Source organism: Diadema setosum, chromosome 16 (genome assembly GCF_964275005.1).
Source record: "Diadema setosum chromosome 16, eeDiaSeto1, whole genome shotgun sequence".
Lineage (NCBI taxonomy): Eukaryota > Metazoa > Echinodermata > Echinoidea > Diadematoida > Diadematidae > Diadema > Diadema setosum.
In genome coordinates, this window is record NC_092700.1 from 23,724,610 (window position 1) to 23,843,245 (window position 118,636).

Genomic DNA, 118,636 nt, shown 5'->3' on the forward strand with positions numbered 1-118,636 from the left:
GTGACTTTTGTTTACCAGCATTCCATACTCCGTCAACTTTGGAGCAAGAAAAGGAAATGATATTTGTGCAAATATAGTGCATTATACAAATTGGTGGTTCCTCACCAGTAAACGTAAAGTTTTATTACTCATCTGTACCATAAATATATTTCTATATTTTCCCTCATTTTCATTTTCCCACTTCTCTGCGTGAATTAACACAAATATGTACGTGATTATGCATGATATATATTATTACACACACACACACACACACACTCACACACACACACACACATATATATATATATATATATATATATATATATACATACATTGTATATATCATTATATAGATGTATGTGTGTGTGTGCGTGTGTGTCTGTGTGTAAATATAAATATAGATTATGTATCATGTGTATTATTAAGTATAAAGACAGATAAACTGTCTCATGATGCACTTTCACTTAAAGAATTTTTAACTCGACTTCATTTTCACTGTAACTAAACACTGAGTCTGAATTTGCATTCTTTTTAACGAAGAATTTCTGGGTTATAGCGTAAGACATGCAAAACGTATAGAAACAATTGCTGCTTGAAACTAGATTCAAGATTATAAAATGTATTGCATCTGTACACTCCAGGTAAAATAATTGCTTTCCATGTCGAGGGGAAAAATCAGATTCCGTCATCGTCTTTACTTGTCAGTAATGCATTACTGATAATGTTGCACCACGTGGTTTCTTTGTGTAGCATTAATTATTAATTAGTTAATTTGTTTGTTCGTGTTTTATCATTTTCTCTTCAATTACTAGTATATGGTACAGATATCTGCGATCCAGATTTCGCTACACCTGATTATATTCTAGGACCTATACGACCGAATAAGCTTGCTTTTTCGTGTATAGGCGCAATTACAATTCTCGTACTTAAAATAATCATACATAGTCCGATATACTACTATAAACAGACTTGCGTGTGTGTTTTTTTTTTTTTTCCATATTGAGGCAGTTGCATATTCAGGAGAAGTTTCGCCTATTTTATATTTTGTAATTTTAGTCTTGTATGATTACATTTTGTGTATGCCATTTTCTTTAGAAATATGAAAATAAACTGATATAAAAAAGCATATATCTTGACTCTTGTTTTCAATGGAAAAATGCAGAGACTAGAAAATAACAGACAACCAAGACAATTGCTCTTTGTTTCGTCATTTTTATATAATACGCACGTACTTCATTCAATGCACATTGTATTTCAGTATACACATACAAACTATGATTATTCATGTGAATCATCGATATATCTTTACATGTATAGTATGTGAGAGTATTCAATTACAATAATCAGCCATGTTTCATGATATACGGTTTCAAAGGCTTGACCATTAAAAATATTCTCTTATATTAGACAACCCGGTGGTGGAAACACTGTGTTATACAGTGGTTCCTAAAACCAAGAATAACAAATAATATAATTATTCAAAAATTTCCTCATAACCGATAAAGAGTATAATCCACATTACTACAAAATGACAAAATAAAACAACAGTCAACTCTCCATCATCAAGGTAATCCAATTTAGCCTGACGCTGCTTGTCAAGAAGGGGACAGTGCACTACAATTCTCGTGGCTGCTACTACAGGTGTATACAATATATAATATCATGAATATATAATGCTGAGTATCACAACAAATTAACCTTGGAGTATTGTAACATGTTCCTAATAAATAGTCTTCGAATACTTCATAGATATTCGCACAATCATATCTATTAAATATGCCTAAGTGTTTATCAAAGTGACACTGTTATAGTATCATCAATCACCAGTCTCCCATTTCATATAATTCCGCTTTCATTATGGAGTTCGCAACGTAATTACCACAGCAGACATTTAATCAGATGTCAATAATAGATAACCAGCTGACAGTTAGTATGACATTTTTTTCAATGCTGGTAATTACATGATTTATACCAAGACCTTGTTACAATAGAATCTTGGTGATATTGCGACACAAGCCCACATGAATAAATTGCCCACACCTTGCTATATAACACAAATAAAACAAAACATAAGAAAACAAATGAGTTGCATAGTAGACATTCTTTTTCAAACAAAACTTGTTATTCCCCCCAAACCTTAAAGTGTCAAAGATTACTCTGCAACAGTGACAACTCACTGAAAAACTAAAAAACAAACAAACACAGAAACAAAACAAAACAAAAATATATCTATTGCTGTAGAACAGAAGAAAACTGCGATTATTGATCACACTTTCGTGAATGGCATCAGAATGTTGGCATGAATTTCGTTTACCAATGATGTTATACAATGTTGCCTGAAAACCCATTTAGGTTAACCGCAAGTGTAATAGATAGGGGCAAGTTTTAAAACTGATAAATGAGAACGAGAGTAATTCGTGTGAAATAAACGAAATGAATTGCGAAAACATTTTAGTAGTATTATTTTTTTTTTGTAATAAATTTATTTATATAGGCAAATATCGCAAAAGACATGAAATGTTAAAACAAATTCTTTTGTAATCATGTGACGATATGGAATTCAAATATATGAAAATATATAAACAGATTACAGAGAAAGGTTTGAACGTAGAACTTTAAAAAAAAATCACTGCACTATACAATTGTATGTTCACAAGCTTGAGTTGATGATATAAAACAGCAACGACTGGCAAGTAATTTGCTGCATAATTTAGCCCTCAAGAACTTTTAACTTATACTATAGTTACTATGAATTAAGACGCACCATCCAGTTTAGCAGCGATAAACCGTGTTTCCGGGTGTTTTGGTGATGCATGGCACATTGTCATGGCAAGCCGTTGGAAATGAAATTCAATGTACACAGGATAAGATTACAAAGTGTAATAGTTTAAAAATCTCGTGAAAGCAACATAATCTTAATTAATAGGTACGAGATTACACAAAGTGAATCACTTTCCTGGGTAACGCTTCACAAACGAACACTGTACTAGGGCTTTCTATAGCTCAGTCGGTATAGAGCTCCGGGCTGGCAATCCGGAGGTCTCAGGTTCAAATCCCAATGGAATCCCATTTCTTTGCTCATTTTTCAACTAATTAATTATTAATTAATAAAGATGTAAGTTCACAAAATATGTTTTCCCAGATTAATGATCTCTCACACTAGACTGTTTCGATGTGCACTCAGAATGGGAAAGTTTATGTATTGAAAAATTATGGCATCAGACACGACCACATAATCAACGTCAAAGAGTATTAAAGCAAGGAACAATAATACCTTAGCTGTTATGATTATACCAGATAATAATCTAATACCTTTATTAGGCTTTTGTAGCTTAATTGATGGTGTGCACAATGCAAAAACAAAGCTGGATACAAAACAATTTTCATCAACTTAAGTAATGACTTGTTTCACATGAAGTACCGTGACAAAAGCATATTCTTTACTATGCACTTGTTCTTCTTTTACATTTTTTGATTCTATGCTTGTAGATATTTTGGACAACAAAAGAAGCTTATTTCAACCTGCGGGTCAGTTGTAGTAACTACTCTCCTGTAATTATGCTTACCCACCTTAACACACTTCTCAGGGAGTCCATTTTCTATGATAAATGCACCTTACCAAGATTCTCTCAACAAATTGACGCAATACATACGAAAACAGCCATTTTTGCTGTCACAGACTTTGTAGCATATATATCTCAGTTCGTAATTCTGATAGTGAAGGAACTTAGCACCCACTTAGTTAGTAAATTTGTATAGTATTATCATGCGTCCCTACTGTTCACTTCCCTCGCTTGCCGAAGCCCCATGTTTTAGGGTTATGGAAGGAGAAGGACGAGACGGTAGTGAAAAGTTCTTTCGGTGGTGGCAGGTCGTTGTCGTCATCGTCCCCATCCAGTTTGATGTTGGTCCACGTCTCCTGTTTGGGCGCGTCACTGTTGTCACTCTCGCTCTCCAGTTCGTCCGATTCGCTGAGGTCGGCCCTGTCGAAGGCGGCATTGTCGAAATGGAATTCGGCATTGCTGTTGGCATTCGGCAGCGGAAAGGGGCCGGAGTTCAGGCGTTTCTCGATGGCAGCCAGACTGGGCCGGCTGTTCCGCTTCTGATACATGCCACCGGAAACGGCGTCACCGTTTTGGGTGGGCGAGTGGTTGTAGCCAGCGGATTGCTCGATGTAGGACGAGGCACCACCGATAGTGGACTGCAAACGGGGGCGGGCCGGGGTCGTCTGTGCGCCGATGTGTAATATTCGCTTGATTTCTTGGTATTATCAGAGACAGAATAAAACGAAAATCGCTCGTTACTCTCATTAGCAGCAACTAATTTGGAAATAAAGAATGGTGTCTTTGTCATGAAAGAATGATAAGCAAATTCAATTTTGATGAAGTGTTGTTTTTTTTTTTAAACATATGTTTAAGTTATGCTTGACGCCCTAACCCTTCGGGATGAAAGAACCACAATTCCATATTTGCAAATGCATTTACTAGACTAGAGTTGTACAGCAACGCGGGTGAAATTATTCGACAAGCACTGAAAATTTAGTTAAAAATCTGGGCATAGCTACTTATGTCATAAGTGCTTGAGTTATGCGATATGAATTTTTCATCATTATTTCCAATCCTGCAGAACCATAGCAATTTCAAAGCTAACCCACTTATTGCTTTTGTTTTTTTTTTTGCAGTCCTCATTTGAAAATTTACTGCTGTTTAAAATTGCTACTCATTATAATAATACATCGTATGGCATAAATGGTCAAAATATGTGGAGGTTAATTTGAACACAGTAGAATAATGATTCCTTCTTTTAAAGTGTCTATATAAGGCACGAGAAACTCGCAAACACACTTCAACTAGGTAAGTAAAAGCATACCGGCGCATGGACTACTTTATAAATAGATTCAACAAGTGCTAATCGAAAACGTGAACTGTAGCTGCACTTTGGTGAAAAGTGGGCATGCAAAATGGGCTTGTAGCCTTTCATGGGAGAGGTATTTCAAACCTGATCCATGCATAGCGCTCACTAGACAAATAACGGCATGTAAAATATTGTGACCAGTTCATCCGCCCAGTCTTTTTTTTTAATTCAATTTCGAATTTGTTTGCAAAGACGTAAAGATTCCACACAACATCCCTCTGTTGTCTGTAATTACATCGAACACAGATTGAGTGCTTTGAGAGAAATAAATCATACCTGTCATTATAGAAAAAAAAATAGTTTATATTCAAAATAGGAAATCGTTATGACAATGATACACTCAAAAAAAAAAATATCAGTAAGCAGTTTGAGGTAAGGTCGGAACGACATTATCTTTCATCAAAAACTACAACAGTAAATAATGAAGCTTGTCATGCGATTGGTGGTTGTAACACTTTCTCGTCTTTATCAAGAAAATGTGATGCACCCGGATGATTGACATGATTAAACAACAACGTAATTTGAAGAGTAAGCGCCTCGTCTAAATTCTAGCATTATCAGTGACGCCAGTAAACTCGTTATAAGCCCTGGTCACACTGGCAAAAGATCTAAGGGAAGTTTGGCGGGGTGGGGGAAATACATGTATTCCTAGTTTGGAAGTTTCGCGAGAAGTTTCTAAAGAAGTTCCATGGGGAGCTTGCGATCATACCGGCAAAAGATCGAGATCTTAAAGAATCGACATCTTAAAGATCGAGATCTTAAAGATCGCGATCGTAAACTTCGCGATCTATTGCTAGTGTGATCGCGGCTATAAAGTGTACCCTCCTCGGTAAAGACCAATCCGGCTTCCAAACCAGAGCGATCGCATCGTGACTCACCCTGCGCTCCGACCACGGTCCCGAATCGCACGTCTTTGGCTACCTTGTCCGCCAGCTTGTTCTCCAGCTTCCTGAACTGCGACTCCTTGCCAGCCCTGGCCCCCACGGCTAGTGAAACCTCAAGGTCTGAGTTATCGGGAATGTTAAGAATGGTTGTATCTAGCTCACCTGTTGACAATAAAAAGAAAAGGAAAGAAAATGAGTTCATCCATGCAGAGAATTCAAAATCATTTACCAAAATCTCAGTCATGCATTTCATACCTATTGGTGTATAAAGGAAAACGCGGAATTAATTCTTAATCATTTCTGTTTCGCAGTCGAGATACTGAATGTGATGTATTTAGAATTGAGTGGTACATGGTTGACTTGCATGGGAGTAAAGGAGCTGGGAAGAAAAGAAAACAAAGATAAAAACAAAGACAATTTATGGACATGGACGCGCTAATACCTTACACAAAAATTGGGGAGATGCTGTATTTTTCTCGTTACATTTATGACATATGGGAATTGTGTGAACAACTTCACTACATGAAAAGACAAATTTCGATTGTAACGTAGAGTGACAAAATCATATTGGCCTAGTTCGTAAAATATTGCGTGTAATTAACGTATTATTTGCAATGGTGACCATGATAACTCTGATGTAAAGCAGCTTATAGGATAATCATGGAAATCTTTGACAGTAACTTGTTGATAGAAGGCGACAGATCAATCAAATCGTTTGTGTAGGTTTTTCTGATTTGGATGAGAATCTTGTTAGAGAGAGAGAGAAAAAAAAGAATTACAGAAATGATTTGTTTTCTTTTCCTAGTGTGATTTTTGATCCTCCCCATTCTGCTATATTCCAGATGACAAAAAACAAAGAAACCGCAGTCATGGCTTTGTTCAAAACTGTTCCTTGGTACACGAACAAAGGAGATACCAGGGATATCATTAGCATACGTGGCCGATACGCTTCACTGACCAAAGTTGACTGCGTTCCCCTGCAGGTAGACTTCCTCATCCATGCGTATTAAGTCGATGGGTCCTGACACCAGATCGATGCCAATGAGATTCAGAACGATGGAATTGGTGCGGAGGCTGGAGGGAAGTCTAATTTTGTGCGGCAGCTGGTAATTGCGTACGAGATCCGTCAATCGCATTCTCTTTAATTTTCGAACTGCACACAGTGGAAAGAGTCAAAGACACAAAGAAACAAAGATGTCTTTTGATGGGTATTCAGGAAATAATCATTCCAGGAATATCGATGGTTACCCGTGTTTTTCCTTCTCCAAATAAAATTCATACTACAGCACACACGGCCATCTTTGAATATCTTAACAATACGTCAAAAAAGGCTTTGAATGTTTAACAATTAAAGGAAAAAAGGTCCTTATTCACTATCAGGAACTGCATAATACTTGTATAGGCAGTGGTTCGATTAATGCAATCAAGAGGAGACTCCATATGAATGCGCGTGTGAATACTTTCAGATTTCGGATTCAGAGCTTTCATTGTTTTTTGTTGGTGTATACTGACAAATTAACATTACTTGGAAAATTAACGTTTCATGCATTTCCGCAAAAAAGGTGCAATAGTATCAAATGCAGATGTCAAGAACGAACTTATATAAATGCATTATAATAGACATCCGAAATGAGTTATATCTGGATGAATAGAAGCATAGCAGATTTTTTTTTTCTTCGTTAGAAAACAGACGCTGTTCAAGAACTTAGATGTAACAATTTCATACTATCGCTCTTCAAGTAGCACAATTTTACGAATTCGTGCATGTTCCGCATCTTTTTTAAAGACTAACGCCGCTCTATAGCAAACATTATGATTTTAATTTGAAAGTTGGCTAAAATCACTATGATATATACATTACATAATATAGACGATGACATTCAATAAGTAACGCGTATCGATGAGGATAAGAATGCGTGAAACTTTGGTACAACTTGCAAACATCAGACTGAACATTTTTGATGTAATATATATACAAAATGTATATACATACATCTTTTGGTATCAATAATTTTCATTATTTTAGCCTCAGTTTTCTGCCACAAAATGATATGTATTACGCAACCTTTAAAAATACACTGAATGCTTGAAGCCGCAGGCAACTTGGAGACGTCTATAAAAGTACTAATAAGTACACTAACAATCTCTCCCATCACATGCATGCACACACAGAAACTTCAATGCCGCGTTTGATAAATCACTTGCATAGTTTTGGTTAGCAATAACCACCATTTGATGCTCCTTTTTTTTAAATTCACTTCACAGGCTGCTTACATGTTCCTCTGAGGGAGCCAGACTTGGCAGGTAGGATCTCGAATTGCAGCGGGAAGTCGAGCGGGATGCTGATCTCACGACCCTTGGCGTCGCGGGCGATGACGCGCTTCTGCGTGTGGAGGCGAGCAATCCTGATAATCTGTGGCGTGACATAAGGAGCTATGGTTATGAAATTAAATCAGACTTACCATTAACGCATAATTGTATAGTTATTGTGATCAGTATTATCATTTTTACCATTTCCATCGTTATCGTTATTATGAACTTCATCATTAAAATGATTTCTCTGCCATCTTCATTTCAAATGAAACCCCATGACTCCACGACCAGATAAACGAAAATGGGGCACGTTAGTTAAACATGAATGATAGGAAATTTCTGATCATGTAACATTAATTTGCAGTTTGTCGTGCGACATGTTGCCTATGATCTTCTAGATTCCAATTATCCAATTTCGCAAATTTTTCATCACTATACAATGTTGTTGCATCCGTTTAATTTGAAACTTCTGCGAAGTTACGTTCAGGTCTTCTCGACCATGTCGACGAAGATGTATATCAGTATGCATATGAGCAAACATTAGCAATATGCATTTTTGTTCATATACGTGTGTAGGGCCTATACATTAAAAAAATTATGCTTATTTCCGTATTTGGTTAACTGTAAATGGCAAAGTAAGATTGTCATAATTATATTTGTGCGTCTGTGTGTCTTTGTCTTTGTCAGTGTCTGTTTCTGTGTATCTTCGTATTTGTGTGTAACAGTGCTTCGTACAACGCATAGCGAGTTGAATAGATTGGTTTTCTCCGTTTGTTCACATATTCATATTATTTCCTTTTTGTTAACTCAACCGAGTTGTGATTTTGATGTTTTCTCATGAATTTTTTTCTAAATTAAAAGTTCGAAGCATAAGCCTCGGTACATAACAATATTTATTTACGATATTCTTTTCTGATGGAGTTATCCCTTTTTGCACTGAAACTAGAATGTAAAAAATCATAAGTTTTATTATAGGTGTAATACTTTTAGCCATTGACCCATTTTATTTGTCTAATGCTAGATTTCTCCGTTTCCTATATACCATGATGTTTGTGGAAGTATGAATGAAATGTATCCATAATTATATTTCAAAACTGTTAGCAGCAGCTTTGACACAAATAGAATGCTTATGAGTGCAGCAATTCATTTAATCTGATAATCTACTAACAACAGATGCCATGAAGTTTAAAATTTCCGTTTGTTTTCCATGTAGTATACGAAGGGCGATCAATGCATTTAAATAAATCTGTATTGTCTGTCACAAATGTACACACTAGTAGAAATGTATATGTACTGCATGAATGGTTGTTTTAATGTGTATGTACACAGGTGGACCAGATTAATGGAGAACATTCTATATGATATAGATATAGTACATACAGGCTGACCAGATCAGTGGAGAATTTTCTAGGTGGTGTACAATGTAACTACAGTACATGCATGTGACAGGAAAATACATTATAGCTCACTCAATCTAGAATGAGTTAACCCATTCCAGAAAATTCTAGGAAGTGCTTACATATTTGGCTGAGTGAGGCACTGTCCCTGTAGCCCAATGTGATTGGTAGTCAATTTTGGCAATAAGGATGTTATGCACATAGTTAGGCAGTGAGTCACTCAGGATTCCTGGAACTTGGACTTGCTAGAATAGTCAAGTGTGTAGCCCCAGGTTGGAGAAAATTACAGAATGTACTAGAAAGGGGTGAATGGATAGTATACAAGCCGGAGAAGTTCTGAGGTAGGCAGAGTACCCAACACCTCTGCTCTGAGAGTTACGTCACTTCTGGCTCTGAAGCGACTTGTTATAGTCAGTCCTGTGTTACCTGCTGACCTGCTATATACAAACTGTGTTTGTGGAGATAAGGCCTGGGAGACATTTTGCCTGCAGAGAATTAATTTGCCTACATTGGAGATAGACTCCATATTTTAGTGTCAACGGACATTATTACGGCAAAGCTGTGACGGGCTGGATTCCTTGCTGGACATTATTAAGTGAATCATCATTCAACGCATCAACTGGACGTGGTCGTCATAACGTTTGGATTCTGCACGTTTCGCCGTGGACATATATCGTGGATTTTATCCCGGATCTATAACGTGGATTATTGTAACCAGTGCCTCTGGATTTACGTCGGAGGAATCATTCATCAGTGCATCAAGGATCATTCATCTGTTCATCGAACATCGCATCTGGACACTTCAAGGACTGTGATTTAAGATTAAGCTGTAGGACCTAATGCATGTAAGTGATTCCATACCGATTTATAATTGTTTTATTGATCATTATTGTACCGATGCGAAGCCGATTACCAGTCTGTACCCACAATATCACTGTTAATAAACCGCCTGAACATCAATTGATTGTTTCTTTTGTGCGATCATTCTCAGAGTGATTTTGGTCGTAACATGTCAAAACACCATTTCTAAAACGTGGCATTCCTGTATATAACGCGCCAATTTAAGAAATCCAAACCTGATTTGTTATCTATTATTTTGAAGCTTTAAATCCCCTCCTCTACTATGGAAAGCTAACTAAAAACCTCTCTGTTTGGAAGTTTTGTGATGCAGAGTCGCATGTGTGTTAGTGCACTTAAAACACACTTACACACACACACACATTTTTTTTTTTCATGTGACACTTGACATTTTCTCTCCTTTAACTTCGACAATGTGATGATAGGATCGAGGCATTCTCGCAGTTGACAATACGACTGCATTATTCCTCATGGCTGCACATCTATTCATCTGCCAACAGATAAACATGCATATTTCTTTTTCAGTGCTGTTCACCAGTAATATTTTCAACAAACAGACTGGAATTTTCCTTTCCTTTTCCACTTACACAATACACCCACAAAAATATTTTCAGATGGGACAGCCAAAAAAGAATGATGGTTTCTATGAAAATGTCCCCACGCCCCCCCCCCCCCCAAAAAAAAAAAAATTAAGAGATGAAAAGAGAAAAGAAAGAAGCTTTCATAAGCCATAGCATCTCATTTTATCGATTGGAATGTAGATGAATGTTCATAGATACTCGGGTCTAGGGCATCAATGGGAAAGTACCCCCAACCCTACCCCTGACCCCAACCCTAATCCTAATCCTAACCCTAAACCTAACCCTAATCTTTACTCTAACCTTATCACTAACAAGTATTTAGCCGAGGGAGGGGGTAATTGCCTCTGGGAGGGGGGGGGGGGGGAGGTAATAGACCAGTTCGTAATTCCACTTTGCGCATGAGCAGAAAATAGGTCATTTGTACCAACAGGCATTTTGGTTTGTAAATTCACTGAGATAAGCATCTGTGATGCGATGATTATTCATGTGATTCTTATCTAAATGGTGCTTGCCAGCACATTCACCTGACCGCAAGAATGGAAATATTTAGGAAATAGGCTGTTATTGCATTCAGTACAAAACAATGAAATAGATGGCTGCTAAATTGTCAACTGATGGAGTATTCTGATCACCTGCTCCAAACGCAACTCATTCTTTGTTTGAACATGAATTCCATAAATTGTTATGCATTATGCCGCTTTGAAAAACAAGTGAAGTGCCTAACCAACTTTAGGGCTTTTTACACTTGTGTTTCTTAACCCCGGACTTTCTCTGACCCAGGACTATCGTTAGTCCCGTACCAATTTTTTCAGCTTTTTACACTCGCCAATTAGTCCCGTACTATCTCTTGTCCGGGGCTAAGGAGAAAACTGACCTTTTTACACTCGTCTTTCTTAGCCCCGGACTTTCCAAACCACATGAATATTCATAATTACGCTGTGTACTGTACACGTACACGCACGCACCGGCAGCACTTGATTACCTCGTTTCTGATTGGTCAGTGAGGGTCGCACTTCGTCTCCGTCGCTTAGCCCAGGATTATTTTTTCGTTCTGTTTACACTCACTTGCTTGGCACCGCAATTGCGGTGCTAGCACCGCAATTGCGGTGCTAACCCCTGCTATTTTGCAGGGCCAGATAGTACCGTACTATCGGTGGGGCTAGCCCACTTTGGCAAAAACGAGTGTAAACAGAAAGTGGGCTAAGGATAGTCCCGTACTATCGGTGGGGCTAAGGCCCCCCCTTAGCCCCACCGATAGTCCGGGGCTAAGCAAAAATTTACAAGTGTAAAAAGCCCTTAAGAAAGGTCATCTGTACCAAAATGTGTACATGAGCTAATTACGAACTGGCTTATTGCCCTTATATACGAGAAACTCACCTGTCCTTGGCTGAGTGAATCTTCTTCTCTCAGCGAGCAGTGTCCCTGTTTCACCATGGCCACTACAGGCATCTTATTAAAATCTAAAAGTTCGGAGACCGTATAGGTCTCTTCCGACCACTCGACAGTTCTCCCGATATCCATTTTCGACGATCGTCTGTTAGAACCCAATATCTTGCTTCACAGATCGGCAAATCTGAGCTCCAAGGTAAGCGTTTTCGTCACCTTATATTTATTTCTCTCGTTTTTTTTTTATGCAGTTGATTCGTTCACCTTACTGAAACATTAACCTATACAATAAAGTGACCAATTCGAATTCCAGAGCCATTTTCGAGTACGTAGATGTTGACGACTTGCGTCTCCATGGTCGCAGTTACGTAATGACAATGCTTGGAAGAACTGTGGAATGACACAGAAATATAAAAGAGAAGTTTGTAATGTATCCTGAGTAAAGCTTTAATATGCAGCAAACAAGAGAACTTTGATAAATGTCACCGGTTACAAGCTTCCTTCATGGGGTTAGAAATCAATGAGGCAATACTTGAACGCTTTCTTCATGGTAGACTATACATTTTCTTCTTTCTTTCTTTCATTTCATTAATTCCTCTTCTAAAGTTCGAAACAAAATACAATTACATATGTGCATTGTCCTAAAGAGTTAAACTGTTAAAAACAACATAACTATACACAAACTACAAGGAGCAGAAAAAAAAAAGACAATCTCATGTAACACTACAGCATGGTTATTGACATTAATGATAGCATATTCTTAAAAAAGGAAGCGCATTTCAATAATAATGTATATTAAATCGAATTTTGATTGAACAAGGAAGCATGGTACGGTGTACTAACACCAATTTGTATTATGCGTTCATGTTTTGAGGAGAATAGACTCTGCGTGCATGGATAATCCGTGTTGCATGTATATTTTCCAACTTTGATTTACAATGCATCTTTTGTGTTCCCGTGATAGATGGCATTCATCAAAAGATGGGATATAATCCAGCGAATACATCACGGTCAATCAGTCGAGATCAAAGGTCAAAAGCAAAATTCATCCGGAAGAGACAAATATCATTATATTTGAGGAGCCCGTTTATTCCGTTGTATAGGCAATGTCTGCACTGAAGCCTCAATACTCAGTTCAAGGTATGTTACGTGCGTTTACTGTGGGCACTGTCATTACACGAATCGTACAGTGTGGCAAGTCTACATAGCTTTCTTGCCGGAGCGTGACGGGCGAACCCACGGAGTCTATTCACGGAAATATTTTTCGGGTAACCAAACAATATAGAAGAAAGAAAGAATGAAAATAATAAACGAACAACAAAACAGAGTCGAGTCCTGGTGACACTGAGCGTTCCGGATACCATAAAATTGGTACAGGGTACACGTCATACTGTTCAGCAATGGGCGTGGATCGCCTCGTTTGTAAAACTGAAATGCATGCAGTGATCTTTAACAGATCCGTACCGTTTCCATAACCACGTGACAGTATGCTCCATTTTTTTTCTCATTTCATTTTATTTCAATCAGGTTTATTCACAATACTGCCATGGCAGCCAAGTGGCTGAATTGCGGAGTGACATACACTTGCATGTACAACAAAATATGAAATGCCATTATCGGATGAAAACAATACATAATAATCATATACACACAAACATATTATATTCATGATTATTTGATAAAACTGTGAAAAATAATAAGACACGTAGGCCTATAGTCGTGCTTGAAAGTGTGCATGTGCATGAGATTAATAGGCACGACATGAGTGTGTATATAACAAGGTCGGGAGCCATATTTCACAGCGCTGCTCCATGACCGAAAGCTTTTTTAGTCATCCTTAGAAATGCGATTTATTTCCAAACTGAATTACACTGCAGCCAAATACTGAGTATGGGAAACTGACGTTAAATTTTACAGATAGAATTAAATAAAGCAAACAGATTAATAGAATTCACATCAAAGAGAAAATTTAGCACAATTAAACACTATCAAATATGCATGATGAAAAGTCAAGGACTTGTGTGAAACACACTGTGAAACACAGTGTGAGCACATTGCGAACACAGTGTCAAATCTCTTCACGTTGCTAAATTTGAGCGTTTGAACCTTTTAATTACATTATGAATCATCATTCACAGTGTGAAACAGAATATTAATATGTGAATACACTTTGAAAAACCACACTCTATTGTTAAATCAGCATCACACTGTTAAATTCGGAGCGTTTCCACATAGCAGACTACGAGTGGACACACTGTGATCGTTCCAGCAGGGATACACACTGTCTTTATATCGTGTACAATCGAGCGAATTCACTGTATAGGCGTTTTAGTGGTAGATGATCAGTTTAGTGGTAGATGATTCATTTTAATATAGTTCATTTATTTCCATCAAAGAAGAAAAAGAAAAAATGATTCAAAGCGGTACAAATTGTCAATTTGACTTTCATTCATCTAATAAAACAGTTCGTTTAATACAATATAAAGTATATGCATGAATGATAAAATATTATTTAAAAAAAAGAAACAATGCACATTTTGTCATGGTAACAAAAAAATGTAAGTAATCATAACGACGGAAAAGAGTGTCCCACTAAAAGAAACCAAGCTTGTAGGACGTGGAACACTGGAATGAAAACAACGACAGCACCAATATACAAATGAAATTAATCTATATGTCATTGTACATATGTTCATTATGATGTTGATAATACAAACATACTATTAACAATATTTACTATGATTCTAGAATACACATACATATAAATATATCATGATATAGCAAAATTTGACACAGACACTATTTGGCCGTGCATACCAGGAAAATGTGACCAAAAGAGAAGATACGTTGTGAATACAATGTTATTCTCTTTAAGAGTTGCAACATGATTGGAATGATCTACAGGCCTACTAGCGTGTAAAAAAAAAAGATGTACATTAAAGGAGCATTTCAGACGATTTTCATAATTTCACATCATGCAGTACATAAATCAACATCTCCATGTACTAGATTTGTGGAATTTATTGCGGTTCTTAAGCAGGGGAACACAACTTGTAATAACCTTAAACAAATTACACTTAACAAGGATGATGACATAGTAGGCTCATATATTTCAGAAATGTAGCAGTGTAATTCCATTACAATACCGCTTGCTTGCGAGTTCACCTGTGTATAATCTATGCATGTCGTGATCTTCTTCTTTTGTTCTGCTTCCTTGAGCCCCAACTCATGCATTCTTAGGGTGACCCTGCCATGTCATCATCCTTGTTCATTGAAATTTGTTATAAAATTTCGAAAATGTTCTTATTCTTCATCCCAATTATCATAAATTCTGAAACTCTGTCCTTGGTATGACTGTATACAGTCAAACTCGGATACCTCGAATTCGTCGGGACTGAAGAAAATGGTTCGAGGTACGCGAATTTCGAGGTACGCGTACGTCGAATTTTCTTCGACGTATCCGATGTTTATCGATGTTCGACGTTTATCGATGTACAACATGGTGTCTGTTACAGTGCCTGCTGATTATTTGCATGCTTGTCAACTGGAATTGAATAAACTTTTATATGAATGAATTGAGTGAAAATTGGAAATGAAATCAAGATTTCAGAAATCAAGATTTTGGTGGCCCGATCGCGCCACCAAAAAAAAAAAAAAAAAAAAAAAGTCAGATGTTTGCCTTTACTTTTGAAAATGAACAGCGGTAACAATCGGCTCCGTAAGATGCTAAAATAAATGTCAGAGGTTTGCGTTTAATTGTGGAAATGAATGACGGTAATATTCGACTCGGTATGATACTAAAATAGATGTCGGATGTTTGCTCATACTTTTGGAAATGAAAAATGATAAGACTCAGCTCCGTATGGTGCTAAAACTAATGTCAGATATTTGATTTTGCGTTCGGAAATGAATAAGGATAACATTCGGCTCCGGAAGACGCTGAAATAAATGTCGAATTTTTGCTATGACGTTTGGAAATGAAAAACAATAACATTAAACTCCGTACGATGGTTAAATAAATGTCGGATGTTTCCTTATACTTTCGAAAGGAAATAGCAATATTATTCGGCTCCGGAAGATGCCAAAATAGATGTCAGATGATCGTTTTTATGTTCGGAAGTGAATAGCAGTAATATTCTGCTCCATCATGTCCATACGATGCTGAAATAACTGTCTGATGTTTGCTTTTAAATTTCGAAATGAATATCAGTAACATTCAGCTGCGTTTAATGGTAAAATTAATGTTTGATGTTTGCTTTGACGTTCGGAAAAGAGTAACAATAATATTCAACTCCTTACGATGATAAAATAAATGCTGGATGTTTGCTTTGACGTTCGAAAGTAAATTGCAATAACATTTAGCTCCGGAAGATGCTAAAATAAATGCCGGATGTGCTTTTACGTTCGAAAGTAAATGTCAATGACATTCAGCTCCGGAAGATGCTAAAATACATGTCGAATGATTGCTTTTACGTTTGGCATGTTTGGAAGTGAATAGCAGTAACATTCTGCCCCATACGATGATAAAAAAAATATTGGATATTTGCTATGGTACATTTCGAAATAAATATCAGTAACATTCAGCTATACGCTTGATGGTCCAAAATGTCTGATGTCTGCCTTGACGTTCAAAAATGAAAAACAGTAACATTCGGCTCCGTGCGATGATAAAATAATTGTCAGATGATTCATTTCACTGTCGGAAGTGGACAGCAGTAACATTCGGCTCCATTCGATAATGAAATAAATGTCGGATGTTTGAAATGAATAACAGTAATATTCTGCTCCGTACGATGCAAAAATAAATAACAGATTGTTGCTTTAACATTTGGAAATGATTAATGGCATTAATCCGCTCAGTTACATGCTAAAACAAATAGCGGATGTTTGCTTTCACGTTTGGAAATGGATTAGGATAGCATTAAACTCCGTATGATTCTAAAATGAATGTCGGTTGTTTGCTTTTACATTTAAAAATGAATAACGGTAACTTTCGGCTTTTTACAATGCTAAAACAAATGTCGGATGCTAACAAATGTCAGCAAATGCTCCCATTTTCTCATTTCAAACGTAAGTTTTGACCTCCTAAATATATAGGCATCAACTTTTATAATAATCTCTACGCCTATTTGTCAAATCTTAAAACACAGAGTAAGATGATTGAATTTTCTATTCATTTGTTTTAGACATGGGCATCTGTATCACTTCAGTAATGCTTAATATCAATTTTCTATGTTTAGTATGACCGATTTAGTTTTTCTGTTTTTTTTTTTTTGTGTGTGTGTCACCAGATTTTACTTTCGACCACCAGAAAATAAAAATCAATGATATTGGTGGCCCGATAAAAGTTAGTGCGGAGCCCTGTGTATTCTATTCTTCATTGTGATCGGCCTATACTTCCAGATTTTCATAATCGCATTGCTGGAAGAAAAAAAAAAGTTTCAGTGCTTGCGTTCTCGGGGAAGAATAAATGAAACAAACTTCGTGAAAGGCAAAAAATCTTCAAAAAGATTGATGTTTTGACAGTGGAGCGTGATTAATGGCAAAAACGTAAGCAGGTGCTCCCCGACGGTTGAGAAATCTACGCGCACGGTATGACTATCTCGATCAAAAATCAAAACACAGTGGTTAAAGAAAAGCAGATGATGGGGCAGCGCGTAGTGCTTTCGTAAGCACTCCATTGGCACGGGTGCTATGTGCATACCATGTACGAGTGTTGGTAGGTGTTGGGGATTTTTCTTGTCAGCTGTGTACCGGGTATTTCTTTGGGCGCGCGATTATCAGATTACAATCGAGTGTGAAAACATTTGTGACATGTCTTCGCGGTCCACGCGCGCTTAATCGGAGATGCTGAGTGATGCTTGCAATTTCGATTCGAGCAACATGCTGGGAAAAACAATAAGTTAATTAAGATCGGGACATTAGATTTCCCTTCGAGGTAACCGAACTTCGAGTTATCTTTTTCGAGCTACGCGAATTTTAATACACGGAAACTCCATAGGAACAATCGGGACTTTCATGTTGCCCCCGAGGTAAGTGATATTCGGCTTATCCGACGTCGAGGTATCCGAGTTTGACTGTAGTTGTTCAAATGTAAAAATATGAAAATCATGAGAAGGTCTCCTTTGAAAAGAGAAAAAAAAAATGGAAGGGAGGGCCAGTCGGTAGAGCAGGTGGAGTTCAGAATAGGTATATTACCCCTGGCCTTTCTGTCACAGAAAACTTAGTGTGTACAACGCTGTGTTTTTGATGTTCTCTCTCTCTCTCTCTCTGTGTGTGTGTGCCAATGGGCGCTCAAATCACACAAAGATTTCACCTCGATAGATATTTACACCCACCCCCTTCCCCATTTTGTTCCCGACTATTCAGTGGAAGGAGGACATCCGTGGCCTACCGCTGTGATATTGTACTTGATTCAGCATCCACCCCAACCATTGTGTTACAAATAGACAACTCTAACAGACTCTCATGCCATTTCGGTTTTTTCACTCCTTAATTTTCCTTCACCATTGTCACTACGAGGGCAAATTCGTCTCATTAAACAATCAATGGGGGAAAACCTGGCCAAATCTTTTCATGCTTTTCTTCGCGGGTCAATGTTGTCGCGCTACAAAATGCCGAACGCTGATTTGGCTTTCAAAAGAACATGATAAAATCTTATATGAAATCTATAGTTTTGAATTGGGAACCCTTTGGCCCGAATTCACGAAGGTGGTACAAATGAAACCATGGTTTAAACCATGGACAAAAACCATGGAGCGCCAAGTGTCGCATGGAACATTTCGTTACGAAATCAGTCATTTCGTCGATTAAATGATTATTTTGTAACGAAATGACAACATTTTGTAACGAAATGAAAATTTCTTCCACGAAATTATAATTTCGTTAATGAAACCGTCATTTTGTCGACGAAATGACCAACTTCGTAATGAAATATTCAATGCGACACTTGGCGCTCCATGGTTTTTGTCCATGGTTTAAACCATGGTTCCATTTGTACCACCATCGTGAATTCGGGCCTTTGCGTTTCCACTTGCAGACTGCATGGCGTGAGCACATTACTATACATGCAATCGCTACGAATGTATAGGCATATAAAAGTGATTCGGTAGGCATCAACAATAGCGCCTATTTCATTAATCATCAGATGAACTAGGAATTCTATATAGAAAAAAAAGAACAAAAAAAGATGACATGCTCGCTGGTGAAATCTTGATGACAGCTTTATTTGAAAAAAATATAAACCGTTCTTTCTCTCTTATTCCTATTCTATGTAAATTTAGCCTATAATAATACAATGTATGTGCCCAGTCATGATCATTGTGAGAATTCAACAAACACGTCAATTATTTTAAAAGAGCGCTGCATCTTTTTCCAACAATTGTAATGATAATTGACGAAAACGTGTTTTATATAATCTTAATACCGTGTTCTTTAATAAAATGTCATGTATCTGTACTTTACGTTTAAAACAAATTAGAATAATAATGTAGCAATAATATAGGTAAGTGACAATCTATCAACACGTTGCTATTATGAACCGATGCTGAAGTAGGAAATGAATAAGAAGCTTTATTCAACCTTAGAAACACCTATGCACATTATGTTATGACTGTGAAGCTGTTTGTAAGTCCAGACAGGAATTTGTACACAATATTGGTTAAAATGTGAAAATTAAGTTAAAAGATTTTATTATATGAGTAAAAGATTTGGTTTCATCAAAGATCTGAAAGGACCCAACAAATTGTTGTTAAATCACATGATATTAGTGTTCAAAAGATAATCTATCAGCGAATGCAAAAACACAACACCATGTTTATCTAAATTGATATGTTGTATGCAGAACACAAAATACATAGCACTTACCATTGCTTACTATTGCCAATCAAAAAGAAACTGGAGAAATTCATCACAATTCAACAGAACTGGTTCCCTGTAGAAAAATCATTTTGATCCTTATCCTCACTCATACAGTACCATAAAACCACTATGTGCACCTTATGCTGTTTGATCTAATTCGTAACATTTTTTTTTTGTTTTGTAACTTAATCCATGACCAGTGTTGTTTTGATGGACATGTCAATTATCTGATGAATAAAAAGTTTCAAAAGAAAAAAAAAAAGCCACGCATACTTCCAATTATACGATGTTTTAGATGCAGCGGGCTTAAAGTCCCACGAAACGAGCAGTCTATATACCCTACTCCTATAACACTGACAACATCGATTGCTTACACGTCAAAAACATTGTCTGTATTGCACACACAAGAGCTTTCTTCAAGGTCACGTCGGTCCTGGTTTAATTCATAAAGGTAGGCGGGAAATTGACAACCAAACTCAGCCGACAGGAGTCAATATACATCGAGAGAGAAAATCAATATTATCGTTATCGCGCGTCTTCTGAAGGCTGTGGTTACAATCTGCCTTTGCTTAATGTCGCTTGCTTTCTGATAACACACAACGCATACTAATTAGTTCTTGCAATACATTTATTATAGGTCCTACAATGAACATTGATTGATTCTAGAAATAGTAACAGAATAGATAAAAGAAGGACAACATTTGAATATTGAAGATGCTAATGTTAGAATGAGACTTCTGTCATGTCTGATATGCTGCTGAAATGAGATCTTGTAGGTGGTTTGTATGACATGTAAATAAACCCTCAGTATGACTGTAAATTGAAAACATACGCACTCTTGGTCCTTATCATCACCATAAGAATAATTGCAATGTTAGGCATATTACTTTTATATAAAGAAAGTCATCATACTAAAACACTATACACTCTTACCTTTATTTTCATCGCTGCTATTTCCTATATTGGACTCATCATTATCGGTATGGTAAGTATGGTATATAGGGTGTGTGATGTCATTTTGCATGCGGGATTCGTGTCAATATTGCAGCTTCATGATGTGCATCCCCAATCTTATATCATTGTACACTGCATAATATAATCGCTGTGCGCCATTGAAATTTTAAAGCTCCTATACAAATTCGCACTAATCAATCAAACGGAGTGAATTCTAGGAGCGCTAGTATAGTAGTAAATCTAGGTGAAGTAATATTGATAATAATGATAGTTAGTATAGGCCTAATAGTAGCGGCATCAACAGCAGCAGAAGCAGAGGTAGATGTAGAAGTAGTAGTAATAGCAGTAGTAACAATAAAATAATAAAGCAGCAGTATACTGCTATTTTATAGTAGTATAAGTAAAAGCTGTAATACGTAGCAGTAATGGTCTAGTATGCCTAGTAGAAGTAGTAATCATAGTGGTCGAAGTAGAAGTAGAAGTGTCGTATGTGGTAGTACAAGAAATCAAAGAAGAGGTAATCAACTCTAGTAGAAGTATATGAGTACAATAAGGAACAGTGGGAGCAGCAGAACCACACGACTATATCATATTAGTAAGCACCATAAGTAGTCATATAGTTGCAGTATAAGTATAGCAATCTAGGAGTGACAGTGTAGTATAGTAGTCAGAGTGATGGCGGATTGATTGCTGTCTATACTGCGTTCCTAGTGCCGCACGAGCCGAGAAGAGGTGTGGTCATTCCTTAGAATATTATCCATAATCACACGATTATCGATAGGGCCTAAACCATGGTCAAGTGTTCGAAATACTATGTCATTTTTACCACTGCGATATATCTCTGTAATGCAGCATGAACCTTTGATATCACATCTTCGTTTAAACTTCTGTTTCTAGACCTTGCCACTAAACCTAGCGCATCAAAAGAGTATCCCTTTTCGCTTCAATGTGTAAAAAAAGAAGTAAAATCAGAAAACAAACAGTATGTATTGAAATCAGTATACTTTATGCTTTCCATTACGATATATAATCATGTCATCGAGTAAGCATTTGGGTCATGATGCAGTACATACATACAAATTCTGATTCACCGGTGCCAAGCCCATGCTTTTATTCTCTTCAATTCGAGCGCGCCCCAATGCCTCTTTGCTCAATACCAAGTTATCTTTGTGACCGAAATACCGCCTTATCAAGTTGCGAGAGAGTGGGTTTACGTGGTAAAACCGCCAAGCTCCAAGTTCCAAGTTGCAAGGGAAGTTATCGATATGAGCGGTGGAAAAGATGCAAATGAAACGTCTCATTCTAACTTACCCGTAACTGTCATCTTAATGTAATTAATTTCGTCCTCTGTGGAAGTGTCTACACGGATGAAACTCGTTGTAAAACTGAAAACAGTAGGCTTGTCGCTATCACGGAAATCAGGGTGGAATACAAACATACATCGATGGTTCGTCTGACTTTGGTAGGGGCAATTTGCCATGACATGTGTGTAGTATACTTCCCGACAAATTAGTTGAGTGGGTACACTACATTATATATATGGGGGTGTCAACTTGTTGAGCGAAAGGGTGGCTTGTGCGGGGTGCTAAAGACGGCCAAGAGTTCAATCTAAAGTGATTTATGAATGATTGACATGCTACTGCAACCATAATTGGTTCACATGAAACTCCAAAAAGGCAATTATTACAACTTCAACTGAGATCAAATACACCATACTACCAGTGCACATTATGCTACACGTATAACAGTCATGGAACAGGCTTTGTACAACCTAGGCAGGCGCAGCGCAGCAGGTCACAATTTCATCATCAGGCTTTTATATTGATACCAAAGATCGTAGACGGATCCTACGATCTTTGTTGATACTGTGTGCATTCAGCATCGTGTCTAGTGACACTGACAGTGGGTAAGAAAATGATAATTGTACGCTTTCTGAGTGTAAGTCACTATTGCTTGCAAGAAAATTGACTGATTATATACCTTCCTAGGCTGAAGCTATAAATAAGGAAAAGACAAAGGCTTAGAAGTTGAATGAATGAACGAGATCTGGTGTACCCATGGCCATGAGCTGTGCATCCAGATGTATCTCATTCCTAGTCCCATACGGTTGATAAATTGTGAGTATTCAGCAAAACTTGGACATGAGCGTATACGAGTAGATCTAGATCTATTCAGTGCAAGAACGCATGATAAGCGGCGAAAGAGAGATTGATTCAGAGCACGCATTTGACGCATTGTGACGACAAGCCCAGAGAGAGACGTTGAAAGGTTTTTCAATATTGTCTTGAGCTAAAGATTGAATTTCATGCCATATTAGACACCCGTTGTGTCGTGATCTTGGTTGCTTATTTATCATTTATTGCGAAACTGTTGACCATAAATCCTTGCTTGGGCTGGGGTACTAATTTACCACCGACTACTACGTACTACTAGCCTACACTACTCACTAGTAATAGTACTAGAAGTTGCTAGGTTTGACCGAAAGATCGGTCTGTATCTGTCCGTCGGGGAATGTTCCGCGGAGACTGAGCTGCGTCTGGCAAAAAAAAATTAAAGACTCCTCCGGACAGACGGATCTTTCTGTATACTGCTAGGTCTACAAGCGCTTGGGATTCTTAATCTTTTCTGTTGTTTCCTATTCTTAATCGCCTAAGTTTCTACATTATACAAATGGTACTGGTAGATTGGCATGCCCATTTTTGCATTTATAGTATGAGGCATTGATATTGACAATGCATCTGTTTACAATGTATCTAAATATGAATGACTAATTAATTTGTGAACTTTACCTGCTGACATGATCATGACAGCTGCTGAGTGAGTGCTGGTAAATAGAACTAAAGTTAATGCTATTAAGTATTTGTATGTCGTTTATCTAGTGCATGCTATGTAGCTATAAAGGCCTCGCAAGGGGCTGACCGTGTTACCAACAGTACGGTTATTGAACAAGAGGCCACTGATGAACAAGAGGCAGGCAGATTTATCGGTCTACCACACACACTGTTGTACCTACCTACCTATATTGGTACAGATCAAAGCTTCTAGATCTCTATCCTCTCTGTTTGCTTTGGGTATTCTCAGTCTTTCTCCTTTCATCTCATTACACTTCACCATGAGTTCTCTCGTCTTTAAATTCTTTTTTTCTTCCTCGTCCTTTTCCAATGCTTCCTCAGAGCTCTATTGCTGTTTTTTTTTTTTTTTTCATTATGATATTGCAGGTTACTGTATTTGTCATTGTTGTTACTCATTCTTATTTTGATATGTTTTGTTTTATCTCCAGTCTGTATCTCATACAGTACATCCTAAAACAGACACGATGGCAGAGGCGGCAGTTTCCACTGCCACTGTCGCGGACCCTGCGAAGGGCAAGCTAACACAGAAAGATGGGGCTGCAGCAGACGGTAGCGAGGAGAAGAAGTTGTCCAAGAAGGAGAGAAAGGCCTTGAAGTTGAAACAGTTGCAGGAGGAGAAGGAGAAAAAGGAGAAGGAGGCTCTGCAAGGGTCTAAGGATGGAGCTCCACAGAAGAGCAAAGCAGAGCTAAAGGCAGAAAGAAGAGCAAAACAGGTAGGACAAAACTTTATCCTTTTCTTGTGGTTCTTGCAAGCATTTTGAATCTCCCACTGGACACACAAACACGTATATGCACACACCTGCGGATACATGTACACTGTAAATATAGTGTATACGCTGTTATTTTCGCGATTGATGAGGAGGTCACAGACATTTTCGCGAGATGTTGTTTTCGTGAATCGACGGCAATTCTTACATTAATGCTCTATTAACAAAGCGCATGGAGACAATTTCGCGTGTTGTTAAATTCACGATCCAACTGTGATTCGCGAAATTCACGAAAGTAACAACTTATACAGTAACACGAAGACATACCGGTAACCCTGAAATAATCAGCTACATGTATATCAGTCTAGTACAATTGTGTTGCTGAATGCGCACTAAATAGTGTACACGCATTACTTTTACAATTTTGCCTGGAGGTATGGATAGTTTTTTAATTATTAAGAATCAAAAGTGGGAAATGTTTTTTGAAACATCTAGTACATAGGTGCTTCTGCATTTTGGCAGATCATTGTGTTGTTCAGGATGTTGTGGATGCGTTGGTGGTGGTGTTGTCCCTGTGATGGGTGTGTGCTGGATGTTAGGTCCCCATGAATTACATTTTGCAAATTTTTGATGCTATATCAGTTTTAGTTTGCCTGAAATAGTGATGCGTTGTAGGTGCTAGATATGCAATGGCTCAGTTGAAATGCACAGTGTGGAGTGAAAATATAACATAATGGAAATTTGATCATTTATAATTACTGGTTAAGTGAGGCATTATTTGAATAATCTTTTTAAAGGTAGGGAATCCCATTTGCATGCCTTTTAAAATGAAGAGTTGGATAAATACAGTGGTATGTTGAAGAGAGTATCATTTTAGAAACTCCCATAAAGTATTGAAAGTGGAAGGTAACATTTAGTACATTTTTATTGACCGTTAGATTTTGAATTGATTTTTTTTCGGGGCTCACCGTAAATTCCAGTACATTACTAGGCTACCTTTGCAGACCCATGCGCTGCATGTGTGTCCATCATGTATATTTTGTGAAGAAAGTTCATCAAAACTTACAAACATTTCTATGTACATTCTTGCCACACACTCTATATGTTATTACATCAGCTCTTATACTTTTAGATTTGTGTTTATAGATAAAAAAAATACAGAAGACTGCAACAAAAAGGCTTAAGTGTGGCTGACACACAGAACTACTGAGTAGTTGAGTTTTGTGCATTATTCAAATTGTAGATAACTGTTGACTTCCAAATTTCTCAGCAGTGGCCTAAACAAGTCCCCTGAGGTTCATACTTAATGTTTTGCTGCATTTTGGGAGGTCTGTAAAAGGTATCCCCTACCTTTAAAGAATACAGTACCGCTACTTCAAGTATACTTGGGCATGTTTCAATGGAAATCTGTGTTGTAGAAAAATCAGCTTGTCTTCAACAGTGAATAGGCATCAAGACTTGGTTTGTGTGATATCATGTTTATAGAATTATCAGTGCAATAAAGACATGTATTGGCCCTCATCAATTCACCTATCTTGGGAAAATGGCGTCTATCAGAAACTCCTTTCTTATCATTTATATTTGATTCATAGAGCTCTAACGAATTAATATTATTCTAGGAGTAATCAACTGAATTCAGAACAGGTTATTGTACTATTTCAAGTGTTTTCTGCAGTAATCTTTGCACAGTGAGGTATATGTGCTTGTTCACAGAGATGTTGCTTTTTAATACAGCACGCATGAACAAATTACACTGGGATTATGTACCAAAATGTTACAGTGAGGCTGTAAAACAGTGAAAAGTTAGAAAATGGGACTGATTTATTAAAATAATTTTCCCCCAACAGGAAGCAGAAAGAGCAGCAAAGATAGCCAAGAAGTCTGGGGAACCAGCACCCAGTGGGACAGGATCAAGTGCTGGGGGAACCAGTCAGGCTGGTGGAACCACTGCCAATGCCTCTCAGAGCAAGCCCACCAAACAACCTGCAGAAGGTGAATTATAATTATACATTCATGTACTGAAATGTTTTGGGAGGTGTGGAAGTTTTTGTGTCTCTCCTGCGATATGATGTCCGAGTACAAAAAAAAAAATTGCGTATCCACCCCCCCTCGAAATATAAAACAGATAAACAAAAACAACTTTCAATGTTGTCCAGAAGAATTTACATTTTCACATGTTATCTGTTGAGAGTGAGTAAAAATAAAGGACTTATGATTTTTTTTTTTTCCCCACAGAGCAACTGGCTGAAAATTCCTACTTTGACAGAGTGTGTCATACTTCAAAGCATGACAGCATAGTGTGTACTAGTATATACAGCATCTTTGCCAGGCAGTGTCAGTGATGTACATGTAAACAGAGAATAACATCCATGCATATTATATGTCTTCATTATGTGTTTACAGTCACTGTCTGCAATTAAAATCTTCAAATTGTGATTATATGGAGGAAGAAAACAGGCACCTGCTCAATATATTTGGTGCCTTTAATCTACATGTATCTACAAACTGTACGTATATTTACAGTGTAGGATATCAACCAAACTGTAAGGATGTGTTTCTGCTCTGTGGTATTTCATCAGAAAATGAAGAAATTGTTTGGCTGATGACATCAGCTTTTATACAGGTCTATGATATGCAACATTTTATACCTATGACACATTTTATACCTGTGATATGCAAATCAGTGTAATTCAATGGAATAATTCACTAATAATCCTGTGCTATTTTCAGCAGCACACAGCAAGAAGGACATGTACCGAGTGTCAGATGACATCAAACTTGACGACCCAAATGTCCAAAAGAGGATGGCTAAAAAATTGGAAAGGCAACAAGTAAGTTATTTTGTTTCCTCCTTGATTCAAAAATGTCACTGTAGGCTTTAGAGTGAAAGCAGGTATTTCTCATTGGCAGGAGTGCTCATACTAAAACACCAAACTTTCTCCTTTCGTTCTTTAAAACAACAACAACAACACCAAACTGAACTTTGCCAAAACATGTTGAGATGCTCCAAAATTAATCCATACTTCTTCCTTTGTGTGCACTTGACTGTATTAGAAACCTCTCTTACTATTTTACCAGCATTTAGGTACAGTAATCCCTCCAAACTTGTAAGTTGGCCAGCCCACTGGGACATAACAATAGGGGGCCATGGATGCACAATAGGGATTAAAGAGATAAGATAATCTCTATTTATTAGCAAGTACAATTAGTTTCTAGACATCTGAGCCAGTTGGCATAGAAAGTGCACCAGGGGACATACAAATTGGCAAACAAAGCCTATAAGGGTTTAGTAAAATAAATGAAGTAAATGAGGACATTAGCAAAATCTGTATAAAGCAGTGAGTATATAAAAAGCATGTATGATTTGACTGAGAAAAATCTGTATAATCAATGTTAAGTATTGTTACATATAGAAAATGTGAACAATAGTTATAATGAAAATGGTCCTAGACTAAATCGTCTACAGTTATGGTTTATTGAGAAAAATAGTGATATCTCCTGATATGTTAGGCTTTATTTCAAAATTGTTGCATTGTAGGGTGTTTTGTGATACAACTGACCTACACATATGCATCAAATGTGGTATCTTGAACATTTTTTTTTTAAATCACTGCTCCCAATGGTAAACAGTACCTTTAACCATTTTATCACACGTCATGTTCGAAGCATAGGATGTTACCTGTCAAATCCAGAGTGCTATAGATATCCTGTGCTTTTCATCTATTAAAGTAGTCAAATATGTATGACAACCATCATCTTAACTGGTTTGTAATCCCAAGACCAGTGGGTAGCCAGTCACTTCCCAAGCCAATGTCACGTGGTCTCTCTATACATGACTGACCTTTGACCTCTGTACCCACAGGTTCCCAAGAGACCGGAGAGTCAGAAGAAGGTCAGCCTCTTCTCACACTTGACCCAGTTTGAGCGACAGGTGTCGCTGACCAGCGAGCTCAGCTTTGCGTCAGGAGGCATCCACCCCGCCATCATCAAGCTGGGTCTGCAGTATGCTGAAGGAATAATTTCGGGAGCAAACTCGAGGTCAGTAGTAATGTGAGCTTAAGCTATGGCTTTCCAAATCCCCAAAATACTGTTAAGAAGGGATTTAAGTGCCATGGTGCATCCTTTGTCCCGGGATTGAATGGCATTCTGCATTTTCTGTGATGTTGTTATGCATTTAGTTAGATGATATTGCCATGTAGCTTTGAAATTTCGTGATTATTTCCACTGGATCCTCTGGCACCACTAGCATGAAAACATTTTAACGGGAAGTGCTCTAACAAGTTTCTTTTTGCAACAAATACGAATGAATCTCACTCTACATACATGTACCTTGTATGATAGTAAAAGAGATGCCAGTTGTTACTTTTATTGCAGTATTCTGTACTTTTTGTTTACCCAAAATGTGGCAAATATTATGGAAAATACAATTTTCCCCCAATGTCATTACTACACATGTCTATTGCAGAAAGGTAAAAATACTGTTCTTCCACCAAAAATATGCCTTTTCAGTCCTCAGAATACTGCAATGCTGTTAAACAAGGTTGGCACCCCTGTAGTAAGTTTTAGATGTGTGCAAGACACTTGTTTGAACATGTACAGAATTATAAATGGTTTTTCCCTTTCCCTGCTTTTGACACAGATGCATAGCTCTACTAGTTGCTTTTAAGAAGGTCATAGTAGACTATACCACACCCCCTCAGAAGGACCTGTCCAGGGACCTCGAGAGCAGAATAAAGCCCTACATCAAGTAAGTAACCATGGCAACCTTTTTCTTTTTCATTATATAACTGCTGTGTTGTGAACAGAAAAAAGACCCCTTTCTGTTGCTCATGACAAAGGTGGCAACCATGTACTTACAGCTTAAAAGTTGGAATATTTGAATTTTAGAGGCAGCAGGTTACACACCCTTCTACCACATCCATTCTGGTTGTAAGCCATAGCAACAATCGTTTTGAACAAGCACATAACGGTTTCATGTTCATAGATATTCACTGTTTCTTCCCCTTATTAAATCATTATTACTTAATAATACCTTTTATCTCCCTATAAGCATTGAGGTAAAGGATGAATTGATATGTTTGCAGCTTTTGTGAGTACCGACCGGTATTCTGTTACATTTATCTCTTACCTTTCTGCATGGTGAAGCTTTCTGAACCAGTGTAGACCCAAGTCAGTCAGCATGGGGAATGCCATCAAATACCTCAAGATGCAGATCAATCACATCCCCCAAGGAATGCCAGACAAAGAGGTGAGCTGGCCGATCATTGACTTGATAGAATTACACTTTTCCTCTTTAATCAGGAACCACTTACATAATTGTTTCTTGAAAGAAAGAGATAATCATTCATGTAGAGGAATGAATATGTGCCATGACAAAGTATTGGTTGTCACTATCTGTACACAAAGTATATTATCAGATTGCAACTGCTGGTCTACATTTTGAAAGGCATTTCAGAAAAAGGAACCCGTAGGATTCGAACCTGTCATCTACTGCTTTCCAGGCAGCAGCCCTACCACCAGGCTATCCCTGGTTGTTGGCAGTGATGAACTTAGAACAAATGCCCAGGCTCTGAAATTCTGACATTCCGACCTGGAGATGACAGGTTTGAATCCTACTAGTTCTTTTTATGCCTCCGCAACGAAGTGGCCGGAGGCATTATGTTTTCGGGTCGTCCGTCCGTCCGTCCGTCCGTCCCGTTTTGTTTTTGTCGATATCTCAAGAACCATGAGGTGGTTTTACATCAAACTTGGTATGAGGGTATATCCTTGGGGGATAATACTTTGTGTGGATTTTAGGGTCACAGGGTCAAAGGTCAAAGGTCACAGGTTATTTTGTGAATTTTTTTTTTGAAATTTCATGTTTTTCTCCATATCTCGCAAATGGTTCAAGGTATCTTCATGGAACTTAGTATATATGCTTGTACCGATGGGCAGTGATTATCTAGGGAAGTTGGGGGTCATGGGTCAAAGGTCATGGGGTCAAAGGTCAAGGTCAACTCCTCAAAATATCACTACTTTCCTTAAAATGCAGTATGCCTGAAGGTTTTTTTTTTTTTTTAAACTTGATGTATTGCATGTATTACCCAATATATATTTTTGGGGAAGTTTCTTGCCAAAAGGTCAAAGGTCAAAAGGTAAAAGGTCAAGTGAAAGTGCTAAATTGCACTTTTTCCTCCATATCTCGAAAGTAACTCAAGGTATCATCATGAATCTTACATATTTATGCATGTTCTACCTAACAGTGATTCTCTGTGGAACTGTGAGGTCAAAGGTCAAACGAAAGGTTTAGATAATGCTATTTTCCCATTTGATACTGAAATTATACTTTTTCTCAATACCTTGAAAATTACTCAATGCATAAACTTATAAAAGGGTCAAAAGTCAAGTAAAAATCATCAGTTCCCCAAATACCTGCACTCTGACATTTTAATCATTCATCCAATTGAACCTAGTTCTAGGAAAGTGAACATTCAGCACATTTGTGTCAAACCTGTCATTTTAATATTTTGCCAATTGTGTGAAACTGTCATCACACATTGTCAAGACATTGTACTATACACCTATTAGGAGAACCATACATTATGGCGGAGGCATGTATCAGTCGCTGTAGCGATATATCTAGTTTCTAACATGTTTGTTAGATTGTAGATCAGCAGTTGCGATCTTACCAATGCACTTTGTAAAGAGGGCGATAACTGATTAAAAATTTGTCACAGCTCATACTTGTTTCTTGTTTTGCTGACCATTGCTTGTCACCTGTGGCAGACAAGAAGAGATCAGTTCCATTTTCACCCCATACCAGCGGGGTTGTGGGGTGGTGCACTTAACCAGTTTTGTACCTTTGCTCTTCACAAGAGGTGAAGCTGGATCTCACATTTGCATGGGCTGTGACTCTGTAAAAAAAATTGTACCTTTTTTAGGTTCTTTCATGTGAATGGAGTCTATTGCCACTTTAAATAGCAGAAGGGGTAGTATGTTAATGCATGCTTAGTTCACAGTGGGCCTTGAAGTTGAGGCCTTTGGTTCATGAGGCAGACATGGTAGTGCCTGAGTGAACCCACCTCGCCACCCACAAATTTGAAGCACAAAAGATCTGCAAGAATGTGTATGGGTCTGTGGGGATGGGGGTGGGAATTGGGGTGTGAAATTAGCTTCAAAATACTGCAGAATGCCAGAACAAGTTTGATACACACATAGACAGGGCAATATGAAGAGAATCTCTTGCACTTTTAGATATGGGACATTTGAGCAATTGCCCCATACTAGTACTTTGAATAGGCATATTATGTCCATACTTGTCACTTGTCTTGTAGGGAGTTTCAGTTACCCTGTGTAGATAAGAGGGTTTTGCATTACCCTTGGAGCCATAATGATTGTTTTTGCCTTTTATCAATCTTTTGCTGTCATCTTCAAAGTTTAATAATTGTGAAAATGTGTTTTTTTCTTCCTCCTGTATGTCTTTAAACATCCTCCACACCCATAGGCCAAACAGCGACTTTTAGAGTGCATTGACCTCTACATCAAGGAGAAGATCTTCCTGGCCCAAGAAGCCATCTCAACGACATTTGCCTGCAAAAAGATCAAAGATGGAGATGTGATTCTCATTTACAGCTGGTAAGAGGGAACTTTTTCAGAATTTCACAAAATTTTATTTTACAATGACAGATAGTTTACTTTCTGTTAGAGAAAAAGAATCTTTTTTCATTTTCATGACATAAAATATGTCCAATTTGCTCTTCTGCAGTACTACAATATAGCACAAGTGGCAAGAAATCTGATTCGCTGTGATTTGTTGTCTTAAAGTGAAAAAAAAAAAAAAAATTGTGTTGATTTCTGCAGATTTAGAGTCGCCACGCTGAGGACAAACTAATATTGCTATGACATGTATTTCCCACAGACATCTGTCTGACTATACTCGGGGACTAATCTCCTATGTGTTAATAGTTTCCCGTAAGCTCATGATAAACTTTTAATTGAACTTCGTCATGACCTAGCTTTGACATAGGTGTAAAAAAAATACAACACACAGTTCATATGATGGGTTTTCAGAATTGAAGCCATGCAGATGTAAAACACAGATTTCTGCAGGATTTTCATCTCTTCCTGTCTTTCAATCCAGCTCCTCATTAATCAGGAAGGTCCTCTGCGACGCCCACAAATCTGGCATCAAGTTCCGGGTCGTCATGGTGGACAGCCGGCCAAAGGTCGAGGGACGAGAAGGAATTCGTCGGCTGGTGGCGGCGGGCATCAAGTGTACATACGTACTCATCAACGCTATTTCCTATATGATGCCTGAGGTACAAAAAGACCTAGAGAACCATCCAGATACTTGTATGCTATTGTTGGTTTCCAGCATTGCTCAAGCAACACATAGAGACTTTCATCTTTTTAGAGTTTCACCAGCCTACTATAATATGATCTTTATGTATAGTTTAGATGTATGTGAAGTCAGAACTTTGAAGCTGAGAGTAAAAACACTCACAGTATTTTTATGATACTGAACAATTTGAGCATGACCATGATCAGAAATGTTTGGAAATGCATTGACATACAGTTGAACCTCTCGTATCCGGACAAGTCGGGACCGGGGCTCATCCGGATAAGGGATTTGGCCGGATACGGGAGACTCAATGCTTTATACATGTACATACCGTATAATAGAGCTCTATGGTACATACACATACACATGTACTGATGTAGCCCATTGTAGTACCACATGTAGTAATGTGTATACTGCGACCTTTTCATTGTTACACTCAGTAACAGACCCCAAAATAGAGGTTCGTGTTTGCAAGCGGAAATCATTTTCTTTTATAAATTCTTGGGATGATTTACCTAAATAATTATTAAGAAATGTATCAAGTATATGTAATTCATGTGTGTTTCCTCCCGTAATTATTAAAAAAAGATCAAAAAATCACGGCGAGATTGCGTCCGGATAATAGAGAGATCCGGATAAAGGGAGGCCGGATAATAGAGGTTCAACTGTAGTATGAAGAGTAGGCATTGATTTGCCTTTGCTGTCATTCCACAGAGATTTCTTTTCATTTAAGAAACTGAAATCATAATGGTTTGCATTGATGGAACCTTTCAAGGTGCAGTACAAAATGGTCTTTTCACAAACAATACTATTACTGATGCCAAGCTTGAATGTAGCAGAGCATTAGTTTTTAATCATCTTGCAGGAGTACAACAAGACACATGGTTTCTCTTCTGGAAGCAATCAGAGAAAACAACATGATTTCTTAGTATTGGATGTATGGATGTGTTATCATTACAATTATATATTCCTTGCAGATTGTAGGGTGTGTTACACCTTATGCTTCAGGAGCACTATTCATCCTAACTTGATGACACAAGCACACATACTGTATGTATTCTTACGTTTTGAAATCATTCAGTGGTGGATGGTTGGGTTTGTGTGTAGTCCTGAAAATGACCTACTCAATGTCAATGTTTCGGTAAGCATGTTCTTGCAGTCCTCACAAGAATTTTCCCCTGGATGGTAAAAAACAGTTACCCAAATATTGAGATTGAGTGCCAGTAGGTCCTGTTTAGGACCACATTCACATCCAAGAAAGAATACCTGGTGTATCATGAAACCATCCATTACGAAAATTTTACCACCATGAAAATCTTCAAACAATGCCCGTTTTAAGTCACTTTTTAGGGCAAAATTATGAAGAGGTGTACTATGTTCGCATTGGACGTACCTTGGTATTCATTTGTAGAACTTCCATATTTCTCCCCAGGTTTCTAAAGTGTTCCTAGGGGCCCATGCCCTATTAGCCAATGGCTATGTGATGTCGAGAGTGGGGTCATCAGTCATCGCCATGGTAGCGAAGGCCTACAATGTCCCAGTTCTCGTGTGCTGTGAGACATACAAGTTCAGCGACAGGGTTCAGACGGACAGCTTTGTCACAAATGAGCTAGGTATGTTAGATGTCATTTTGTCAAACTGTGTGAGGTGCTATAATATACTGTATATGACAAATATTTAGTGAGGTTTTTATTTTCGCGAGTCAGCTGCAATATGCGAAATTAAAGACTCGTGAAAATATTTACTCTGATCCCGATATGAATGTGATGTACGTGTATTCTCTGTTCAGTACAGTACTCCACGATCATGAATTTAACCACTCACGAAATCATCGGGAAGTCTTGATTTGCGAAAATTTAGACTTGCTAAATATATGGTGTATACAGTACCACTTCACCTACTGGGTTTCCTGGTCTCTGGAGATCTGGGTGATCACATCCAACAAGAAATTTTTTTATCTGCAACGTATTCATACTTCTCAGTATGTTGTCACCTGTTTCAAAGAAAGTTATGACAAGAGCTTTACAATCCCTTTTTTTTTCCCTTCTTTTTATGTAAAATTCCAATGTCGAATGACATGACAGATAGTGCATATGCCCATTTATAATGAAGAGTAAACTTCCATGTAATAATCCAAGGAAATATGATGAAGATGTATGAAATTAACAATTCATCTCACTACCAGATTTCAAGAACGATTCTTGGTATATGATTTTGAATCTGGATAATGTTGGATAAGATTTTCTTTGTGTCATTCTCCAATATCAGCCAATAATCTGTATATCTAAATTCCGATTTTCATTCCAATTTGCCAGGTGACCCTGAGGACTTGGTCTCTGTCAGACGACCCAAGAGCAACCTTGACAATTGGCGGGACATCAACTCTCTCAGCCTCCTCAATCTTGTCTATGATGTCACTCCTCCCGACTTCGTCTCCATGGTGATCACCGAACTTGGGATGCTGCCTTGCACGTCGGTACCTGTCGTACTCAGGGTCAAGAACATTGAGGGTTGAAAACCCTACCGATTATATTTTGTCTGCATGGAGTCGTATTATTCATCAGTAGGATTTCCAGAGCTGGCCAGTGTAAAATTCCATCATTGGACATTTACCCTTCCAACCCTGAGTGAGTTGGATGTTTCGTTTTAGGTCTGGCCCAGTGAAGAGAACTTCCTTTCAAATAATCCATAAGGATTCAGAATAGTGACTCTCGATTAGAGACATTTCAGCCTTTCAGGGCACATACATTTGGATAGCAGACATGGTTGGCATTAAAACTTGTGTCTCTGACCCTGGCTTTACCATTCATGGAATGATAAAGCAGATGGAATCCATTTAAGCAATGTAAGAATCTCTTGATTTGAATTCTCTGTCCTAAAGGCAAACCTTGGCCATCATTGCTAGTGGTGTGTGAATGACATGGAAGGTTCTGTGAGTTATAGCAGGTGACTTGATTGACTTATTGGAAGTCATGGAATTTGTGGAATACTAAACCTTTTATGTGCCCAGGCATGTAGGTTGATTTACTGCCAAGCTTCTTCAAAGCATTCAGGTATCCATTGAAACTTTAGCCAGGAGTACAAAAGCACAAAAGCAAGCCCACCCTGCTGTAACCATGTACCTCAGTCCATAAGGTCATGATGACACAATAAGGATTATGTGGATTACTAATGTCCAGTCATTGGGGCCATTTGGTGAAGAAAGCACTCCAGTGTGTGGCAATTTGTGAAAAATAAGTATGGGGGGGGGGGGTAATTGTCAAAGCTATCAATCTAAACCATGCAGAAATACACTGCATCTTTTGGTGAGTAGAAGACATCTCAAGGACCCTGAAGGTGCTAGAGGATTAATGTTTGAATCTATTCCATGAGCAGTCCAGGTTCTGGACACCTCTTGTCATCACCCCTCCCTATTAATAGTGCAACATCAACCATGAAGGGCTGTCATTTGGTCAATCTGCATGACTTTGCTAAAGGTACACAGATGTGAGTATTCAAGAGGGCGCTGTTTCATGGACCCACACTTATACATCTGCCATGTTCCTAATGTCTAAACAAAACTGATTCATATGCCAAGTATATTGAAATGTCAATCCCAGTTTTTACAGCATACTGTAAAAGTGGATATATTTTTGCGTGACTAATTTTTGGTGTTCAGCTGGATAAGAAGAGTGTCGCATGTTTTTATATTTGCAGTATCAAGACATCAACTACAGGAACATACAAAACTATGGCAAGCAAAAATATTTGTGCGCTTCTATTTTTGTGCTAGTTTCTGATTGCGCGAAATGTGCAAAAATTTCAACACCACAAAAATTTCCACTTTTACAGTACCACATACAGATCTTCAAAGATGAAAGTTTGCTTTTTAGCTTGCTGAGGAAACTGGAGAAAGGTCGAATGGACTTGGTTGAAATCATTGAATGTGCATAAAATGGGACAGACCCTTGCAAAGAAATAGCAATCAGAGACATATATAGAAATGTTATCTTTTCAAATGTGCTCTAGATTTGAGAATCATTTATAACTTTGGTTCTGACAGAGGCTTTACATTGAAAATTGATTGACAAAAACAATTTCATATGAACAGATGGCTCATATATGGAAAAGAAATATTTTACCTCATTGTATGCAACACTATTTAATGACGAGTATTTGTAAATTGTAATTATTATCTAAGCAATACATCAACAATCAACAGAAATGTCACTGTGTAAATGATGCCATGAATGCCAGCAATTCAGCACCATATTCATGTACTGTAAAACATGATATTTTTGCGGCATGAAATTTGGCATGCAAATTGGAGCCGACGGCCTTTTTTACGGCATAAAATCTTCGCACGTTGCCTCAAGATTCAATGCGTATAGTGTAGACGAGGACTTTCATCTGCATTTTAATTTCGTGAATCTTAGCTCTCGCGAAATTTGCGAAATTAAAATGCACACGAACATGCCTTGTTTTACAGTACATGTACATTGTATGTACAAGAGACTCCCGTTATAATGAGGACCATAAGACTGGCAGTTGTCTTTAAGTATATCAAAATTTCATTATAGCCAAACAAAACAGTATGTAATTGTAGTCATTTACGGCTCTGAATTTTCACTCCATTGTGTTGAAATTTTGGTATAAATGTGTTTGTTATAACTGGAGTGCTCTGTATGTACAGTGTATTACAGAGACTCCAACTCTCCCGCTTTCGACGGGAGATCTCCCACAGAAAGCCCATTTTTGCAAAATCTCCTGTTCTCCCGCTTGAGATTTAATTTCTCCCTCTTGAAATGATTTCTTACTTAGTGTCATCGTATGTCGAAAAATAAGCCTTATATAGCATGAGATATCGTCTAGAACCCTAGAGCTGGACCCCGACTACAAGGAACTTCGTGCTTTGTGCACGTCAAGTTGGAGTCTCCCGTTTGCTAGGGGTTTTAGGCGGGAGAATCTCCAGATCAGAAGGTGCTTGTGTTTGGGGTCTCTGGTATTACTTTGTGATGTGTTGTGCTGTTTCACTGTGGGATATACAATGTATCATATATTGTATGTTGATAGAATAATTGTGTGCCAAGTGGGGAATACTTGGCCGACACAGGGAATATCTAAACACAAAGTGTAAAGAAGATTATTGGAAAGTAAATCCTACTCTTTTATGATAACATGCCACTTCTAGCTTCTGGTGTTTTTGGGTATGCTCATCTGCGATCCTGCTTTTGTGGATTCCAAGTTGAATGTATTTTGCTTCTATGGCTGCACATAGTGAAAGTGTGATTCAGCTCACACATCCAGTTCCTTTCGTATACAGTGATGAGAGTTTCATCAAGATTGCAAATGAAAGATGGTACAATTGTATTTGAAAGTTTCAGATTTCACGAAACTGTGACCTTTATTGCAAATACACGTACATGCAATTGTACGTACGTTTTCAATTGCTGAGGAAATAGCAGGCCTCACAAGTTTCTTTTTGACCTGCACACATTTTGAACTACAAGTACCAGGGCCCCGTCTTATAAAGCCTTCAAATCAATCACAAGTCCCCAAATCAATCGCAAATTGCATTGCAGCTCACAAGAAACTTGTGATTGATTTCTATCACAAGTCTTTATAAGACAGGCCCCAGGTAATTTTTTTTTATTTATTTATTTTTTTTTTAAATGATAATTTTTATACAAGTTTTCATCTCATAACCTGAATGGAAATGAGAAAATCTTGTGTTCTCAGCACCATAATGTCTTCGTTATGTGATAAGCTAGTACTTTGTATAAATCAGTATGGGCCCTGGAATTAGGATATAACACAACCCTCTCTATATAACATGATGATTTTGTTGGCCCGTAGTCTTATGTTTCTTTGTTTCTGTACTCTTAAAGTGAGAAACATGCCATAACAAGGTAATTGCCATTATTTTTAGATCCTCGTTAAGAGGTTCCCCTGTAATTATAACTGCTATGGGTGAAGAGGATGTACTGTAGTGTAAATTAACAAAATAATTACTTCCATTGTAAATTATTTTTTTTGTATATGGTCAGTGTGAGAGTTGCAATGTGATGTCATTCCTACAATATTTGCATATGTGGTTGTAAGAGACCAATATCACTTTTCTCTGAAAACGTACTGTAAAAGTGGAAATTTTTGTGCATTTTGCGTGGCCAGAAACTAGCCCCCAAAATAAAGCACGCTTATATTTCCAATCGCTTATATTCCATAGAATTAAAAACATGCAAAATTTGTCTTCTACTCGGCAGAGCGTGACGAATTACGAATGCAAAAATATCCACTTTTACAGTAGTTAGTGATGCTTTTACATTTTCTTAGTTTTCTCGTTTAATTTTGTGGCTTAAGGCTCAGTTATAAAAAACAAACAAACACAAAAACATGCATATTGTCCTCACAAATGAAAGCAACAAAGATCAAAGACACAGGACAGTCATTTTTCCATTTTCCCCTCAAGTTTATTAGAACACTCTACTACTCGGTCCACAGGACTAGAAAATTCTGCAAGATATAACACTATTGTAGGTCTTCCCTGATAACATTTTCATTTACGTATAAATGTGATGCTGAAGAGCAAATCTAAAGCAAAACGAATTCATACTTTCAAACCGAGATCTTGTAGGGTAGGAAATACATAAGATATGTTGTATCTACTCTCATGGTTAGAGTGTGTTGTGTGCTCATTATGAATGCGATAGAAGAAGTAGTCACCATACAAAACAACACACAACAAAAGGAAAATAGTGTCCATTCACACCACTGACAAAAACAAAAACAAAAACTATTCTGATATTATACAAGTAAATTGTGATTACATCACACATCCATCACTATCTGAACTAAATCATTTTTTCCAGACATCAGCAGGGTATCAAAACGGCTGAACTGGGACACTGCAAATTCTTCTTTCCATCCTACACAAATCCTCTGAATTTCACAAATCAGGCAATGCATCAGTATAACTGGAATTCATGTTTGGGTAGACTTTTTTTTTTAAAGATTCTAAAAAGTGTGTGTGGGGGTGGGGTGGGTCTGCAACCCCCTAACCCCTGGTATTGAGGTCCTGATTTGCATTGTACCTTCTGACGTGTCTCTCTTGACTAACATGGCTTGCCAATGGGTCAGCAATTCAGATATTAACTTGGTTGGAAAAAACAAACTCATGCGCGCATTACTATTGATACATTTAATGAAAATGAAACCCCCATCCTCGAGTTGGCTCCATCAGTTTACAAAGTATACCAAATTTGCAATTAATATTGCTTTTAATTCTCACATGTCCAAGTCTCCTGATCTACAGGTCAGGTAAATAACACTAGAATTTTAAAGAAAAATATATTTTCTTTCTCCTGCTGATAACCATAAGTACAGCACACACAAGACATTTACATTGCATTCGGGAATATTACGTCCCACATTACAATAAAGTGACAACCACGCTATTTCTTCAGAAACTACAGAAATCAAAACAAAAAGGTGAATATTAAAGTGGTCCAACTTCTCTTTTCAAAGAGAAGAATGGTGCTTAAAGACACTGACACATACACTGTAACACACTGCCAAGGGGTTATTTGACGCATATTGAATGACTTCAATACACATGAACACAATTAGCTTGCCCATTTGCATGCTTGTTTGTGTGTGTGTGTGTGTGTGTGTGTGCATTTATCTACAGAATACAATATGAAGATGATTATGCTTGGCAGATTTCGAGATATATAATGTAGTACTATTAAAACTTTACATGTGATTTTAGAGTTCTTTTCTTTTTAAACCCAAACCATCAAAAATTTGCTTTACATAGTACATAATTCCCACAAGCTACCAAACAAACAAAAAGAAAGAATAACAATTTAATAAATAACCATACAGATTTTGTGTAGAGCCTTTCAACAACACAACTACAGTTTAATTAAATTAATGCTGTTACATCTTCAATATGTTCATCGAAAAGCAAGTAACCCAGTTTCACAAATGCAAGAAGCCTTTTGAGGCTCATTCCTGCTTACACCTGGACTCCATAACACAAAGAAGTTGAAATGATAGCAACTCTTGCCACAGTGGCAAATGCCGTGGTAACTTGTCATGGTAACAACAAAAATCCTGCTTCCTGATTGGCTGTGGCCACAAGAAGTTGCCATTCTAGTAAGAATTAATATCACAAGACCCGGCAAATTATAAGAACACCAGGACACACCACTGTATAATATATTCTCTGTGTAAAAATACTGACACACATTTGGAGCTGTGATATAGCTTTAGCATGAACTTTGGCATGGGTGACAGCACAAAACAAAATGAAGCAACATTTAAAGGGGAAGGCTAGTAACTGATCAGTGGGAATCAGTGGAAATGCTGGGAGATGATTGTTCCGATCCTTATGGGATTCATTCAAGAGTTCATTGTATATCTATTGTTGTGTGAAAATGATTTGCTTCAGAATGGTCTCATATTCAAGTAATGTGCAGTTTAATGCTTCCAGGTTAGCGTCCCTGGTCAGTGACGGAGCATTAATCTGCACATTACTTGAATATGAGACCGTTCTGAAGCAAATCATTTTCACACAACAATAGATATACAATGAACTCTTGAATGAATCCCATAAGGATTGGAACAATCATCTCCCAGCATTTCCACTGATTCCCACTGATCAGTTACTAGCCTTCCCCTTTAATCATTATAGTTTAATAGCTTTGGGGGACATTTATAGGACCGTGCCACCAAGCATCACAAAATGATCAGCAAATGAGCGTGACAAGATTAAATATTTTTGAAAACAATAGCTGGGAAGATGGCTATTTTGATCAATGATCAAATGATGGAAAATAGTGACCCAAAATAAACAATGATTGAAATATTACATTCCTAAGCACCGATGTGACAGTCCTACAGGATTTGATACACCAAGGCAGAATTATTTAGATATATTTGATTCCCTGCACAGGCATATTCATATTTGTATAATTTAGCTTATTGTATAATTGCTTCATAATCAATATACATTTTTCACCCATCTGCTCACACACCCTTTCCGCACTCAAGATCCTAATTTGAACCACTCAATCACAGTCACAATGCTGTAATTGAGTTTAACCTCCAAACCGTCGTCCATATACAGTCTGTATCATATAGTACCCCTTCTCAAGAGTCTACTTATTTCCATTTATTATTGACACAAACATCCCTGTGAGTTCCATCATGAGCTCATACAAAGGCCAACAATATCTCAGTGCGATGCACTACTGTATACACCATACACTTCATGAGGCTAATTTTTCACAAATCGGGACTTCCTGACAATTTCACAAGTGGTTAAATTTGCGATCTTGGAGGTGCAGTCCTGAACGGGGAAATAAATGCGTACACGTCACACACCCATGCTGGGATTCAAACATTTGCGCATGTTTTTAAATTCACAAATAGCAAATAGCATGTGATTCATGAAATATACGGTGTACAGAGTAGATGGAGAACCTTTGTTTTACACACACAACAGTTTCCACATAATCACAGGGCTTGCCCTCTTATGATCGTTCAAGTTTATCAACTATGAGTTAAGTCGCAAAAATATACGTTCTGCTCGAACTACTCAGATTTAAAAATTGAAAAAAAAAGGAAAGAAAAAAAAACATGATGCAGTAATCAGACGAATACAACTCTATCCTTCTGGACCTTCTTAAAGACAGCCTGGACGCTAGCGTAGACAGCGTCGAAAGACTTGGAAGCGTCGATGCGGGTGTGGAGCTTCTGCTTGGAATAGTAGTCCACAAGGGGCGCTGTCTGTCGGTGGTACGCCTCCAGTCGCGTTTTCAGGGTCTCCTCGTTGTCGTCACCACGGCGAACCAGGGGCTCTCCTGTTATCTATTTAAAGTAAGTTAGAATGCAAATCAGTGATAATAAATTATCAATTTCTTAAGGACAGGGAATCACAGAAATACAACTAAGAGTTGCCTCCTGGAGAGAATCATCAGCAAATTTGAAACTTAAGAGCTGGGAAGCATTTTCAGACAATGATTTTATTTTGTCTTCACCAAATATGCTCACAAATTTATTACGTATATAGCGAGCATTTACAAACAAACAACAGCAGTCCTTCAGTGCAAATACCACAGGCTTTAATATCAACATTGTAGCATAATTTGCAAATCTAAAAAGAACCAAACATTTGTGTGAATATGATGGGGCAATTTATGAAGATACAAAATAAGTAGCTTTGTTGACATATATCTGGTCATAAAAGTTATTTGTAATCTTTTACCATCTAAACTTTACAAACCAACATAAAGCAGCACTTGACATTAGTCATGGCCTAGTGGCCCAGGGCCACTAAAAATTTATGTTGGGCCACCAAATTTCCATCTTGGTGGGTGGCCTGATCAGGCAACTAAGATTAAAAAATAGTCTGAACAGGCCACCAGTAGTAACAAGCCATGTATGGTATATGTTATCTGTTAGATCAGTTGTGTAACTGCGCAATAGAGGTACATGTACCTTTGCTTTATTTCCCAGGATCAGTCATCTGTTGACTCACTGAATTCACAAAACTAAAACTGCTCCAGAACATACATTTGTACAGATATTAAAGACTTTGGACATCAATTTCTAACAAACACATTATTTAGATTTATCTTACAGATTGTTACACCAGGAGTACTGTCAGTGCAACTGCCTACCAGAAAGAAGAGTAAAAAAAACAACAACAACCCCCCCCCCCCCCCAAAAAAAAAAAAAAAAAAAAAAAAAAACTATATAAAACCAAGCTCACATCATCCTTCATGGGTTCCTTGGGTGGGTTGAACTTGGTGTGGTAGGACCTCCCGCTGGGCTTGTGGAAGAGGCGTCCGCAGATTCGCTCCACCAGCAGCGAGTCGTCGATGCCGAACTCGATGACAGCGTCCAGTTTGGTTTTCCTCTTTTCGAGCAGCTCGTCAAGCTAATAGAGAAAGGAAACAGTCATAACATGCGAGCACTCGGATATGGGATTACTCTGACACAGTTTATCATTCGCTACAGCAGCTATTGGTATATTATATTTGGTTTTTGTCTTGTTTTTCTGTAGTTTTCTCAAATCAAAAAGAATATTCGGCTGATATTCGATTGAATTTGTTGGGCTGAGGGCTCATGTACAACATGTACCGTAAGTGTCATACAGCAGGCAAATGTCATTCTAATAAGTACTATTTTTCATCCTACTCGGCAGGGTGCAAGAAATCACTCGGGCAAAAAATATCCACTTTTAAGTACTGCCTCCTAAAGAACTTGCAGTTAATAAAGTAAAGAGTCACTAAGCTTTGGTCTGTGAATACTTGCACTTCATACGCATCCAGCTGTTGCAAACACTTTGAAAACTAGATAAGGCACAGCGATCATTACCTCACAATTCACCAACTGGATAATTTGCACATGATGATATGAAAATTGTCTTTTTTTGTTTAAAATATAAAATAGGCAAAGTACAATCTCTTCCCTATGAAAGTCATCACCAATATTAAGTTATCACCCGTCTGCAATGATTTGAAGCAAACTGTCAAAGACAGCAAACAGAACACCTTGCTAAAAGTTGATTCCATTCGTCAGACATGTGACTGTCTGGTACGGTACATGTAGTCAACCTGAATACAGGATGGATTCTATAACTACAGGGAAGTCACATTACCTCGAGCTCGCGTAAAAAGAGGCACCACTTCTAACAAGGTGATTTCAGCATTCCCAATTTTCCAATAGTGCAGGTAGCTGGTCTCTTTTTAGGAATATTTACAATGAGGTATTGGCTTAAAGGAAGGTAAAATCACAGTCCAAGTGACCTCACAGTAAACAAGGCTTTCCTACATGACCAGCATCACAATGCAACGCTTTACCTTTTCTGCCTGGACGACCGTCCTGGGAAAGCCGTCCAGCAGGAAACCATTCTTGCACTCGGGACTGTCCAGCTTGCTGTCGATCATGTCGACGACCAGCTGGTCGCTGACCAGTTTGCCGCTGTCCAGGACCCCCTTCACCTTCTTGCCCAGCTCGGAGCCGGACGCGACGACGGCGCGCAGCATGTCGCCGGTCGCCAGGTGACACACGCAGTAGTCATTGACCAGCCTGGCAGCCTGGGGTTGGAAATAAAGAAACACAAAAATATTTAATGACTGATAAACATTGCTCTGACATACATGTACATACATTATACAGAAAAATCCCGGAAATCTTCTTTATAGCATCTAATGCTTTTGTGAGCAGAAATCTTTGCTACAACTTTTTAGTACTTAATATCATGCTATGCACCCAATTCTGGGGGTCTTCTTGTTGGCAAAACCCTACAGGCTGCACAATGATACATGTACCCTGGTACTTTAAAGATGAATAATTGTATTTATATTGTATACAAACAAAGACCTCTCAACCTTTCTGACCAAAAAAATTGAGATGATGTGGCTCAAAAGAAAATAGAGCAGTTCTCATAGGACTGTATTGTAAAATTATCAAGAAAAGTATGAAACTCCTATTGAAACAAGAGCTGGGAGAATGGTTAAAAGTCAGATTCTTTCCTCAAAACTCAGAATGGTCTGCATGTACACACATTGTAGATGCTAAAATTGGGCATCCTTTTGATTAAAACTGGAGAAGGAGAGACATGGCTACTGTATGTGTATTGTAGGCTCACTGTGCTATAAATAAGCACTAGAGAGATCTTGACTTATGAATCCCGCTTAATCATTATCATAGAGTGAGGCCGCAGCATTGGTAACCCTAATGAGGCCATACTGGGCATTTCAGATACAACACTTTTGAGACTGTCACTAAATATCACCATCATAAATCAATGAAGATAAAATGACATTGCAATTTGAACAAGAAATGCCAATACACTATACTGTAATATGGTGCAACAACATTGGAGGATAAGTTCAATTTGTCATTATACTGCTCCAAACATAATAATACAATCACTACATGTATATCGAACATTAGGGCCTATTACTTGTTTATTAATCAGGCCTAAATGTATGATGTATACATGTATGTGTAGGATACATACAATTTGTAACACATACAAGTGTATTGCTTTGAAAAAGCATACAATTTTACACAAACATATGTTTTAATACCAAATTCACCAACTGCATCTCGTTTAATAGTCTTGTCAAATCAGTATATCGGTATGTGACATCAAACACTCATGTTTCATGTTTTTACAGTTTGTCTGTAAATGATGGGTATGCAGACAGTATACATTGTACAATAAAACACAGTGTACTGTGATTCTTTAATAACATAATAGGGCCTATGGAAGCACAAAGAATACAGTTGTATACATTGTATGGTTTCTATAGCATGATGACCTTTCAGGCAGTGCAAAGAAGTACATTGTACAATGTACATGTATGAGAGATTGTGAGATTAGCCGTACTACACATCCTCACATGCTCTATCCAGTCTATCCCGGTGAGCGACCTCTAACGGCCCCCATCTCATCCTGTTTTCCCAATCAAACCATCCTCATCAAACCATCCGCATCACACCATCGTCGCATTCTCTTCATGGAAACAGTAGACTATCTCTCCTACCGCTAGCACATTCAATGGATAGTCTACAATTCAGACTCTTTATCACCACGGGAGAGCAGCAATCACTGGATAATTGAAAGTCTCTTCACATTACACGTGAATGCCTTTCATCCCTTGCTGACATTAATATTCCCCAGGGGCTGCCCGCTGGTCCACCCAAACAGACACAGCCATGCATCTCTTGCCTTGCTTGCATGAGCGGTGCATGTGACAAGCTTTCCTGTCCATGTCAGAGCACAGAGGTACTTTCTAGGCATAGTCCATAGAATACATGTACCTCCTTGATCAGAGCAGCTGAAACAGCTGTTTGGAGTAGCTTGCTTGTCATTAAAAGTTGAAAGTTTAATTACTTTGCAAAAGACCATCATGTGTACCATCTATTTTGTGACACCCCTGGTATGCATGTCTGGTAAAATGAAACCAAAAAGTACATGACACAGTTCATATTGTGTAATGTAAAATCGTATAATTTCACAAAGTTGCTATCCATTGCTTTGATTTATTCTTCTATTGATATTCCAATAAAATACATTCTGATAAGTACATTGCTGAACTTCTCAGAATCTCAATAATTCGGCAGCACAAGAACTGATCACCAGTCGCACTTAAGTCCTTCTTAAGTTTAAGAACGGCTTTGTGAAACACCCCCCCCCCCTGTACTACACAAGGGATGAAAATGACAACATCTACATTGCAGCAACGCTACTTCACAGGGAAGATCTGTCAGTGTTCTATCTGATGTTTTCTTTCTTTTCATACACTTTGTAGATGATTCAAAGATACATCCAAAGGGATGATCTCATTCCAACTTTCACCTTTCATTATAAACAATTTCTCAATTCAAATAAAACATTAGGGAAAAGATAACAGAAACAAACATACACAACAATGAACATATTTGCCTGGTAAGCTTTCAGTAAAGAACACAGAAAAAATATATGATCGCAGTAATATCAAACATTATGTTTCTTCTTCGGCCAAAGAGGACAATTTGAAGAAAATTTCTGAAGACACTCTGTAAAGTATTGATATGATGTATTTGGAGGTAGTGTGAGAGCTGGACAAGCAGTTCAAAGTGACAGATTGCACTGGCATATCATCTGAAGAGGACTCATTTGAAGCTCTGTGACTTGAAGGGGATGAACCCCAAAAGATCTATTTGCAACATAACATTAAAGAATTCCAAAATTTACAATAATGCCTCTTTGGGATAGAGGGATACAGAATATTTTTTTTTTTTAAAACCACACACACATGCAAAAACTAAATGAAACTATCACAAAAAAGAAAAGAAAAACAATGAAAACAAAACATAACAAAGAGAACAATTTGGTAGGCAAGAAACCACTCTCTACCTGAGCTCCTTTCCCTGCTCCAGGGGGTCCCACAAGCACGATGCAGAACTTGGGGCGTTCAGCCCCCTGCTGCTCCGGCCCTCCCTCGCCCTCTCGCAGGGCAGCTCCTGGATCCCGGCCCTCGATCGCCGCTGACATTATTAGAACGTCAAGTCACAAATTATCTTCAGACTATCACAATTCTTTATCGTTCTCAGACGATCAGCGGAGACAATGTTATAAAGTCACTGAGCAATGCTTCCACGGAGCATCTGGAGTTTCAAATTGATGATGCAGCTCACACAACTCCCTTTTCTGGATTGTAACGGTGAACTCCGTCTGCAGGCTTTATCTGTTTATAAAGCAGGATTCAGATTTGGGGAGTGTTTGGTGGGGGGGGGGGGAGGATGGATATGCTGGAAGATAGGGGGAGTCATAAATTTACATCCACTCATTCGGATCTCTTCACGACAATCACATACAGTTGTTATTCCAGTTGCATTATTAGCAATTCAACGCAGCCACAAAGTGCAATTGAAACTAGCTGTAACACTGGACTCGCACATCACAAAGGAATCTGAATACACACTAAACCACAAAATACAAACTACGCTGAGAGTTATAGACCATCAGATCGTCGACCTCCTGAGGTCGTCATCCAGTCAAACAAAACCAAAGTCATTTCCTTTCTACGCAAGGATGAAAGTAGAGGAAGGAAATTTGAATGGTTTCAGACTTCAGCATTTCAACAGTGGACAAACTATCAAAACTCCAGCAGAATCACATTCATGACCAACATCTTATAGGCACCTGCAAAATGATTCCAGGATTGAATGGTTTTAATGGGTAACTCATTGTTTCTGGAATTTCTGTGTGTCTTGTAGAAAGTGGATGGAGATTTCAGAACCATGGGCGTATACCTATGGGTTAATCCATTTTATGAACTATAAGAATCAGATGATGAAAACAAGAATGATCAAAAAATTCCTTCTTCAATCCAGGTATAGTGGTGTACCGTATTTACCATCCTGACAGAATTCTGCACAACTGATGCAAATCAAAACAGCAACATTTCCTGAACAAGAGTGTATACATGCAAAGGACATACATGGTCAGGTAAATCTTGTTATGACAAGCTTGTTTGGATAGTTGCTTTTAACAAGGTGAATTTGGTGGTCCTGATTTGCCAGTAATTACCACTTCTGGGCCCCGTTGCTAGAAACTTTGCGTTTAAACGCAACTTGCAACTGATTGTCACTGGACAATCAAAATCATTGTTGCATGCATGTCTTCTTAATAGGGCAGACCCTGAGCCAATCAGAATGGTTATTTCAAAATTAGCAATTATTTGCAATTGATTGCAACTTTCTTGCAACGGGGCCCTGGTCTCTTGTTACAGTAGGTACATTTACAGTGTACAGTGATGTACTGTAGGGCCCACTGGTCACAAAAGTTAAAATCGGAGGTCCTGGCATCCTCAAGATACATATTGCTAAACAGAGTTTGTTTCCCTGTTTGTTTTTTTTTGTTTTGTTTTTTTTTGTTATGTTTTTGTTTTTTTGTTTTTTACTAAAGTTGTTTGGTAACCTGGAGGATATGAAACCATAAGAAAAACTTGTAAATACCCCAACAACTGCATCAATCATATGAATATCTGATGCTACCATAGACAGTCCAAGCAAATCAAAATGATGCAAAATGCCACAAAGATCTACAGTGTGTAGATGACAGTCACAATCATGACCAAGTCAGTGAACACTATGGGCAGTCCACAGACATTCACAAGATTGTATGTTTTGCTTTGCTGAAAATAACTGGGTTTTTTTATCCTGAAAAAACAACATCAACTGTTCTTGCATGTGTGTCTGACACACATCACACGCATCTATATTTTTGTTTTTCACTCATATATCTTTTTTTTTTTAAATTTGATGGGCTATTGAACATCTTTTTAACAGTCTACAGCAGGCAATCGCAATGTCGACAGTGGTGTGCTACATTGTACTGTACCGTGTGTTATCTCAGCATCCTCGGGATACACAGCATGCCAGCATTACAGGCATAATCAATGTAGTATAAATGGAGGCCCAGTATACAGGAGAAACATTTTCATCAGTCTTTGGCTGATATGAATTGTACAGCGTACTTGTACATTGAAAGTAGAAAAGGTGTCTCACTGAACATTGTACCATGTTCACTGTATTACAAAGAGCCTACACACAGATGATATCATCACTGCTAAATTTGGATAGTATCACGAGAAGAAACCTTAAGTTGTGTTGTTGTTGTTGTTGTTGTTTTAGGCAAGACGAAATCTGTGACACAAATTGGCCCCGCTTTAAATTAAACTTCACTGATAGGCCTCCTGCACAGATGACTAATTTTGATAGTTCTTGTAACCGAAACATCATTGTACAACACAAACCATGAACACTTCAAATGTAAAGTATGGATCATAAGCTATACTATGATTGACAATTGAGTGTACAGTACCTGCCTTATCCAGCGATGTTGGCACCAAAACTTTAAATACTGTATTCATAACCTTTGAATTGATGGTCCAATTTTCCACAAATTTAAAATTACAAATATTGCTGCTTTCACCTGATGCATATCTGGGCTTTGGTTCCTGTAATTTCCTGTAATTGCATGGATCCAACTTGAAGCTCTATAAAATAATACAAAGTTGATGTAGAATTGTAAGTCACTGCATGCATGCTTTACACTGAACTAAAACAAGTTGTGATGTATCAAAATGTGCTGGTAGAAATGGTAACATTACTGGGAGTGAATTTAAACACTGTGCTTACAGTGCAGTGTACTGTCATTGATTTTTAATTGAGGGCAGGTCGCTACATGTATTATTCAACTTGTTGTCCTACAAGTGTATGTACAGGTAGAGTATTAAACTTAAAATGTACCCATTGAGTTTAATGTCACACATACATGTTGTGTGCCAGGCCAAGATTTTGGACAAGGAGTTATCAGACACAACTCCTTGCTTTGGAAGAGCAGGACTTGGTAGAAACTGTATCAGCAGGAAGCATGGATAACCTTTATTTTTATTTTTTTATTTTTTATTTTTTGGACCTTCTAATAGGAATGAGTTGACAGTGCGTACTCTGTATTTCAAAGAGCTGTTGTAGGATCAGCAATGTTTACATACAGTGTACAGTATTATGTGTACATTGACTGGCCTTGCACTGGAAAGTAACATTGTAATATTGCATTAACACCATGAACGCTAAATGATTAACATGAAAACACACCGTAAGTAGAGCAATATGAAGAATAAGATCTAATATCAGTAATTTATCAATTAGTAATGACACTAACCAGCAGATACAGTATTTCTACACCAAACACAGAGGTTTCCGATCCTACAAATACATGACATTTGAGAAAGATTGCCATTGGGCATGTTTTTTCTTGTACATTGGACTTTGCTACTGTAAAAGGGAAAGAGAAACCATGATCCTTTTCTAGTACTATTACTAATGCAATGACAGCTCCACACGCACACAGGTGGTATCAGACTTTCAAATCTCTGGTGTAAAATGTACTTCCTTGAGCAAGGACTGTTGTTGTAGTCTGCTAGTATGTATATCAGGCTTTAACAGCATATTCTGGAATAATACAGAACACAGATTTTGCAGTATTTTGTTTGGATTTTCAAGCATCCATTCTGTTGTAAAATCAAGTAAACCAGATATAGAGCACTTTTAAATACATACTGTAACAGTATTCAAACTGAAATCCATCTTTCTTCCTGTTTAAAGTCTCCTTTTGTTTTGTTGTCCCCAGCCTGGCTGAGCTTTTATTTTTAAAGCTCACATTGTAAGCTCTGCTATCAAGGGGCCATCCATGCAGAACATACCCACCCATGTACATTTCTGAAGTCTGCTATCCTGGTAAGAAGAAGCAGAGTGTACATAGTAACTGTACAAGTTTTCCACTTGTAACTACTTTGTATACTAGGACGTGTTCAATGGCTACGGACAAACTGCATTCCTGAGGTACAGGATTGTAGCTGACTGGCAAAACAATAAATTGAGGAAATGTTTTACCAATGCAGGAGAGGGGAACGAGTACAATTAATCTTATTACAATGTATACCAGGGAGGTGTGAAAAAAACACCTCCCTGCTTTATACTTGTAACTATGCTGCTACAGTACAGAGACTCAAGCTACAATGTAAGCCAATACAGCTGTACATACAATTGTATCTGTGCCTCAGTTCCTTTGTACAAAAAAAGTCTACAAATGTTTCATTAATTTGATTACAAGTCTGTATCTCTGACGGAAAGTATAATACAACATTCAGCCTCTGGCAAATCTGCATTGTGAAATGCATCCTACACAAAACATAGCCAGTTTTAAATACTGTACATGCGACATCAACCTACCGGTATACTGTAAGTCTATAACCCCTCACCAACCCTGTTGTATTGCATCATCCCTGATCATACGACAGAAGAAGAAGGAGAAATCCATGAACCTCAACTACAGTGTACTACAAAATGCTATCTTACATTTTACAGTTGATCATGTTTTGTATTAAAATATGCTCACACCAAAGCTTTGGTGCCTGGCGATTTTGATTTCAACAGCCTTGCAACAGCCACATACATGTAAAGCGTCAGAGAACTATTATGCCATAGAAATTGTGTACATCAAGAGTAGGCCTACTGGTGGTATTCAGGAGGATAATACATGTTATACATGTAAAGTCCTGCAAATAATTTTCATCTTCTGTAGAATACTACTGTATCAGAACTGTGATAGCTGAGCACTGCATAATCTACAAGGGTTGTATTTCCAATGGCTAAGAAGCTGCAAATTTGCATATTATAGGGCTCAAGTTCAATACTTTGCAAATCACACTGTAAAAATGAATTCACAGTATAAATGTCAAAAACAAAATAAAATTGCTACATACAAAAATTACAATACAAGAGCACAAGAAATATTTCAGAAAAGGATGGCGCTCAGGAGAACAAATCATTCCACATAAAAATCAACAAATTTGTCTGCACAAGATGAAACAATACCAGTAAGGTACTGCTTTGCACTAAAACCAGCGCAAACCCATGTAAACAGTCAACTGGATGAGAGAGGTGGCATACATGTAGGCCTAATAAGCCTACATCATTTGCAAATACAGTGACCTCGATAATATATCACATCACGTAGCACATTGACAGCGTGACGGCAATCCACGGTATGGTTCATAAACCCTTCCCATAGGCAGAACAAATTTCATGCGTGCAGTGAGTCAAACTGAAAACAGAGCTGAGACAATGCAAGAGGGAATTCCAATACAAACATACATATTCCACCACTGAAGAAGAATTGTGTTAAACACGTCAAGTCACAATGATGCAATCCATTCACTTTCCCTCCCTTAGCTATTGAGCACAGGAATCTGTCCAGTCCACTCAGCCACAGAAATCACAGGATATACCAGGTACACTGATAAACACACACAAAATCACACACACGTAAGAGTGGGCCAGACGTAGCAGCCTACAGCCCACATTCCAAACCCTGGGGAAAGCTAACTTGCACTGCATGCACCAACAGCCGAGCAGCATTTATACTGGCAGCAAAGACCCCAGCATTAAACACCGGTAGTAACGGCTTACGATCACAGCAGCAGTCCGTATACTGTAGATGAAATGCATCCTCACCGCTGGGGGTGGGGTGGGGCTAGCAGCTAATGCCAGGATGCCACTCAGCCACGCCCTTTGGGAGATTTCTCCTTTGAAGCAACTTGGCTATTCCCACAACATAATGTACATGTACACTCTGCACGTACACAACCTGTGTACACACTGGTGCATTCTGAGAACATTTTTAACCTTTGATACCAAATACACTGTATGATAAATTGCATTCATAATATACTGTAAAAATGTGCCCTTCTCACTGTGCTTTTTTTGTTCATGGACATGTACTGCATGTACATGGTGCTGGTATTGTTTGTATTGGCCCACACTAGAGAACAGGATTTTTTTTTTCTTTTTAGTAGAAAAACAATGAATTCAATGTGGCATCATTTTGCAGATTGTTTAAAGCCTCTATTGCAGCACACTCGGACTACAAGGTTATCACTCAGGAACAGAAAGGTTAGGAAGCTAATTAATAAATTCTGCCTCATTTGTGTAACATTTCTCTTGAGACCACACTATTTGATGTCACTGTGTCACTCACACAGTACTGCATATTATGATGAATTGACATTGTGAGGCATGCTTTGTACAATTGTATCACATGTTTTGGTTGCAAGACCCACCAATTCACATCATATGTGCATCATATCAAACTATTAGCAGGGTCAATTTGTGTCATATGATTTTTTCTCCCCTCAAAAACAAACAAAAAAACAAGCAAACAAACAAACCAAGGATACACATGTTCACTGAAATAATAAATACAATTTGGATGTACAATTGTACATATACATTTGCAACATATTTAATTGACAGACTGACATCAAGCCTCCTCTTTCATCATGTGTATACTGTGATTACTGAATACATTTTCATACATTGTAAACATGCTTTTCATTACTCATAGAATAATAATTCCAAAGATTAAGTAAGCAGATACAATAATATTGCAGTGATCCACGATTTTTTATAGATTTTTTTACAGATTTTTTTTTTTTTTTTTATCAAATAGGGTTAACTTGAGAGTTCAAGCCGCACGCATTTGAGGTTTGCATGTATACGCGCACTAAACTGCCCTAATTTGGCAAAAGGAAGCAAGTGACATTTTCATGGATATTGACTTTTTTAATTGATTTGGCATATTTGAGGCATGCTCTATTTAACTGAAAAATCCAAAAGTTACAATTTTGGCCCATTTCCGAGATATTCGGGTGGCAAAAGGAAGCAAGTGCACAAAATTGCATGAAAAAAATTGGCAAAAGGAAGCAAGTTACAACCTCATATGATTGTCACTAGCTTCCCTTTGCCAAATCATTTATATTTAAACACAATCTAAAATACTTAAATGGCAAAAGGGAGCAAGTAACATCCTTATGATATGATTGTCACTTGCTTCCTTTTGCCAATTTTTTATGTTTGTTACAAATCTATAATACTTTGGCAAAAGGAAGCAAGTAACATATGATATGATTGTCACATGCTTCCTTTTGCTAGATTTTTCATGTTTGCTACAAATCTATAATACTTTTACAAAAGGAAGCATGTTACATAATAATGAGTTTCTATGGGAATATCAAAATTCTTTGAATTGTCATAAATGCATCACCATATGACCTGCACGAATACCAACATTTTTTTCTCATCACAAATTTCCATGTTGAAGGGCCTACCCAAAAACATTTTCTTCATTTGTAGCATTTGTACTCGATGTCACTTGCTTCCTTTTGCCAAAGTAGGGCAGTAAAGCTAGGGCGGTCTCAGCTACGCGCAAGGCACTGCATAGTTGGAAGCAGATGAAGTAACAGAGCTTCTATTCGGGTGAATTGGGTGATTTTCAGCATGCATACGGGCAATTCCGTGAAAAGTGTAACCCGAGGGTGAAAAAATGAAAATCAAGAAACAACTTTGTTTTACCCTGGAAAGTATTCAGGAAGGGTCATATCAAACTGATATGATGAAAAAATTTGGTGCAATTAGGAAAAAATGTAATTTTTTAGCTATTGAAATCATGTGTTTTTTCTAAGACATTTCAGAAAAATTCGGTATAATTTGCATGCAATTCTTCTGAAGTAGAAATTTTCTCTACAAAATGACTTTCAGGCAACCATTTTTATGCTATGATAAAGCTGATGACTCATTTTTACATCATCCTTCTTGGTATCGAAAGAAAATGATTATTCTTTAAAAGATGAGCATTTCAATTTTTTGAATTTCCACCTCTATCAAAGTGTAATGTCCGTAAAATTTTAGATGTAAAAGTTTTTGTATCACACTGTGTTTTGGTCTAAATTTGTTCTAAATTCAAACGCAAAGCTAAAATGTGTTATCACACAACATGTCCACACAGTTTTTCGGGAAACTGCATTTAATTCCTTTTAAAAAGCGTTACGGACATTACATAACCAATGCGTTACGGACATTACACATTTGTGGCAAAAGTATTAGCTACATTATGATTGTGAGGAATAGTTTGGATTCTACCCTACAATAATGATATCTGTCACAATGAATGCCCCAGCCCTTGCATGAAAATTGATTTGGGACTTTACTCAGCAACAAGTGCAGTGTTTCAACAGGTTTTGACTAATCATTCCTCTACAATGTTATTACTTGTATACATCTACTTATTTCTACCATGAAATACATGGATGCAAGCTATCTTACAGCAGCAGCATATTACATGTAAGTTGAGTAATTATACTATGATGGCAAGAATGTGTGTCAAAACATTGTTGAAGAAGAGAAACAGTAAGAAACATCACTGGACAAGGTCTTTTACACTATGTATGGTCAGTTGTGGTCCGACTTGTCTGTTAAGGAAATACAGTCCAACCCCAATATCTGACCATGTCATGAACGGTAGCCATATTGCTGGATAAGGGAGATATGCTCACGCATGACACTTTAAAAGCAAATTGGGTAGGATATTATCAATTGACTATTCAAAATTAAAATTTTTATGAAAATTTCATGTTTTATTATTCAATAATATGGAAATCAAATGGAATGTGAATGAAATACACTTCCTCATTATTCCCCCTAGCAACAGTATTTTGGTTGGTAGAAACGTAATGTACCATAGCTATCTACATTTATATCCTGTATTACAATTACTTTGCAAAATAATAAAGTGTTATGTACTTTTTAATAGTCTTATTTTGCACCAAATTATGCAAAGAAAATCATGTGCCAGTCCACATCTGGATAATAGAGCAATCCAGAAAAGTGATTGCTGGATAACTGAGGTTGGACTTTATGTAATGAGGATAGTCCATCAATTATGAAATTTCTGAAAAGACAAGGATCCATGAATATTTCTTTGAGTGCAGTGAAGGAGAGCCATTTTTAGAACAGGATGGAATCTTGGTATTAGACCCTCTCCCACAATTGGTCAAGAACACGTTTCTAGCTTCCAAGGTGATTTGGAAGCAGAATAAACAATATTTTCCAAAATAGACTTTTCTGACCCTGGAAAAGACTGTTGTACTTCAACAAACTGTAGGGGAAAAAGAAGAAAGTAAAACAAAACATTCATTGTGCAAAAATACACACTGAGCATTTGTTGAAGCATTACTTGATTTGATTTTGATTATGCATTAGTTTTGATTCAAATAAAAGTGGTTTATTCGTGCAGAGTTATGCTCAGTGATGGCTATGTAGATGTGAATAGAAAGTGTAATGTCCGTAACATTTCTTTAAAATTACATTTTGAGTAATTACAAGTTTGAATATCATAATAGAAAGTCAAAAGTCTGATCTATATATGTTATTTATAAATTGTATTGCAGGCATAAAATAAGTAGTTTAAATTCCAATATGATAGAAAAGTCCACACTGAACAAATACTCCTCAAATTTGCAACTCCTGAATAAAAATCTCATGAAAGGGCTATGGCAACATTGTCAAATGTGTATTGATTATCATCCAAGTGAAAAGGATAAAAAATATTAATACAAGCATGTGACTCCTGCCACTTAATGAAAGTGGACAAATCTGTAATGTCCGTAACGCTTAAAATGTAATGTCCGTCACGCCACAATTATGGCTCTACAGTAGGAGGTACATATGCCATCTATTTCACTAAATTTGATTTTATTTTCTTTAAACATTTCTTTACCTTTCAATTCATTACTACATTGGTCTATTCTAATTATGTCCTTAAACTCACAGACTTTTCAATGATTGTATAGGCATGCAAAAAGTCATGTCCAAAAAATGTAAAGTCCGTAACGGCCAACATTAAATGCAGTAAGTGCCATATGATACAGTGAAATGAATTGAAGTTTTTACTGTTTTTAATATGACTTAGCCTCCTGTATGTGAGTGATTCCACTGTATGAGTTCAGAATAAAAACATTTTGTTATCTTAATGACCTTTTGAAGTTGCAAATTTTGTGTGAAATGTAATGTCCGTAACGCTGGAACTGCCCACATAATGAGTGGAAATCACTGATCTCTATAGAAGAACAAGATCATCATTGGAAAGTAGACCCTGCTTGGCAGAGGTCTGCACTCTCAGAATGCTTTCTAGTTTAAAACTAGAATCACTTCCTCTACTATCAATCATTTAATAAAGTGGATTTTTGGGTGAGACAGAAGAGCTGTCGGTACAGTATATGCTGGTCAACAGCCATAAAAGGTACAAAAAAGGGCAAAAACTAATCAAGATTTGATATTGCTACAGCTGTATTGTTGCAATAGCTGCAATAGCTGCTGGTAATACACTGTAATATGATATCCCGGTCCTTTGTGCAACAGAGTACAGTTCTTTCTTTCTTTACATTTCATTTCAAATTCTGTCAGCCATCTAGATATCTGAAATATATATTGTTGAAAGAAGTCAAGTTTGATTTCAATTGTTATCTTATTCTAGGTTCATGTTCCTGACTGTATAATGCAAAAGAGGAATCAAATGTACCTACAAACTGTAGCAGTCACTGTAACTCTACATGGAAAGCCACAGCATGTCATAGAAATCTGTTATTGATCTAGATGGTACTGTACATGCAAATCCATGTATCTCTCCTTCTCCTTTAACTAAATCCAAAAATAGCTTTTCAGCCTTCCTGGTACCAAATACTTTGATGCTAAATCTGTTTGTTTGTTTGTTTGTTTGTTTGTTTGTTTGTTTGTTTGTTTGTTTGTTTGTTTGTTTGTTTGTTTTTGTAGATTAACTTATATCATTCTGGGTTCACTCTTTTGCTTCATAATTGTATTTGCTTGCATTATACTCTGTCATTGTTTGCATCCACAGAGTAATGCCATGTACAATGTATTGTCTCTCCTCTGCACTGTACAATCTAGTGCATAAATCATTAAAGATGGGCTTTGGTAATGTATAAAATATGATACCATTTAAATATGATCCATTGAAAGACATCTACAACACAGCACATGTGTAAATTGTCATAAAATATCTACATGTATGATTTAAAAGTGGAGCAAGAACACTGAGAAAGACTATACATTGGACTAAAAGGTTATCAAATGTTTCACATTATAAAACATGTACACTGTACAAAGTTGTATTGTGTCTGTGCAGCAATAACCATAAGGCAGTGTACAGTACATGTGTAAGCAGCCCTGGTGTGCATGGATAGGCTTGTGTTTGATGGGACTGACTGAAAGTGAAATTGCTCCCTCTACAGTTTACAAGCAGAAAGGTTTATCAAAAAAAAAAGAACTTAGCTTTGGCAATGACCATGACCCACAGCTATTTTAGACCTCTTTTTCACCTCGCTTTCTCTCTCTCTCTCTCTCTCTCTCTCTTAAATTTGGAATTACTGTCAGTTTTAGTCTACATAACTTTACCATCTGTTTTCTCCTTTTTTATCTTTCATCTCTTCATCTTTCTCCTTCTTTTATTCATCTTCTTTTTCTTCCTCCCCTCTTACAACTCCTCTGCCTCTGCCTCCTGCATTATTCTTCCTCTGTTTTAGTTCTTGGACATGTTAGTTCATGCCCTGAATGGATTCTTGATAAGACAAATTTGCAGACTTTGATCTGTATACACTGCCAAATCATGTGTACATGTACACAGCACCATACTGTACTGTAAGTCTTATAAAGCACAAGACCATCATCTACAATTATTGTACTGTGTTGTGTCATTGCCTGCCTTCTAGCTGAAATTGAAGAACACAGCTGCGAATTTCAGATTATGTATATCAACGATCTTTAAGGGATGGTACAGTTCTGGTTCAGATGGGGATTCAGGTCTTTTTGGCAAGATTAATTTGAGGAATGAAAATCAGTTTTGAAATGGCTGAAATATCAAAAAACAAAGTAAAACAAAGTGGTCCTAATAAAAGGTAGGACCCAACTTTTATAATGACCACTTTGTTTTGCTTTGTACTATATAGCAATTTTAACACTGATCTTCATCAAATAAACTGTTATTCCTCTTAGAACTGTATGCTTTTTAATATTTCATGTATAAAGTTAAGTGGTTTCTAATTATTTCACAAAAAAGTTAAAACCTGAATCACTATCTCAACCAAAAATACCACCCCTTTACGACTTCACCTACAGTACAGATGGGTTGTATTTTGTAAGCCTGTTTGATGAGCAGTCAAGAAAACACATCTCATAATGCAGAGACAATGCACAAGAAGATGCATAAACTGCCTATATCTAGACATTATATTGTCTTCATCTGTATTGCTCAGCCGCCATTTGTGCATGAAAAGGTTTGGGTTTACGCATGTAGACTGCATCTTGTTTGTATGATTGAAAGATGCACTGCTTTCCTCAATTAATATGTAAATCATCACCACTGAAACTTTTGAGGACAAGCTTGTTGACATCCTTGCATTCTTGTGACATTTTTGTTTGAGGCTGTGCATATCTACAATGTACTCTTTTTCCATGTATACACATACTTTTAATAGCATTCATTCAATCAAGTTACTTACAAATAATAACAATGATAATGCAATGGTATCAGAACAACTTGTACAGTGTAGATAGTATACAAAAAGACTGCCTCTTATGAGTTGATCAATCACTGTGCTCTTTTTATTGGACATTTTTTTTTTTTTTTTTTTACATTTTGTATGCTGTATACATGTATGTGCACATCAAGATGAAAAACGGTACTGAAAAATCACTGAAAATATCTAAAAATGAAACTAAAAATGATATTCAAATTATTTGTACAGCACAATTATGTATTCTTGATTCACTAAATATCATTATATAGCAAAAACAAACTGTAATTTAAGCATAAAATTGTAATACACTCTGCAAGTCCTCTGCACAGTGTTCCTCACCTGCTCCAAGAAATAAAGTCAATCTTGTCTATATAGTGACCCACCACACGGGAGACAAAAAGCGACACCATCAGGGGTGGCTGCTACAGTTTCTTCAACATTTTGTGTCTATCACACACATGCAAACTGGGGAGTTCAGTGGCTACATACATGTACAGTACAGCAGTTGGCCACCAGGGTAGGTTTGACTGTCTACATGTTGTCTAAATCTAGATGTTTGTAGCATTCTTACGCATGTTTATTTTGCTCTTTATTACAACATCATACTCAATGATTAGATCAGTACAAACTGTTTCTGCAAGTAGCGTCTCTGGGTTGCTTGTCACTTGTACAATAAGTGTTGCCTAGCACACAGACTCATAGATGTTGCATCAAATTTTTGCAGGTCTGTGCACTATCCACCCTTTGCCACAATTCAATAAACACTAGATTTGTGTCAAGCAGACATTTTGGATCCTGGTCTTCAACCATACAGTGGCTGAGCATAGTTGTCCCTGCTTCGTTTTAGCAGTGTCCCCTAGAAGTAGACACTGCTACAGGCATGTACAACAGATACATGTAGCACTAGCAGAATTAACCTGTTGAGGAGAGACTGATTTTGCTACATGTATGTAACACACATTTCCCACAGACACCTGCCCGAGTATACTCAGGATTCATCCTTGCAATGGGTTAAAATAGCTGAAAACAAACTACTACAGTAGGCCCTATAAATATTCACAAAAAGGTTTTGACTCATCTGCTATCATACAGTATACTTATACACTGCATGCATTGAGGCAATGGTGTATTACACAGCACTTTGATAATGAAAATAATCTGAAGTGACAGCATTGACAACTATTTCTTTTTTTCTCAGGACATTTTTTTTTTTTGTGTGTGTGTGTAAAATGTGGATGCTAAAGTACAATGTATGCAGTTTTGTCTTAATGTTGATGTACAGTACATGTATGTACATGTATATCTCGAATTCTGCAAACCCAAATTGTACCAAAGTCACAGGATACAATATAATGATACCTTATTTTCAGTCATTCACATGAATTTCAACCAAATTGTTGACTTTCATGCTGTCATTCAAATCAACTCACTCTTCACAAATGATCCCAGCATATGCTGCCTGCACAATCTGAAACTAAAGTTAGCCGTCTAACACTACAAGACATGACTCTTTGTTAATTGTAAATTTAACTTGGAGCTGAAAATTGGTGCAAAAATAATTTACGGGCCGTTAACCCATTCCTAGTGTTTATGTGGCATCAATTGATGTACATGTATGCCTACACAGGAACCTGGTATACCAGGTTCCCCAAAAATGTAGACATTTATGTGCTTGCATCGGTGGCCTATCAAATTGAATATTTGTGACCCGCTACAACAAAATGATCCTAAAGTCGCGCGAGGTCGATTATTTGAAAATTGCATGATATAATCCGCTAATCTTTCTGCTTTAAATTGATAACACATTTTATAAAAATAATCGGCTGCGGAGATATCAATGTTTAAAAGAGAGCATGTCGAGATGTCTGGAAAATCACTGTATCGAGAAAAGCGCCCTTAAAGTCTTCCTTTCGACGCAATCGCGATCAAGGGACACGCAAGTCAGTTTTCACCTCTGGACAATAGAAGGTAAGCCCTAGCAACCCCCGTAGCTTGTAGTTCATTCAAGCACATCAGCGTCGGCGGTCTCCTCACCAACCAATCAGTGACCAGGATGTGAGAAACCGCTGAGCATAGCGCACCCCGCCCGCACGCACCAGTCGACTGGGTAGTATGCGAGCTTCATGCTTCGGTTAGCAGCAAGCAGCAAACTGACCAATGAGATCACTCTGGTCGTTGTTAGGGGCGGAACCTATCTGTGGCGCTCAATCCAAATTTTGGAACCAGTTTCTGCTTTGTTGAAACGCCAAAAAACATGGCTCAGAAAAACATTATTTTTTAAATCTTTCCTTTGATCATTTTGCTTCAAAATTTCAACAAATGATAGAAGACATGTTAGACTCCAATAATATATCAAAATCAGAAAATCGTAAGTTTTGACCAATTTTAATGCTCTGACTTCAAACTCGATTTTCACGGCTTCGACCGTGCGCGACTTTAGGACCTTTTTGTTGTAGCGGGTCACATTTGTGTTAACCTGTTTGGGACGAGTCTCCGAGTATGTACACGGGCAGGTGTCTATGGGAAATGCAAGTTGTAGCAAAATCAGTCCGTCCTCAAGGGGTTCAAATGCTGGGCCCAGAAAAAAATGACTTTGATAGAAAAATTACAATGTAGAGGTGCTTCTATCAATATCAGTGTTCTTTGTTCTTTCTGTATGAAAACTGCATGTATCAAAGTATTACTTCCCTCTTTCCCAATGTAGTGTGCGCTTATTTTGCTATAAAGCTTGTATGAAGATGTAGGGCCAACATAGCAATTGGAACTGCGCTACATTGTAGATATCACCTTTGCTGACCCCATTAAGGTGCCTTGTTCGTGTAGAACAAAAGAGTTTGTGAGTCCAACAGCGTAAGCTCTCACAACCGATCAATATTTTCATTGTTCAATGGCACATGTATCAGACATCTTTAATTAGTTGAATGTGGAAAGGAGATACATGGACATACCCCTTCACTGCTTTTGCACGGACGTACATTTGTATTACCAACTTGTCCATTTTCCGTCAACGTGCAAAAAGAATTTCGTTTTGGGGCATTGAAGGCTCTTGGAGAATTGCGGAAGGAACAAGTTAAATACACATTTATATGAGAGATCCTACAGCGCACGCACATGACCAAACACAGACAGACAGACAGACACACGCATTTTCCAACCAATTTCTTTCAACTTGCTAAATTTTAATATTACAGAATGTAATCTTAGATCTCCTCCTTTGATTTTTATTTTTAGCTCTGGCGCTGATGTGGAGTCCCGATTACATTGCTTTTTGTAGTTAGTCTTGAAATTTAAGATATATCTCATGACATTTTAAGACTTTAGATGGCCAACTTCAATTCAGAATGGGACAGATTGATTGCTCATACTGTGATCTCTCGGAAAGAACAAGTCGCTTGGAGAGACGACATGAAAATCAACGTCGAATTCATGCTTCCCACTGACCGATTGGTGATTGGTGTCCATTTGGTTCAAATCTAAATTTTATGTGAGTGATTGGAAATAAGTTATTATGGCATGCATTTATACTGTGTGACTTACATGAAGGGTTTGTTTGCAAAAACCGATAACTCCATTTTTAAAGATTTTAAAGTACGGTTCCTGTCATAAAGTACTTGCAAAATAATACCTTTTAAATGATATATTGGTCACTACATATGAGGGTACATTTTTGAAGTTATGGTCAAAAGAAGCAAAAATTTTATTATTCTCTTTATATTTCTTGACCTTTAATCGCAAATATCTCCATTTGGCAAATATGGACTTATCGGTTTTTGCAAACAAACTCTTCACATGTAACACACAGAAAAAAATCTGTCTGTCCAGAGGTGTCTCTTATCTTCCTTTTTACTTTTATGGCTCTCCTCAAGGGAATTCCATGGAGCCGGACAGTCTCCGCGCCACGCCTTCCGCGGAACATTGTATCCCCGGCCCCGACATTTAAGATAAAATACAGACCGATCTTCAGACGGTTAAGTGATCTTTTTTAAGCTTAATAAAAGTGACTTAGGCCTTCAGGCATTTTAGTTCTGTGAAATTTGAAATTTCAATGTAGGTATGAAAGTACATAAGTGTTTGAAATGAGGCCCATTCACGCATTAGCCTTTACTCATCTAGTGAGTACACGGTAATCTAGCCTGTTTAGCTACTTGATTACTTTACTACAGGTGGAGTTATCTATCCATTCCACTAACATCAATTGTAGTACGTAGGACCACACAAGGACATTTGTCCATTGGTCCGTGCAAGAAGAAAGTGCAGTGACGCTGCATGTAGAAATATGTTTAGGTTACATTTTCTTTCTTACCTGTGTACCTTTACCGGCTCCAGGTGGGCCCAACAGAATTGCTTTTATGCCTACTGCAACATCCTCCACTTTGGGCTTTGGTTGAGCTAAGGGCGGCATTTTGTTTCAGGAAGAAAGTTGGGTCTTCTGCTGTTTGCGGTACGACGGAATCTTGTGCACGTGTGTGACGTGTTAAGTGAAATCGATCACGAAAAATGAATTTGAAGACATATAATTGTTCAATCGATCTAAATTTAGACTCGTATTACAGGCGCCTTGTGGAACTGTACTCGCAGAACGCCATGCATCCCCGTTCCGCTCCATAAAAAACCGCGTCCACAAAGGAGGAATAAAAGATAGATATACTGCGAACAAGTAGACTAAGAGACTGAAAGATAGATAGATTAATACTTATAATTGATAAAGATGGACTGATAAAAGAATCTGAACTTTAATACTCACAATGAGAATCAAGGTATAGACCATATCAAGCTCCATAATACTGATTGAAAAATCAAAAAAAATAATTGTGTGAATTTCGCGCTCGAGTTAAGTCATTAAACGTTCCACTTCCTTTGCCTATAGTTTTGTGCTATTTTCTTCCATTATCAAAATAGAATATCGATGATAACTTTTACAAGGCGAAGTTGAATGGCACCATTGTCTGAACCTCGAAAACTTGAGTAAAAAGGCAACACTATAAACTACTATAAACCCATATGTTAAGGTCTGTTGTACCACAAAATATCCTATCATATAAAATTATCGCGATAAAGCCTAAAATATAGGGAGATATCTGAATATTTCTCCATAAACCGTAACTGTGGATTGTTAAGTCTGGAAACATTTGTATTGTAACTGTTGTTCACATTTTGTGTATTTAACAATACTTAACATCGATTTTGGTTTATAGTAACCTCGTCTACAGCCACTATGTCTATTTTCCAATTGGTCTACTGGCATATCGTCTATTACCGATTAGTCTAATACCCATTTGGTCTACAACTCGTTTTGTCCAGTACCCATATTGTCTAATAGTCACTTTGCCCACTACCCGTATTGTCTAATACCCAACTCGTCTAAGGAGCATTTCGTCTACAAAACAATTGATCTAATAGCCAAATCGTCTACACTCACAATGTCTATTTGCCATGTCGTCTAATATCTATTTTGTCTACTACTAGTTAGTCTACTCCCACCTCGTCTACAAGTCATTCAGTCTACATTCACTTTGTCTAGTTATCATATCGTCCAACCCTTAGTTTGTCCATACCCAATATGGTCTATACCCATCTGGTCTACTCCCAACTCGTCTACTCCCAACTGGTCTACTACCAACTGGTCTACTCCCAACTCGTCTACTCCCAATTGGTCTACTCCCAATTGGTCTACTCCCAATTGGTCTACTCCCAATTGGTCTACTCCCAATTGGTCTACTCCCAATTGGTCTACTCCTAACTGGTCTACTACCAACTGGTCTACTCCCAACTGGTGTACTCCCAACTCGTCTACTCCCAATTGGTCTACTCCCAGTTGGTCTACTCCCAACTGGTCTACTCCCAACTGGTCTACTCCCAATTGGTCTATACTCGTCTATACCCAATTGGTGTACTCCCAACTGATATAGTTTTACTCTCAACAATTTACCCAAACTGATCATTTCCATCTGGTCATGCTAATAATGAATATACCACTTTGTCTAGTGTCCAGTCCGTCTCACTGTCATGAACTATATCAAACCCTGCCCTTGATTAGCACAAAAATCAATATTAGACTATTCTAGTTGTTACGATGTGGGCGTGTTGTTGGATGGATTATTATTCTTATGATTGTGTATCAAAGTTGAATGGATGGAGTGTTGAAGTTTGGACATATAAATGCTTATTTAGGGTTCCTCGCGAAACGTGTATTGAGTACATTGCAGGCAAGTAAATTATTCATCTTAGTAGTAGCTATATATTGGCATGAATCATATTTTTGTGTATATGTTTCAACCTTTTTTGGTGCATTTAACCGTTTACATACATCAGTACGTGGCAGACAGAATAAAAAATACTGATAATGTACTTATAAAGTGTTCCTTTTCATTTTTACCATTCTTATGATTGTGTATCAAAGTTGAATGGATGGAGTGTTGAAGTTTGGACATAATTATAAATGCTTATTTAGGGTTCCTCGCGAAACGTGTATTGAGTACATTGCAGGCAAGTAAATTATTCATCTTAGTAGTAGCTATAAATTGTACATGAATCATATTTTTGTGTATATATTTCAACCTTTTTTGTGCATTTAACCGTTTACATACATCAGTACGTGGCACACAGAATAAAGAATACTGATAATGTACTTCTAATGTGTTCCTTTTCATTTTTACCATACTTATGATTGTGTATCAAAGTTGAATGGATGGAGTGTTGAAGTTTGGACATATAAATGCTGCATGATTGCTTCTGATATAAATTGCACATCCAACACAAAAATAACACAGCAAGTTTTTCACACTGTGACATTATCTTTTTTTCCTAAAAAATTGTCATAATTAGAACATAAAAATTTAAACCAAATGGGGCACCAAGAGTGTTCAACCTATTTAACTGGGAAAAAAGAAAATGGATGAAGTAAACTTAAATAACAAAAATGTATATATATATATAACTAGTAGTAGATCAGTTGGGAGTAGACTAGTTGGCAGTAGACGAGTTGGCAGTAGACGAGTTGGCAGTAGATATGGGTTGGCAGTAGACGAGTTCGGTGTAGACCAATTGGGAGTAGACGAGTTGGGAGTAGACAAGTTGGGTGTAGACTAGTTGGGAGTAGACGAGTTGGGAGTAGACCACTTGGGTGTAGACGAGTTGGGAGTAGACCAATTGGGAGTAGACGAGTTGGGAGTAGACCAATTGGGTATAGACCAATTGGGAGTAGACGAGTTGGGAGTAGACCAGTTGGCAGTAGACTAGTTGGCAGTAGACTGACTGGTTATTAGATTAATTGACTATTAGACAATGAGTTGTAGACCAATTGGGTATTAGACAAAATGAGCTGTAGACTATTCTATTCATAGACCTTATGATTACTAGACGAAATGGTCAATAGACATAATGGGTGTTAGACGAAATGTGACTTAGACAAATTGGACATTAGATAAAATGGCTAGTAGACGAAATGACAATTAGACTAATTGGCATATAGACAATATGGTTGCCATTGGTAGACGAGTTGGTAGTAGACGAAGTGGGTTTAGACGAGATGGCATTAGACTAGGTGGACAGTGGACAGGGTGGGTGTAGACGAGGTGCCAATTTACCAACATATGCATTAGATGTCATATCTTGAATTTTTTTTTTTACAATCACTGTTCCCATAGGTAAACAGGACCTTTAAGATACATTCTACCAACACACAGATAAAAAAACAGTTACAAGAAAACACCGAGGACGCCATGTATATAGACGCTATATAGTTAATAGCCCTTTTCTGATGGAAATTAAAGATATTCTTATACACTGCTGATTTTGTATACTGGATTCCCTCTAATGGGATTCCCACGAATTTATAGGAAACTACTAAAATTGCAATGGAAGTCTACGGAAGATACCTTTTAAAAATCAAAGACATAGATTTATTGTTTACTTTCTTGTTTTTGTAAATAATTTGTATGACATTGTTGGTCATATACTCCCCCCCCCCCCTTCTTCTCAATGTAATTTCCGTTTGAATGTTCATCACTGTTCGTCAATAGCATAACTTGCTAATGTAACGTCTGGAGGTACCTCTAACTCTCTCCGACTTTAGTAATCGATAATAATAGTGCGAACGAATTGTCGATCGCTCGCTTATCTTGTACATTGTGAATGCAGATGAAGTTAGAATTTACACGTCCGGCGAACTATGCCTGAAAAGATGACGTCCCTGTACGATCAACTAACTCCTGATGGAGCACAGGCTGGAGGAGGGTTCGTAGGAGGACCTTTGCCTCCCCTAAATCTGTTTGAAAGGGAAGCAAACGAGGTCCGGAATCATCGCGTAAACTGGCAATCATATCTGCAGTAAGTATTTCAGTCAGACGTCTGTTGACTGTACGATCTACCTTCATTCACCACTAGCTGGCCTACCCAACCCAGCGCCAGCCGTGGCAGTAAAGGCGAATAAGTGTGCGTGTGTAGTCATGTGACTGTGGGAAACGTACGTAGCGGTGTGTGTTCAGCCGCTGTATTTTATATGTGTGTGTCCAAGGTCCTGGGGTCTTTGTTGCTGTTTTGCATCATATAGCCATACTGTAAAATTGCTATCAATTACCAATGCATTATTGCTCGTGATTGTCTGTGATGTCTAACGTTACTCTCATGCTTTAATATGTTGGGAACAGACATTTTTCTGAGGGATTGGTTCAAGCAAAGTGTGTCGTGTGATCATGTGACAGTGTGATCTCCTAAATAATGTTAGGCCAAGGATCGAGGTAGAATCTAACATCACGTTAGGTCTAAAATGTTACTTTTTTTTTTTTGTATCAATACATTAAAAGAAAGATGTGATAAGACAAAGGCCTAGACTCAGATATCTCTGACTGTCCTGTGTGAGAGAAAGGTTGTGAAAGGGTAGAACTTTGCACAAACTAATTAGGCCCTATCAGAAAATAGGGCTGGATTGTCTTCTTCTTTGACTTTAATTACACCTTTATTTGGCTTTTTCTTAACTCCATCTGGAACAATATTACCATACAGTGTACAAAATGTATGTCACAATACAATGTCCACTTTTCTCCAAAATCCAGCCCCCTTCCCTGGTACAGTAGGTGCCAGGACTGACTATACCTGCAAAGAAACCCACAACACTGTCTGTAGTTTACCCACAAGCCACAACTGATAGAGTAATCCCAAATGCAATTGTGTTCCCTTTCAGTTGGAGTGGGATGATTATCATACAATTCCTGGAACAATGCAAATTGAAACAATTGCACTGGATTTATGCTAGCAAACAATGAGAGCAGGCAGGATGACGAAACATAAAATGAAGTAAAGACTGGGTGGATGTGCATGCACTGAAAACGAACTGAGCAAAAACAAAACAACCTAGGGCCTATATATGCAATAGATTGAGATATAGATTCCACCCTGTAGACCCTTCATTGAGACAAATCTCATATTGTTTTAGTCACAAAATGATAATACTGATACTATGTCAAGAGGAAAATGAAATAGATACTGTGCTGACAGAAGGGAGGCATTTGTCGTGAGGTTAGAGAGAGAGAGAAAAAAAAAGATTATGTACAAGTACATTTGTACCAACATGTAAGTCCCTATTCGTAGGTTGCAATGTAATTTGAAGATGAAGTTAGGAAGGACAAAACTACAAATTCATACAATGAATAGACAGTCATGTCAGTGTCAATGAAACATTTTAAGCATTTTGCATTGATATATTTTTTTCTCAATTTACAATTTCAGCAGAAATGAATGGATGGTATTGAATAATGATACAGTACATTTGTACTTACATGTACACATCCCTGCTTTCTGCATTGTTAGATTGTCTTTACTGGAGTGCCAGACCACAAACATGTACATTTTATATGTACATTATCTTCTTCTTTTTTTTTCTAAACCACACACATGAACTATTGATGGCAACCTATAACTTATGATCAGTAGGAGTAACAGTCATGTCTTAACTATCACAGATGAATCTGATATCTTGTCCTTTACACAAAGCTTGAGCAGAATTTTTCCCTGAAGACAAACATGCACATTCATAGTTTGCAGTGATACAACTGTAGGCCTGTGTCTTAATCTGTAGCGGCAGAATGGGAGTTATGAGAAATCTTAGCAATATGTTTATGGTTTGCAATTACAGTGTGTTTATTTTTGTGAAAAGAGAGTGCTAGGAGCTTCATGTTGAAGTATGGTAGTGTAAATATAACTGACATTGAATCAAACTAAAATATTGTGAATACACTGTAATTATGATGGAGCAATAAAGTTAAGATGATTTGTTTATGTTACCTGGACATTCTATACATTATCAGAGTGAGATTGAACAGGTCTGTCCTGGTATAAAACACACAAGTTGCAAAGAGCTTCAATGGTTACAAAAAAGTCAAAGCGTTATGGAAGTTGTGCTAGCTTCATTCTACATGTGTGCGTGTGCTACAGACAGGAAGTGACCCAACTCTGTACTACACATTTCTCTCACCAGGCAGTGTGTATACAGAAGCTTTGTGGCATCCACATGATTTGTTGTACATCATACAGGATGTACAATCTGTATGTAATGTATTGTGTTACAAGTGTACAAGCCTGTATGGCTCATTATTTTACTTTACATCACCAATTTTAAGTTTAAACTCAGTACCAATGGCTCCCGATATGAGTCACAGTGATATACAGTAAGTAAATGCTGGAAGTTTACATTGTAGGTTGAAAGTTTTAGTGTATTATGGTCCAAACACTCAGATTGTAAAAGAAAACTATGGTATGCACTTACAAGTGTATGTGAGCTACATTGGTACCCGGTACCACAAATGTAATCACTCTCGTGTACATAGGCACAGCATAAATAAAAATAAAAAGAGTATTATGGTGCAGAAGATTGTTCTGTAGATACATGTACATATTTAATAGTGACACAAGAACTGCATTTAAGACAAGTGTGTGTGATAAATCAATCCATCAGTGATGTATCTTGGCCAGAATGTTTGTATGGTAGTGAGTAAAGGAACAAAATTAAATCAATTCATGTGGACTTACTGTTTTTAATTCCGAGAACGGTTTCACGTCCGATCCTGGACGCTTCATCAGCTCGTCTGATTTAATTTTGTTCCTTTATTGATCGTTACCTGGATGAATCACAACTTACACCATTTGATTGTATTAGTGAGTCATATCCATTAGAGACATTGAACAGAGTCTCCAATCATTGTCCCACAGACAATTTGTGTGATTGTTTTTGGTGAAGTTTGCATGGAAAGTGGGGATCAGTATATCAAGGCTATTAGCAAGCACTTTCTCAATCATCGTGGGCAATCAAGAAAACATGGACAAGACGTTTTAAAAAACAAAAATAAAGATACAGGCTCAAAATGAGGCAGTGGTGATAAATGGAAATCCTAGCAATGAAAGTTACAGTTAAGGATGTACGTATTATAGTAATGATGAAAGCCATGATAGTGCATTACACATATTTATGGACTAATTATTATGGAAATAAAGCATGTGTAGTGATATCATATATTGGAACATTCTGAATTAATGAGAATTAATTCAGCACTTAATTGACAGCATTTGTACATTCAACTACAGAGGACTGTAATAGTGCACATAACAAAAAGTTATTTACTATTCATTATTTACTCTTTACTATTACTATGTAGTTATCTAGTAGGTCCTTAGATAATGCCTATCTGTACTTTCAAACTGTACCTTCATTTGTAAAGCTGTAGATACTCTGAACATTGATAGGCCAGATACACCAGGATGTAAACTGTACTGTTTAACCACTACCCTCCACTGAAACATATCTGTTTCCCCACTCTCTGCTTTCTTGTGAATCTTAGAGGTCAGATGATCTCGCAGGAAGACTTTGCCTTCATCAAGGATTATGACCTGGCCGGATCAGAGAGACGAGACCAGCTGATCCAAGCCCTGGGTCCGCTGTGTGCCAAGACCCTGGTCAGACTCATGGGAAGGATCGCCAAGGAGACTACTGTCCGCTACATCCTGACGCTGGTTGATGACTTGCTCAAGGTGGGTGATGCTTTGAATGTTTTCTTCCATGCGTCACTGTTGGTTTTCATGAGGGATTATAACTAAACACAATCTTTAATTGTGACTTTGCTTGTGAACATGGACACTTAAGTGTATAATGTGATTATCTTTGGGACTTGTGAAATGACAGAGTACAACATGTTTGTTTACCGGGAAATACAGATTAGTTGGGTAGTGAAAGAGAGTATCATTAAGAGTGAAGATGATGGCAGCTATTGATGAGATTTTCATCTGCTGCCCTCATCATTTGCTTCAGAAATGAAACATTTGTTTAAAATTTAATGTAAAATGCTACTTTATATAATTGTTGAAATAAGTTCAGAGAAATAATGAAAAAAAAAATATACTGAAGTTTTGCTAATAAAACAACAGTTGTAATGAATATGGTGAATCATTCATATACTATTTATTATTTATTGAGCATTCATTACCCAGGGTAGCCCCATCTTTGGTTTAATAATTCACTGTTTTGGGATTCCTGCAGCATAATAGTGCTCAATGTAACAATCGATTTAAAATATGTATTCGAAGTAACAAATCAATTACATCCGCTTGTACACAGAATACAAATCATGAAAAAAAAAATGATTTATTTATTATGTATTATCATGAAAAACAGATTGATACCCTTACACAATGAAGGGATATGATATCATAATACCTGGTTCTCCTCATAGTGAGATATGTACCCTCAATATGAATGTTTAAAGGGAGGTGCAACCATATTCCTGATGACCGTGTAATGTTATACTCTGTGTAATAATTCTTTTTACAATGCAGGAGAAATCAGAGAGGGTGTCAGTATTTGCCGAGCAGGGGAGAAAGAGTAAGACCAGTCCCTGGGTGCCGTTCCTGACACTATTGAACAGGGAGGATCAGTTTGCCACTACACAGGTACGTGCTTGTACCCTGTGTGATTGACCACCTGTGCAAGTACCGAGACCATTGTGTCAAATGTACATCACTATATTTACAGTGATGCGTTGCAGAGGATCATATTGTTCTGCTTCATGGTGTGTGCAGCATTAGAGCAAAGCCGTAGTGATGTTGAATTAGAACCAAAGTGGACATTTAGTAAATTGTAGAACTTGCCCTGATCAGATTGTAAGATTTGTAAGATTTGTAAGATTTGTAAGATTTGTTGTATTGACTCTATCGACCCCCTCTCGGGGTATGAGAGTACAAACATATTTACAGTATATGAATACAAAAATGTAAGTGATAATGTACATGTACGAAATGTGAAATAAATAAACATGTTTACAAAACCAGGCGTAAAGGACGTTTAACTACTCTACCACTACATGTATGTGTACACACATTCACATCTGCTTTACTTTCTACAAAACTACTGTCTATCTTCTTTGGTTTTGAAGGAAACTGAAACATAATTATTCTGACAAATTTGGCTATTTTTTTTCAAATGGCAAGCATTAGCTGAATTGAATAGTTTGGCCATTTGTAATGCACTTGGTCTACTGGCCGTCAAGCTACTACAGATATACAATACTTTCTCTTTGTGGAAAAAGGGACAAACAAAAATATAATGAAATTCATCCCCTATCTCCGAGCAGTGAGATCTTTAGCATCTCCATTCTGGAAATACTCCATGATGCTTGATTTGTAGCTCTAATCTTTTGTATGTGCCATAAAATGTACAAGTATTATCCTTCAGAAGCGTCATTAATATTTCTTACATATTAGTAGTTAGTAATTTTCAACTTGACCTGTCTGCAAGCTGCCATGCTGTTTTAATAATTCACTGCTTCAGAATATGGGGAGGCCAAAAAGTGGTAGTATTGGAAGATTAACCTTTATGTGCCCAGACACTCCCTTGATTTGCCAAACTTTCTCATCAGTATTAAGTGATCCCTTAAAACTTGACCTACTGTAGTTACCTACTAGTTGTATAGTTAGCAAGCATCCTTTGGTCTATCTCAGTCCTTCAAGTTCTGCAGGGAAGGATGTGGAAACACTATTAAGGATTAAGGGAATTTAGGTAATCTCTGTTCATTCACATTTTATAGTTTTCAGACATCCGTGATAAGAGGCGAGGAAATCACTCTACCTTGCGTGCCAAATTAGCACACAAAGTTCTTCTTCTTCTTCTTCCAGTCTGGTACAGTCCGCCTCTGGCGTATTATCGTACCTTGTGCTTGTCAAGTGCTGGGTGTACAGTGTGCAGGTAAAAACCCTCTACAAAAATTTCTATGTGCAGCTAAAAAACAAGATGAGAGCTCATCGGAGCTTTACAAGTTGCACCTCCTTCTTGAAGATCTCCAAGGAGGTGCAGCTAATGGTGGAAGGTGGTAGGGAGTTCCACAGCCGAAAAGCATCTGGATAGAACGTGGACTGAAACAAGTGAGTTCTGGCAAATGGAACTTGAAGCTGATGTGGGTTTCCGCGTGTTGACAGTCCTGCAACTGGTATAAAGTAGGCGACTGGAAGATCTACCAGACCATTAAGAATGCTATACATCATGTAGACTCTTTGCTGTGCTCTCCTTTCTTGAAGAGTGTTCCACTGTAGTTTATTGAGCATGTTAAATGCATTATCTCCTAGAAACTAGTATGGCCTGTACAAAGACTATGAAGACTTCAAAGTCTGATAGGGAATTGGTTAAAAAACAAGCAACACATCATCTGTATGGTACTCACATACTCCTTTTATCTCTCACTTTCTCTTACATCTCTCACCCGATGCCCTCTTCACCCAGTCATGCCGCATCGTTGCCAAGCTGGCCACCTACGGCAAGGACCGGATGAACTCTAGCGACCTCAAGTTCTACTTCAACTGGATCCGCTCTCAGCTGACGATGCAGAACAACGAGTACATCCAGACGGTGGCAGAGAGCCTCCAGCAGATGCTGAAGCTCAACGAGTACCGAGTGGGCTTCATGGCCAACGACGGCATCAGCACGTAAGAGATAGCACCTCCTCCTCCTCCTCCTCCTCCTCCTCGTCCTCCTCCTCCTCCTCTTCTTCCTCCTCCTCCTCTTCCTCTTCCTCCATGACCTCTTCCTCGCATTATGGAAGACAAAGTGGTGTTGTCCTAAAAGCAATGGTTGGCATGGTAACTTCTTATTTTTAATAATTGTGGTGGATTACAAATGCCCCCAAGGGGGACTTACATAAAAAGAAGTCCTCTGGACTGGCAGTCTTCTTTCGTTATATCGAAATTTTATCGCAACTGTACAAATAAACAATAAAGAACATAGAGCGAATTTTCACTTCGTTTTAACTGGAATTTTGTTATAACTGTGTTCATTATGATAGGAGTGCACAGTACTGAAAAATGCAGGAAAGTTAAACTGTTCTACAAAGCGGGCAGAGCATAGGACCAAAATCAGGACTTATTTAAAAAGATTGTGTAATTTTGTTTGTTTGTTTGTTTTGTTTTGTTTTGTTTTGTTTTAGTCTGAGATTACTCATCAAATGATTAACCAATAATGAGCTCTCTCACAGTTGGACATTTTGATACATCAGGAAAATTTTACGCAGTATATGAGGCGTGCTGAAGGAGAAGAGATGAAAACTATGTAGCAGCACGTCACACATGTGTTTTATCATTCTCCAATGCCATAAATGGTGGTGTCATTCTCCTGTCCCTCCCCCATCCCAAAGGTTAATCTTGGTCTTGTCAGGCAAAGTCAGCTTCCAGATCCAATACCAGCTCATCTTCTGTATCTGGATGGTGTCATTCAACCCAGATCTGTGTGCACAAATCAACAAGTGAGTATGATTATACAGTGGAGCCTCATTATGACAAGGTCAAATATAGCGAGATACCTGATATAACGAGATCAGATTTAGCAGCATGCCTGATGTCACATGGTCTGATATACACTGTAGCAAGATGCTTGATACTAGTAGGTAATTGCAGGTCCCATTCCTGAGATATGCATTTGTTTTCCCTGATATGACAAGATAACCGAAGTAGCAAGGAAATTTCTGCGGTCACAAGTAGCTTGTTATAATGAGGTTGAACTGTGCAAGGATTACAAGTGTAGTTCCCTGAAGGGGTGGTGCTGTGGAGTGCAGAGGGGTGCATCTGCCTTGGACTGAGACTAGGCTCCGGGTGGATGACATTACTGACTTATGATTGAAATAAGCTAGCCTTTTGTGAGTCAAATCTTGAGATAGCAGCACAGACTGTGACCATTGTGATGATCAACTAAATAACCATATTACACTGATGTAACCCAAATATTATATTTTGGACTTTGATGGCTCAACAAGTTTGTCCATCATTAAATGTTCATGATCTCAATGTCTGCATGACATGCTAATCAAATATCAAAGATTCAACAAGGCTGTTCAAATTTATCATAAATAAAACTCCTTTCTCAGCCTACATTAATTTTAAATCTAAAAAGGAAACAAAATCAATACTTATCATTTTTCAATTCTGAACCAGGTCATAGTTAAAACTAACCCGACTCTGGAAATTATGGTTGTAGGGTTATATTTACCTGACACCTAAACAAACTACTTTTCCCAAACTTAATATTTCAGTGTGAAGGTTGGCATACATTGTACAAATTGTATCATGATTTCCTTTAGTTGTAAAAGTAAGATGTGACCAGACCCAACTCCACTGTGGGAAATGTGTCCATTTCATATATGCCCTAATACAATGTAACATATGTCTAGTGACCATGCACTTTTAGTTACTGCATGGCTGTCATATACTGCTCCTTTTTTCTTGAATACCAAGGCACAAAGTGTGTAAATGAATGATCAATACCAAGGTATAGTTGTGGACATTTTCTATTAGTAACAATTTGCGTTAAGGGCTTGGACTTGTTTGTCTCTTGCTGCCATCAGGTACAAGATAGTGCCAGTCCTTGCCGATATCCTGAGTGAGAGTGTGAAGGAGAAGGTCACAAGGATCATCCTAGCAGTCTTCAGGGTAAGTCTGGCTCCAGGACTTGCAAAAAAAAAAAAAAACGATATTCTATCATGTAAATGAATGATATGTAAAAATCATTGTAGTATGTGCACAGCACACTACTAGCAACAACAGTTGCCCATGCGGTTAAAGGGATTGTACAGTATTGGTGGAGATGAGGATTGGGCTTTTAACTTTTCGTAAGATACCAAGAAACCACTTGTGAAATAGTACAGGGCATGCCATTCCAAGAGGAATTCAAAGTTTATTAGATGACAGTCCATTTTGGAAGGGGCGAGACATCCAAAAACAAAGTAAAACAAAGCAATCATAATAAAAGGTGGGTCCCTACTTTTATTAGGATTGCTCTATTTTGAATATCTTGGCCATGTCAAAAGCAATTTTCATCAAATAGATGTTGAATTCCTCTTGGAATTACATGCTCTTTCACATTTTGTAAAAGGTTTCTCATTATCTCAATGAAAAATGTTAGAAACCTGAAGTTAGGTCTCAACCAAAACTATACAATCCCTTTGAAGGAGAACTTCATACAGTTTCTGAGACCTTTGAACAAAAGTGTGCTCCGCACTTGCATTTCTTGAGTTCCAAAAAGAAAGTATGCAAGAAACGTAGATGTTCAACTAACCTCTGCATCTAAAAGTGAAGTCAAAGAAATTGAAAATGAAACGAAGAATTGAATGGTGGATGGCGAGTTGGAGGTGAAGTAAATTTACAAATCACTCCTACTTTGCATTGTTTCAACCTCCTGCAGAAACTGGCAGACAAACATATTAGCTTGACCTGGCAAGTTTACAGGAGATATACATGTTTGCTCAAATGTCTCACAGTGCAGCTGATCTTTCAACTTGGTAAAGTGAGGTTCTCTCTTGAATCACTGTTATTCCCTTCTTCATGTGATCCTGTTATTTAAAAGCTGCCACTGGCTTGCTTGGCTGTTAAGAAAATTTAGGGTACCAGTACATTCTTGACTTTTTTGGTTTTTCATAAACCAGCCTACTGTGAAAATACTTTCTTCATGCGTTGGATGAAATTACAAATCCTCCAACCGATTTACCTGAAAATCATGTGCAATAAAATATTGTCCTTTAACTCCTCCTGTGCCAGGGACAGTGTCTGTCACACTATGGCCCGAATTCACGAAAGTGGTCGAATTAAAACCTTGGTTTAAACCATGGACAATTTATATGGAGCGCCAAGTGTCGCATGGCCTATTTGTTACAAAATCAGTCATTTTGTAGATGAAATGATCATTTCGTAACGAAATGACAACATTTTGTTACAAAATGAACATTCATTTTCGTCGACAAAATGACCTATTTTGTAACGCCAAATGTTGCGTGGCTTATTTCGTTACAAAATCAGTCATTTCGTCGACGAAATGACCTATTTGGTAATGAAATAGGCCATGCGACACTTGGCGCTCCGTACAAATTGTTCATGGTTTAATCCATGGTTTCCATGGTTTCAATTGTCCCACCTTTTTGAATTCGAGCCTATGGTTGTTGTTGTGGGTTTTTTTTTTTTTCAATTGGCACTCAAAGCAGACAGAGAGTTGATGGGTTAAGGGTCACTGAGCTAGTTTTTGTTTCCCACAGAATCTGGTGGAGAAACCAGAGGAGAATGAGATCATCAAGGAGAATGCCCTCTCCATGATCCAGTGCAAGGTGCTGAAACAACTGGAGGTCCTGGAGGGGCAGAAGATCGAGGATCCCGACATCACTGAGGACATCGAGTACCTGATCGAGAACCTGCATAACAGCATGCAGGACCTCAGGTGAGGACAAGAAAGCTGTGCAGGAATCTGAAATGAAACTCTTTTTTTAGTTCTTTGTACTCAATTGATAAAAGTTGTGATTCATCCAGGTAATGTTCATTACACACCTTAATAGTTCTTAGTACTGCTTTTTTTTATGCCTCCGCCACGAAGTGGTGCCGGAGGCATTATGTTTTCGGGTTGTCCGTCCGTCCGTCCTTCCGTCCGTCCGTCCTTCCGTCCGTCCGTCCTTCCGTCCGTCCGTAATAAATTTTGTGGACAGGGTAACTATCAAAACCTTTTAAGGTATCCTAATGAAACTTGGGTGTGTATGTGTATTAGGGGGTGAAGTTGTGCCTATTAACTTTTGGGTGCACATGGTCAAGGTCAAAGGTCAAAAGGTCAAGGTCAAATACGTAAAATTTCACTATTTCCTCCATATCTATGCAATGCCTGAAGATATTTTCTTGAAACTTAGTGTATACATGTATTACCCAATTAAGATTCTCTGGTGAAAGTTTTGGGTCATGAGGTCAAAGGTCAAAGGTCAAAAGGTCACATTAAAATATCAAAACTTCGCTTTTTTCTCCGTACCTTGGAAATTGTTCAAGGTATCTTGGAACATAGTATATATACACGTACTGACTGGCAGTTATTATCTAGAGAATCTAGGGTTCATAGGTCAAAGGTCAGGGGTCAAAGGTCAAGTGCAACACTTCAAATTTTTACTATTTCCCTCATACATGTATTTATGTAATGCCAGCAATTTTTTTTTTACACTTGGTATATGCATGTATAACCTAGATTATCTGGAAATTTTCTTTTTCTCTTTTTTTTTGGGGGGGGGGGGGTGGGGGTTTGCCTCAAAGGTCAAAAGGTCAAAGATCAAGGGAAAGTGCTGAACTAACTTTTTCCTCCATATCTCAGAAGTTGCTCAATTTATCTTGAAACTTACTACATATTTATGCATGTTCTGCCTGACAGTGATTATCCTATGAATTTTAGGGTCAAAGGCCAAAAGAAAATGGTAACAGTGTACTTTTCAATACAGAGATTACACTTTCTCTCCATACCTTGAAAATTACAGTATTCATACACTTATGAATGGGTTAAAGTCAAGTTAAAGTCCTTGAATCCCCAAATACATGTAGTGGAGCGGCATAGCCGAAAAATTGTGCATTTTGTGATAAAAGCACCAAATTTCATACACAGGTTGACAATCACGTTCAGATCAAATTTAGATATTGGGCCATCGTAAATAGCGCCCTCAACGTCCGTGGCAGCCATTTTTCAAAATGGCTGCCATAATGCCATGTTTTCGTAAAATTTGCTAATTTTAGGAGAGAAAAGTCAATAAGAATTCGGTTACAAATGGGAAATTACATTCAAAATAAATCTAGATATCGGGCCATTTGAAATAGCGCCCTCAACGGCAATGGCAGCCATGTTTAAAATGGCCGCCATAAATGCCATTTCTTCAAAATATTTGCTAACTTCAGAAAGGAAAGCCACTAAGATTTTGCAAACAAGTGGGAAATTACATTCAAAATGAATCTAGATATTTGGTCATTGTTAATTGCGCCCACAACGTCCATGACAGCCATTTTTCAAAATGGCTGTCTAATGTGCCACTTCTTCGATGATTTTGCAAATTTCAGAAGGGAAAAGTTCATAAGATTTTTCCCATAAATGTTGATTACATTCAAATTGAATCTAGATATTAGGCCATCGGCAATTGCGTTCTCAACGGCCATGGTAGCCGTTTTTTTTTTTTTTTTTCAAAATGGCTGCCACAAATGCCATTTTTTGTTAGAAAATGCAAATTTCAGAAGGGAAAGCCAACGGTCATTTTTTGTAAACAAGCGGGAAATTACATCCAAATTAAATCCAGATATTGGGCAATTGAAAATTGCGCTCTCAATGGCTGTGGCAGCCATTTTTTTTTTCAAATTGGCACCATAAGTGCCACTTTTTCATTAAGAAATGCTAATTTCAAAAGGAAAAGTCAATGAAATTTTGGTTATAAATGGGAAATGACATCTAAAATAAATATCGATATTGGGCCATCGGAAATTACGCCCTCAACGGTCATGACAGCCATTTTTCAAAATGGCCGCCATAAATGCTATATTTTCGAAAAGATTTGCTAAAATCAGAAGGGAAAGCCAACGAGATTTCGCAAACAGGGGGGAAAGTATATTCAAAAGTAAACTTATTGGGCCACCGCAAATTGCCCCCTCAATGGCCATTCCAACCATTTTTCAAAATGGCCACCATGAATGTCTTTTTTTCCACAAAGGTGGAAAATTACATTCAAACTGAATGTGATAATAGGCCATCCAAAAGTGCACCCTAAACAGCCATAGCAGCCAAGTTTTAAAGGGGAAATCCAGTCCAAAGATAAGTTAGTATGATAAGAAAGAGTAAAATATTACGAGTTCAATGGTAAAATTTTGAGCAAAATCGGATGAAAAATAAGGAAGCTATGACATTTTGGAGTTTTGTTGTTTTGGGGGGAAACAGTTCTTAAACAGTCAACATGAATATGCAAATGGCAAAACATGTTATTCCCTCACAACTTACCATATAGTTTGTACATAAAATTTTGAAATTTCCAGTTTTTCATTCAAACGCAATTAAGCTCTAGGCTCAAATCCTCGTATATCTAACAGATCACTATTCTGAAGTTATTTAACCAAGAATAGCGTCATGTTTCAGACTTCAATAACAGAAACATTGAATTTCCGTCATTTCATGTACACGATCTATGGAAAATTGTGAGGGTATGACATGGTTAGCTCACTCATTTGCATATTCATATCCACTGTACAAAAAGTGTTTTGCAAAAATTAGCAAAAAATCAAAATGTCATAACTTCCTTATTTTTCATCCGATTTCAGTCAAATCTTTACCGTTGAACTCGTAAGATTTTATTCTTTTTCATCAGACTAACTTATATTTGGACTGGATTTCCTCTTTAAAACAGCTGCCATGGATGCCCCCCTTGTTTTGTTTTGTTTTTTTTTTGTGCAAAACTTTGCTGATGTCAGAAGGAAAAGTCAAAAAGACTTTGCAAACAAGTTGAAAAATATGCTCAAAAATTAAATTTAAGTGTAAAGTCTTCTTAGAGGGCGCCCTTAAGGGCCATGATGACCGCCATGGATGTCTGCTTCTTCTTCTTCTGTCTTCTTTTCTTTTCTGGAAAGATTTGCTAATTTCAGAGAGAAATCAATGAAATTTGTACATACCTTTATGTTGAAAATCATATTCAAAAGAAAATAATATATGAGGTCATTACAAATGGCACCATCAACGACCATGGCAGCCATTTTCTAAATGGTCACTATAGATGCTATCTATTTCTTGAAAATATGATAATGCCAGAAGAAGACACTATAATTGCTTGTGCAAATTGACAAAAAACATTCAAATAAATTCAAGTTTGAATTTGAATTTAAATTTGAAATGAAGATATTGAGCCACCAGTTAAACATCGTCCCCAACGGCTATGGCAGCCCTTTGTCAAAATGGCTTCCACACACTCCTTATTTTTATTTGCTTATTCCAGAAGGAGAAAGCAATAGAATACTGCTAAACAGCCATTATATCTAATGCAGTCTGGTGTTCAAGGAAATTTAAATAAAAAAAAAATCATGTTTTTAGTCCTAATTGCAGTATTTCGTGTGTGACGGCTAACAGTATGGATATCAAAGGTATGTGTTTTATGGAAGCATAGCAAGTAAATTAACTTTTTTCGTAAAATGAAAGGCCATATTTTTGTATCTGTTTTAAGAATATTCAGGAAGTTACATTTTAGAATAGATACACGTCATATAGTCCCATATAATCAATGATATGGTGTTACTGTCCAAGTTAATACATGGCGCCATTATCCCTGGATATTCATATTACTCTTTTTCGGAAATTTTTATGTTTGCCACCTAAAATATGCATTTATCATTGGTGAGATATAATTGCTAAGCATTTGCCTTGTTTATTTTAAATGTTCCTCAAATGATTTCTTTAACACCATATTTCAGACTATATAATGTCTCTGTGAGTATTCTACTGTCTTCTCCTTCTGAGGTTAAAGCAAATTTTAAAGACAAAAAAAAACACGAAGTGTGTATTGTAGCCATGTTGACAAATAGCTGAAATAGCCATTGAGAACACAGTTTATGATGGCTCAATGTCTAAACTTATTTGTATGTATTGTCAACTTGCGCAAAAAAAAAAAGAAGAATGTTTACTGTCTTCTTCCGGCATTAGGACATCTTCAAAGAAAAATGGCATCTATGACAGCCATTTTGGAAAATTGCTGCAATTACCGTTATAAGCATTTTTTTTCTTCTTGAAAATTTGCGAAGGAACAATTTCTAGAGTTAATGCAATCTAGATATATTGTTTGATTTTAAACATGATTTTCAATTTATGTACACATTTGTCGACTTTTCTTTCTAAAATAACCATTTTTTAAAACAAAATGATTATGAAAATGGCAGCCATTTTGGCATATGGCGGCCATGGCCGTTGAGGGCAGTGTTATAATAATCTAATACAAATATTTATTTCAAACATAATTTTCAAATTGTGTGCAAAATCTTATTGACTTTTCCTTTTGTTAAATCAGGAAATAAAAGATAATGGAATCCATGGTGGCCATTTTGAAAATGGCTGCAATGGCCATTGAGGGCGCTATTTACAATAATGTAATACATAGTCGCAAGATATATTTCAAACGAAATTTTTAAATTGAGTGCAAGATCTCACTGACTTTTCCTTCTGGAATTAGTAAATTCGGAGAAAAAGGTGGTATTTATGGCAGCCAATTTTCAACATGGCTGCCATTGGCGCTGAGGGCGCAATTTGCGATGGCCCAACATCTAAATATATTTTGAATTCTATTTTCCACCTGTTTGCAAAATCTTGTTGATTTTCCCTTCTGAAATTTTTAATTTTTTGCGAAAAATTGCATTTATGGCGACCATTTATGAAAAAATGGCTGCCATGACCGTTAGGGGGCGCATTTGCGATGGCTCAATATCTAAATTTATTTTGAATGTTATTTCCCACTCGTTTGCAAAATCTTATTGATTTTCCCTTCTGAAATTTGTAAATTTTTACTTTAAAAAATGACATTTATGGCGGCCATTTTGAAAAATGGATGCTAAGGCCGTTGAGGGCGCTATTTTCGATGGCCCAATATCTAAATTTATTTTGAATGTTATTTTCCTCTCGTTTGCAAAATCTTACTGATTTTCCCTTCTGAACTCTGTATTTTTTTGCGAAAAATGGCATTTATGGCGGCCATTTTGAAAAATGGCTGCCATGACCGTTGAGGGCGTAATTTGCGGTGGCCCAATATCTACATTTATTTTGAATTTTATTTCCCACTCGTTTGCAAAATCTTATTGATTTTCCCTTCTGAAATTTGTAAACTTTTATGAAAAATGGCATTTATGGCGGCCATTTTGAAAAATGGCTGCCATGGCCGTTGAGGGCGCTATTTTCGATGGCCCTATATCTAAATTTATTTCAAATGTAATTGTCAACATGTGTGCGAAATTTGGTGCTTTTATCATAAAATGCACAATTCCTCTAATTTTTCAAGCTATGCCGCTCCACTAATGCTCTCCTATTCATCTAATTAAACCTAGGTAAAGGAAGGTGAACATTCAACACATTTGTGACAAACATGTAATTTCAATATTTTGCCAATATTGTGAAAATGTAATTGTACATTGTCCACATGTACTATAGACCTATTAGGAGAATCATGCATTGTGGCGGAGGCATAGCAGTCGCCTTAGCGACATTTCTGCCCCCCCACGGAAGAAAGCAGTAACTGCATAACTGCTGAGCTGAGATAAATGCGATTTTGTGTTTTTTGCAGATTCTTTAAAAACACAGAAACATTCAAAAATAATTTTGTGGTATGATTATGCACCATACCTAGTTGTCTAACAATACCTAGGAAAAAATGATGTTTCCGTTATTTTTTAAATGTTATTTAGGAAAATGCAGTTACTGCGGTGGCTCACCCTTGATTCTGGGTAGTTTCCCCACGGAAAAAAGCAGTAACTGCAGACGGCCAGGAGTCTGCTGTTTTCCCCATGGAAAAAAGCAGTAACTGCACATGTCACATGACCGTAGGAGGAGAATTGTTACCACCACCAGGTTATAAAGTTCTTCTACTTTCTGGTTAGTCTAGATCTATAGATCTAGGACCTATCGCTAGACCTAGACTAGGTCTTGTAGATTGAATGGCATTCTGTGTAAAAATAAGGTAGACACCTATGTACCCTAATTGAACTTTGGAGTGCCCAGCCTGGCCCCTTACACATGACCCTGGACAAGACAATAAAGTCAAGTCTCTTCGTTTTAGATCCTAGTCGAACTCTGACGTTACACTTAAGCTAGACTACAGATCTATGCCCAATGTTAGTGCTAGACCTAGATCTATTACGTTAGATTAGGCCTACTGACATTTTGTCTAACACTAAACAGTTAACAATAGATTAGAATCTAGATCTACTCTGTAACTTTAGATCTGGTAGGCTATTTTAAACTTTAGGGCCTACATCTAACATTAGACTAACGTTAGTGCATTAATACTAGTGCTCATCTCCCTTCAATATATTTTCAGCTCACCTAGATTTTCTGGTTCTGGCCAAAGCCATGGCTACCATGACTTTTCCTCTGCAATTCATGATAGATTTACAGGCATGCCTGGACCGCAGAAACTGTGTGACAGCATGGTTAGCACTGGCATGATCACTCAGACTGTACCAGACCTGCAATTACTGTGCATGCAAGTGATGACTGTGATGTGATGCAATGTTTAGCTAGTTACTGTATGCTGCAGAATTTATGCGCATGCAGCTGCTGCACGCGTATTCTGCACTCTGAGCGCGCTGAGTCTGCCAGGTTTGCTAGTCTCCAGAAAGAAGCTTTTTCTACAACTTGTCATATGATTCCCTGCGGGCAGAGTCAAGTTACTGGTGAAACAATCTTTTTATATCTACTCTCCTAAATTATGGGAGAAACTGCTGTTTACATTGTTTTAAAAAAAAAAAAAATTAGTAGAAAAAATAAATGGTATTAGGGAAAAAAATATACAGGAAGGACTATACAGAGTCTGAATGATAAAGACTAAATTGTTAGTTACTGCTTTCTTCCGTGGGCTTTGTTAGTTACTGCTTTTTTCCGTGGGGAGACTTGCAAAGTTGAATCAACTGGATGCAGTTACTGCTTTTTGCAAAAGTGAAAAATTGTATTTTTGGTCACTTTCATTTTTCTTTTTGCAAAACTGACCTATTAACATTGGAGAGCATTGGGTAAACTATTCATTTTTGCAAAGAAGTAAACATTCATAAAAATGTCAGTTACTGCTTTTTTCCGTGGGGGGGCAGATTTCTAGTTTTGCCTAAATTGTACAGTTTTCATGGAAAATACTGTTTTCCCCAAATTATATTACTGCACTTACCTATTGCAGGTAGGTTTTTTTTTTTCACGATAAATATGCCTTATTCAGTCCTCATAATACTGCAATGCTCTTAATACAAGGTTGCTGTCCATATATTGTGGCATGATATTTACAAACCTCACTCGATTTCGAATATCAGCAAATTTTTTTTTTTTTTGAGTTTTGAAACATTAAAATCATCAATAATAATGATAATGATAGTGGCCTCTTATACCGTAATGCCCTGAAGTCCATCAAGAATGATGCTCATGGCGCTCAGTCCTGATGCTTATCTCAGTCATGATGCTCATGATGCTCATGGTGCTCATTGAAATCCAAAACAATGTGTTTACTTTATTATGTTATTTTGCAGTGATGTTGCAAAAATAAAAAAGCCGAGGGCTAATATTTCTCTCTTGTATCTTGTCTCTATTTTTCTTTGTGTACCTTTAGCTCATTTGATGAGTACTCCACTGAGGTGAAATCAGGCAGGTTGGAATGGAGTCCCGTGCACAAGAGCGAGAAGTTCTGGAGGGAGAATGCAGCACGTCTGAATGAAAAGAACTATGAGCTTCTAAAGTGAGTGCTCAAGAAACAAAATATCTTTTCCTTCCCCACCCCCATGTTCTATCTTCTCTTTCATATTTCTCCTTTGTGCTGTCATTTGTGTCTCAATGAAAACAGCTTGTTCACCAAGCAATGTGGCGACCTCGCCAACAAATGTTTTCCCATAAGTTACTTCAAAAATTAAATTCTCTTGTCAAAAATCCATGTAGAAGGTACAGCAATTACCAAGGGAGAAAAAAAAAACCAAACAAACACACAGTCATGTGCTTTGGCTAAACATGTGTATTATGTGATGTTCACCTGATCAGTGTATATTTCTTTCCTTTGATGAATTTCATTCTTTACGTATTGTGTACTTTGTAGATTTCCATGTCCATCACCATCGATAGCACTTTGCTGTTGCTAAAGCCCCCCCCCCCCCCCCTTTTTATTGCTGCTAGGATTAACTCATTTTGTGCATGTGTATTCACTTGCTAGTCAAATATTACTCTTAGCAGCTAATTTAATGAAACACTCTTCTTCTTTTTTTTGCAAAGAGAGGTCATCTATTTTTGACAGTTCTCGGGCATATATGTTATTTATTCTGTAAACACATACTATGTAATTCTTTAATTTATTTGAGGTATTTCTTGTTTGTTACACGTCAGGATTCTAACTAGGCTCTTGGAAAGCTCAAAAGATCCACTAATCCTTTGCGTCAGTGCTCATGACATCGGAGAATATGTCAGGCATTACCCAAGGGGAAAGCAGTAAGTAAAGTATACAAATGACGCTCTAGTCCGAGTGCTTCAGTCAGGTTTAAGTGCATAAGGTACATTGTACATGTATTTATGTAATGCTTAACCTACGAGGTGAAGCTGAGTGTATTTAGGCTAAATTCCATAGTTACCACATGCACACTATTTCTGCTGACACTCGAAAAGACATGTGCGTCATCTGTTTTATAGAACATGGGACAGTTTTCTTGCAAGAAATCCATTTTCTGATCATGTAACCTGATGGCAAATTTACTGGATGCATTTCCTTTTGGCATGTCATCTATGACCATGAATCCAGTAAATCGTGAACTCTTACTGCAAGTGTGTGACTACATGTTTACAGTGGCTGTAATCTGAGTGGTAGCGTGCCGCCAGTAAAAATCAACACACTGCACTCAACCAATGAAATCACAGGCTTTTTGCTACCCGAGCTATGATACTTTATTCTACAATATTTAGTCTTTAGGAGGTATCTTGCTGTGATTCTCCCCCATGTTTGTGCTAGATTGAATTCTATCTTGTGCAGAATGAACTCTCTTCCAAATTTAGTTGTATGTAATTGAGAGAAATGATTATGGACTTACCTGTCACCTACTCGACCGAGACCAAAACATGAAATGCATTTGGTTATAGACTGAATATCGTATTTGATAAGTTCAAAGGGTATTGATTCCAGGCTTTTGAAATTCAAATATTCTGTTGCATGTCATGATAATTTCTCCATGTTTTAAAGTGTCATATGAGCCAAAAGTGAAAGAGTGTTCATGCTGGATGGGATATCCCAGAGCTAAGTTTTATAACACAACTTTAATACCTTTCTTATTGGTACAGGAATAACCTTTGATAAAGATGAGAAATAGTGCCCCCGCTATCTTCCTCATCCCCTTTCTCATTCTAAAAGTTGTGCCTCGATTGCCCTATAGTACAGAAGAGTAGCTCACTGCCACTTTTACATCCTTGTCCTAGTCCAGCAAAGCCTAATCTATGCAGGTTAAAGCTTTTTTCCCTACCAATTAGTAACAGTTATAGTCCCAGGAAGCTAGATCTGTGTAGGGTAAAGTTTCCTTCACACAGCAGTCACATATTTTGTTCTTTCCCTTTGTTGCAGTGTAATAGAGCAGCTTGGTGGCAAGCATCTTGTTATGCAATACATGGCCCATGAAGACCCCAATGTGAGGTACGAGGCCCTTCTCGCGGTGCAGAAACTCATGGTCCACAATTGGTAAGTGAAGCTGGCAAACTTGCCGTGATTCTGTGTGATCCTCTTTTGTTTATACGTTTTAGGGTCTGATCCAAAAATCAAGGGAGCGCGACGGGACGGAATTTGAATGGGTTTTTTATTTAAAACAAAAAAAGTTTAAGTGTTAGCAGCCATTTATTACTACAAATGTGTTAAGCTTACATCAAGACATCACACTGCACTATGGACAAGATCGGCATCTGTTTTGTTTCCATGGCAACAACAAATTTTATTAGCGCGACGGGACGGACTGAAAAAATCACTGGTTTTTGTGAAGAAAATTCAAAGGAGAATTAATTCAAAGTTAATGAGCAATACAGACCATGTCATGTGGTGTTTGTTTGTCAATGTTCCAAACATTACTTCCACAAATAGAGAAACATCTAGATCTAATAGATTTTATTTTTTAGGTAATTTTCTCAAAAGCTGTTGAAGTCCGTCCCGTTGCGCGACGGGACGGACAAAAATGAACTATGTACAAAACGAATGGGATATTCTAGAGAATCGGCTAATTTTCATCAAAATGTATTTAAACTTTGGAAAACACAGTTTTATAACATCTTAGTGTAGATTAAGCACACAAAGATTCAAACTACTAATGAATGCTGAAAAATTTGATCAACAATTATTATCATAAGGCCAAAAATTCTCATTTTAAAAGAATTCTTACACTTTTGGTACGGTAATCCTTGATTTTCTTTCTCGAGGAAAATTACTTTTCATGAATGATAATGTTGCAATGGCATTTCATTTGCCCAAAGATTGAATCTTTCCACCAAGATTTGATCCAACAATGCAAAGGCTGTCTTTAATGACGATCTTGGCAACTGTGGATACTCTTCATTTTCTCTTCCATTTTTTTTTTCCAATTTCCAGCGAGAAAAACAAAAATGTGCCTCTGAGTTTGATCCAAAAGATCAAGGGACAGCGATGAAACGGAATTTAAGAGAATTTTTTGCTCACAAAAAGAAATGTTAGCATTATAGCAGCCATATGTATCAAGCTTACATGAAAGCATGAAAGTGCACTATAAACAAGGCAGACATTTGTTTGTTTCCATGGAACCAAAAATTTTACTGGCGTGACGAGACGGAATTTAAAAAAAATCACGTTTTTTAAAACAAAATTCAAAGGGGAATTGTATCAACGTTGACGAGCCAGACTTGCCATGCTACAAATTGTATGTGGCATTATTTGGAAGTAATTTTGTGATAATCTTAGTATCCAGATGCTGGTTTTTTTTTTTTCAATTTCCATCCACAAGGGGTTGAGCATCATATATTAGGATCACAGTTTTTGACAACCATGCTGTAGTTTTTCAGTTTTAAAACTTCACCTCTTTTTTGAGTTGCAGTAATATTGTGGACATTTCTTTTTTACATAAATTGTATTTTTAAACTTGTATGTCAGAAGTGTCTAAGAATTGAAACAGGTTTATGTATTTTTTAGATGGAAGAATTTTGAATTGTCAATTTTCCCATTTTCCCTTTTTCCCATTTTTCTCATAAACTTTTTGTGGCAATTTTTCTTCCCCATTTCTCAGACATGGTAAGAATGTGCATGTTGATAAATATTAATCTCAATTTAAAAAAAAAAATACAGTTAGAACACATGAACAAGAGACTCAGGCTTATCTAATGCAGTATTGACTACCAGAGTAGACTGTGCATTTGTAATTTACAATTATTTTTTTTTTCTATGTCTAAATGGGAATTGCCTTACTAAAAATAAGTTGGTGAATTACATCATGGACAAATATGAAACAAAAAGTAAGCATAGATCTTAGTACATTACTCCAAACAGTAAAAGGCTATTCATGTACATGTAAAATGAATGCAACTACAAATCAGCAGAACATCAAACTTTAAGGGAGAGTACAGTATTGGTTGAGATGAAGATTGAGCTTTTACACTGATACCTTCCTTTGACCACATACAATGGTTACTCTTTTCACAAGTTTGCCAATTACATTGTAGTCTTTTTATTCTGTTCCAAGTTAGGGACACTCTTTTTCTATCCCATTATGGTATAAAAATTCCGTCCCGTCGCACCTACCATTGTTTACATGTGCAGTCCGTCCCGTCGCGCCTACCATTATGTAAAGTCCGTCCCGTCGCGCGACGGGACGGACATTATGTTGGACAATTATAATTTTCTTATGAATAGAGAATTATTTAATTTAGTGTCATGGATATAGAGCCCCACTAATTCATTGATACATTATGGAATATGAGTGACCAAACTCAAGTCTATCATACAGAAAAAATAATAATTTTGTGTCAAAGTACTGAAAAACATGTTTTTTCAAGAAAAAATGAAGATTTTGACCCAAAATTCAACTATAATGAGAAAAATGAATAACAGATATGAATTGCTCCTAGGAAGGGTACTCTATTATAAGAATTGATGTTTCCCCTACTTTTGTAGTTTTTGTGCAAATTACTTGAAAAAGTAAAGTCCGTCCCGTCGCGCGAAGAGGGCGCTTTTCATGTTTTACGGCTAATTTACGGAAAAGTCTGACGTCAAATATATTAGACACGAACTTTTCTGAAAACTGCAGATTCTCAGCTTTTATATGATATATAACATGAAATACAAGTGTCAATATGAAAATTTAGTCCAAGTGAACACTATTTTTGGATCAGACCCTTTAGCGCTCTCACAAACTAGCAAATTGATCTGTGTGGGACCAGTGGAAGATTTGCTTAGTTTTTGAAGGCAGTGTGACAACAAAAAGGCCTGCAAAGGAATTTGCTATGTACAGATGGAATTTGATATTTTCTGTACCCATCCTCGAAACTGCTCCTTGAGTTCCTTGAAGTTTGAAACGAAATTGGCATCGCCTAGTTTCACAGATGTGAAATTCCGAGATGCCAAGTGAGTGATGTCAAGATGAGAATTTCTGCAGCAAAATTAACCCAGGATTTCCTGTCAAACTTTCCTTGCTGATCACATCAATCAGCTACCACAAGTCACAACACAGCATTCAAGATTATGATCATAATGATATTGATATTAACCCTATCCCCAGAAAGATCCTGAAATCCCTCCAATCTTTGCACAAATTTGGTAGGTTTTAATTTAATCAATGTTTTAATGATACCATATGATAATGACAATAATGATACTAAGCAATAGTATTGGTATTGATAATTTTGACATTAACCAAAATGATTATGCTGATGATGATGAAAATGCTGATGATACCACTACTTGTACTGATACTGGTGATAGTACTAGGAATGATAACAGCAATTGTACTGAGGGCTAGAATTTCAAGAATGATTAAATAAAGCAGTCAGTAGAATGAAAACCAAGAAGAAAAGTCCAAAAATGTTCACATTGAGAGGATGTTTCAGCATTATTGCTAGCATGTGCAAATATTGTTTAGGTCTTGATCTTTTTTCCTCTCTCTCATGCATGGGACTGACTTTTAAATGTGGCTACAATCACTTTGTCATGGAAGGCTACTGGGCATCATTCACTTCTAATAGTTATAAGGCTTTACTTTTTTTAATAAGTAGGTGAAGGGCCAGACTGTGTTAATTGAAAGAACCCAACAACAGCATCATCCCTCTCTCTCTGCATTGTAAATCTATTATCACCAATCAAATGATAAGAATTGTTATGGTGTGCCTTGCAGTCAACCTTGTTTCAGTGCATTTGATGCCTGGAGAAATAGCATGAAGGTGGGGTATGTTTCCTTGCAGTAGAATGCTTGACAGGTGGAATGCTGGGGCAATGAAGTATACATAAAAACAAAATGAAAAACATGAATAATTGGAATACTTTAACAGTTGTTGCTTGCCATATTAGGAAATCAGAATGTATGGTGTTTGTTTGTTTGTTGGTCTTTTTTGCATGTTGTTGTTAATCAAACACTCCAAAGAACATGTCATATTCCCTGAGCCTTGAGCAAAGTTTGCAGAGTATTATGCTGCAAGTGAGAAGTACATGAAAACAAGCAAGAAGCATACAGAAATGTAGCCAAATTATGCAGCTTGTTGAAAATTTTATGTAAATTTGATTGTTTGAAAGATTTGAGGGTATTGCATAGAATAAGTTCTACCCTTTTGATACCACAAGGAAAGTGACTACAGTGACAATTGAAGATTTTAAATCAGTGTTGTATGTGAGCCTTATATTATTAACACACTTGATATAGATCACATTAATTGAGCTACATACATGTGTGTTGGAACAAGAGTTCTCTGTGTTCAATCTTGCTTGCATCACATTAAAAGAGAGAAAAAAAAAGAGAGGGGAAAAAAAGAGAGATTTTTTCAGCCACGGTCGTTAGTTTTACCTTTGGTAAATTTTCAAGCTAACCTACAGAATGTATGTTAATGAAAGGGCAACACTTGATTGATTAATTCCGCTGTTATTGAAATGTCAGCTATGAAACAATTCTTGTCATATGTAGGAACATGGCAATCTGTAATGTATGTACTGTAAAACATGATATATTCGCGGCATGAAATTTTCGCGAATTGGAGCTGACAGCCTTTTTCGTGGCATGAAATTTTCGCGAATTGCTACTAGCATTCAATGCGTGTAGTGTGGACAAAAGCTTTCGTGTGCATTTTAATTTCGCGAATTTTGGCGCTCGCGAAATTCGCGAAATTAAAATGCACGCAAAAATTCCTCGTTTTACAGTATATTATGCTTGTGGAGATTTACTTCTGACTAAAGTGTTGAATATGGTCTGGGTATTGTATCTAGCATGACCTGCACTGCATCCATTTATATCTTTCTCTTTCTCTTTTCCATGCATCTTGTCTGTCTGTCTCTCTCTCTCTTTCTCAGGGAGTACCTAGGAAGACAGCTGGTTCAGCAAGAAGAGGCCAGCTAGAATTCTTCCCTCGTCGTGACTGCTGTCTCTATTATCTCCTCACAACTCTCGTCATCGTCTCGTTATGTGATGTCCCAGGAATGTTTCCTTGGGAAAACTTGTTGGTTTCTGTCTGCTAATGACTGGAACGTGTATGAATGACACCGGGCCATTGCTGAATGCATTTTACTCTTCTGTGCCAATATTGGATCGGAGAGTAAAGTGAAATTTCAAACTTTTCCTCTTCCTTTTAGAAATGTTTGTTCTCAGATGTATTGCCCTAGGTGGACACAGTATTACTTTCCTCATGAGTCAGTGGTGTCAAGGTTACTTATTACGTATGGCCAGAATGAAAATGTATGCTTGTATGGTGTGCTCACAGGGGCATGGTGTTACGTACAGTGCATTTAATTCCTTCAGACAATCCAACAGCTTGTAGTTTCTGTACAAAGTTCATTGTTTGTGCTTGAACCTGAAGGTATTGAAGGTTATGACATAGCATGGTATTGTTACTGAATATGGTGATGAATATCAGAATGCAAGTATGTGAAATGCTGTTCTTGTATGCCCCTTTCTCTTTCAAAAATATGCTAGATATAACAATACAGTCCACTCCGTAAAATAATGTAGCAAACAAATGTAACATTTAAAAGATTCAAAAAGTTATATTACAAATATGCCAGGTGCTTCAATGATGCATTAGTTCCCCCATTTGAAATTGATATTCTGTGAAGTTGTGCATTTCTGCCACTAGCATAACATTACTACATGTGCTGTAGAAAACCCAATCAAGTCCATTATCCAGCGAGATCTTAAAAACCAAAAAGTGTTTTTAACGTGAAATGAGCAGAATTACTTATACACAATTTCGAACACATTTGCAAATGTCATTTAACACTGAAATGTTTTCCACTTCTTAAAATGATTGGCTCAAGTTTGTGCAATTTCTATTTGTGATTCTGTATCCCATCTAAGTTTAAATGTGTTTGTAACAGACCAGTCATGTTAAACACCACACCAAATTACCAGAATTGATCAGGCAAAAATGACATGTGATGCTCAAATGTACAATTGTAGCTCCACTATGTTCTACACTTCTTGAAGGTGTAATCTTCAACAAGGATTCAGTGATACTCCTTAGCCCACAAGTCAAGTACTGCTAGCCACTTTGAGAACATTCTGTCTGAAAATGTTGTATCATCTAAAAAGGGTTTTTTACATGCCCAGGGTAAATGCAGGGGCGGATCCAGGAATTCCGTAAAGAGGGGGCGCTTTTACAAAATTAAGGGGGGGGGGGGCACACGCACCCCTCCCCCCATTTTTTTTCTTTTTATTTCTTTTGTTTCAACAAAAAATAAAGGAGGGGGGGCGTGCGCCGGTTGCGGTCCTCCCTGGATCCGCCCCTGAAATGGATGTTAATGACCAGTAGCTTCCTGTTGTTGATTTGTAGATTTTGTTCTATTGCCTTAGATGTTCATGCGGTGTAATATGTTCCTGAGCCAGGTACAAACACAAAGAGATGTTCATGAGATTGTTTAACTACCCTGCTTAATTAAGAATTAGTTTTGTAACGTGGAACTTTGATTGACAAAATGTTCGTGGAGATGTTGTTCCTGGTGCTCGATGTGTAGGATGTTACCCTTTGCAGTTGAAATACGTGTATTGCTACGTATTAGTATTAATTTGTGGTTGGTCACACATGTGATGAATTCTCATAAAAGTTCATCATGTGAAAGGGAATCTGTAAGCATAACTGAACATTTTGATGGAATATTTCTCTATTCTTGGGGTTACTGGTCAAGTGGTGTTTTGTTCTGTTTGTTTATTTTGGATATGTATGTGTGGGATGTGAAGAAGCATTTATTTGAAGATTTCAATAAGACTTTGACTTTGATAAATGCACATCGACATGATACTAGTTTTATGTTTCGGTGCAGAGTTTTGCAATAGAATTATGGAGTGGTCATCTCGGGATGAAGGGATCTTCTGAGATTCATTCTTAGGGATCTTCTCAGATTCACACTCAGAATTTGTTACCAAGATGAGATAAAATAGGATGGGAGGTTGTCATGACAATATCTGTGTATTTTCACCTGTAGCACCGAACCAGGGAACCCATGGCCAGCATTTCCAAGGAACAGGAGTCTGAAATTGAGGATCAAATGATGAGGAGATCTCTGTCTTATATGTTTATCTCTTTTTTTTTTTCCCGTGCAATTGTCTTTTACAAATAAAGGTTGTGACAAGTGTACTAGTACTAGATCCAGAATCTTCCTTGTTCCAGGGATCATGATTCTGAATAAAAATGTATGCATTTAAAATGGCTGTCAGCATGAAACGGTGTTGTAACGATCATGGTAACTAGATGTGTGATAGTTGCAGAGATTATCCTCCTTGTTAATACTGCAGTCAGTAATGAATATTTAGCACAGAGATATGCATATTTATAGCATGTTTTCTTTATCACTCAATGGGAGTGGCGTTTCTGTCAGTCTCTGTTAAAAAAAAATAGTCATTTTATCCTTTTTACATCCGTGTTACACTGTGTCCCTTGAGCTCTGAGCAGTGATCATTTTGAAACCGTATTCCGTACATGCCACAGATTTCCTTCCAGTTTGCATTCTTGTATTGTTTAATGGGATAGGCCCTACTAGTTTACCATCATCAGTTGCTTTTGTTTTGGATTTTTGGGGGTTGCCAGACCCTGCTACGTATTTAATATGACAATTTTTCTTTTCTTTGTCTTTGGTTCTCTGCAACTTATAAATATCCTGTATAGAGTCACACTGAACGCCGTGATAACCCAGTTGTAGACGAAAATGTTAATATAAAATTTCCCGTACCCTACATGTCTCATTTGTGTTAGGTGCTAGTGATATTGTGAAACATGTCTAAACGACAACAGTACACAATTTGTACAGAGGACCTCTCGTATATCCCAATCAGCTAATATTTCTGTGTGTGTGTCATATTTTGTGATTTTTAATTACCAGGGTGCCATTCTGTTGTACTGCCCTACTGTGTGTAGTATGTAGTTGCAAAGGCTAAATTCCACACCTCGAGATTTTTACCCTGTCATTCGATGGACTGTTGCCAAGTGCTTTGCAAACTGAGAAACATGCGATCTTGAGGGCAAATTACAGTGGTGATAGTTACTTCACGTTCATGTTGTGCGTGCACCAAAACAGTGCATAACTTACCAAAGTGGCAACACTTGCGGCACTTGTAAACAACGTAAAACTCACATGCTTCTACCAGGGTTAAGGCCTGTTGTACCGAGTACAGTACGGGCACCTTGTCAGGGTTTCTGCTATGGAGCACCCAAAGGAACCATGTCTGGTTCTGTTACAATATCATGTCCCCACTAATAATTTTGTTACAAAATTAATCTTCTACTGTTGACTTTGTTGCTCTTGATTTTGACATGAGAATAACATTTTGTGTGCTTTTGTACCGAATTTACTGATTACAGATATGGTTCCTTTTGGCGCTCCATAGTAAAACCTGGACCGTTTGCCAGTATCATGCTCGATGTAAGTGCGCCCTTATTCTGAATATCACTTAAGTGGTACAGATGTATATTGCAAACAGTAATGGCCAGTATCATGGTTTGTTTTGTTATTGTTTTTTTTTTTTTTTTATATGGCTACCTTCCAAGCTATTGTATATGTTGTGTGGAATCATTTTGAGTAGGCGAAGCAGGAGAGAGGGAGCAGGTAGCTGGCAGACTAAATATTTTCGATTTTGAAAAAAAGTGCATAAGTAGTGTGGTGATTTCAGATCATGTTGTGTTAGATCAGTAATGTTGTATAGACATCAACATTCCACACTTGGATGTGTTTAAATACCATTTTTGTTGTCAATATTGACATATGCATTATTATGTCTGTTATATAAAGCAAAGTATAAAAATGACTGTATATCTTATTGTGGAGTACTATATTGATTGGTTCGGAAATATATAGAGATTATTATGTAAAATAAGAAAATGTCTCGTACAGATATTGATTCTCTTATGTACGAAGTTAGTTCTGTGGATGATGTAACTGCTGAGAATGAAGCATTCGGTATGAAAATATTTTGCGTGTGTTTGTATGACAACCGTATGTGTTTGTTTGGACAAGAGTTCCGATCAAAAGAAAAATGAACAATTAAATAGACAACTTTTTTTATCCTTTTTCCTTTTTTTTTTTTTCGCATTTGCACAGCGAGAAAGTGCATGTACTGTGTATGACCATCAGTCCCTTTCCATGGTTCAGACATCAAGGCAAGCGCCCTGTGGCAGCTTGTTTGAGAGCTCTGCAAAGAACACCTGAATTTGATGCATCTACTGAATATTTCTCTGTCAATTTTATATGGATGGATTTATTGTATCCTGGAGACTCTGCTGGGAAAACTTCCATGTGGATTACTCACCCTGTTTCTTCAAAACTGATGTGAAATATTGTTTGATATTTCACCTTCAACATGAGGTTTGTACATGCACCCATATACAGAGGCATTGGAGCACGACCGCCTTGCTGGGTGAGTGGCCTTGGCATTGTCCTGGTTCTTCTCCTGTTGGTGTTGTCTGAGCACAAAAAGAGTTCAGCTCCACCTGTACCCTACTCTGAACAAACAATGGCATCCTATTCAAGGACTGATCTTCTGGCCATTCAGGACTTGATTCCAGAGAAGAATAGGATCTCTTCGCACCTGATGCATCATTTAAGGACCCTTGGCATTAATAGGATTCCGGCAACAAAGCGGGGATCCAGAGCCGGAAAGAATAGGAACAGGACACTAAAAGGACAATCCAGTGGAGTCACCTTTGAGCAAAGAGAAGCATTGTGCCTGCCATAACATCGCTTTTGGTATGCTGAATGCCCGCTCTGTAAGGAACAAAACTGCTGATGTGGTTGACTTCATGATTGATAATACATTGGATGTTCTGGGTATATGCGAAACATGGCTCAACACAGATGACATTGCAGTGGTTGGTCGATTAAAGCAGGATATGTTTAACTTCAAGCATGTGCCGAGACTTACTAGACGGGGAGGAGGAGTAGGTCTTTTGTACAGAAATGAGCTCGACATTCATTTCCAAGACCAGGCTGATAATGACATGAAATTCAAGTCATGTGAATTCATACGAGCTAACATTGCATCTAAATCAAAATCTGTGCAACTTGTCATCATTTATCGCCCACCTGGGACAGCATGTCCATTCCGTACATTTTTAGAGGAATTTTCAGACCTTCTTGATTATTGCCTCTTCCAGCCAGGATCATTGATAATTTGTGGAGATTTTAACATCCACTTCACTGTTACTTCACCAGATGTTGTGCTATTCAAAGACCTTCTGTCTTCATATGGTCTGCAGCAGCATATTAGTCAGTGTACACATGAACGTGGCCAAACTCTTGACTTGTTCATTTCGCTGGAGACTGATAAACATGTGTTCTCCAACCTCAAAGTTATTGGCGGCCTGTCAGATCACTCTGCAATTGCGTGCAATTTCAGTCTCTCAAAAACACAGCCACTGACAAAGAAAGTATCATGTAGGAATTTTAGTAAGTTAGACACAACAGCCTTTATGAACGACCTTAAGGATATGTCGCTGATTGAGAAGTGCAGTGTTGACAGTCTTGAATTGGCACTCGGGAATTACAGCAACATCATCGAGGAGGTCGTAGATCATCTTGCCCCGAGAAAAGTGCGAGAAATAAAACTCAGACCAAACACACGTTGGTATAATGATGAGATAACTCGTGAGAAACAACAAAGAAGACAGCTCGAGAAACAATGGCGTGAAACCAAACTGGAAATTTACCGGCAGCTCTTTGTCAAACGAAGGCAGGTTGTCCAATCAGCCATAAGGAAAGCCCAGATTAGCTACTACAATGGCCTTCTGGATGACTGTGCGCAGGATTCCAAGAGATTATTTCGTCTGACTGATGAACTTCTGAACAGGAAGGCAGATTCAATCCTTCCTGAATATGAAGATGTTCAGTGTCTTGTTAATGAGTTCAGTCTGTTTTATCAGCAGAGAGTTGAATAAGTTTGTTCAGCTCTGGCTACCAGATCAAGATCTCAAACTGAACGTCCATCCCAGATCATATCACAAGTGTCTTGGAATCCCTTCATCCTGTCAGTCCTGATGAAGTGCAATCACTCATTGCAAAGTCAGCCACAAAGTCCTGTAAGTTGGATCCTATGCCTACGCATCTCCTGAAGAAATGTACGCCAGTCATGATTCCAACCATCACGAAAATCATCAATTCTAGCTTTGAGAAAGGTGTCGTGCCTGATTCCCTCAAGACTGCCATTGTCAGGCCGGTGCTGAAAAAGGCTGGCTTGGATCGAAACTCGTTGCATAATTACAGACCAGTTTCCAATCTACCATTTCTCTCCAAGGTTATCGAGCGTGCAGTTTTCTGTCGTCTAAGTGAGCACTTATCATCCAACAAAGTACTCGATAATCGTCAGTCAGCATACAGGAGCCATCATAGTGTCGAAACTCTGATGGCTGGGCTGAATGACTTTATCTTATATGAGATGGACAATGGAAACCTGATTGTTGTTGTGATGCTCGACATTTCAGCAGCGTTTGATACTGTCCGCCACACAACGCTCCTTGACTTACTCAGCACTTTTGGAGTGACTGGTACAAAAGCCCTGAACTGGTTCCGGTCATATCTTTCCAACCGTCAACAGCGTGTATCCATAGGGGAAGTTCAGTCAAGTGCAACGAATCTCAAATATGGTGTTCCGCAAGGTTCTGTTTGCGGCCCGCTCCTGTTTTCTGTGTATATCCAGCCACTCGGAGAACTGATCCGCTCTCACAAGGTAGATTATCATTGCTATGCTGATGACATCCAACTTTTCATTGCATGTCCACCCAAAGATGAGAACCTCCTTGCTGCTGTCAGTCAGCTGGAAGACTGTGTGACGGACATCCGGGCTTGGATGACAGACAACAACCTGAAACTCAATGGATCCAAGTCTGAGGTCATACTTCTTGGTTCCAGGGGAATGATAAACAAAGTTCATACACCCTCTGTCATCATCGCAGGCACTGTGCAGCAGCCAAAGGAGAGCTGCAGAAATCTTGGTGTCATATTGGATCGCAACATGACTCTTTATAGTCATGTATCATGTGTCACTAAGTCAGTAAGATATCAACTGCGAAACCTTTCACAAATCCGTAAGTTTCTTTCCCAAAAAGCAACGGAAATGGTTGTGCACTCTCTCATATCGTCAAGACTAGACTTCTGTAATTCAATATTCGCCAGCCTCCCTGATTATCAAATCAACCGACTTCAACGCCTTCAAACCTCCGCTGCCAGACTGGTCACGCTAAGCAAGTCATCATCCCACATCTCACCCATCCTCAAGAAGCTCCACTGGCTTCCGGTCAATGCCCGCATCCAATTCAAGATTCTCCTTCTTGTTTACCAAGCACTACATGGCACAGCTCCACAATACATCCAGGACTTAAAACAACCCTACACTCCAGAAAGGCAACTACGCTCCTCAACCTCTCGTCTGCTTCACATTCCACGCATATATCACAGTTGGGGGGCACGGTCTTTCTCATACATTGGACCTTATCTATGGAACATTAACATCCGTCAGGAAACTTCGTACTCTCACTTCAAGACTCTAGTGAAATCATATTTGTTTAATTGTAGTTTTTGTTAATGTTAATGTATTATTATGTGGACTTGGTTTGGATGGTTGTACACAGTATGTGTTGAAGTACGCAGGCTCTCATGCGCCGAGAGTATCATTAATGATAGATACGGCGCATTATAAATGTACTTTATTATATTATTATTATATGGTTCATTCCATGCTGTCTGTAAGTTTGCTTTGATCGGAAGAGGGACGTCGAGCCACCACGATCGCAATGCTTTTAAACTCGGCAAAAGGAATTTAAAGATTTCTTATTGTTTGCACAAGTTGAAATGTTTGCGCAAAACAGATTCACAATAACAGAAAACAACACAAATTTACGCGAAACAGAATGTTACCTCGGGGTTTGTTTTTTTTTAGCTTGTACTACGAAATGAATTAAGTCAATTGAAAATTCTGCGACTGTAAAGCCTTCGTTGCTGTATGACTCATCAAAGCTCTTTGTAATAATTTGTCGATACATTGTTTCCCTTAATTCATGGATTGTCAAAAACAGTTGTCTTTATCTAATTTGTAAATAGGCGAATGAGTACCTGTATGGACTTCGTTCTCACGGCCTCGACGATCACGTGAGAAGGGGTCTAGGGCAATTACCCCCTGGGCAATTACCCCTGACCCTTCCCCTGACCCTAATCCTAATCTTGAGCCTAATCCTAATCCTAACCCTAACCCAAACTCCTAACCCTAAACTTTACTCTAACCTTACCACTAACCAGTACTTAGCCGGGGGTAATTGCCCGGATACGCGTGAGAAGCGATAGGACAGGTACGGCCATGACGTCATTCCTTTACCTCATTGTCATATGCTTTAACGCCTGACCAGTTGTACTGGTTTGCGAAAACGAATGATGTTTGTTATTCCGAAGGGTTGGGCCCTATTAAAATGAAGAAAAACTGATCCCGCGAACTCCTCACACCTAGTTGTTCGTTAAAGGGATCACACAGTTTTGGTTGAGACCTAATTTCAGATTTCTAACATTTTTTGGTGCGATAATGAGAAACCTCTCATGAAAGAGCATGTAATTCTATGAGGAATTCAACGTTTATTTGATGAAAATTGTTTTTGAAATGGCAGAGATATAAAAAAAAGAGTGATTCTAATAAAGTGTGGGACCCACACTTTTTTATGATCGCTTTGTTTTACTTTGTTTTTGGATGTTTCAGTCATTCCAAACCCGATTTTCATCAAATAAACTTTGAATTCCTCTTAAAATGGTATGCTCTGTACTACATCATAAGTGTTTTCTTGGTATCTCGCAAAAAGTTCAAAGCCCAATTCTCATCTCTACCAATACTGTACTATCCCTTTAATCAGAAGTGAAATAGGGTTTGTAGATCCAACATAATATCGCGGTATTAATTGTTCCTCGACGTTATTCCGAAGGCTCGTTAGTCAGAAAATGTAAAGGTATGCTCAAGCGAACCTAGGAATGATGAACTTTTTTTTTCTTTCATACGAGTATTCGGATTTTAAAAGAACCTTCGGACATGTCGAATTGTCAGAATCACGCACATTCGGAATAATGAGTCTTATTTAATTTTCATAAAAACTAACTGCATCTAAAACAAACAAAAACAAAAACCCTTCGATACTTGGATTTCCATATCTTTCTCGTATTCTGCCCGAGTTTGATATTTCTAATTTTGGCGTGTAAAGAAATAGTTTTGACTTCATTCATTATAATTAACTTGAACCAAGGTAGGGTTATATTTTCTTAACACCTGCCTTTGATGATTGATTGAAGTGCTCTATTTCTCTACAATGGAAATAATTTATAGTGGGTCAAATTAATTAAGTTCGAAATGAAACTGTCACGAGCAAAGAAAGAAAAAGACTAGAAACAAAACAGGAAACGAGTGATAGAAAAAAAATGAATATCGGTGTCCAGCGTGGCGTGATCTCTTGTTATCGTAATTAGGCAAATATTGACGAAAGTCAGCAATAAACGTATTCCTGTCATTAGCATAGTTTCAGTGTGATTAAGATAGGCATGAGGCAGTTTCGGGTCCCAAAGGTTAACTCGGCCCACAAAGTTATCTAATTCTTCGGTTATTTTGCTGCAGTGTCTTTATCAGATCAAAAACTCTGAATTTTACTCTGTAGACTATTCAGATTCATCGTGTCATAAATTAAACTAGAAATATCACTGAAGGTGATTAATACCCCCGCCCCGTGACGACAGTCTTACCCAAGGAATGATCTTTCCTTGATCTTCTGCCATTTAAATGCCGTTACCATGGCAACGCAGCTTCCGACACGTCCGAAAAATATGTCTTGCACATCTTCCCACCAAGACTATTGTGTGTGCCACATTTCATGAGCTTTTGTCAAAAACTGAGGAAGTAGTTCAATCCGCAAGATCTTTCCTTGATCTTCCGCCATTAATATGCCGTTACCATTGCAACGCAGCTTCCGACACGTCCAAAAAATATGTCTTGCACATCTTCCCACCAAGACCAATGTGTGTGCCACATTTCATGAGCTTCAGTCGAATACAGAGGAAGTAGTTCAATCCGCAAGATCTTTCCTTGATCTTCCGCCATTTATATGCCGTTACCATGGCAACGCAGCTTCCGACACGTCCGAAAAATATGTCTTCCACATCTTCCCACCAAGATCAAGGTGTGTGCCACATTTCATAAGCTTTGGTCAAAAAACTGAGGAAGTAGTTAAATCCGCAAGATCTTTCCTTGATCTTCTGCCATTAATATGCCGTTACCATGGCAACGTACTTTCGGGTACTGTCAAAAAATGCGTCTTGCGCATCTACAACCAAAGGCACACATCTGTACCAAGTTTCATGGGAATTGGGCAAAAACTGAGGAAGTAGTTTGCAACACAAAATTTTCCATCATTTTGGCTCATAATCTGTGAGCTGTTACCATGGCAACATACTTTTTGTCACTGTGAAGAAATGTGTCATGCTGACCTATATCCTAAGACAAACATTCAATATGAATTCCATGAGAATTGGAAGAACACTGATGAAGCAGTTTTGCCATGAAGCATTTTGCCCTATATTTTACCAATAACATGCCGTTACCATGGCAACGCACTTTTTGCCACTGCGGAAATATGTGTCTTGCACATTAACATATTCAGATGAACATCTGTACCTAATTTCATAAAAATTGATCAAAAACTGTGGGAGGAGTTCGCGACGCAAGATTTGTACCCATTTTTGCCCATAATATGCCGTTACCATGGCAACGTACTTTTGGGTACTGTCAAAAAATACGTCTTGCACATCTACAACCCAAGGCACACATCTGTGCCAAGTTTTATGGGAATCGGTTGAAAACTGAGGAAGTAGATCGCGACGCAAGATTTGCAACGGACCGACCGCCCGACCGACCGCCCGTCCGCTGATTCCTATATACCCCCTTCAAACTTCGTTTGGCGGGGGTATAAAAAGAAAAAATACGAAAATTTGCCACATTTTGGACAGAAACATTCGAACTTTGATATTCGAAAGTGTGTTGCCAATTGAATAAATCTGACAATTTAAAAGATCAGATCGTATAACAGAATTGGTGATATTAAAGGGGATGACTAGTAACTGATCAATGGGAATCAGAGGGAATGCCGGGGATGATTGTTCCAGTTCTTGTGGGATTCATTTAAGAGTACATTATACATCTACTGTTGTGTGAGAATTGTTTGCTTCAGAATGGTCTCATTTTCAAGTAATGTGCAGTTTAATGCCCCGTCACTGTGCAGGCATGCTAACCTGGAAACATAAAACTGCACATTACTTGAATATGAGACCATTCTGAAGCAGATAATTTTCACACAACAATAGATACATAATGTTTTCTTAAATGAATCCCACGAGGATTGGAACAATAATCCCCCAGCATTCCCACTGATTCCCACTGATCAGTTGGTAGCCATCCCCCTTAAACCACATGTATAATATTCTGTTGCTGATTTAATTGGTAATCATTTTGACAATGATTAATGGTCGCCATCAATACATGTTATATCGTCGAAATTCTATAGTCTACATTTTACAACCACATTAGATTGAAGAGGAAAAAAAAAAAGAAATCCACCAACAGCGAAATTTGAAAAATATGTACATAGAGTTCACAGCTGTCTCGGCACCCTGCACGTGACAAGGACAGAAACAAAAATATGAGAGGGAAAATATACGCAACGAAATTGACTGAACTTTGGAAGGACAAAGTCCGTTTTAACAATTCGAGTACTAAGTACACTGGCGACTTGGTGATAGATTGTTAAAGGAATATAACGTGAAGTCAGAATGGTGCGCTCCATACACACTTCCATACAAAGATATACACACACGCGCAGTGCTATCACACGTATACACAATCGGGGTAGAATGAATGGGCATACTGTGCATATAATTATAATAAAGCACACCAAAATATCGATGACGTTATGAAATCTCTTAAATTTGCACAGCAAGAAACAAGAAATATTATTACAGAAAAAAAAAAACTCTCGCGATAATTGTTACGAATGAAATAATGGAGAGGTCATACCGTGATGTGTGTGTGTGTGTGTGTGAGTGCGTGCGCGAATCAATTTTATAGTTTGCACGTTGGTCAATTTATGTAAATACATTACAGTCATTCTCCCTCTTAATTGTATTTGATTCAATATTAAAACAAAACTGTACATTCATATCCTACCCTGCTATTCAATGAATTTTATTCACCTTTGACTTTTGCCAAATCTGTTTTTGTTGTTTTTCTGGCCCTAAACTTTGGAATTTTCTTGATAACATTACCAAAGAGGTTTTAAGTTTTGATACAACTACTTAACAAGTAAAGAGTTTTCCTTGAATTTGCTAAAAGCCTATCGCTATACAGCAGCCATCTCGTGCCTAATAAAAACGATGTCTAAAAACAGACGGCTCCTTTGGTCACTGGTGTTTGTGTGTGTGTGTGTGTGGGGGGGGGGGGGGGGAGCGTAGCAAATCATGTGAGTGCTACGTCCAAGAACCGCTTTAGCTATACGCCTCACGCCGGCGGCGGAGAGGATGACCCCAGGAACGCCACAGTCACCCTTGTACGCCTTGTCCCCTCATATGCTCCTTTAGGAAAGCGTGATATCTCTTCTACCTTATCCATAAAGATAATTTCCCCTCTGTAGTGCCGTGAACCAGTCCACAGCATTCTTTTGCAGAGGTAGAGGTAAGTTCAAGATACACCGTTTACTGTCATAACTGCACTTGTTTTATTCCTACATGGACGAGATTTAGAATAATTCCAAAACATGCGGTTGAATGGCATCATGATCATGAGTTTGATCTTGAGGTTTGAAATCTGTAGCTACGAACAATGGTGGTCTGGGGTTTTCCCCAGCAACGCGGCACCATTGTAATATTATATAGGAAAACCTTATCTCTGCAATTTTTCAGAGTTGAAGTGTGATTTTCGCGTGGTCACAATGGTACTTGCTTTACCGGGGTGGTTTCCTCTAGGTGTGAAACTATAGATTATTTTTCCCGAATCAATCTTGTAGCTACGTAGGCCTACGGCAGTCTTTCGGTACTTCGGGGAATAGTTTCATGCACAGTGATTGTACATGTACTGACATCTCTTGACAAGGTACTGGTATAACAGTTTCAACTTTCGAAGTAGGCGTACAACACGCAAGACTGTGACTCCTGTGAGTAAATCCGTTCAGCCTGTATAGTAAGATACAGAAGGGAAAGAGACATGCAAAACATAGGCAATAGATAAGTCAATTCAAGCTCACAGAGCCTAGAGATAATGCCGTTACATTGATTTGTTTGGTCGGTGTAGTTTTGAGAATGTGCGAATGTTCGTGGAATCATATGTATACATTGCACTCACAATAAAGAAAATGAAATTGTTATGTATAGGCCTACTGTATGATATGTGAAACTTATGGGGACGTACTTAAATTAGTAATCTGCGAGAATTACCATTTCTTACGTCAGAAGACGTGAAATGAACAACCATAAGTTATCATGCAATGACATAATAAAACAGATATTGAATCATAAAAATGAATGTCGTTAGTACTGAGAAGACAACCATTTCCAGTATGATTCTTGACAAATAGATTCAGAAAGTGCTTACTTTCCTTATTGTTATGATTATATACACTCAACAACCTTTGAAGTGTCTAGCAAAATTCGTACTATTTCTAAATAACAGTTATTGCTCAGTCATTTTTGACAACATCAGAACATTATGATTATTATAGCACCTCCCCCCTAAAAAAAAAGAAGGTAAGGGGTTTACAAAATATAGATTACAGCCTTTGATAAACCCCACTATATTTCTAAAAATGAGCAGAAGTGTTTGTAATGCAGAAGTTTGGCCGATATAGGCCTACATGTTGGTGATCATTGTTAGCTTATAAATGGTCCGGCCATCCTTCGATGCGAGCTCCATGTTGAAATAAATCATTGGTGATCTCCAATGCAGAAGTATTGCACACATTAATGCTCAGACATGATTACTTACTTACTTGCTACTGGAAATGGTTAGAAAAGCCTCTTCGTGATTACAGGCCGTATCCAAATGCTTTTTTCTATCTCTCTCTCTTTGATAATATAACAGTAGACATGGTTAACCAAAGGGCTTTTTACACTTGCAAATTTTTGCTTAGTCCCGTGCCAACGGTGGGGCTAAGGGGGGGGGGGGGGGCCTTAGCCCCACCGTTGGTACCGGACTTTCCTTAGCCCACTTTCTATTTACACTTGTGTAACCCCACCGATAATACCCTACTATCTGGCCCTGCAAAAAAGCAGGGTTAGCACCGCAATTGCGGTGCAATGCAAGCGAGTGTAAACAGAACGAAGAAATAATCCGGGGCTAAGCGACGGAGACGAAGTCCGATCCCCATTGACCAATCAGAAACGAGGTAATCAAGTGCTGCCGGTGCGTGCGTGTACTTGTACAGTGCACAGCGAAATCACGAATATTCCTGTGGTTTGGAAAGTATACGGGACTAAGAAATACGAGTGTAAAAAGGTCAGTTTTCTCTTTAGCCCAGGACAAGAGCTTATAGTGCGGAATTTATTGGGGAGTGTAAAAAGCTGAAAAAAAAATTGGTACGGGATTAACGATAGTCCTGGGTCAGAGAAAGTACGGGGTTAAGAAACACAAGTGTAAAAAGGGCTATAGGATTGCCCAATCTAAACGCACACTTTTGTATTTAGATTGCATTTTGTAAACAGAAGGTCTGGGATTTGAATCCTATATCTGCTGCGTTAGCCCACAATATCCCTCAACACCCTGGCAACGCTTGTGTAATGATAATGGCTTGGAAAAAAAAACCCAACAACTTTGTTAACGCTGGGGAATGCACTACAGTCAATAAGGCTATGATATTATCAATGCTGATATTATCAATGCATTACAGGTGAGGTCACAACATGGCGGACAAGCAAGGCCCGTATGCGACAGGAGGCGCACCCTTGCACGGTGGTGCACCGGCCCCTACTAATTACTACAGCGGGCAGGGCCAGGCTGGGCATGCGGTGGGCCCCGGTCAGACGGTCAACCATTCTCCTCCATCGTACGTTGTCACAGCTGGGACGGTTCCAGTTACCACAGCAACGCAGCAGGAGACCAATCAGGAGCAAGCTGCTGGTGACGTCGAAGACATCTACAGTATGAAGCCACATGTGAATGTGAGTTTGGGTCCCTCCCCTCCCCCCTCATGCTACTGCTGTATTTAGTTAGTAACCTACTCTCCTAATGTACATCTTTTTATTGTTGTTGTTTGTCATCGTGTATTTTTTTTTTGTGTGTGTGTGTTGCATTTTATCCTATGATAGCCAACAACCTTGAAACAAACCAGAACTAAACTAAATGATACAACGTGCGGTAAAGGCGAGAAGGGTATCGTGTAGCCGAATTTTCATTTTCATATTAGAGCACAATATAGGCCTTACTACCATAATACGATTTTGTTCGTTTTTCTATTGACATGATTGAGAAACCTTGTGCTTTGCTATGATTGGACAATAATGAAGCATTATCATTTTTTTTTCATTCGTGCTCTATGAAAAATAAGTATTCTTCCTTTAAACTCTTTAGAAAACCCTGAAATTTAGCAATATTTGAGGTAATTTCATGTGCATTTCCTTGTAGAAAATAATGGAAAGTACAGTTATTTAAAGCGGAATGCACAACCTTTCGAACTCTGACTTTGACTCTATTTTCATTTTCATTAAATAAACAGGGAAAATAATTTTCATTGCATTGACAGAACATATTAATTCCAAAAACGTAAAGAAAACATGTGATTATGAATAACAACATAATTGCATTTTTTCAAGGTATATACATAATGCAGAGTACAAGGATGGGAATGGAAATGGAGGGTCCCACTAAAGACAAAGCTTGTACGATATAGGACCCTCAGAAATACATAAGAGAACGAATAACGACTTCATGAAACTACGAACAGATATATGACACGAAATCAAAGAAACCAAATGTCAACTGACATAGAGTCAAATTAGGAAGAAAAAGGAAAAAGGGGGAAAAAAGAAAAAAAAAATGAAATTACAACACGTGCCATAGTGGACAAGAGCAAACTGGATTCCACTATATGTAAGGGGAATGATAAGACGCACCCTACATTGATACTGCGAAGAATTGGGTACAAATACTGGTAAGAATGCTGAAGAGCGGACTATATAAAAAGGAAAAAATAGACATAATGATATACGGTTCAATAACAGTAACATCTGAGGACTTATGTTTGACAGAATATTTTTCTCTAATCAAAAAATTGATTTATGTGACTAATGCCTATAAAAATGATGACTTGATTAAGATAATGAAATAAGACTAATTCGGTTGTATATCATAAAATTTCAATAGAGATAATTTTCATTTATTCTTAAAAGAATTCAAAGCTGTTGCTGTTACTATATCGTTAGGAAGTGAGTTCCAATACTTTGGCCTATCGTAGATGAAGGTGTTCTGAGCCAGAAGAGTTCTAAAAAATGGCAAATGGAATTCAGTCGATCGCAAAATGGAATTCAGTCGAACCAATGGTATAAAGCGCTAAAATGGACAAATGAAAATTCCTGCACACACTATGTGAAACAGGGTGTTCATCGTTTTATAGTTGGGGTATAGATGATAGAATTAACTGACAATGGCTGAGATGAACACTTAGGATTAACATACATTCAAGCAACAAAAACACATACATCCGTATGGACATATAAACACACACACACACACACAAACCTTTTTACAAAGCATCAATTTTTGACCTCCTTGCCCTTTGTCAAGTGGTTTCAAGGGAGTCAAAAATCACATGACAAAAGGGCAGCGTGCCCCCAAATTTGTGCTTTGTAAATTAATTGTTAGATTTCAGGAGGCCTGTTTCCTAATACTGACGATAATAAGCATTTCCATATAGTGGAGTTTAAACGCCAAAATAGTTACAATGTATATTAATTTGTATCAATGTCAGATATTTGAAATTAGAGCTGAAGAGACACCAAAGAAAATACTAGAAATATATGATGATTTTGATGATGTTTCCAAAAATATTTCTTTTTTTCTTTTTTCCCCTTCCACAGGGTGTTTTATTCATACACACATTCAGAAAGTGACATTTACAAATAATTTTTAAAGTACAAAACAGAATAATAATTCGGTTATCGACAAAAAGTGGCCTACTGCACTTGTACATATAATAACAAAATTTCTTTAACTTTTTTTACAACATATAGTTTGTATCATTCTTTTTTTTTTATTGGCAGAAACAACCCTGAAAACACTTTGAATATAATGCGATTTTAATTAAATATTCAAAAGCACTCAATGAATAAAGCCCATTTTTTTCACAAAGTTCTTTTTTCTACAATTGGGTATATGAATATAAGAACGACCCAAGTCCATGGAAGATCATTTCGAGTAAACTAAAAAAAAAAACAACTTCATATCTTTTTTATTTGTCCAATAATATTCTATTCAACTGTGATGGGAAAGCAACATTGTATATACAAATTAGAACATATATTATTATGACAATTAACATTTACATTAATTGTGGAGAGGCCTTTTGGTGTGGTGGACTTGGGTCGTTCTTTGATTCATATGGACTTGGGTCCTTCTTTTATTCATATACATGATATTCTGCTATAGAGATGGGAGAAGGATGAGAGAGGGCGCTATTATATGAATGTAAGAATGACCCAAGTCCTTCATTCTTACATTAATATAAGATTTAACTCATTCATTTCATGCACTTCCGGGGGTAATTAGGATTTATCATTTACACACAAGATGAGTCCATGTATAAGCTACAATTTCTCATGTCAAACTAAATTTGGCCAAAAATTGGACTTGGGTCGTTCTTATATTCATATACTCAATTCATTTGACTCATACATTTTTCCATCTCAAAATAACATTTTATCTCAGATATTATATGTTCGAATGACGGAACGGTTTTTTTTTAATTTCGCTAAAAAAAAAAAAAAAAAAAAAAAAAATCTCTTCTTATAACAATCATCATACAGTTTAATGCACTGTTGTTGAGACCACAAAATCCGAATAACTTATGTTGATTTGTAAATACAATTTGTTTATCTATCTTCAAAAGTAACCATCGCTCAAACTTATTCCATATATTATTTGAATAGGGACATAAACAGAATATATGCATTATGATTTCCTCACTATCATTACAAAACGTACACTTTTTATCTGTTACAAAACCAAATTTTAAAAGAGCGTCTTTCATATATAATGTTCTATTGAGAATCTTAAATTGAAACCACCTCATATTAATATCAATAGTTGATTGAAAAGGGCTTAAACAGTATAAAGACCATGTTTCATCATCAAGATCCAACATACTACTCCACTTTACAAAACTGTTTGTTTTGACGTATGTCATAACAACGTTTGATAAATATCAGAACAACCTTTCTTATGTTTCAATATTACATTTAAACCATGAGAAATAAAAGGTTCTGTCATCTTCGACATGCAGTTTTTGGCAAATGATTGGATGCTGTACACAATCCACCGAGCTGAAGAAAGTTAGTTTGTATACTAAACTTCCTCTGAAATTCAAAATATGAAAGAAATTTTCCATCATTATCTAACAAGTCATTTATAAAACGTACACCTTTTTCACACCAAGACTTAAAATATACCGTGTTGTTATTCATTTTAATCAAAGGATTATTCCAAAGAGGCTGGCTTGCCAAATTATCATGTGTATTGATTAGTAAAAATTCTGAAAAAGCCAGAAGTACCTCTTTCAAAAAACAAAACAAAAAAGAAATATGATGACCATTTCCCATTTCCTCTTTTTTTCCTTATTTTTTCTTTTTTTCCTTTCCTAAGTTAATTCAATGTCAGTTGACATTGGTTTCTTTAATTTTGTGTATATATTTTCCGAGGGTCCCATACTCTACAAGCTCTGCTTTTTAGTGGGACCCTCCATTTCCATTCTAGTCTTTGTATTATGTATTTGTATATACCTTAGAAAAGGAATTCCTGTTGTTAATCGTGATCACATGTACGTTTTCTTTGAAATTGTCACAAATATGTTCTGTTAATGTATTGTATATTATTTTTCTTTGTCTATTCAATGGAAATGGAAATAAAGTTGAACTTGAACCTCAACTTGAACAAGAAAAAAGTTTATCAGTTTTTTGCATCCACACTCCTCGTAATACAGCAGAAGTACTGTCTATCAAAATTTCTCTGGACTTTGTTGTTTATCAGGTGACTTATGAAGACACATTCAAAGAATCTGAGACGGCCGCTGGGTTCCCCTTCATGAAATCAGTCAACAAAAATATCTACAGATGGACGCACGTAAGTTGATTCCTCCGTCTACTATATTAAAGGATCGGACCTCGTATGCGAGATTTTTCAGTTATCAACACCACATACATATAAGAAAATTCATATTTTACCCTTCTATTTGTGCTCACATAATATCAAGACACCCACCAAAACCTTTGTGTGGGTGTGTGTGTGTGTGTGGACTTTGTTCTCTACACTTTTGACCTTTTTGATGCCAGAACGGCAGGCATATTGATCTGAATATCTGCAGTTCTCTCCAGTAATAGCCAATTTTGTCATTAAAATGATGTGATAAAATATGCTTCTTGATTTATTCATATTTTTCTTGATATTTTTCAAGTTTGAGAATACGACATGAAAGACGTTACATTACTTTCAAGACTGTTTTTTCCTAATCCAAACCTGTGTCATCCTTTGCAGTTTGCCCTGTACGCCTCTCTGACGCTGATCATCGGTCCCCTCATCTCCTTCCTATGGGCCGTCATCTTCGCTCTCCTCCACATCTGCATCATCTGGTTCGTTCAGCCGTGCATCAAGGCCTACTTCACCATGTTCCGAATCAGCAGCATGCTGCTCGAAGCCTCGGTGCGACTCTTCTTCGATCCGATCTTCCGGTCCATGTCCCTCATGTTGTCAGGCATCAGGGGCCGATTTCAGGTGGCCGAATCGGACATCAACGTGACGATGAAGACGGGCCAGATCCAGAACGTGTGATCGCCCCAGTAAAGTGAAGTTTTATTTAGTGTAGGTTGTCTGTAATTAACGAAATAAACTACAACAACCTTTACAAACAACAACAAACAAATTGTAGAGCTCTCAATGAAAGTCTTGAAGTGACATATCTGATTTTGAGTGACATAAAAAGGAAGACGAAAACTTTACAGTGTGTCCTTTCTACACCAAATTGATCTAAAGTCGAGATTTTGTTGTAGTGATCATGAAAAAACAGAAACAAAAATCTATGATGACATATTGATGTTGTGATCAGTCATGGTTATGATGACTTGTCCAAAGCGAACGAAGACCGACCTTGTATATTTATTGAATAGTTTTGTTAATTTTCAAAGTACGTGTACTTTCAAAGTACCATCTGCTACCTAACTGTTCCGATTCGTAGAATCCTCGGCTGTTGTGTGTATGCATGCGAGTGTGTTTACTTTCCCTTTCTCAACAAAGCATACTTGACTACAAGATTGAGACATATCGAACTATAAAACGTACATTACATATTGTTTTTTTTTTTTTAATATTTGGGACAAAACAGCGACAACCGTGTTTGTACTTAAGATTTTAGTTAATTCAAGGTCGGCATCGAGGGCAAATTAAACTGGTATCCACATCAGATAGTTATCTTTCTTTTCAATGTATGAATTTATTTTGCTGCCAATGTTGATCACGTGCATTTTACCCATGTATAGTACATTAGTTTCATAATGAACACAGAACTTTTGGAGTGATGTGTATCAATGCAATTTAAGGCCGAGTCATTGTAATTAACACAAAATTGTCGAGGATCGTATTATTTAATTACCTGACCACATGTCCGCCTGCTTGTTCCATTTAGTTAAGTTCGTAATGTTTAAAATAGTTCAATGTCATATATTTACTAAGTATATGGTGGTTCCTTCTTAACAGTATAGGGGAACATAATACGTAAAAAAAATGTATCGAATAAAAGTATGCGTGTAACTCTTCAATATCAGCATTACTCTGTACTTTTATGTTTACATCCAATGTTTAAGACCCAAGCATGGCGCAGATTTACAATGATTTGCAAGAGGCTAGTTAGGGTGACTGTTGTATTAGTTCACACAAGGGAAGTGATTATGTATTCCACTCATTATTTTTAACTACACTCATTATTTTTAACTACATGTATACATAGAAATGCACTTTATATTGTAAAAATAATGAGTATGTTGAATCCTGAAACTTCACAGAACTTCGCTTTTCGTACGATTTCAGCGTTTACTCTCAACCCTTATTCCTTTTTTTTTTTGTGCTTCTGCAATGTCAGACGCTATAGTAGCAGCGAAATATTGTTAAACAATGTTTCTTTGTTTTCGTATTACAACACAGTCATGAACCGCATTATTATGCATAGTATGCATGTCAAATCTGCACTTTATTACAGTTCGTATTTTACTGCTCCCTATTCCATAAATAGGTAAAATGCATTCCAAGTGCATAGCTAGCCCTCACGCATGCAACTAGAGTTCACCGCGGATGTAGAATGAAACTTAAGATATTTTTTTTCCTAATTATGCATTAATGTATACATCAGTACACTTCATAGATATCATCGCATGTGCTGTACAAAAAAGTGCACTGTAATGTAGTACAGATATACTTATAGAGATAACTATACGTACCGTGCCTCAGGCTATGAAACTAATATACAAACAATAATGAGAATTCATCTTGAGAAAACGTACTGTAAAATGGTTTTTGGCTGGAACACAGATGGTGATTGGTGAATAAACTCGTGGTCATAATAAGGGTATAAACATGTGTTGTGAGATGTTTCCAGTTTACTATAATTGCATTTGTTTGAAAGATTATAAGTTGAATGATCAATAAAGTGTTAAAAAACATATTTCATTTTCATGATGTAAATAAAGAAATCGTGTTACATTAGGTAGTAGTATACTGCGGGCTCACAGTCTCATATCAGTGTTTTTGTTCTTGTTTTATTAAGCATGATCTCGTTTTGGCACCAATATCAACAAACTCACGTACAATACTTACACTTACACAAAATGCAGACAGTACAAATATGTACAACAAACCAGAAGTCTATAAATGTGTCTACCTTGTGAATGTTGGATGGTCTACTTATAGGAGAATCACGTGACTAGTGCTTCAAGCCGGTAGACTCAGAGAATACAAACTGCTTCCCGACTCAACCCAATTTGGCGATGATCATATTATTTGCACAACGTTGGTCATGCACTTCGCATCAACTGGGACCATTGTAAAAAAATCTCAAATCAAACATGCGACTCATGAGAGATGACATCCTAAATATTCGCACACATGACATAGGCCTTATACACAGTACCAGGGACATGTATTAGAATAACATTTAGGCCCGAATTCATTTGAAAAGTTCATAATATGATAGCAAATCTTACAGAATGGCAATTATTATGGCAACGACAGGAATTCAGCGTCCTTAATTTGTTGTTTTAATGGGAAGTTGTCATTCCAGCAAAAGTTGCTATCCTAATTCCTTTATGAAATGGGACCCTGGGCCCTGTTTTATGACAAGATAAAATCGATTTTATATTTCCTTAACACACAGGCTGGCATATAATTATCATAGAAATCAACTTTATAATCAAATCCAACTCTTCATAAAACAGGGCCCTGCGTGGTTTGATTGTCGTCATCAGTAAACATTAATCCACTTACCACCCACCCACCGATCCGGCCAACCTTCCCAAAGCGTATCAGGACAAGTGTGTTTGACTTTATGTTTATTAAAAACAAAATTGTAGATTCATATCCTACCAAACAATCTAATGAATTTCATTTGCCATTGTCTTTGACGATTTTTACGAAATCTCTATTCTCTCTTACCGGACATAAATTCTGGAATTCTCCTTATAGGAGCATGAGAAAAGCTCAACGTTTCCTTACTTTTACTTTTAAATTAAAGAGATTTTGTTATTAACTCTAATATCACTAGGGATTTGTATTTGGGAGAACCGCAAATTTATTTCATTGTTTGATAGTTATTAATCTTTTTATTCATTTCATATTGCACAATCATGTGATACAGTGTATCAGGCATATCTCGGTAAGTCTGGTTTCATGTGCTTTGGCATTGATCCTTGACCTCAAACACGTTCAGGGGCGGATCCAGGAATTCCCTAAAGGGGGGGGGGGGAGGAAACAATATTCCTGGTGCTACTTCCGGGTTTCATCTCATTTTTTCTAACAACAAATAAAGAGGGGCGCGTGCCCGGTGCGCCCCCCCCCCCCCCCTGAATCTGCCGATGCTCCTTTGCCCCCTTTCCCTGTTCTCTTCTTCCTGCCCCCCTTTTTTGTCCTCTTTGACCTCCTCCTGTTTATTCTGTCATGTAGCCACTTTGTTTCTGTCTGTCAGTGTGGTTGTGTGCGTGTGATTTGTTTTATGTTCCCCTGTTTCTGAGGCGATTTGTCTCATTGTTTCGTTTGACCATAATTATTAATAGCTGCTCATGAGGGGACTGCATTCTACGAGTTAGATTTTTTTTTTTTTAGCTGTTCCCTCCATTTTCAGACATCTTTTCCTCGATACGATTCAATGACAGTCTGAGTAGGCATTTTTCGTTACTCTATGTTTTGTTTTATTGTTCGAAGAAATGACCTGCATTGATTTCACTTGAATATGCAAAAGTGATATTGTACTTCAAATTTTTATACATAAAAATTGAGTATCTGAATATAAGAACGACCCAAGTCCATGGAAGACCATTTCGAGTAAACTTAAAAAGACTTCGTATCTTTTTTTATTTGTCCAATAATATTCAATTTAACTGTGATGGGGAGGCAACATTATATACAAATTAGAACATTATATCATTATGACAATTAACATTTACATTTATTTTGGAGAGGCCATTTTGTGTGATAGACTTGGGTCGTTCTTTGAATCATATGGACTTGGGTCGTTCTTTGATTCATATACATGATATTCTGCTATAGAGATGAGAGAAGGATGAGAGAGGGCGGTATAATATGAATGTAAGAATAACCTAAGTCCTTCATTCTTACATTAATATAAGATTTAACTCATTCATTTCAGGCACTTCCGGGGGTAATTAGGATATATCATTTATACACAAGATGAGTCCATGCATAAGCTACAATTTCCCATGTCAAACTGAATTTGGTCAAAAATTGGACCTTGGTCGTTCTTATATCTAGGTCTTCAATTGCATTTCATTTGTCGGAAATGAAATAAAATCAGAAATGAAATGAAATGAAATTACCCCCATCCCCCGACAACACTCCGGCTAAACAACGATTAGTGAAAGGATAAGAGTAGAGATTAAGGTTAGGATCAGGTTTAGGGTCAGAATTTAGGTTATAAGGGTTAGGATTAGGTTA

The 118,636-nt window shown here is 37.6% G+C and overlaps 5 protein-coding genes across 6 annotated transcripts; 3 read left to right on the forward strand and 2 right to left on the reverse strand.

Moving 5' to 3' along the window:
* Positions 1-3,763: 3,763 nt before the first annotated feature.
* Positions 3,764-12,462, reverse strand: LOC140240287 (uncharacterized). Its single transcript, XM_072320071.1, has 5 exons — positions 12,307-12,462; positions 8,055-8,193; positions 6,739-6,933; positions 5,775-5,942; positions 3,764-4,242 (listed from the first exon to the last, which is right to left on the reverse strand). Exons 1-5 carry the CDS (start codon positions 12,448-12,450, stop codon positions 3,764-3,766), a joined length of 1,125 nt encoding a protein of 374 aa, XP_072176172.1. The 5' UTR covers positions 12,451-12,462.
* Positions 12,463-23,001: 10,539 nt separating this feature from the next.
* LOC140239900 (translation initiation factor eIF2B subunit delta-like) lies at positions 23,002-36,211 on the forward strand. Its single transcript, XM_072319712.1, has 11 exons — positions 23,002-23,035; positions 24,410-24,694; positions 26,536-26,680; positions 27,422-27,519; positions 28,551-28,726; positions 29,328-29,435; positions 29,834-29,936; positions 32,172-32,302; positions 32,808-32,985; positions 34,441-34,621; positions 35,324-36,211. Exons 2-11 carry the CDS (start codon positions 24,446-24,448, stop codon positions 35,521-35,523), a joined length of 1,569 nt encoding a protein of 522 aa, XP_072175813.1. The 5' UTR covers positions 23,002-23,035; positions 24,410-24,445; the 3' UTR covers positions 35,524-36,211.
* A 5,463-nt stretch (positions 36,212-41,674) lies between these two features.
* LOC140239889 (adenylate kinase 2, mitochondrial-like) lies at positions 41,675-64,941 on the reverse strand. Of its 2 annotated transcripts, none has more exons than XM_072319703.1 (4): positions 64,794-64,941; positions 44,858-45,094; positions 43,765-43,932; positions 41,675-42,860 (listed from the first exon to the last, which is right to left on the reverse strand). In XM_072319703.1, the coding sequence occupies exons 1-4, from the start codon at positions 64,890-64,892 to the stop codon at positions 42,642-42,644; spliced, it is 723 nt and encodes a 240-aa protein (XP_072175804.1). In that variant the 5' UTR covers positions 64,893-64,941; the 3' UTR covers positions 41,675-42,641. The 2 variants fall into 2 exon arrangements, with proteins under 2 accessions (XP_072175804.1, XP_072175803.1); XM_072319702.1 differs by lacking the exon at positions 64,794-64,941 and adding an exon at positions 47,908-48,156.
* A 3,681-nt stretch (positions 64,942-68,622) lies between these two features.
* Positions 68,623-94,208, forward strand: LOC140239507 (V-type proton ATPase subunit H-like). The gene is made up of 11 exons (XM_072319338.1): positions 68,623-68,818; positions 72,322-72,511; positions 73,313-73,426; positions 75,249-75,451; positions 76,156-76,263; positions 77,359-77,443; positions 79,039-79,217; positions 87,115-87,240; positions 87,876-87,977; positions 89,095-89,208; positions 94,033-94,208. The coding sequence occupies exons 1-11, from the start codon at positions 68,661-68,663 to the stop codon at positions 94,076-94,078; spliced, it is 1,425 nt and encodes a 474-aa protein (XP_072175439.1). The 5' UTR covers positions 68,623-68,660; the 3' UTR covers positions 94,079-94,208.
* A 14,911-nt stretch (positions 94,209-109,119) lies between these two features.
* Positions 109,120-116,178, forward strand: LOC140239963 (caveolin-3-like). The gene is made up of 3 exons (XM_072319777.1): positions 109,120-109,377; positions 113,456-113,548; positions 113,960-116,178. The coding sequence occupies exons 1-3, from the start codon at positions 109,120-109,122 to the stop codon at positions 114,251-114,253; spliced, it is 645 nt and encodes a 214-aa protein (XP_072175878.1). The 3' UTR covers positions 114,254-116,178.
* Positions 116,179-118,636: the final 2,458 nt, after the last annotated feature.

What these genes read in the sequence shown, in the direction of transcription:
- LOC140239889 (XM_072319702.1), bottom strand. Translation starts at nt 48,045, where the DNA reads ATGTCAGCGGCGATCGAGGGCCGGGATCCAGGAGCTGCCCTGCGAGAG. An exon ending in CGGTCGTCCAGGCAGAAAAG is followed by an intron (nt 43,933 to 44,857) that starts GTAAAGCGTTGC and finishes TTTCTCTATTAG; the next exon opens with CTTGACGAGCTGCTCGAAAA. An exon ending in AGGAACCCATGAAGGATGAT is followed by an intron (nt 42,861 to 43,764) that starts GTGAGCTTGGTT and finishes TACTTTAAATAG; the next exon opens with ATAACAGGAGAGCCCCTGGT.
- LOC140239507 (XM_072319338.1), top strand. Translation starts at nt 68,661, where the DNA reads ATGCCTGAAAAGATGACGTCCCTGTACGATCAACTAACTCCTGATGGA. An exon ending in GCCAACGACGGCATCAGCAC is followed by an intron (nt 75,452 to 76,155) that starts GTAAGAGATAGC and finishes CCCATCCCAAAG; the next exon opens with GTTAATCTTGGTCTTGTCAG. An exon ending in AAACTCATGGTCCACAATTG is followed by an intron (nt 89,209 to 94,032) that starts GTAAGTGAAGCT and finishes TCTCTTTCTCAG; the next exon opens with GGAGTACCTAGGAAGACAGC.
- LOC140239900 (XM_072319712.1), top strand. Translation starts at nt 24,446, where the DNA reads ATGGCAGAGGCGGCAGTTTCCACTGCCACTGTCGCGGACCCTGCGAAG. An exon ending in AGAATAAAGCCCTACATCAA is followed by an intron (nt 29,436 to 29,833) that starts GTAAGTAACCAT and finishes TGCATGGTGAAG; the next exon opens with CTTTCTGAACCAGTGTAGAC. An exon ending in TTTCCTATATGATGCCTGAG is followed by an intron (nt 32,986 to 34,440) that starts GTACAAAAAGAC and finishes ATTTCTCCCCAG; the next exon opens with GTTTCTAAAGTGTTCCTAGG.
- LOC140240287 (XM_072320071.1), bottom strand. Translation starts at nt 12,450, where the DNA reads ATGGATATCGGGAGAACTGTCGAGTGGTCGGAAGAGACCTATACGGTC. An exon ending in ATTCACTCAGCCAAGGACAG is followed by an intron (nt 8,194 to 12,306) that starts GTGAGTTTCTCG and finishes GTCACGCCACAG; the next exon opens with ATTATCAGGATTGCTCGCCT. An exon ending in TGGCTCCCTCAGAGGAACAT is followed by an intron (nt 6,934 to 8,054) that starts GTAAGCAGCCTG and finishes CACTGTGTGCAG; the next exon opens with TTCGAAAATTAAAGAGAATG.
- LOC140239963 (XM_072319777.1), top strand. Translation starts at nt 109,120, where the DNA reads ATGGCGGACAAGCAAGGCCCGTATGCGACAGGAGGCGCACCCTTGCAC. An exon ending in GTATGAAGCCACATGTGAAT is followed by an intron (nt 109,378 to 113,455) that starts GTGAGTTTGGGT and finishes GTTGTTTATCAG; the next exon opens with GTGACTTATGAAGACACATT. An exon ending in ATATCTACAGATGGACGCAC is followed by an intron (nt 113,549 to 113,959) that starts GTAAGTTGATTC and finishes CATCCTTTGCAG; the next exon opens with TTTGCCCTGTACGCCTCTCT.